Source organism: Eretmochelys imbricata, chromosome 10 (assembly GCF_965152235.1).
Source record: "Eretmochelys imbricata isolate rEreImb1 chromosome 10, rEreImb1.hap1, whole genome shotgun sequence".
Lineage (NCBI taxonomy): Eukaryota > Metazoa > Chordata > Testudines > Cheloniidae > Eretmochelys > Eretmochelys imbricata.
In genome coordinates, this window is record NC_135581.1 from 64,574,294 (window position 1) to 64,691,089 (window position 116,796).

Genomic DNA, 116,796 nt, shown 5'->3' on the forward strand with positions numbered 1-116,796 from the left:
ATTTTTGGAGGGTAAACATAATAGTAACTCCCAACTCATCCAAACATGATTTCTTTAAGTCCAGAAACTGACCTTGGAGACCTCATATGCAAAAATTGAATCAGCCCAATGTACTGGACGAGTTTAGCTTGCAAGACTAAACAGCACAACAGGATCACAGCACAAGGGGAGATGCCTGCAGGTACTCATGTGTCTGCATGTGGAAACTCTTGTTTTCAGTTACTAAGAGAACAGAAAAACCACCGTAGGAGCTAATGGTTATTGCAGTCACTAATGAAAGTCCCACCCTCAAACACCTGGAGGTGCTGTCACATTGGCTAAATCCATGTGAGAGGAGCATGCTGCTGCTGCTGCTACTATATCCAGTGTTTCCACAGTCTTTTCAGAACAATGTGTAGGGCTCTTTCTTGCTCCCAGTCTGAGAAAACTGTTTACACTTGCCGAAACAAAACTTCCTTTCTCCTGCTCTAATCAAATTCTTAGATGACCAAGCAAGAGTTATTAGGGTGGGAGTGGGGGGTAAATGTCATTAAAGATGGTTTGGTTGCTATACATAAGATATATGGTACACTCAGCATTGCAAGACACGTGCCCATCTCAAAAATCCAACCAGAGCCTCTAATTCCATCCCCACATCCTCATAGAGCTGAAAATTGGTTAGTGGCTTTGCAGAAAGCAAAGTCATTCTGAGAGATTCACAGAGATGAGGGGAGGGGAAGAGAAAAAAGCAAGGACCCAGTCCTCCAGTCTAATTGAGCTGTGCTTAGAGCAGGACCTAACGGGGTGTATAGCTATTTTCGCAGCACCTTTGTGCTTCTCTGGGGACTGATTCAGAAGTTGGAACAGCCTTTGCTGCTCTAACTTGTGTTGGATGGTAATAGCCCCCAGTAGCCATAATACCAGCTGGGGATTGCCAGAGTACAGAGGCAATCTGCAAGTCCCTCTATGCCAGTGGATCAAAAGAGGATAGAACCTAGACCTGGTTATGCCAGTTGTGCATCATCCAGTGATTCCCCCCATGCTAGAAAAGCCTCAACAGGCAGGGCAGGACAGCTTTTCAGTCTCTTTGCACTACCAGAGTGGTGCAACGGGGCAAATCAGGGGCCAGGATCTGGCCCTACCATTGGATTTTATTTGGATTGTCACTCTGAGGAATTTTGTGGCAGAGGGTTCTAGTAAGAAAGAAGAAAGAGAGAAAAAACAGAAGCTGAGTAGTAATACCTCAAGGTCACCTCTTAGCGCAAATAGCTTCTGTGTGAGAGTGTCAGAACTTGACAGTAATTTGATTCCACTTTTGAGAAACTTGGAATCAGACTTTTGTTTAGGCATTGTCACTCTCACTAAACAGCTATGCGTGCTAAGAGATGCAGAGACAAGAAGATGAGTTGTAGTGATTGTTTGTTTTACAGTAATTCAGCAAAATCCATATTGTGCCACATGCCATATTTGCTAGACAAGTGGCAGTGAAGGGCACTTGGCTAAGCAAAATGCCATTCACAGGGGAAGACACTGTATTATATGGGAAAAGCCATGAACATCATGCCTGAGGCTCATAGCAAGAAAGAGAACAGTACTGGTGGTACTGACTCTTGGTGGTGGTCTTCTCCATCCAAAGTGTACAATGTAAAAAGCTGTGTCCTGGAACATGTAACATTTAAATGGCTTGGGTTCCAGTGTGAGAAACCTTTGAGGCCACATAGCTCCAATATACTCTATTTATTTTTGTTTTAATTCAAACATAAATCAAGTACCTACCGTACAAAATTATCCAGTGCAGAGCCTTAGCACACTGTACACATGCTCATAACTATCCTTTTCATCTTGGTAACAAGAAATAATATACTATTTCATTTTTGCTCTGGTCCATGAACTGTACTTAGTTCTTTGACTTGACAATATTTTGTAGCCATATACCAAATTCCATTTTGATTATAAAGCAACATTAGTTGTTTCTCCATCAAAAGGAAAGACTCAAGCCTACAAGAAGGAGTGCACAAGGCTGGAACTTTTCAAAAGGCTTTCCTCAAAAATACAGGGCAAGGTTTTGAACAGAGAGAGACTCAAAAAAGTTCACACACAGCCTGATTCTCCTCTCATGTATTCTTATCCCCAATTTACTGATGGGGAAATCAAGGCATGGAGCCAGGAAGGTTAAATGACCTCATCAAGGTCATAAGGAGAGTCAGTGGTCTCATCCATGCTGGGGATCTAAATTAATTCAGGATTATGCATAAACATGTTTCCAGCTAAACCAGTTTCTAACAGTGTTGCTGGGGATGTTGACGGGGCTAACCGGCATTCTAAAATGTGTTATAGCTGAACAAAGGAGCTGAGCAGGCCATGATTTTAAACAGTGCCAGCAAAGTGTGACCCCAAGAAACTTTGTTTTTTTAAACACAATTCCCAAACTCTTTTCAAAGACCTGTCCAAAGCTAGGCTTAGAGCGCCAGAGTGCCTGGCACCCAAACCTATACTCGGACCATTAGGCTATGCCTTCTTCAGCATGAAGATTTATATTAACTCCCTGGATAGCGCCACTGTCCAAGTCTCAGATGTGGTGATAGGCACATCACTCACACAAGCTGAAGTTTACCTAGTCTGGAGGCTCAAGCTCAAGGACTACGCCCAATAGGCATGAGTTTCAATCCCAAGAGGGGAGTTTACTGATAATTATGTAGCTGGCAGATCCCACAAACACATCTTTGCAAAGTCAGAGTAGTCTGTGAACAAATAAACATGCTCATTTCAAATGCAACAACTACTTGGCCCAATTCTGCTACATGTACTGTTGAGATGGACGACTTGTGGCTAAGGCACTGGATGGGGATTCAGGAGATCCGGATTCAATTCCCAGCTGTGCCACATTACCAGTGAGACTCTGGGCAAGTCACTTACTCTCTGTGTGCTTCTATTACCCATCTTTAAAACAGAGATCATAATACTGCCTTTCTCTCACTCTGTGTCTGTATAGACCCCAGTCCTGCAAAGGCGTCACCGATATTTAACTTTATGCACACGAGCAGTCCTGTCAAACCGACAGTGTCACCTATGTGCTTAAAGCTGAACACATTTAAACTGTGAGTGGGCCCCCTAGGAACTACCATAATAGAAAAAATAAATAACCACAGTTACAATGAGTAGTACCTTATTCCATGAGTCTTTTCCATTTACTTTAATGGGACTATTTGCGTGACTCACTGTTCAAATTCCAAATACAATCTGCTAAAATCGGATTTCCAGTCGTGGAGTTTTAGAAATTTCAATGTAAATTCAGCCACCTTTTATTGTACGTCCTTCCCCAACCCCGAAAGTATCAAAGAAAACAAGTCTAAAATGAAATGATCTTAAAGGAAATAAATAGGAAGGACATACTGACACACAAGTGCACATAAGCAGATCCATAATTGTGGGACAATAACTGATACAGCAGCCTAGAAGCCTGTAGCTATATTTTATAAATTCTAAAGAAAAACAAACCACCATATTTTTCTCCTATGACACGCAGGCACAGTTTTATTCCTTCCTTCTAAGAATTAACAGGTTCATTTATAGTTGATATTTAACAAGCTAGAATGTCCTTCTAAATCAGTCACTTAGGAGCATTTTAGAGCATGTGTCAAAGACAGGGGTTCGGCAAGTCACTTGATATTTTGCACAGAAGAAAGAATTAGCCAATGAGGTAAAACCCATGCTGCATAAGTGAGAAGGACGGTCTATATACAGAAGTACATAAGAGGCTGATTGCCCTTCACTAGAGCATGGGACTGAGAGGTAAGTTAAACTACTGAACAGCGTAAGCTTGTTAATTTATGCATAGTGCAAGAATACTAATAATACTAAATTTAATGGCGAATAACAGCATCTAACAGACCTCTGGAAATCTACTGCAAAAAACAAATCATTATTTGCAAAGGCAGCAGAAAGGTAAGAGACTTTTATTTTCCTGGTGGCAGAAACACTTATCGTAAAAGTAAACTTGGAAGGTGAAATTATGGGCCCACTGAAGCCAATGGCAAAATTCCCATTGACTTCAAAGGGCCAGGATTTCACCCAGAGTCTACAAGCACAGAATTAGGACCAAATCTGGTTTTTACTGAAGTCAGCAGCAACACTGCTATTGACTTTAGTAGGATAAGGATCTGGCCCTTATGTAAGAAAATATTTCATTTCTGTGCACTCTTTTTATATTAAAGATTTTTATGCTAATGGGAAAAGCATACAGTCTATGGTCAGAGATTACCAATCAATAACATAACAAATGTAATATGGATCAGAGGTGACCAAGAAAAAATAGTACCAAACAAAGAAGCTGAAAGAAGGAGCTTCTTGTTTCTGGTGGAGTTCACAAAACATTAAGCCGGAAAGAACAGCTTGCTTTGAAAAAACAATATCTTTGGAGGGTTATAAAGAAATTTTGTTGTGACGAGAGTTTACAGCAGAATATTCTATATACACAGAGAGAGAGAGAGAGAGGGTAGATGGGAGTCACGGAATCAGCATCTGATTTACATTCAAGTGCTATAGCTAAGTCTCAGAATGAGCTTTGATTGTATTTGGTTAAGGGGCTCTTCAAGTTATAATTCCCCTGTGTGATTATTAGATATTTTATATAGGTAGGCATATGTAGATCTATCAATATATATGGTTAATTTGTCTTTCAATTCCCAGTTCATTCTTCTAATGGGTTTATTTATTTACCCAATGTTCAGTTGGTATAATCCTTTTATAATATTGCATGTTTTTTCCCCAAAATTTCCTGCTATCAGATATATTTTCAAAAGGGCCCAAGACCCAGCATGAGCTCAACAGAGACAGGATTAGACTTTTACTGGATTGTTCTACAGGATGGGATAGCCTAATTTTGGCAATTAATTGATCTTCAACTATTAGCGGTAGCTATGCCCAATGACCTGTGATGGGATGTTAGATGGGGTGGGAACTGAGTTACTACAGAGAATTCTTTCCTGGGTGTCTGCCTGGTGAGTCTTGCCCACATGCTCAGGGTTTAGCTGATCGCCATATTTGGGGTCAGGAAGGAATTTTCCTCCAGGGAAGATTTGCAGAGGCCCTGGGGGTTTTTCGCCTTCCTATGAAGCGTGGGGCACGGGTCACTTGCTGAAAGATTATCTGCACCTTGAAGTCTTTAAACCACGATTTGATGACTTCAGTAGTTCAGACATAGGTTAGGGGTTTGTTACAGGAGTGGGTGGGTGAGATTCTGTGGCCTGCATTGTGCAGGAGGTCAGACTAGATGATCACAGTGGTCCCTTCTGACCTTAAAGTCTATGATTCTATGATACACAGGGTTGTAAAATTACATTTCTTTAGTTTCTGAAAGTAGTTATCAATATATGCATTATTTCAAGCCTCATATTGGTCTGGCACAGGATTTAGTAGATCACAAATAATTAGTAATACATGCCATTTCAGAGTCATCTAACTTGACAGCTTGTTCTCCTTGGACCCAATCCTGAAAATTTAACCATTTGCAGGATTGGGCTTTATATATATGCCCTTGTTTTCCTTTGCGGGGGAGGGGGCAGTTCTGAATCCCTCACACATTTAGTTCTAACCATCTGCCACTATTTATTTAAAATGGTCTTAAATGGGTATTTGGGGACACAAGGAATGCAAGATCAGATTTGTAAAATTATTCTTTGAATCTTGTATTGTCTAAAACTATTGCTAATATATATTTCAGTAATGAATAATTGTCATTTTGCTTTAGTTATTTGAACACAATATGAACCATTGGGCTGTACATTATTCAGAGAAGTACTATGTTTAGTCCCTGAAAAGATAATATACTCAGGCAAGTTACTTTTATGTATAGTGTTAGCCTATTTAGGGCCTGATTGAAGCCCACTGAGATAAATAGCAAGACTCCCATTGATATCACATTGACTCAGACTTTGGATCAGGCCCTGTTTGTAAAATGTTATAAGGCTGCTATCTCACTGGGTTTTTTAAGAAATCATGGAAGACTTACATTACTGTGTAAGTTAATTAAATATATAAAAGTTTTACTTGTGCTTTTGATGACAGAGTCATGCAGGACAACCTTAAGAAGAATACTTAGGAGTGAACACTTCAAGAAAGTCTCCATTAAACTTTGCTAGATTAAGAACCAAGATCTTTCAAATGCAACAGCATTACTGTCTTATTGCAGATAAAGCAACACTATCTCCAACTACAGAAAAATAGAAAGATTGGTGACCTAAGCACATAACATCCCTGAAGATGTCAATGAATAATTCTCCAAATGTATTCTTGGACCCAAGTCCAAATAGGTTTCAAGTTAATGTAATTAACGAAAGCCATGACAATAATGCAACACCCCAAGAGGATGCCGATCCTCCACATTATGAAGAAACATCATTTACTGAAGAAGCACATGGCAGACACAGGATCAGTCACAGGCCTGGAAATAGAGCATTATATGAAAATTTTATTCAAAATGGGGATACCGTTAAATCGGATGGAAATTTACATCCCTATGATACTCATAGTAACACATATTATCTAAAAACCTTTGGCCATAACACAGTGGATGCAGTTCCTAACATTGATTATTATCGAAACACTGGCAGCATCAGTGGGGCCAAAATGAACAGACCAAGCTTGTTAGAAATTCATGAACAACTGGCAAAGGTAAGTTGCAAGGAATGATACATTTTCCATTACATTTGCAGGCTAATTTTGTTTATTAACATATCCAGCCCCTTATCTTGTGAACCCTGTGCAAGAGAAGAAGTATAACAAAATACTTCCCTTATTTAGACTTGTACCTGCAGGATGTTTTCTGTTCTGTATTCTGCTAGGAGCAAAGATCTTTGTTAAACAGGTTTGTATCTGATTGAAAATAATGAATGTACTCAATCAGTAGGAACATATGCCTATTTCTTGTCTACAGCTATAAAGCCACAGGATTTATTTTATGTTTGACTTACAGTTAAATGTGTAGAAGTAGCAATTTAAGACATAATTTAACCTGAATCAAATATGAAACTGTCTATTCTAGCCTAACACCTGATCATAACCAGAGTTCTATTGATTAGTTTGTTGTGTTCATGCAATAATCTGTTAATAACTGTTGTATTAAAGTTTTATAATGTAGAATAAATACCATTATCAACTAGTCAGAAATACAAAGCTTTACCCATTTGTGCTATGAACAAAAGCTACCAAATTGTAAGACAAGGTGACAAGATGCAAATTAAGATGAGCTTCAAACACAAAAGAATGTGTGTTGGTTCTGAAAGTATTTGATTTAAAGAGGTATATGTTAACAGACAATTCTCGGGGACAAATTCATCCTTAGGGTACTGGTTACCCCACTGACATCAATGGATTCAGGCTAGTGATGACTTTGGCCCTCATTGTTTATTGTAACAATGATTTTTGGGAGGTTCTGAGAGGCACCACTTCAGTGATCGTCTATCAACCATTTATTCAGAAGTCATTTGGTGACATCCTTTTTTACTGCCCAATGCAAAAGAGTTGTTTAGAATTCACTCATATACTATGGTGATGGGACCATGGAAGCATAGAGGCAAGACAGACTTACAGAAAACTAGTTAGAACCACAGAGTACAGCTGCTCTCGACAAATGAGATACCTAAACTGCTTTTAATGATTTTCTAGAGTTGGGGTTATTTCCCCGCTCCTTTCTAAGGGGATTGTGGCCCTAGTTTTGATTAACTGATTGAATGGGAGAGTTTACCACTGACTCACAAGTCTAATGAACAGAACTTCCCCTCCAGCAGTCACTCCATGCATGTTCCACTTTATCTGCACAGCCACTTCTGGTAAATTGATATTAATTAACAAGAAACAGGCCCTTTGTCATCATAATCCTCATTTCTGTTGCCTTCCACACCTACTTTTCCCAAAACGATTAACCAGAAATGCATTGTCTAGGTCTGATCCTCCCTTCCCTGCACACTCAAAACTCTCCTTAAATGTATTTGAAAAGTTTATAACAGCGAGTCTCAGATTGTAATGGTCAAAACCAACCCTCTGAATAGCAGGGTTTCACTAACGTCTGTGCTACTTCATGTGCACTAACGTAATTCATTTCTATAAAAAAAGCCTTAATGGACTGCTGGGGGCCTGATTCTGCACTGCCTTGCTCTGTAGTGACACATGTATAAAGTGAGCAAAGAGTAGGTGTAAAACACAACTTCACTGAGAGTTTTGGGTGGACAAAGACTACTAGATCAAGCCCTCTATATAGTTCTTCTTTGCAACAGTTAAACAAAGTAATTGAAAACCTACTGGAATAAATTATTAGGGATGGTTCAACTAATTTGAATAAAATGAGAATCCCTCTTACCCCCAAAACCATGCTGACAAGTTCGCTATAAAAAGCATTGCTGAGATGTAACCTTCACCCCTTTTTTAGAGTTGAAGTCAAACCATTTTCCCCCTGAAATTCTAAACTATTCAGATGTGTCTTAGGGAAGAGGCAGGAGAAAGGGATTCATGTCTCGCTTCCAGCTGGGACTAGAAGTGCCAAAATACAGTAAGAAAAAAATGGTTTCTTTTCTATTTCTGGCCAAATGTGGAAGCAGAAGTCTCCAGAGCAAGCCTGCTCTAATTACATTTCCAACTCAGTTTTGCATATTTGTGAGGTCTGAATAATTTGGATAAGCATTAGACTTTTGGATGCTGGTTCAAATGCAGTTCAACCTCCAAACCTCTTGAGGTTCACCCATCCTAGGAAGGATCAATCAGAAGTACTGAAATCAAGCCTAAAGTTAACCATTTGAAAATCAGGGCCTGATTCTCCCCCCCATCTCCCACATTGGGACTCCCATTTACAATAAGGCCTCTGCCTGAGCTGTGCAAAGTGGCCTTAACGTAAATGAGAATCAGGTCCCTTGTGTGGTCACTTACAGCTACGCAACATGAATGCCAAGTGGGTATAAAACACCTGGTGTAAATGACTGGAGAATTCCAATTTGGTAGCTACTCACTTTGCAGATGTACAAGTGAAAACTCAAAGAACAAGGCAGTGAGGAATCTGGCCTTCCTTGTTCAGATAAGTTTCTTGTATTATATAAATGAATGACACTGGTGCATGTGAAGTAGCACAATGAAACCCTGGTGTCTGGGGCTTAAGTCTTGACCATTGTAACCTAATTCAGTCTGGGCTTTGCTGCTGGACAGCTTTTCAGTTTGGGTATCTGTTTTTGTTTACAGAATGTAGCTGAACTTTAGCTGTTTAGTTTTTTGTCCTTTGAGGGTTTTTTAGTGAGCGAAGGTCAAAGCAAGAACTGTCTGGCTCATTTCAGAAGCTTCATAACATTACTTATTTAACATAAGGTTTTGCAGGTCATGACTACCAGGGGAGAAGTAGGCATATTCTAGTTGTTGACACACAGCACTAGCAGTTGGGATTTCTGGGCTGTAATCCTGGCTCTTCCACTATTCACTGTATGACATAAGCAAGTCACAAGTTCCCTTGGTCTTAATTACCCCCTCTGTAAAATGGGGATATTAATATTTAACTGGACTTGAAGCAAGTGCTGTGAGGTCTAAGTTATCAATGTTTGTAAAGTGTTCTGAGATCTTAACCTGAAACATTGAAGAACACAGGATAAGAACATCGAGAAGGCAATTCTGGTATTTAGAAATATAAATAAATTAGACGTAATTGCACGATAGGTTAGGATAGTAAGCACTATGCAAGCGCAGTAATTTTAATTGTCACAGTGTTTTTAGTGCACATGGGGTATTATGGAATTGTTATAATAATTGATTATTAGTGAAATAATCACATTTCATTCCCTTTATGTGGAACAACTCCATGTAAGCTTTAGACCAGTGGTGGACAACCTGCGGCCCACATGCATCCCATTAGGGTAATCCACTGGCGGGCCACAAGACAGTGTTTACATTGACCGTCCGCAGGCATGGCTGCCTCCAGCTTCCAGTGGCCACAGTTCGCCGTTCCTGGCCAATGGGAGCTGTGGGAAGCAGTGCGGGCTGCAGGGACGTGCTGGCCACCACTTCCATTGGCCGGGAACGGTGAACCGCAGCCACTGGGAGCTGCGGGAGGCCGTGCCTGTGGACAGTCAATGTAAATACTGTCTTGTGGCCTGCCAGCGGATTAGCCTGACAGGCCGCAGGTTGCCCATTAATCCTTTAGACTACAATTTGCACTAGCAGAATGATTATGAAAAGTAGTTCCTGGGCAGATGAACTTAGGCCAAGAATTGCAAAAATTACTAGTGATTGGGGGCAGGAGAGTCTAAGTTTTGCAGTGTCTATTTGAGACCTCTTAAAGGTGTGTGATTTTCAGAGGGTGGTATTTTCAGAGCACTTTCTGAATAGCAGCCTACTTCATGGTGTCTCAATTTGGGCCCCCCAAAACTGGGGGCAAACTAAAATCACTAGTCACTTTTGAAAATTAGAAATTAGTGATGGAGAAGACCTATCAGAATATCAAGCTTCGCCCCCTGCCAGGGTGGGTTGTTCCCTGGAGTACACTGGTTAGTGCTTTGTGTTAGCATATGCACCAACTGCTTCTATGGTAGAAATAACTCAACCATTCCCCATGCAGTTTGTGAAAACAAGCAAGGACTTGATTTCAATGGGACTTTTTCAGTTAGCATTATAATGACTCTAAATTACACAATGGGCCTGCTCTAACTCCCAGTTAAATCAATGGGAGTTTTGCTATTGACTTTAGTTCTGCCCTCCGCCCCACAAACATGTTGCTATTATACTGTGCAAGAGGGAGGTAGGACTTAAAGAGCTTGCCCAAGGTATGCCCATCCATCCTCACAAGCAGTGGAGCCCGCCCTGTGGTAGCTCCCTGCAAACCACAGTGTAGCAGAACTTATTACGTGAGTCAACCTATTGCTTAAAAACACCTAATGGGGGTTTTGAAGGATGAAGTAGCACCCATGGCAAACTAGCTTCCATGGCTGATCATCCACAAGTGGGAGGAAGAATTCTGCATTATGCACACCCTGGTGTTACTCCTGCTAGACACAGCCGTAGTAGGCTCATCAACCTCCATATGTGGCCCAGCCTACACTAGAGGGAAACAGTGTCACACTGAGTGGTGTGAGTTCCACTTGAAGTCCTAGCTGTGCATTTGACGGTCTGAGGAAGGATGGTGGCCTTACTAAATACATTAAGCCTGGGCTCGTGATTTGTATGACCATTTATGCAAACCCCACACAATTTACCATATAAAGCCCTGTAAACCTGCACCATTGCTAGTGTTTGATGCAGTATATGTCATACCTGGCTGGTACATAAATTATACCCCCTTTTTCTCAGTGCAGTTCACATAGAGGTAAGCACATCTCAGTAAGAGAAAACTAGATTCAAACAACAAACCAAACAAAGTTGTCAAACATAACTGGCCTGTCTGAGCCCATTGCTGGAGGCAAGAAGCGACATAATTTGTGACTCCAACTGTCTGAGTCCCACATAAGCCTTTCCATTGTGCTTTGATGCTGGTTTAACATCAGAAGATAAAACATTCATGTTTAATACATTTTTTTAAATGTATAATTTTTCTGATGCCAGAATTTAAGCAGGCTAAAAGGAACATCTGAGATCCAGCTCCTTCACTACTGGAGTCAAATGTGTGTAATCTTTTAACAAGATGTGTCATTTTTAGCTTGTATTAAGCTCCAAAATGCCAATTATAGTTAAAGATATATTTTGTAAGAACTATTTCACAGCTGGTAGTTGGTGAGAATGGCTTGGGTCTAACAGTTACCCCACCATAAAAAATAAATTTAACCTTTCTTCATCTCCTTGGCTGTTCTCCACACTTATTATGTAGATTGGATGAGCTCATCGTTACTAGCCACACAAGATACTAAAGCTGAAATGTTCTGAAATGAAGACGGGAAAATGTTTAAAACAGCAATAACTTTTGATTTGGGTGACTTCTTGAAATGTTCTGTCACCTTTACTCCTTACCCTTAATGCATGAATTGCCCAGGTAAAGCCATTTGGTAAATAAATAATCATTCCCTAAAGCACTCCAATTTAAAATGTACCATGGCAAGTTTAGGACCATAATTTATGGTAATGGAATGTGAAAGCACAAATTAATTTGAAGTATGTAAGAAACAACTAGTTTCAAGTGGCAATGAGTGAACCTTTTATTTTTTGTCTTTGAGGACTTGATCCCATGAATGTGCAATAAACAAAAATACATGTGACAGTATTATGGCTGCTAATCCTTCTGGCCTTTACTTAACAATTGACTGTATTTTGAGTGAATGTAGCCGCTATCATCTTGGGTGGGATTTTCAAAAGCACCTAAGTGACTTAGGAGCACAATGGGATTTGTGCTCCTAAATCACATGGGTAGTTTTGAAAAGCCCACCCACAGATGCTCTTAAGAAGATAAATTCTCTCCAAAGAAGTTCAGCATTGGTCTTCTTCATCAGATAAGGTGGTAGGTAGTACCAGAAGGAGAATATAAAACATCAGGTCTGATATGCAGGTATGTATGCAGCAAAGCTATCAACTGTTTGTGTATCTGAGGTCAGAACTAAGCCCATATTTTCTACACAACAAGCATACTTAATTCCGATTGACTTGGTGTTATGGGTGCTCAGCACCTTTGAAAATAAGGGACCATATCTCTCAAGATGGACTCTTAAAAACTGAAGTGGCCAAAATTAGAGTCCACTTCTGAAAATTTTGGCTTTGCTCAGTATCACACACTGAGTGAATGGCAGATCCAGAAATAGAATCTAGTTCTCCTATGTCCCACACAGGTAGCCTTATCCCCTGGAATACATTGTCTTTCATAAGAAGAGATGCTTCTGCTTTATGGTACTCTTAATGTTGTATGAGGGTCATTGAAAGTAGTTGTTCCTGATTTTGTAAGATGTGTGATAATGATTGTTGCTGTTACTGTTGTAATGAAGTATGTTTCTATAGTGTTATCACATTAAAGCAGGTACTTCACAGTTTTAATTACACATACAGTAAAATCTTATACATTATATATTTCTACATTAATACATATATGTGTATGCTACGGGCCAAATTCTGGTTGGGCATGCACATGCCAGCTGACAATAAGCAAGGCGAGTGTTGGTGGGAACCCACCCTAGACATCCGCCAACAGAGTGGCAAAAAGCCCCATTTTCTGACACCTTCCCCTGCTTTTCTCCTTCCTAGCAAGGGACCATGATTTCTTCACCCCAATGGCCTTCTTAAGAACATAAGAATGGCCATACTGGATCAGACCAAAGGTCCATCTAGACCAGTATCCTGTCTTCCGACAGTGGCCAATGCCAGATGCCTTATCACCCTTGAGTGCTCCTTTAGCATCTTGATCGTCCAGTGGCTTCACTGGTTGTTTAGCAGGCTTCCTGCTTCTGACGTACTTTAAAAAAAACAAAAACCTGCTATTACTTTTTGTGTCTTTGGCTAGCTGTTCTTCAAATTCTTTTTTGGCATTCCTAATTATATTTTTACATTTCATTTTCCAGAGTTTATGCTCCTTTCTATTTTCCTCATTAGGATTTAACTTCCACTTTTTAAAGGATGCCTTTTTGCATCTCACTGCTTCTTTTACTTTGTTGTTTAGCCATAGTGGCTCTTTTTTGTTTCTCTTACTATGTTTTTTAATTTGGGGTATACATTTAAGTTGAGCCTCAATTATGGTGTTTTTAAAAAGTTTCCATGCAGTTTGCAGGGATTTTACTTTTGGTGCTGTACCTTTTAATTTCTGTTTAACTAACCTAATTTTTGTCTAGTTCCCCTTTCCAAAATTAAATGCTATAGTGTTGGGCCGCTGTGGTGTTTCCCCCACCACAGGGATGTTAAATTTAATTATATTATGGTCACTATTACCAAGTGGTCCAGCTATATTCACCTCTTGGACCTGATCCTGTGCTCCACTTAGCACTAAATCAAGAATTGCCTCTCCTCTTGTGGACTTCAGGACTATCTGCTCCAAGAAGCAGTCATTTAAAGTGTCAAGAAACTTTATCTCTGCATCCCTTTCTGAGGTGATATGTACTCAGTCAATATGGAAATAGTTGAAATAATCCCCCATTATTATTGAGTTTTTTATTTTAATAGCCTCTCTAATCTCCCTGAGCATTCACAGTCACTATCATCATCCTCGTCAGGTGGTCTGTAATATATTCCCTACTGCTATATTCTTATTATTCAAGCATGGAATTACTATCCATAGAGATTCAATGGTACGGTTTGGTTCATTTAAGATTTTTACTACATTTGATTCTATGCTTTCTTTCACATATAGTGCTACTCCCCACCAGCACGACCTGTTCTGTCCTTCTGATATATTTTGTACCCTGGTATTACTGTGTCCCATTGATTATCCTCATTCTACCAAGTTTCTGTGATGCCTATTATATCAATAGCTTCATTTAATACAAGACACTCTAGTTCACCCATTTTATTATTTAGACTTCTAGCACTGGTATACAAACACTTTAAAAACTTGTTACTTTTTAGCTGTTTGCCATTACATGATGTAATTGAATGGGACTTTTTTTCTTTTGACTGTTTCTCGTCATATCCTACCTGTATTTTATCATCTTCCATCCTCTCCTCCTTATTAGGACATAGAAGGATGAGGAAGAAATAAATGGAGATTCCCTATCTCCTACATGCACACAACTTGACACATTAATTCGGAACCCAGCTATGTCTATGCCCTAGTATGTTACCCCTCCCCTTTGCATAGTTACTCTCTCTGGAAATATCCTCACACCCCACCAAGTCCTGAAAAGCACTGAGTTCCCTGAACTACCAGCTTCCTCCATCTCTCTGACCCTCTCACTCACCCCAACGGGCTATGTATCTTTCTTCACACAGGGCCTAACCTGCAACTGTATGTTGTCTGCCCTTATGCGGATTCTCCCAGAAACTTCATATGATGAAACCGAGCAATGAGGCATAATATAGAGGTCAGGGACATGGTCTCTGTGTAAGTCCACAGGTACTCCCTGACCCACCAATGGCTGCAAGGTGCAATCCTCTAACACAACTTATTCCTATCTAAACTGCAAGCTGCAGACCTGGAGCTGAACTTTCTCAAAAGCTAAGGGGAGGGACACTGGGGTTTTTTGTTGTCCCATTAGAGGGACAGATCTAAGTCTGCATCAAGATCTGAACTTTTCCAAAACTTTGGGATGTTGGTTCAGCCATTCCTCTGTGTGTAGGGAGGAGGTTTTTCAAAGCCAGGATGTGAGTACACATGAACTCTGCATTTGGCATGGGGTTATGGCACCAGCATGCCAGTACTTGACCTTGTATGTTTATACTTCTATTAGAGATAGTTAAACAGTGGAACAGATTTTTCATTTAGTGTATTATCTGATGCATTTTTGCTACTATTCATCTAATAACATTCTCACTAAAAAGTACTTAAGCTACAGAGTTGGTCAAATTCTGCAAAGATATATTTGGTGACTGTATTATCTGATGAAAAATGGTGAAATTCATACAATAACTTATTTGCCAAGTAGTATTCAGCAAATTCTAGTTTCTGTAGTCAGCAATACCTCTTATGTTATATAAATATATTTTATTATTATTATTAACAGCAATAATTTACATTGCAGTAGCATTTAGAGGCCAACCAGGTCAGGACCTCAGTGTGCTATGTGGTATACAAACATATAAATATGGCATATATGATGTCTACCGTTAACGCTTACCCATACACACATAGACAGGATTTAAGTCCAGATTATGATACACTTACTCATTTTGATTGTATCTTGAGTAGTTCAGCTACTATTTAGTGTAAGAGGATAACATTCTCTTCCAAAAAAAAAAAAAAAAAAAAAAAAAGCAAAATACACTTTTATTTTGGATCCCTATTTTTCATGTGTTCCTTATGCAGCCAGTTGTCATCTGCTTGGTATATTGTTCCATCAGCTGCACAGAATATATGTATATTTATATTTTGTGATCTTTTAGAACAGAGCCGTGAACCCCGGTTCAATGGAGAGAGTTACTAATGGAGATGGCACTCCAGGAGATGAAGCAACAGCCAACACGGAAGAAGAAAGCAAAGGGGGATTTGTGAAGTTCGGATGGGTGAAAGGTGTGCTGGTGAGAGAAACCTAAACCTTCCTACCAGAAAATTATCTGTATATTACAAAAATTAATATATCAACAATGATAAAATCCCTTAAAAAACAGGGGGTTGTTTGCTGCTTTTAAAAAGCCTACTCACTTTCTGCAATGCACCTTATCAAGTGTCATAATAGTGTTTGTAATTTTATAATGATGTAAGATCGTTTGTTTAAAACTTAGGTGAGATGCATGTTGAATATCTGGGGTGTGATGCTTTTCATTCGACTGTCCTGGATTGTAGGTCAAGCTGGAATTGGTATGTATTTTTTCAATATAATTTTCAACAGCATAAAGAATAAGGGTAGAAACTACACATGATCACAATTAATATTTAATCTGAAATGTGAGTTTGCATGTTGCACTAACTTTGGTCTTCTAAGTGTTTGCTAGGGTATAAGAGCTACTGGAATTTTTAAGACCCCCAGCCAAATTACAGCTTAGAGGGATGTATGTGTCAACTATACACACAAACATATTACAACCCCCATCTTTGGTGAAATTTGTATTTAGAACCAGTAACGGTTCTCAACTTCATGACTGAAACCAATTTATAATATGTATACTCATGCACAGTTGACCTTTCTACTTCATACTTTGCTAATCCATGAACCCAAACTGTCACTCACACACTATTTTTAATTACAATACAGAAACAGATACTAGTGGCACCAGGAAATATCTTATTAAAACTTGACTAAGCTTTTCAGATACATTAACAAAGTATATTTTGTGGTGCAGGAGGACCTTTTATTTTCATTGTGTCTGCATCCTGTCCAACTCCCACTGAATTTAATGTAATGACTCACCAACTTCAGTAAGAGTTGGATCCTGAGGACTCGGTCCTGCATGGGACTGAGTTCCCTAACTCCCACTGAAGTCAATGGGAGATGATTGCGCTCACCACCTCACAGGGTCTTCAGCATCTTGCAGTATCAGGCTTTTATTCAGGAATGTAAAATCATAGCATCACAGAGTTTAAGGCCGGAAGGGATCATCAGATCATTTAGTCTGATCTCCTGTGCATCGCAGGCCACTAACACCACCTAGCAACAGGACACTAAATTCAACAACGGAACAACTAAAATGAGACCAAAGTATTGCAGCCCATGGGAGACTAGACTATTATGTGCACAGGCAAGAGAATAGGAGGGGACCCAGGTGCAGCAGTGCCTGAGGCCCCTGCAATGCCAGGGAAATGATTGAGATTTACCCATATAATCCTGGCAAGTGACCTACACCCACATGCTGCAGAGGAAGGCCAATTCCTTCCCAACTCCACATATGGCGATCAGTTAGACCCTGAGCATGTGAACAAGAACCAGCAAGCCAAGCGGCTGAGAGAGAGAAGGCTTGATGCCACCTCAAAGACCAGGCCCACACCATCCTATGTCATCTCCAGCCATGGCCATCCCTGATGCTTCAGAAGAAGTAGTTAAAAAAAGCCCTCCCAGAATATATTGAGGTGGGAGAAGAAATCCCTTCCTGGCCCCTGCCGGGGGCCAGCTGACACCCTGAAGAAAGACCTTTCGGAACATAAGACATCAACCAGAAATGAGCCCCAGGGCTGTTGAGCCCTGCCCCCCATCATCATAAGCAGCCCTGTCATACAACTGTACTCAAGTTGTTTGCCCCCCAGAGCTTCTATTGGGAGGCTGTACCAGAACACCACCCGCTTCTTCTAATTTTCAGCCTGCGCTGGCTCATGGCCAATTTATTCCATATGTTCTTGTGCCTTTTTAGCTTAAATAACTTTTTACCCTCCCTAGTATTTACTTCCTAATGTATTTATAGAGAACAATCGTAATCTCCTCTCAGCCTTCTCTCTGCTAAGCTAAACAAGCCAAGCACTTCCAGTCTCCTCTCAAAAGACAGGCCCTCCATTCTCCATAGTCCTAGTAGCTCTTCTCTGTTCCTGTTCCAGTTTAAATGCATCTTTCCTGAACATGGGCGACCAGAACTCTACATAAGACCTGATGTGAAATATTACCAGTGCCTTGTACAATGGCATTAATACTTCTCTAGCTCTATTGGAAATGCTTCTCCTAATACTTCCTAGGATTGCATTTGCCTTTTTCATAGCCACATCATACTGGTGGCTCATAGTCATCCTGTGATGAACCCACACAACCAAGTCTCTCTCCTTCTCTGTCACTTTCAGTTTCTGGTGCAGACCATGCACAGATTTACTTTATATGAGTAAGCTCTTCAGGACAAGTCTCTCTTTTTGTTCTGTGTTTGCACAGTGCTTAGAACAATGGGGCCTTGATCGAGGCCCATGGGCACTAATAGAATATAAATAATGACAGCAATAATCCACAGTCTCCAAAACATCAATAGCAGGTATTTTCAGTTGTTGTTCTACTAGTTTTATCTCAATATAAATTGGTATTAGAGAGGAACTTGAACCAAAACTTTGGATCTGGGGTCTGACCATGCCTGAACTCTGGGGTGATTCAGAATCCAAACGTGGATGGATCTCTGGGCTGAAACAAAACCTCAGCTTCAAGCACCCCCTCAAGACTTTTCAAGGGCTGAAATCTCATCTTAGGCAAAACTTCCATTGGCATCACGGAAGCTTTGCTTGCGTGAGGACTGCTAGATGGAGCCCTGAATTTGCAATTAGGAAACCTGTGTGTAACAGGTCTTCTGAAAAAAGAAAAAAGAACATAAACTTACTTAGACGTAAGGTTGAAAAGGCAAGAAAGTTCCTGAAAGAAAATGGAAGAACTCTGCATATTTTTACAGTGTTTCACATTTGGCTCCAGTACTGTGCCTGTCTCTGACAAAAGGGTGCTTGCTGATTTTATGATGCATACCAAATGAGGGTTTGCAGCCACGGGGCACACATAAGTGTATGCTTTGCCATGAAAACTCTGCATCTTAACATTGCCAAGACTTTGCTCCAGGGTTTCACGCAAAATTAGTTTTTTAAGGGCAGTTTAGTAACTTATTGAGATCATCAAGAAGCATTACTTTGTTTTGAGGTGTGAGAATAGCCATAGGCAAGAGTAATTAATTTTAATGCAATTTACTTAACATCCATATGTCTAGGTTTCAATATAAACTTTAATCAGATCTTATCATTCCTTTGCACAACAGCAGTTACAATGGCCATAGTTTCACATATAATTTTACAATTCTAATTCACTAATAATCAAACCCTCCCTTCTTACTGTTTATTGCTTTGTTGTTGTTTTATTTAAATTACATGTCTTGTACATAAAGCAGGTAGTTTGAATAATCTCCCAATGCATTTTCTGAATATCCTATAAGCAATGGGCATTATGTCGCAAGAAAAGCTATTAAGGAAAGTAGAGATGTAGCTCATCACTAACATGGCTTGGGGATTTCACTGGGCACTGCTGCTAACATGGAAGTTAAATGAGTCAGTGAAGCTACCATCTGGGCCCCATTTATATCCCAGTCATTAGAAGGACGAAGAGAGCAAACCTTTTTCTTGCTAAGTTGTCTTGGGTACAAGCTGTTAAAGAGGAAAAAGGTTGAGACAAGGTTCTCTAATCATAAGAACTTATCAACTATGAAAAGAGTAGTTAAATCTTCTACTGAGAGGGTTACATTTCCAAAACCATCCTGTTAATTTGCACCTGTCATTTTGCAGCTCCCCCAAACCTGATAGTTAGGCAGAGGTGAGAAAAGGGGCCAAGTTTAGGCCATTAGAAAATTTTGCCCCAAATGTTACCATATAATAATGAAATAAATAATATTCATAGTGTTTTGTTTTGCCTAGCTCATTTATCCCTTGCACTGTGCCTATTGAATGTTTCCTTTTTTCTGAATTGGTAACAAATTCTGTCCAAACAGACACATCACTTGTCTAATGAGCAGAATATATAGCCCTATTTTGCACATTTGTTTTGATAAAGTATGTTATCAAAATGTAATTGAAAAGCTCTGGAAGGTACTTTATACAAATTACAGGGAAAACATTCAATCTATTTTGAGAGTGATGTGTCTGAATTATTCAATTTAATGAGTTAACAGTTTATTTAAAAGTCAGATTGTGGCCTGCCATTCACCAGGGTGAAAAATACCCATTGGATTCAGTGGGATTTGTGTGCGCAGACTATAATAGGATGTGGCCCCAGGAACTGACTTTGTATACAGAAGCATATACCAAATAGGTGCATCCTTGGTTAAAATTAAAACTCGCAAGTCAATAGTATAAGTGTGATTTACCATTTAAAATATCTAACCTCATGCTATATATCACTTATATCTCCTGCATGATGTTGCTCTGCCTTAAACTGCTGTGATAACATGGCTATCATTTTAGAAACAAAGAAATCTGTTTGGGTATTCGATATCTATAATAATCCAATATGAAATGAAGTCAGCCATCTAATCTGAAATGAAGCCAGCAAGTAGAACTGGGGCAGATAAGTCCATACTTTGTAGTACCTCTAATGGTTTGCTAGTTACAGTGTCCATGTTTCGGTTCTGACAAGCCGTGGCCAATATTTATGGCTATAGGCTAAGTTTAGCCTTCCATTTTAAAGTGAAAATGCACATGCCTAATGGGAGCAATAGAATTACTGAGGCAGGAAATGCTGAAGTAGGGACGCGTGAAGTAGTTCGGATACAATTAAGATTTCACACAGAGAAATTAGATGAAAACAGAAATACTCTTGCTGGAAGGTTGCAACTTAATACTATCTTATTCCTTAAAATTCAGAATGATAACACACAAGAACCCAAGACAGAGAGAATATAGGCTGCTCCCGAAGGCAGCAAGGCACAGCTCACCCCACATGGCTTTAAGATGGTTCCTTCCAGCCTGGCTGTCCCCTACTGACTCAGATAATCCAGATCATATGACTTCCTTCGGAGCCCCCAAGCCTGCAAGCAGGAGCAAGGAATTCCTCACACTTAAAGTGAAAGTTTGTCATTTTTAATCAGTTTCCAATACGCCCCAGGAAATACAAGCAAGAAAATAAGAGAAAAGCTGTTATAATATTTCTTGCCTGACTAGAAGTAGGAAAGTAGTTTGGAAGGAAAACCTCAGAAGAAGCCCTATTCTCATGGGCTTTCTAGTCCAATTTTGCCGAATGAAGAGAACCTGCACTGTATGGACAAGGTCCAGAAAAACACGCAAACCCATCTGAACTGTAAAGAACCTCAGAACCTTTTGAGGTTCACCTTTTACTAAAATAAAACTCCAGGTATTTTGATTAGTTACATGTAATTCCACAGTATGTTGAATTTTAATTAAACAAATGGCTCTCAAAGTTTACCTTTTCTGGTCCTCTCGTTAAAATGAAGATTCTCTCAGAGCCACATCCCCTCCTAATTCCAACCCAACCCTTTCCAAGGGCGTCAGCCCCAGAGACGGGGCCTGTAACCTGAGCCCTGCTGCCCAGGGCTGAAGTCCTCAGGCTTCGGCCTCGGGCCCCAGCCCGGGCCCCAGCAAGTCTAAGCCAGCCTTGGTGACACCATTAAAAACGGAGTCCCAAACACTGTTCCCTCTAAGCTGTGCGCATGCACACAGATCCTAAACCCCACGCACAGGGCGAAACACCGCGCGCACAAAAATTTGCACAGAAGAAATTTTTTGCGCACACGGCCTGTTAAAAATTAGAGGGAACACTCTTCACGACCCACTTTAGGATCCTGACCCACAGTTTGAGAACTGCTGATCAAGGCAAAATGTATAGCAGACACCTGACAAAAGTGCATATTTCTGTACTATTATTGTGGTCAATCAGCTGGTCAGATACCATGGTGATGGGCGCAATATGAGAACCAAAGCAGAGTAAAACGGAAACCAAATTAAACTTTTTTTTTTTGTTTTTCCCTATATAAGAACTTGTTCAAGATCCATGTTTTAACCCCATGACTGAAATATGGTTCTCTAAAATGCTTATAGCATGTTTATTCCAACCATCTACACAAGAAAAAAAGACATTATAACATTGCTTGGTTGCTTAATTTTTGTAGTATTAAGGGGGTGGATCAAAGAAAGACATGAGGCACCCAGGCAGAAAGTTGCTTTTTCATTATTATTTTTATTAGTTTCAAGAAAGTCTCTGGAAATCATAGGAGAGTCCGTGACTGGGCTACTTCTGTCAGAAAACATCACTGCTTGAAGACTGGTGGATGCTTTGCTATTGTGATAGATGTAGCTACATGGACCAGCCGGAATTGCTCCATAGACCAGAAGTGGTCTACAAACTATCATTTCAGTTCAGAGCTCTGATTCTAGTTTGAAAGTTTAATTTAAAGACAATAATGGAATATGGATCACAAATAAAATATTTTATCTTTTCATTACTGACAGGTCTTGGAGTTGTCATAATTCTTCTTGCCACCACAGTAACCTCAATTACTGGGTTGTCAACTTCTGCAATAGCAACTAATGGGTTTGTCCGTGGAGGTAAAATCTTTAGGGTTTCTTATGTTCTCAAGACTCAAAAAAGGTTTAATTATATTCTTATGAGAGAAACCAGAGGTCATATTCCCTAAAATAACACCACTACTAAGGATAAACCAAACTGGACACCTAGACCCCAGAAGAACCAGCAGGTAATACATCTAGCCAACATTATCCACAGTTTTGGAATGTTTGAGTTGTCATTTTAATAAATCCCAGTTTCACTTCAATTTGTAAAGTACGTTTCAGCTGTTCCTGTATAAGACTGGAGGAGGAATGGATTCCACTTTGTCCTGGAGTTCTTTTGTTCTTATTCTTTTAATAGATCATTCTTATTCAGAGCATTTCAGGTTCCATTTCCTTGGAGAGAGTGAATATTATGAGTCTCATTCCTTTAGCTTAAAGACTGATGCAGATTGATGGATACATTAACCTTTATCACTTCCTGTACATTTCCTTATAAAATCCTTTTACATTTCAGGTGCTTCTTGGAACATAAGTGATTACTCTTGGTGCAATACTAAAGTCTAGTACATTTCAGGTACTTCATGAAACTTGTATCTAAAAGTTTAGTGCATTTCAGGGTCTTGAAGGTACACCAGGTGTTTTCCCCACAGTGGATGATGGTGATTTCTAACTACCGGATTCAAGTGCTGAGCAGGTATTTAGGTTAAATATACTCTTTTTGGGATTTTTCAGGTCTTGGAATCGTGGTTATTATGCTGAGTGTGGTAGTAACAACATTAACAGGTATCTCAATGTCTGCCATTTGTACGAATGGAGTAGTAAGAGGAGGTACGTAAATATTACTTAATGGAAAATATGGAAATCTGCAGAGCTGATTTAGAATAAAATGGAGAGATTGTAATGGTGTTAGCCCAGTATGGTAAAGCAAAGAAAAACCAAAATATAAAAGTTTTGGGTGATCTGTTTTACTGAGTTAACTCCAAACAACAACATGTCTCTTCAGCAGAGCTGATTTTAAAACATTCTGACATTAAACACTATGGTTCATTATGATAGGAGGAACTATTTAATTGATTGAGTGAGGTTCCACCTATGTAGAAATGCAAAAACTTTAAAGACTTTATGGCTTAACTCTGTGAACTATTTAAGGACTGTATTGTGCATGTTTGTATCTTGGCGAATGAATTTTTACACTGACAACGGGAGGACCCAGGTAAGGAAAAATCCTTTCAGCAGTGATCTTTTCTCTATAGCATCCTTGTTTTAATTATATACCATTAGTGGCTGGTTTGCATTCCAAATAATACATGCTAAAAAGATATTAATGATTCCAATAGCTAGTCATTTTCAATACTTAGTATTTAATTCTACAGTAAATTCTGAAAGCTGAATTTTTGCAAACAGTTTCCTGGGCCCATCCACACACAAATTTGCTCCTTCCATTAACAGGGCAAATCCTCAAGCAAAAAACAAAACTCCCAGTGGTATTGCTCACATAAGTAAGCTGAGCAAGATCTGGCAATAGCTGAATTATGTTAAAGCAACAGTCTCTTCTCTTGGCAGGTGGTGCTTACTATCTTATCTCAAGAAGTTTAGGACCTGAATTTGGAGGATCAATCGGACTTATCTTTGCCTTTGCCAATGCTGTAGCAGTAGCCATGTATGTAGTTGGATTTGCTGAAACTGTTGTAGAGCTTCTTAAGGTAAATATGAAAGTATATTTGTTGCATGTGGTTAAACCAGGGAATTCTGTCAATTTTTCTAAGAGCTTCAGTCTTTGGTTCTTATTTAGATCTCTCTAAATGGACCACGAATCCTACTTAATAAGATTTTCCATCACTTCTAACTTATATCAGAAGTGTTTTATACAGTGCTACAAGAGCTTCAAAATTACTAAAGGGAATAGGCTCCTAATTAGTCAACCAGTAATCTCAACTACTAAGGCCCAGCTAGTGCAGGAAATCATTAACCCGTGAAACTGTATAAGTTAATTTACTCATTCCATTCTGCCTTAACTGGTTGTCTGATCTCTCCATCTGATCATAAAAACTGTGTTCTTACCCTTTCCAGAGCAGTGGTGCATTGATGGTGGATGAATCCAATGACATCAGAATAATAGGCTCCATTACTGTAGTTGTTCTTTTAGGCATTTCTGTGGCTGGGATGGAATGGGAAGCAAAGGTAAGCTTTAAAAGTTATGTATAAATAAGTATTATTAAACTGCAAAATGTGTTATATAAGCATAAAACAAGTGTTTAGGGGTAGAGATCTACATATGACAGGTGGGAATTTCAAAAGCACTCAACATTAGCTTCCCACCTCCCTTTGAAGTCAATGGGAGTTAGCTATTGATGTCAGTGGAAACAGAGTTAGGCCGCAGGCTCCCTCTTTTCCTCACACCGAAATTTGTGGGGGAAGAGGAATTTGGTGTTCTGCCAGCGGTTTTTGTAATTTATGGCAGGATCATCTACAGCCTTGGGTAGATGCCCCTTTTATTTCAGAAGAATAAAAAGAATACACAGTCTAGCCATACTACTCTGTGTAGAATACTGGCCCCAAAGTGAGTTGTTATACTGCTATCCATTCATTACCCTCTAATGATTCATGCCTTCCTGTCTACTGTTCAAATGTTAAAAATCTCAGTCACATCTATTAATGGGAAAACACCCATAAAATAAAGGAAATGTTACAGCTAAGAGACTGGAATGTACCTGTCAAAATCAGATCCAGAATAGCAACCTTATCTTTATGTTCTGCGGTGAGGGGAATTTAGAGCAACTTGTAAGAGTGGTCAATTAGATATTATAACCCATTATGTAACAACATCCTGAAACTAAACAAACAATGTAAAATATCTTAATCTAAATATTTATCCATCAGCTGTTTCATTTTTCCTTTTCTTGTAAAGGAAGCAAACTACAATATAAAGCTGTAGTCATAACTTTCTATATTTCATGTCCATTCCTTGTTACAAAATATTTGTTATGGTCATAGAACTTAAGGCACTTTTTCTATTTAGTCATCTTGATTACTGAATCATCTGCCCAAGCAGTGTCTGAGTGTGTTCTAATATTGCAGAAATTTGAAATACATCATAAATAATACATAAATACCACTACATACGTAATTACCACCATATTCAAAACAAAAAAGAGTCCACTAGTAAAATGCTTTTGTCTCTGTTAACAGGCTCAAGTAATTCTTCTAGTCATTCTTCTTATTGCCATTGCAAATTTCTTCATTGGGACAGTCATTCCGACCAGCAACGAAAAGAAGGCCAAAGGCTTTTTTAATTACCAAGGCAAGTGTTGCTATGACCAAATAATATAAAATAAATTAATATTTTTGGCCCAGTCCTGCAGCCTTTAGTTCTGCAAAATTCTCATTGATAAATTCTACAAGATCAGGCTGTTTTATCCAAATATAAATGAGCATGTAAACTAAGGGAACCCAGTTTTTTTTTTTAAATATATTTCTGGGTGACTGGGTTTAGTCCGTTTTTACTTTTGAACCTGTGAATGCCTCTGAAGCTGACACACTGGCAGTAGCGGTTTGAGCCGTTTATGTGTGTGCGACACAGTTTTGTCTATTTTAATCTGAACCTGGAACACGCCTGTTATTTCAATACTGAGCTGTAGTTATGTGATCTGGACAAACATGCACTGAAGGGAACTAAAGTGAGATGATCAAATTCACCTCACTTATGAGCTAAAATGGATTGGAACCCAGTCTTCCAGAGGTGAAAGGCTAGTTCATTTATCTACTTCATCATGTAACTTCAGAATCAAGTCTTGGTGATATGTTTCATTTTCATTTGTATTTCCAGCCTCAATATTTGCAGAAAATTTTGGACCAGTTTTCAGAGGTGAAGGATTTTTCTCGGTCTTTGCCATTTTTTTCCCAGCAGCTACTGGCATTCTTGCAGGGGCCAATATCTCAGGAGATCTGGAGGTATGGATTTTATTTACTTCATTATACTGGTTAGGCTATGGAAGGGCAAGGATGAACAAGATACAAAATTATTAATCAACACTATATTCAGTTTCAACACACAAATAATTCCATGAGACAAAATTTTCATTTTTAAATGTGTTTTATTATCTAAGCACATCAGTTCCCGTTTTCCTTCTAATCTAATACAGCTATGTATACAAAATTCCTTCATTTAAATTAGGTGTTTCAATAACCCAAAATAACATAACATTTACAGATCCATTTTGGAAGTTAGCTGTATAATTCCATCACAATTGGATTGCTAATTCCCCTTATATCATACTGAAAAGTATACCATAAAACTCAAGTTTACACCCAGAAAAACAAGGAAATGGAAAGCTCATGTGAGAAAAAAAAAAAAGAACTTTTTGGTAGAATCAATAGGAGACCAGACCCTTGAGTGTTTCCACTTTACCCTTGCAACCAATATAAATTATTTTAGGTCACTAATCTTTCAGTGATTTTTCCAATATTTAAGCAAACTGGTAAATTAAGGATTTTGTTTTAGCTTTAATTATGAGTGCCATCTAGTTTTTATGGCTTTATATTAGCTATTTACTGATACCTAATATTATAGCTGACTGAATCGTACTTACAAAATACAAAAAATCGGGGCTTTTCTGGCTTTGTGAAGCACCTGATGAAACAGTCACAATACTTGTGAAGCTATTCAGTACTCAGTAATATTCAAAGAATATCACAAACAAACCAACGGCTGTCTGTGGAGTATTTATGAAGCATCGGTTGTTTGGATTTAGAATTTGAGTTATAAAAATGGTGCCTCAAATATTCCAGTGGGTGGGACACCCATAAATTAAATATTAAATAAAGTTCTTGAGCCTTATCATGCAGTCTGGTTTTGCGGCTGTATGACTGTTAAAGTGCTTAACTCCAGTCAAATTGATTTGATACTCAAGTATTTGCAAAACATCCACAAACTGCTCCAGTTCGAATTAAGGGCCAGTTGTGTCACCCTTACCCACACTGAGCAGCGTCATAGACCCATCGTCTTTAAGGCCTGAACAAATCATCAAGATCATTTTGTCTGTCCTCCGGCACACTGAAGGCCACAGAAGCTCACCTGCCCACTCCTCCAATAGTCCCAGACCCTCTGACTGAATTACTGATGTCCTCAAATCTTGAGCTATTTACTCGAGTTTAAACCAATAAATGACCTGTGCCCCATGCTTCAGAGGAAGGCGAACCTCCCCTCTGCCCCCAGGGTCTCTGTTTCAAAAGCTTGGGTTGCCTTTGTTTTACTGGGGCTGCTTTTGAAGCCAGGTGCTACTCAATAGGAGTAAGCATGATAGCATCCAGTCAATAGCATTTGTGATGGATTTTTTGACTGGGAGCATTCTGTTGAGTCTGAACCAGCCCCTTCTCATTCCATCTGGGAGAATCCCCATTATTTCATCAAACCTAGTGTCTACAAGGAAAGCAGCTGCTTTGATTTAGGCCTTTGCCTGGCAGGCCACTGATGTGCAGGAATTACACATAACTCAGTAGAGCTTCCACAGCAGCATCTCTTCCTTCCCAGACAATGTGGAGTTCTCTCCACAGATCTCGGGAACCACTCAGGAACTAGGACAGGGTGGGAAGTGAGTGGATTGGTGGGACACATAACATTCCCACTCCACATCAGCCCTACAGAGCTGTATTATCCTGACTGCATGGACATTTCCATAGCCCCCATCCACACTGGGAATCCCCCACTGCCCATGCTCAGATGCATCAAGAGTGATCTAATGAAATTAATCAGCCTAAAGAGAAACCTGAAACACAACATAAGCTGTAGCTTAAAATTTAGAAGTAGACAAACTAAACTGCCTCTAAAGTTTGTAGCAAACCATTATAAGGTCGTGTCTCTGAAACAGGCAGTCATTCATTCATTCATGAAGGGCCTGATCCAAAATTCACTGACATCCATGAGAGTCTTTGCTTTGACTTAGAATCATAGAATATCAGGGTTGGAAGGGACCTCAGGAGGTCATCTAGTCCAACCCCCTGCTCAAAGCAGGACCAATGCCCAACTGAATCATCCCAGCCAGGGCTTTGTCAAGCCTGATCTTAAAAACCTCAAAGGAAGGAGATTCCACCACCTCCCTAGGTAACGCATTCCAGTGCTTCACCACTCTCCTAGTGAAAAAGTTTTTCCTATTATTCAACCTAAACCTCCCCCACTACAACTTGAGACCATTACTCCTCGTTCTGTCATCTGCTACCACTGAGAACAGTCTAGATCCATCCTCTTTGGAACCCCCATTCAGGTAATTGAAAGCAGCTATCAAATCCCCCCTCATTCATCTCTTTCGCAGACTAAACAATCCCAGTTCCCTCAGCCTCTCCTCTTAAGTCATGTGTTCCAGTCCCCTAATCGTTTTTGTTGCCCTCCGCTGGATACTTTCCAATTTTTCCACATCCTTCTTGTAGTGTGGGGCCCAAAACTGGACACAGTACTCCAGATGAGGCCTCACCAATGTCGAAAAGAGGGGAACGATCACGTCCCTCGATCTGCTGGCAATGCCCCTACTTATGCCATTGGCTTTTTTGGCAACAAGGGCACACTGTTGACTCATATCTAGCTTCTTGTCCACTGTAACCCCTAGGTCCTTTTCTGCAGAACTGTTGCCTAGCCACTCAGTCCCTAGTCTGTAGCGGTGCATGGGATTCTTCCGTCCTAAGTGCAGGACTCTGCACTTGTCCTTGTTGAACCTCATCAGATTTCTTTTGGCCCAATCCTCCAATTTGTCTAGGTCCCTCTCTATCCTATCCCTACCCTCCAGAATATCTACCTCTCCTCCCAGTTTAGTGTCATCTGCAAACTTGCTGAGGGTGCAATCCACGCCATCCTCCAGATCATTAATGAAGATATTGAACAAAACTGGCCCGAGGACCGACCCTTGGGGCACTCCGCTTGATACCGGCTGCCAACTAGACATGGAGCCATTGATCACTACCCGTTGAGCCAGACAATCTAGCCAGCTTTCTATCCACCTTATAGTCCATTCATCCAGCCCATTCCTCTTTAACTTGCTGGCAAGAATACTGTGGGACACCATGTCAAAAGCTTTGTTAAAGTCAAGGAATAACACATCCACTACTTTCCCCTCATCCACAGAGCCAGTTATCTCGTCATAGAAGGCAATTAGATTAGTCAGGCATGACTTGCCCTTGGTGAATCCATGCTGACTGTTCCTGATCACTTTCCTCTCCTCTAAGTGCTTCAGAATTGATTCCTTGAGGACCTGCTCCATGATTTTTCCAGGCACTGAGGTGAGGCTGACTGGCCTGTAGTTCCCCAGATCCTCCTTCTTCCCTTTTTTGAAGATGGGCACTACATTAGCCTTTTTCCAGTCGTCCGGGACCTCCCCCGATCGCTATGAGTTTTCAAAGATAATGGCCAATGGTTCTGCAATCACATCCGCCAACTCCTTTAGCACTCTCGGATGCAATGCATCCGGCCCCATGGACTTGTGCTCGTCCAGCTTTTCTAAATAATGCTGTGCTGCCCAGTGCAGTAGTCTGGGAGCTGACCTTGTTTGTGAAGACAGAGGCAAAAAAAGCAGTGAGTACATTAGCTTTTTCCACATCCTCTGTCACTAGGTTGCCTCCCTCATTCAGTAAGGGGCCCACACTTTCCTTGACTTTCTTCTTGTTGCTAACATACCTGAAGAAACCCTTCTTGTTACTCTTAACATCTCTTGCTAGCTGCAACCCCAAGTGTGATTTGGCCTTCCTGATTTCACTCCTGCATGCCTGAGCAATATTTTTATACTCCTCCCTGGTCATTTGTCCAATCTTCCACTTCTTGTAAGCTTCTTTTTTGTGTTTAAGATCAGCAAGGAGTTCACTGTTAAGCCAAGCTGGTCTCCTCCCATATTTACTATTCTTTCTACACATCGGGATGGTTTGTCCCTGTAACCTCAATAAGGATTCTTTAAAATACAGCCAGCTCTCCTGGACTCCTTTCCTCCTCATGTTATTCTCCCAGGGGATCCTGCCCATCAGTTCCATGAGGGAGTCAAAGTCTGCTTTTCTGAAGTCCAGGGTCCGTATTCTGCTGCTTTCCTTTCTTCCTTGTGTCAGGATCCTGAACTCGACCATCTCATGGTCACTGCCTCCCAGGTTCCCATCCACTTTTGCTTCCCCTACTAATTCTTTCCAGTTTGTGAGCAGCAGGTCAAGAAGAGCTCTGCCCCTAGTTGGTTCCTCCAGCACTTGCACCAGGAAATTGTCCCCTACACTTTCCAAAAACTTCCTGGATTGTCTGTGCACCGCTGTATTGCTCTTCCAGCAGATATCAGGGTGACTGAAGACTCCCATGAGAACCAGGGCCTGCGATCTAGTAATTTCTGTGAGTTGCCGGAAGAAAGCCTCGTCCACCTCATCCCCCTGGTCCGGTGGTCTATAGCAGACTCCCACCACGACATCACCCTTGTTGCTCACACTTCTAAACTTAATCCAGAGACTCTCAGGTTTTTCTGCAGTTTCATACCGGAGCTCTGAGCAGTCATACTGCTCTCTTACATACAATGCAACTCCCCCACCTTTTCAGCCCTGCCTGTCCTTCCTGAACAGTTTATATCCATCCATGACAGTACTCCAGTCATGTGAGTTATCTCACCAAGTCTCTGTTATTCCAGTCACATCATAATTCCTTGACTGTGTCAGGACTTCCAGTTCTCCCTACTTGTTTCCCAGGCTTCTTGCATTTGTGTATAGGCACTTGAGAACTCGCTGATCGTCCCTCTTTCTCAGTATGAGGCAGGAGCCCTCCCCTTTTGTGCTCTCCTGCTCGTGCTTCCTCCCAGTATCCCACTTCCCCCAGGGCTTTGGTATCCTTCCACCGGTGAACCTAGTTTAAAGCCCTCCTCACTAGGTTAGCCAGCCTGCTTGCGACGATGCTTTTCCCTCTCTTCGTTAGGTGGAGCCTGTCTCTTCCAGACTTCAAGGCCTTTTGCTCAGACCCTGAACGGGTGATGACATATTGAGTAAATGTCCTTCTAGTTAGTGTTTTAAGATTGCAGCATAAGAGCCCACCTATACAATCGCTACTTGTCACATGAACACTGGGATGGCATATGTTAAAAGCCGTAATGACTGAAGGTTAAAGATTCATATGCAACTGAAGTGATTTGTTTGGGGATTTTTAGCCCAGTGAAACTTTACTACATTAATACTTGTTTGATAATGTTAAGAGTTAACATAATTAAGTCATTCATCCACATTACACACAATGATTTGCTAAATTTCATTGAGAAAAACAAATCTGTTTAATAAAGATCCAAAAAATTTCTGAAAAACGTAAAAATATACCTTTCGTGCTCCTTTAAGTAAAAAAATAAAATAAAATTATCACTAAACCAAATTAAAACGAAAATTAACAAAAAATAGCTTTCTAGGCTGAACAAGTATACACCAAGTTATTGCCTGCAAGAATTTTTAAGGAATTAAAATCTCCTAAAAATCATAATTAATAATGGAATGTCTTAGAGCCCTTTATCCACAGAAGCATGAACAGTGCTGATATAGTTTTCAGTTACAGTTTATAGAAGAAATGCTGACCCAACACACTTGCCTCTCCCAGCAATAACACATAGCTGACTTTTCCTGAATAATCTAATGTAAAAGTAAAAGCAACCTGAAAGGTAGGAGCTCACTTCGGACATAACTGGGGATTATGAGTTTCCAACAGTAATAGTAGTGTCCTTTCTTTCAAAATGACTATTTCCCCTAATCTTACTGGCTAATTGAATTGTACAATGGTTTGGGTGAGTGCTTAAAGCAGGAGACTAAGGGCCACTGTTATGTTAGTGCAAAGGGGACTTAAAGTTCCCCTAAATGTACAGCTAGGGAGTCTCACAGTGTGGCACTGCCCTAAATGGAGTTCTGCAGTGCCTCCTTTGCAGCATTCAGGGGAGGGGGATGGTGCCACAGAAGTATCTGACTCCATCCCCATGCTGGAGAGTGAGTTCCTTGTACAGATCTAATGGGTAACAATTTCTCCCTCCCTAAAATATTTTATTTTAAAATATCACAAAGTGGCAGCACCAAAACTTGCTAACTTGTAAATAATCACAGTACACACTCTTAATTTACAAATACATAAAGGACTCACATCAATTTTTGCAATTACAATTTTTAAGGATCCACAAGCTGCTATACCCAAAGGAACAATGTTGGCCATTCTGATTACATCTGTTGCCTATCTAGGAGTTGCAATATGTGTAGGTAAGTAGTGAACATCTGTTTTGTGTCACAATTAATATAGTTAAGTAGTTTTAGAGCTTTATACGCATCCTCAACCTCATCATTACTTTTGATCTGGAGGATTTGCTATGTAGTAAGACAGCTCTTTCGGCTTTATAGTATTTAAAAAACAAAACAAACCATTCAGCAAAAACAAAAATCTCTATGTGGCATCTGGGTAGAATTTGAGCATATGTGTGCTTACATATGGGTAGAGAGATTCTTTACACATTATAAAGAAACTCCACAATGCCAAATGATTTAGCAACAAAGACTATCCATGTACAGTACTTAAGAACAAACTAGTTTGGTAGTAAAGGGTAGGAGAATTACCACAAATCAAACTGCTCATGATTTTGCTCCTCTTTCACATGAAAGTTCTCCAAGTGGCCTCCAGCTGCTCTCCTGCTGACATTACTGCACACACAAGTGTCAGAGTTACATGCAAACTCTGAGTCTTCACATTTCAAGACAGGATAAATCAATTAATTCCCTAAAGAAGAAATGTTAGGCCACAAGGTGCCCCATGGCACTGGAGTTTGGAAATGACAGTTCAACAAAACAAACACAGGATAGAACACAGGCTTGCACTGCAGGCATCATCTGTGTAAGACAAACATTCAATTAAATTCTCATTACAAAGGGTGCAATAAATCTTTGATCAAGAAATAAAGGTTTCTTTCCACTTTAACAATGCTGCAAGAAACAATTAGTAAGTGGCACTCTTCCCCTCTGAATATGTGCCCTAGCATGTACTAGGGCTCTGTGGGAAACTTCCTTTCAAAGGAGAGAGAAAAGTAAAGGCTTCCAACTTTTTGGGTGTTGGTACTTTATGCAAAAGTAGATGTGCTGTTGCCCTAGCCATATTCAAACTCTGGTAACTGCATTCTGTATACCTGCATTCCCCCTGCAATTTCAGTTTCAGAATTCAGAAAGTGAAGTCTGCTTTAAAGCTGTGTAATGTGGCTCTGTTCTGTTAAGCAGTTGCTGCACTTCAACACCAGAGGGGGCTACATTTCAGAGGTGGATGTGGTCATTTCTGTTCAGTCTGTAGATCGGTTTGCTACATATGTAATGGTATTTTGCGATCCTTAAACCATTTTTGTTTGGGTATGTTTGAAAAAACTGTATAAACTTACACATTAGTAGCTAAAGCTGTTGAGATCAGAGCTCCATAAGTTCACTTCGGGCATTGCTACACTTGCCGATGTAGAGCGCTTTGAGTTAAACCAGCCTTCATAGAGCGCAGTAGGGAAAGCGCTGCAGTCTGTCCACACTGACAGCTTCAAGCGCACTGGCGTGGCCACATTTGCAGGACTTGCAGCGGCATTCGGAGCGGTGATTTATGGGCAGCTATCCCAGCATGCAAGTGGCTGCAACGTGCTTTTCAAATGGGGGTGGGGTGGGTTGGAGTGTGACTAGAAGTGTGTTGTGTATATGTGTGGGGAGAGAGAGTGGGTTTTTGGGGTACTGAGAGCATGTCATGATGCTGTCTTGTAAGTTCAGACAGCAGCAGACCCTCCTCGGCCTCCCCCCCGCCTCTCTCTCTCTCACACACAGCATTCCACACTAATGGCTTGCTTTGTCTAGGAGCAGATAAGCAGCTGGCTGACAGAAACGGAACTTTCAAAGGGCATTTCCGCAATCCTGCAGCCGATTACAAACAATGATAAGAGTGGCCACTTGACTTAAGGGGATTATGGGATGTTTCTAGAGGCTGATCAGAGCATAGTAAAGCAACACCTCGTTCACAGTGGCACCGTGGTGCTCCAGCAAGGGCGCAGCAAATGTTATTCCACTCGCCGGGGTGGAGTACCAGCAGCGCTGTAGCCGTGGAGTCAGAGCACTCTACGTGCCTTGCCAGTGTGTATGGGTAATGAGCTAGTGCGCCCGGGCTCCTTTATTGCGCTGTAACTCGCAAGTGTAGCCAAGCCCGAATGTGTTTCTTCCTTCTTCTGGGGTTACAAACAAAAAGAGAGTGAACATAAATATCATTAGTAACAAAAAGACTTTGGATCAAATTCTCAGCCCAGGTAAATCAGTACAACTCTATTGACTTAAATGGAGCTACAATGATTTACAGCAGCTGAGGATCTGAACCTATGAAGCCAGTGGGAATCTTGGTTAGACAAGAAATGTATGCTCAGACCCTAAACTGTTTGGCAACATGATTGTTTTTGAATACTGGTAGTTTTAGAAGGGGCCATAGATGGAACATTTACTTCACTACATCAATTCCGAGTTAATTCAGATAATTTTCTGCTGATCTCCAAAGTACCTAGTGTTCCACTCCCATGAGTAAGGCAGTCCCCCTCTCCTCCACTGGCCCAAGTTCACAATCCAGAGAAGTGAACTTACCCTACTGAAAAGCAATACTCTGTGGGATAGAAGCAGCCATTTGTACATAGTCCATGCAGCTAAGCTCCAAAGTATGGGGGGCACATTCTTCTGTTGTCAAAAGAAAGGGAAATAATCACATGCTGTTGTTTCCCCAGCTGCGTGTGTTGTACGTGATGCTACTGGGAACACCAATGACACAGTTGTATCTGGAATGAACTGTAATGGATCCTCTGCCTGTACCCTTGGCTATGACTTTTCCAGCTGTAAAGCCCAGGAATGTCGTTATGGGCTGATGAACAATTTCCAGGTTTTAAAGTGTTTTATTTATATAATATGCAAAATCATAAATGATACAAGCGCACATACACCATGATACACACACATATATAAACCCACAAACTTTGTTTACTGAGAGTTAAGGCTGCATCAAGACACACGCCCCTAACTCAAAATCTGAAAACCATAGAAATAAGCTACAAAGAGATAAGTCTCCTGCATTGCTTGCCACTTTCACATTGCCTACAACACTCAAGAGCTCTTTCCAACACTCCAGAAGATACTAAAAAGCAGTCCATGCCCCTGCATCATGAAACTGACACTCTAGCAAAAAGTCTTAAGTGACCTTAGCTGCTCTTATATCAAGAAATCAGCATACCTGACTGCCACACTTTCCATACATTTGAGAAGTTATGTTGCCTTAAAGTTGCTGAGGTCATGGTTAAGGTTTTATGCTGATTGTAATGGGAGTTAGGCATCTAAATACCTTTAAAGATTTGGCTCTTAGTCTTTCTGGGCCTCAGTTTCCAAACTGTAAACTGAGAATGTTATTTCCTGACCTCACAGGGGATTTTGCCAATAAATACAGATGAGGTGGTAAGGTACTCTGGTAATTGGGACCATATAAATAGCTATGATGGATCAGTGTATCCTATTCGCAAGCCTGACAGTTCTTTACTTTTGTTGCTTCCAAAGGTTATGAGCATGGTTTCTGGCTTTGGTCCTCTAATCACTGCAGGAATCTTTTCTGCGACCCTCTCGTCAGCTCTAGCCTCACTTGTCAGTGCACCCAAGGTTTTCCAGGTACAATAAAGAGCATTAATTTCCTTCTACACTACTTTGCTCACAAGATATGTAATTAGCTGAACTGTATCTTCTTACCAGCAGTGATATAAAATATTTTAGAAAGGTCTTATTATTTTACTACAGAAAGAGGCATGGCCTACTGATCTGAGCATGGGATTCAGAGGCAAGAGCTGTGGGGTTCCTGCATTTAAATCCCAGCTCTGCTACAGACTTGCTGTGTGATTTAGACAAGTCACTAATTTGTGCCTCAGTTTCCCCCATTTAGCTTCCTCTCATGGGTCTTGTGAGACTTATCTGGTAAGTGTTTGTATCAGAAAGAGCGAGTGTTAAGCATCACTGATTTTATTTAGCTATTGTACTCTAGGGGGTTGATTATCACCTTATTTCAGTGCTTAGATACCATGATGATAAACATCTTTGAAATACCTGAGATAGATACAATTATTTCTTACTAGAGCATGTGTCATTTTGGGTCAGCTTTCCCTAGAATGAAATAACTTTTTCTAATGCAAAAAGTGCTATTAAATTCTGATTTATCTCCCAGGCTCTTTGCAAGGATAACATCTACAAAGCACTCCACTTTTTCGCAAAAGGATATGGGAAGAACAATGAACCACTCCGAGGATATGTTCTTACTTTCATTATTGCTATGGCATTCATTCTGATTGGTTTGTATATATGTTCCAATTGCCTGCTATAATTTAGAAACAAATAACTGAGAATTTAAATTCATTTTCATAAAAATATCTACTATTCAATCCCACTCCATCTTGGCATTTAATTTAATGTGTTTTTAATTCATTTCATTTTGCAAGAAAGTAAAAAGTGCAATGAGTGCAGAATGCATTTTAGATTGCTACAGGTTATTAATGCATCCTGTTCTTAAATCATTAATCAAACACTCAGCATAGATGCTAATTGGTGTGCTCACCAACCAATGGTTGAGCTAGTTCTGGCCACACATTACTCTTGACCCACCTAACTATGGCTCAAGGCCAAAACATTTATTATTTTGGCCATTGACCACCTTCTATCAAATCCTTAAAAAAAACACTCAGGGCAAAAGAATCTTAACTGAATCCATTGATGAAAATGTTTGCTGTACAAGGAATAGGTGAGACATTAACATCCACTCCAGAGATGCTAGTATTAAGTTATAGTGAGAAGCAGAGGTAATACTGAAATTGTAGAATCAGAAAATGTATGGGGCTTGATTTTCCCACTGAAAGCAATGGCAAAAATTTGTTTATCTCAGATGAAGTAGGATCAGGCCCATAATGTGAACAGGAAACATAAGAGAACTATGACAGTTGGTTATTACTGCCATTATGTTGTTTTTTCAAAGGAGCTAAGCACCCACAGCTCCAATTGATTTCAATAGGAGAGATACATGCTCATCACAGTAGGAAATCCAGCACGGACACTTAAGACACTTCTTCATACACTTTCCATTTGGCATTCATTTCAAATCTCTTTTAAGTATTATACAAACCAAACTGATTTGCAAACCTTTCACACAGAAAATTCCCACTGACTTCAACACAAGCTCACAGCACTGGTCCTTGGAGATTCCCGCTATTGCTTTCTAGTACTTATTTGATCATTATTAGCAGCAGTTTTGGATGTCTGGAATTTTTGAAGTTAATTTTTCATAAGACTTCAAATTCAAGTGTGTGACGTGTTGTTTCAGAATGCCTCTTAAAAAGCAAAGAAAATAAATTCACCATCACCCTTTTGCTTTTACGAAGTGCATCATCCGCTCAATTACATTTTAAAAAAACTTAAACCAAAATTAAAGGCCAGATTGTGATGCCTTTCCATTGAATAGTCCCTTACATCACAAGTAGCGTCATTAAAGTCACTTATATCATTTGTAGAGTCAGGTAGTACCCAATCTGAGTAAGGGTTTCACAATCTGGCCCTAAATTAGCCCCCTCTGGAAAGTTACCCAGGTTTTGCAGGTGTAACTTGAACTTCTCCAATATCCAAGTATTAGTGCATTTTGAGGAAACAGCTGTCTAACCCCAAAGCCATCAGAAAGACACGCACATGAAATCTAAGGTTTCAAAGTAGCAGCCATGTTAGTCTGTATCCAAAAAAGAACAGGAGTACTTGTGGCACCTTAGAGACTAACACATTTATCTGAGCATAAGCTTTTGTGGGCCACAGCCCACTTCTTCGGATGCATAGAATGGAACATATGGTAAGAAGATATATATATGTACATACTTATGCTTCTTTCTTGCAGCTGAACTGAACACCATTGCTCCCATCATCTCCAACTTCTTCCTGGCTTCATATGCGCTTATTAACTTCTCCTGTTTTCATGCATCATATGCAAAATCTCCAGGTTAGTTTTAGGGCCCACTATGAACTGATTGTAGGCATCACAGTTTGTGATATCAAAATAGCATAAAAAGGGCAACTTAACATTTAGCTGCTGTCCAGCAGAAGTTCCGGCATCTATAAAATGAGTAAGTTATATGATAGAGACGGGGGGGGGAGGGGCGAGGTCATATCTTTTATTGCACCAATGTCTGTTGCAGAAAGAGAGAAGCGTTCGAGCTCCACAGAGCTCTTCTTTCCCAGACCTGAAGAGAAATAATAAATACAAGATAAAATAAAATGTCTGACAGAAGATATTAGCTCACCCACCTTGTCTCTCTCATATCCTGGGACCAACGTGGCTACAACAACACTGCAAACAAATAAGATATACAATGTGCAGCCTGACCATGCTCCCACTGAAGACTGTGACTTATCTCTTCAAGTTAAGACGAATGGCTCTCTCTCAAACTGTAATTTGGCTCTGGAAATATATAGCTTTATGCTCCCTGCAACTGCACAGTACGGAAGGGAGCAGAACAATGCCACGAGATGCAAAGCTGCCACGAGATGCTTTCCCAGCTACACAGTCACTTCCACCGACCCCTTTGCAAAACTCCATGTGGCCTATCAGCCACTGGGGGAAAGTGGGTAAGCCAGGAATGTGGGGAGGGAAGAAGCCACATCAAGTAGCATGATCTTCTCCCCAATAAATGCAGAAGCTCTGCAGTGCATTTTGTAGTAAGTTATTAATAATAGTAAGACTATTATTGGAAATGGCAGCCCCTATAGTGGGTTACATAGAGCAGCAATAAACCAACAAAACAGTGGCAGCATTGATGGTGGGCCTGCCATAGCTATTAGAAGTGCTGTAGAGAAATTGCAGAGAGTCCCTCCAAGTGGATGACTGGGATCCATGAGGTCTCTGCTTAATGTTTTGGTCTGAGCTCTGACCCCTGACTAGTCTATACCACTGCAAGTCCTGGACAGGGGAGGAGAGAGAAGACGATGAAGGGCCTCTCTCCAGTTCTATGCAACAGGGGAGCATCCAGGTGTATTTGTAGCACCACGGTCAGAGTAATCCTCTTTATTTTCATGAATGAAAGGTTGACAGCCAAAAATAAGGAGAATAATCTGAACGATGCCCCTTTTGACCAACAGTAAAGGCAATTTTCCACTGCTGCAAATCAATTATTAATTTCAAACAGTAGAGACATACACTCTATTTCCAGTGTGAAAGAAGCCACAGTGGCGGCATAAACATATATATCAAGTCCCTTCCCACATGTCTGCATGCTGCCAGTTGTTCAGAGGGCAGAAAAAATAAGCACTTCTGCTAATTATCTACAGAGCTGAACAAATGCAGATCTGCTCTGTGCTGCATAGAGCTCAGTACAAATTACCTCTGTGCTCTTCATGTGTGCATCAGTCATGATTCTGTAACTACTTAACATTTCATATAAAACGATAGCAATTTTTTCTCCTTATTTTCCTTGTTTCCTTTGGCTCCTGTCAATTCACAGTGATAGATGTTCCTAATTGCAAGACTACAGGACAGTAAATTTCTTCACAGTGGTGCCTTCTCATTCCATCATTATTATTGTGATCCATGTTAGGGTACTGGGGACCTCCTTATACCTTCAGTGTTTTTCCCTCGCCAAAGAATCTGTTCTGAAGAACACCTGGTAGAGACCCACAAACCATGGATGTTCACTCTTTGACTCATCATTTTAATTGCTAGCAGGGGAAGTATTCAATATCACAGCTCAAGAGCAGTAGGAATAATACCTTTTTAAAGTCAATTGCAATTTTTTTTTCAGTGATCCCAAATGATTTCTAAGTTTAAAAGGCAGGAGCACTTAAAATATTGGGATATATTCTCCTCTTGGAGCATAATTCCCATTAACATTAATGAGAGTTATATAAATGCATCAAAAAGGAGACAATAACCTATTACCTGCAGTTATGGAAAAATTCATTTTCAGTTCTGAATCTGTAATCTATGATTTGGCAAAAGCATGTAAATGCACTGACTGTTTAAAACCAACTGGACAAAGCCATTGAAGAGGTACTGTAGGGAACAATCCTGCAATAGCCAGGGGGAGAGACTTCAGAGACCCCAGTGGTCTGAATATCCAAGAGGTCTCAACACAGTCTTCATCCTTTTGCATACAAAACTATATCAAATACTTACGAGAGCCCTTTTACAGCACAATCATTTCTATCTGCAGGCAGTGTGAATATACCTTCCACCTTTTCCATCTCTGATTTTTCTGATTCTCATTTAAATAGGCTGGAGACCTGCATTCAAGTATTACAACATGTGGGTGTCACTTTTTGGAGCCATGCTGTGCTGTGGTGTCATGTTTGTCATCAACTGGTGGGCAGCTCTCATCACATATGCCATTGAGCTCTTCCTCTATATTTATGTGACATACAAGAAGCCAGGTGAGACTGGAAAAGTTGTTTATTATTTTTTGTTCATGATATGCAGTTAATTGAGGTCGTTGTAGTCATTCCTAAGGCTACTGCCTAGGCCCTATGGTCATTCCTTTTTCAACATAACTTCTGCCATAAGGAGGACTGGAAGCCCTAGGCACTATGGACAGCACACAATGAATAACAGAGAAATCCCATTCTACAGATTTCTTAAGGCAAAACCTCATTGTATTGTGGATATTACAAGCAGCCCAAGGATAACCCAAGGCCTAGTTCATACACAAAGTTGCACCAGTTTAACTTAAGATATGATTTAAAATCAATTCAGTTAAGCAGATGTACATTCGTGTGTAGATGCTCTGAAATCAATTTGAATCTGGCTTATATACAGGTGTAATCTGAATTGATATAAACTTAGCTTAAACATGTATTAGAGTATTCACAGAGAGGTTTGCATGAGTTTCATTAAACCAATGTAACTTCTGATTCAAGTTAAACCAATGTAACTTTTGTGTGCAGAACAGGCCCAAAAGTAGTAGAGAATTTGGGACACATGGGTATAAAAATGTATAACTAAGAAATCACAAGAATACTACTTTAAAATTTCCAAAACATGGCGCCCTAATAAAGGTCCTTTCCCTATGGCACATTTAATCCAGCCTTCTTGGAAACAGAAAGGAGATACCCTAATCACAAACTCCAGCTCTTAGGAGGTATGAACTCTGTTACCCATTCCTAGATCAAAAGTCTAATCCTTCCTTTCAGGCTACAGCTTTCATCTAGTCCTCTCAGCCAGCCCCATCTTATGCTAGAACCACCTCTGGGGAGAAACTTCTGAGGGAGATTTTTAGGAAACAGCTCCTTTCTACCCCCAAACACACACCTCCTTATCAGGCTTTTGCAACAAGCAGTCTAACTCAGCTGGTCTTAGCAGACTCACCTGTGCAAAGGAACAAAGCTGTTCTTTCAGCTTTTTAATCCAGAAGTGGCTCGTCTACTACACCCCTATTTGGAGTCTTAAATCAGAATGGTCACTAATTTCAGGGTATTTCTTCACAGCAGAGTTAACTAGGCTAATTACCTTAGTGTTGTCCTAACCACCACCACCACCTTCTTGCTGTCACACACAAGACCCTCTCACCAGAGTTTGTGGTGCTTTCAACCTGGGCGTGGGTTACAGTCTAGGTTCCTCTTTCACTCAGGTTGGTTACCCACCCACTTTCCAATGAGGATGTAGGCTATATCACTGGAGTGCTGATAGTCCTCCAATGCCTACAAGGATGAACAAATACCAGGAAAGAATCCTAGACCAGCTCAGCTTACTGCAATACAAAGAACCACAGACTATGCCCCCCAGAAGTCTTAGTGACATGCACAGGAAAAGGCAGAACCAAAGAGAACAAAGTAACTCAGGCAGGGCTTTGCTCTGTGGCTGTTCACACGCAGGCAAGACCAACCAGGTACTCAGACCTGGATTCCAGTCACTGGGGCTAACTCTGCAGTGAAGACACTCTCTCAGACTGAAAAAGCAACAAGCTTCCCAGCTAATACATTTGCACAGAAACTCTCTCTCCCTCCCACCAGGAGAGGAGCACTTCTACTAACTACCCATATGAGATGTTACATTCTTTACTGGCAGCTGAGTGATACTCAGAAAGGTGAGACATTCTTTCCTACCTTGGGGGGGAAAAAATCAAAAAGGCCATATTCAGAATTTTAAAAGTTGCATATAATGCTGGTTCTACACTGGCGTAACTGGTGTTACTTCCCATTTACACAGGCATGACAACAGAATTTAGAAATAATTTATTTCCAGTCTGATTCCTTCAGCCAAACATCAGTAAAAGTGTGAAACAAGGATATCAGCAGCAAAAAGATGTGGCTTTTGGAAAGTAATTACATATAGCTGAATGATCACATTCTGCTAGACCAACAGTCTTGAGTATCTTAGAAAACAGCTGGGAAATAGAGCTAGATTTTTATAGCATACCCATAACTAGGATACCTGACTTAGACCACTTGCAGGACTGTGTAATCCCTGCAGAGTTTGGTTCATGAACTGAGCCCAGGGCATTCAGTCTGCAGGGGTTACAATGAACCAACCCTTAGATTTGACTTGGAAGGTAACATTCCATACCCTCTCCCCCGCCACAAGCCCAGGACTGACCCCCATCTTATTTCAGATATTTTGATGCACTCCTAGTACTTGCTTCTACTTTCTGCTCTTAGAATCACTCTTAGGTAACATTGATGGGCTACCTTGCCAGGAGGCACAATATACACAGCTTCTGCTCTCTCCAAATCTTGGATCCTATGTTTAGGATCTTGGGGCACTACTGTTTCCTTTCTTTTCTTCCACTGGTCTAGGGGTGAACAGATACGTCTTGTCCTCTTGCATCCCTCAAGACCTTATATGAATTAGGAGTTCAGCAGCTGTGCCAAGAAGCCCCAGGAGTTTTGCATGCAGAGCTGCCACTTGGATCCTTACTGAAGCCTAGTCCCAGAATAGAGCGGGATTATTGTCATGCCCAGTGCACACCCGTGAAGGGTGAGGGGATCCAAAGGGTTGGCTGTTAGGAGAAGGGAGAAAGGACAATGGCATGTTATATTGTTATACAAGGGTTCCTTTACCATGGCAGTATTCTTTGTCTCTCAGACACCATGCACTATAAAGAGGTTGCAACAGTATGCGTTCGATAGCAAGGCAAACAAGCTTGTGGTTGACTGGCATGTCTCAGTAAGTGAGGAAGCGTACCTTCAATTTTCTTCTTTAAAAGCATGTGGTTTTTAACTCATTGGAGCTAGTAATGTGCCTTCCTAACAGCTTCATTGCCTCTGCTGAAATATCACATCAAATGCAACTTCTTTATTCAGGGGTGTCCATTTGATACGCGGGAGAAGGGAAGAGAGTTAATGGAACAGAGAGCAAAACATCTCTTAAGCAGAGGAAGAACATTCCCTACGCTTTTCAAACAAAGAATGAGGCAGGATTTATTTGTATGTTTGTATTTGCATCATGCCCCCTCGCCCCCAAACATTTATGTGGCGGAGAGCATGATAGAATACAGTGTGCTATGGCTCATTGAGAAGACGATGCTGACATCTGTTATACCACTTAGAAAAAAACATGGTTTAATATGCAATGTTTTTCTTTGTCATACACAGAGGTAAATTGGGGCTCATCTGCACAGGCTCTTTACTATGTTAATGCACTAGACAGTGCACTGGAATTAACTGCTGTAGAAGATCATGTGAAAAACTTCAGGTAAGGTTTGCAGGGAAATAGTGAATGGCTCACTTTGGAGTTAGATAGATAGATTCCCAGTTAAATGTAACCCTTTTTTTTCCTTCCTCCAGACCTCAGTGCATAGTATTAACAGGAGGACCCATGACAAGACCTGCTCTGTTAGACATCACACATTCATTCACAAAGAACAACGGTCTCTGCATCTGCTGCCAAGTATATACGGTAGGGTCTATGTATGTGAACCTAAAAATTAAAAGCAAAATTCTCCGGTGTGCACTGCAGAGCTCCATTCTCCACTCATTTGGCACACAATGCTCCCACTGATGCTGAGGAGTAGAACATGTCAATGAATTTTGCCATGCGCCTTGACAAAAAGGCTGTCAACTGATTTGGAGCCTGCTCGCTAATGCCTCATTGAGATGTGTCTCAGAGTTCATAGTAGACCAACCAAAAATGAGAGGAGGTTTGGAAAAATTAGAGTTACAAGGAAAGATTTAAAAATTGGATACACTGAGGCTAGAGAAAGTGCGGGGACAAGGAGGCACGATGATTTTGGGAACAGAGCACAGGAGTCAAAGTACCCAAGGTCTCAGCTCTGCCACTGATTTGCTATGTTGACCTTTGTAGCTCAGTGCCTCAGTTTCCCCATATATATGATAATAGCAATACTCATCAAGCTTTTGGGAGAAAGGGATTCTGCTCCAAAATCTTATGAAGAAAGGAGCTACCTAAGTACACCTTTTTGTTATTATATGAGTAGCTACAACTATGTGCACGGAAAAGATGCAGTAAAGATGATAGGGATCATTTCAATAATGAGCTTATATTGCAGCAGTGAAAAGTGTAGTTTAAATGTAGGACAAACTTTTTTAACTGTAATAAAAACTGAATCGTGGAACAAGCTACAAAAGGGATTATGGAATTACCCTTGTTAGAGCTAGTCAAGTCCAGTTAATGCATCCTTTTCCTCGTGTTACTGAAGTAATTATTAAATCAATGCTACCAAAATGCAGAAAGGTGGACTACAAGACCTAGATAAGCTCCCTTCCAACCCAAACAAGTCTTTGGGCTTCTCTGCATGGTGCCTTAGTCTGCACTAGAGGGGTGTAAATTCTAGTACACACTAGTGTGTTGTGCAACAATTGGCCCATGTGGACCCTGCCACTGCACCCCGAAAGTTCCCTGGTGCATGTTAATGTGATCCCATTTCAAGCAGTATTACACCAGGGAACTTATAGTTCACGGCAGCAGGTGCCACATGGGGCAGTTAGTATGCAACATGTAGTGAGCATGAGAATTTACACCTCTCTAGTGAGGACTAGCACACTATGTAGAGAAGTCCTATATGAGTATGTGGCCCTGATACTGCATCACTGAAATTAATGGGAGCTTCCCATTAATGTCCGTGTGTACAGACTAGACAACTTCGCTTCAACATGGCTTCAGCAAGTTTTCTTATTAGGCATCTTCCTGAATTATTACTGGTTTTCATGTAGTGTTAGGAGATTTCATTTCTGCCTATAAAACAACACAAGTTGGTTGTGCTAGCGCAAGCATTTTTGTTGTTTTTTCTTCTCTAACAATTTCAGCTAAATTTAGTTTAGTGGGTAATAAAAGTGTGACACAATGAACCACTGTGATTTGTATAACTGCAGAAATAACCTGGTGATAAAAACTGCTATGTGCTGTCAGTGGGAATCCCATAATGCCTACAAATATTGTAACTGTTGGATTTTTCCCAATTAAGCTATCAGATGATCACTGGAAAGACACAGTAACAAAGGAGTTTGTGTGTCCAGTTTGTTAAGGTCTAGTTTGCCCTTACTGTCAGAAGATAGGCATTTAATGACTGCTTAAGATCTGTTGAGCCTTCTGTAGGGTTGCTTATGCAGTCAAGTCAGGTAGGGAGTTTGTTCGCTCAGAGATACTTCATCACAATATTGTTCTAAGATGTTACAATTCAGAGTAGTCTTTCTTTCTGTCAGAATCACTATATTTAAGTAGCATTAACAGCCTCGGTCCTCTTGAACAGAATGTGAATTATGTTACCAGCACGGTTCTTTTACAAGCATTGAATCTCCATGGACTCTTTTTGGAAATGTATTTTTCTGACTCCGTCCATTCCCCCATACAGCAGACTAGGTAAGTCCTTCAAAATCACAGTGCGATGTATAAAACAAAGTCTTCTTACTAATATTTTATTGTATCCTACAGGGACCGCGCAAGCTGTGTGTTAAAGAGATGAACAGTGGCATGGCAAAAAAGCAGGCCTGGCTTACAAAGAACAAAAGAAAAGCATTTTACGCTGCGGTGGCAGCTGACAGCTTTAGAGATGGAGTCAAAAGTCTCCTTCAAGTAAGCTTTTTATTTACAAAATGCGTACAAGAGTATTACGTCAAGCATTACTGTTTACTTGTTAAAAGGTCTTGTATATAAGGGATAATATGTTAAAAATGTAGAGGGTGTCCTGAGGATACCTCTCTTTGTAGTATAGTCTACTTCATGAACAGATTTGGTTCCAGGCTATGGAACTGAGAAACAAAGCTGGCTGATTCTATCCTAAATGCATGAGGCCCTATTATGAAAATAGAGGTGCCTTTAGGGCACCATACAAACGGCTGTGCCTGCACTTAGTGCACTGCAAATGAGTTCTTGTTGCTGGTATGCAGTATAGTAGACATTTGAGAATGTTTTTGTATTTCATATCACAGGAAATATTTATCGTTTTATATATATTAATTTTGCAAACACAGTGAAGCCCATCTCAAATAATAAAAACTCACTGCCTGAAACATTTTCCTATCACTTCAAACATATTCCAGCTTTCTTATAAACAGACCATTAAAATTAACCTAACTTCACTGAAGATAGCATTGTCAGTCTAAACTGGTACCACTTTTAGATTCCCCATTTCCCTCTCTTTCACATGCACATGTATAAACATGTATGTCTCGAGGCACAGGGAAAGAATCCCACCATTCTCATGTGCAAAACATCCTGTCAACCTCACCACAAGAGCATGGACATGCAAAAGACTTTTTGTCAGTTCTCTGGTAACAGCTACCCACTGGTAGCATATTATGGGTTTTATCATGTTTGCTGAATGGACAGCAGAGGTGAGTGAGATGATGTATTAATATAGCAATATGTTAATACAGTACATCTTTCTGTTGTATTAAAGCTCAATGAGGAGTATCTTGAGTTTTAAATGCTGGGATTTAAAACAAAACAGCTTGCCAAGCAGCAGTTCTTTTTGTTGTTTCTAAGAACCATTATTCCTGATGATCTTTTCTTCTTCCATCTCTTTTAAAATGCCATGATCAAAATCAAAAAAGAAAAGGAGTACTTGTGGCACCTTAGAGACTAACCAAATTATTTGACCGTGAGCTTTCGTGAGCTACAGCTCACTTCATCGGATGCATATTGTGGAAACTGCAGAAGACATTATATCATGGTCTCTGTGTATATAATGTCTTCTGCAGTTTCCACAGTATGCATCCGATGAAGTGAGCTGTAGCTCACGAAAGCTCATGCTCAAATAAATTGGTTAGTCTCTAAGGTGCCACAAGTACTCCTTTTCTTTTTGCGAATACAGACTAACACGGCTGTTACTCTGAAACCGATCAAAATCAAGTACATGAGTGTAAATAAACACTTCCCTTTCAGCAGTTTGGGAAGGTGGCCATACCACCAATAGAGTATCCTGGAGAAATCAGTATGAAATTGTTTTGCAGACAAGCTATTCATTTAAATGTGTACAATATGAATGTGTCAGTACAACTCACAAAAACAATTTTCCCATAGCTCTATCCATTTCCCTTTTGTTAGCAATAAAAATATGCAAATGCAATACCTCAAAAGCTAATATATTTGTGTATTCTAAGAAAATGTTCCTAACATATTGCATTTTTTAGTCTGCACTCATACTTAATCAAATTAGATTAACTGGAACCATGGGGAAGCTTGAATCTAGATCTGGTCCCCTCTTAAATTTGGATCCAACTTTTAGCACTCAGACCCATCTCTACCTAAAACCTGCTTTGAACATTGGAAGAAGCCTGGTCTGATGTTACATCTTGCCAAATTGCCTATTCTTCCTGCATATTTCCAAATTATTATTTACATATATGGTGTACTCAGCTACTTTTGGATCATCTCCTCAGGGGGATGGCTAGAACTCCTAAACTAAAGTAAAGAATTTGTTTTTAACAAAGGACTGCCACTACTCCTCCCTCTGAGTGCTTCAAATCCTTAAAGGGACTTCAAGACCTAGTTTATTTACTTTATGTTACAAGCCAGACAGAAGCTTAATGCTGTTAGGTAGAATGAGCACACAAACAGCAGCATGAACTGGCTCTTGGTTTTAAGTTACTGAACCATTTTCATGAGAGCATGTCAGAAGAAATGCAAATGAATGTTAAATTAGCAAAACTACATTTCTTTCATCTAAAAACCATGTATGACCGGAATAATGTAGACCTAATCTTTCTACTTTCTGCTTGGGTACAGGCATGAAGGACATTCACAAAATGCAATCAAATCTTAAGAATCTCCAGAACATTACTTCAGTTATCTTTTGCCATTACTTTTCATTTACAGCAACAGCTGGTGTGTTTGCACCTTTTCATGCAGTATTTTAATATCACTAGGCTTCAGGTTTGGGTAGGATGAGACCAAATACCTTGGTGCTGGGATTTAAAACAGACTGGCGGGATGCATCTGCTGTGCAAATTGAAAACTACATGGGTGTTATACAGTAAGTTATGGTTCAGTCATATTTTCTGTGGACTCAAAGTATTTTGCATTTCTAAAAAGAAAAAATAATGTAAAATATTTCTAGTAAGTAAAACTGAAAGTATAAAAAGCTAGCTCAGCTGGTGCTCTAGCCTTTCACCTCTGGAGATCTGAGTTCCATCTCCCTCTAGGCTCATGAATGAAAATATGCTCAACCTAGTTCCTAAAGGATGTATGTTCAGAAGACAAAATCATCCCCACTGTGGCACATCAGGCAACACCTGGCCCATCACTGACACAGTAGAGGTGCTTTGACAAAGCTGCATAAGAAAGCTGCACAGTTCTCAGTTTTGTAGGACTACATTTTCTTCTTTTCTGTGGACTGAGATGGGGAAAAATTAACTCCAAATAAATGCTTGGTGGATAGGAGAGAACACTGGCATTCTCCCTGTAGGCCCAAAGCACTATGGAACATAGGCACCAACTTCCCCACTTCCCCCTGGGTGCTCGACCCTACCTCTGGCCCCAGGCCCCACCCCCACTCTACCAGTTCCATGTGGGCCCGCCCCACCTCTTCCCACCCCTTCCCCAAAGTCCCTGCCCCAACTCCGCCCTCTCCCCCAAATCCCGGACCTGCCTCTTCCCCACCTCCTCCCCCTCCCTCCCAGCACACTGCCAAACAGTAAAACCTCAGCCAGCAGTAAAACCCACTCCATGTTTCCTGATGCTCAGAAGGGATGGAATGGGGCACTATCATGGAGGAGCCACTCAAGGGTGGCACAACAACTAAAGAAGCTGACAAGGGGGAGCTTAGAGGCAATTGTGAGAGGAAGGTCCACCTCGGGGACAACCTCTCCGTTTCTCACAAGCACCAACTCCTTTGTCTTGAGAGGAAGAGTCACTGGAACCCTGCAAATTCACATTTGCTTAGTTTTGGCCACATTTCACCTCTGGTGGACTTAGCCATTGCAGGGCAGTGTGTGGCCCACGATGCTTCATACCAAGCATTAACATTTCTCTGAATGTCATTAAGTTAGGCAGTGACACGTACAGGGTAAGGCAGTAGTGTAGATAAGGGTAAATGGAGTTTACCCACTTGTCATTTGAGGAATATGGAGTTTAGTTTGGGTTAGCTTATCCACTTTTTTTTTTTTAACTACAATACCACTGGTGAGAAAGTGCCCATAATCATTTTATTTTTGTTTTCAGTGATGCATTTGATTTTGAGCTTGGCGTGGTTATTGTCAGAATTAGCCAAGGATTTGATATATCTCAAGTCCTCCAGGTTCAAGGTATGTAGTGATGGAATAATGGAATTGCACTTAACTTCTATTATTAAGGTATGTTTGTTTTTTAAACTATCATTTTCCTATTGGTTTCCAAACATATCAATCCACTGTAGTCCTGCTCAATGACTTGTTAACCTACAGCTTAATAATGTAAGATATCCAGAAGCTGAGAACCAATAAAATATGTGTAAATGCTGGAGCATCACACCATTTTCTCCATGTTAGTGAAAAAAAATTAAAGGTCCACTGTCAGCTTGAAATCTAGTCATTCCAAAATAAAGAGCTAAAAACAGTTTCAGACACCTGCCCAAAGGGAGAAGGAGGTTGTGTCAGCAAAACTCTGGCACAGATTACTTGTCGAATCCTCCTGGTCCAAGGGATGAGGCTGTCACTCTCAGAATCACAGTCTGGTTCCTGTCCTTCTCCTGGGGCAACACAGCTACCTACTGCCTCTTACTTGTAAGCATGTAGTCCTGGCCAATATCCGTACTGTGGCAGAGCTCCCACAGAAGTAAATGCACGTATTGCCCTGAGAAAGGCCTTCAAGGGTGGGCCTTAGAACTGATCAGAGGTCCTGCACACTGCTTCACAGAACTGGGGTCCCAAGACACCCCCTCCTTGGCATGGATTGAAGTAGTAAAATCAGGCACAACTAGGGTGACGGGTGGCTCCAATGTATGTTCCCTCCCTGCTCTTGGAGACTCTATAGGGCAGCTCTCCAAGACTGACATTGCTGGGACTTGTGGGAGCTACCACTCTCTAAACCCTGTCTGTGCTACTCTGTGTCACAGTAGATTTCACCTGCAAAATCCACACAAAGTTAGTGCATCTATATGGAGCACCAAGTCCCCATTGCAGCTGCAATTCCCCTTTCCAAAGGGGACAGTGCATAGTTCTAGTGGACATGGAGTGGCGGGGTTCTTCTAGTATGGGGGTTTCCTGGATCCACACAGTTGCCATCACTTTCTCTTTTCATCCTTGGGATGTGTAGGGTTTGTAGGCATCTCACTGCCTCCCAAGGACACTTAGAAAGGAGAATACCAAATGAAACCCCACCAGAAGAACCCTCAGGATTGCAATAGAATTACTGTCCCACTGAGAGTTAGTCCACTGCAGGAGAAACATGCAACTGAGCTATGGCAATTAAGCCACTGTACACAAAATGAAGTATTTTTCTTTTTCTACTGTACATGAAGTGGACTAAATCTAATACAAAAATAGGTATACGAGTTAATCATAAAACAGAATGATGACTCTTTGCTGCCACCTGCTGGAATTTTGCCTTTCTCATTTCTCCTTGCAGTATCCTGTTGGTACACATACCAAAATGCAGTCATTTATACCCAAAGGAGACATGGAATAGCAGAATCTTCTATGCAAGTAATCACAAAACTAAAGCCCATTCCTTAGTGGGCAAGCTAATTTTGTTAAACCCGACAGCAAGTCACCTTTAAGATTTTTAAGCATAAAAAGTTCCAGAACTTCCTTTTAAAAAACTAGAGCAGATGAGCACTCCACTTTCAAACACACTGTTAAATTCCAAATCAGCCTCTGCGGACTTCCCTGTTGATATCCCTAACACTTTGATTATTTGACTGGGAAACAGTCAAGCACTGACTCCTATTTTAAACCTCTCTGGGAAAACACATTCTATAAGACTCCAATGTAACAGTGATAAATATCAATTCTGAACATTTACTTTAGTTTATCAAGGTGCAAATTGTCAAAGAAATAGAAATACAACTAGAAATTACAATTGACCCTAAAAAAGTCAACAATGAGAACTCTTTTGAAGCGGATGATACTTAACATACAAACACATTAGGCTAGGAAGTGGGAAAAGAAACACTGTGTTCTATTAGATTCACTACATCATTATGTTTAAAAGAATAACTGAATCTTTAGTTTTGAGTAAGTGTATGTCAGTGGTTATCATCATGTCCTAATAAACACAGGCACTATGCTATTATACTGGAGTCTAATTTAAAATTTTTTTTAGCAATTCAGAGCACCAACAGAGCTAATAAACTCTAATGGCCGCAGATGATTTTATATATATATACAGGTAATTTATCAGCCAGGGAAGAATACTTTTGTACCATATCTCACTCCAAAGAAAACAACATTCCTTATTAAAAAAGCTTACTACGAACTAGTGCTTACATCATATTAACTACTACCTCACCATAATAAATTCAATAGCAGTGGATGCCACTTTTCCTTGGAGAAAAGCTCATTTTCTCCAAGACAGAAGGGATTTTTTATATTACATATACAGAATAGTTTAGCGGACTCTTCTGTCTCTGCAGCAAGCATTTCAAAATGCATCAACACAAGATGAAGTACTGTAATATTTTCAATATATACGGTGGTCACATATTCAGTGTAAGTACTCAAATATTTATGAGCATCTCAAAATAGGAGGCAGTCTGCTCTTGTGATTACTGAAGGGGACTGAGAATTAGGCAACTGGATCATGTTCACAATTTAGAGTCTGATCCACAGCCTACTGAAGTGAATGAGAAGACTCCATTCACTTCAGAGGACTGTGCACTGGGACCTTAGTTAGTGACCTCACTCAGCCCCTCGTATTCTCTGCCTCTGGCACGTAAAAGTCTAGTTTCCTGTGGGCTGTAATACTTTGGTCTAATTTCGGTTGTTGGGTTTAGTGTGCAGGTGCTGGGTGGTGGTGTGTGATATACAGGAGGTAAGACTAGATGATTTGGTCGTCCCTTCTGGCCTTAAACTCTATAACTCAGTGTGACACATGGGGCAAATCACTTATTACTTCTGTGCCTTGGTTTCCCAGTTTGGACAAAATCAGCTTTTATAAAATGCTTTGATATCCTTGAAAGAAAAAACAAACCAAAGTATTATCTTACTATAAAGTACAGTGATACTGCTATTTCTGATCTGGTGGACTAGCAAACTAAAGATAGAGAGCAACAGAGTAACACTTGATAACAATGCAATCTCTATGGATGAGTATGGTCCACCCTGAACTAGAGCTTTCACATATTGAGTTTCCTGACACCTACTAGGAAAATCATTTCACAAAAATTGTCCATATCCCAATATTTTTACAGTGTATACTAAGAATCATAACAGATAATTATAACTCTCAATGTTATTACCATCAACAGTTTAATTTAAACTGTAAATTATTGTGTTACTAGTTTCCAGTGTTGCTTTCAATTAACAGAGGAATTAGAGAAGTTAGAGCAGGAGAGGCTGGCACTAGAAGCTACCATTAAAGACAATGAATTTGAAGAAGAAAGTCGTGGTATCTGTGGATTGTTTGGCAAAGCCAGAAAGCTCAATATTACCAAGCGTGTAACCAAAAAAGGTAAGCTTGTAAATGACATAAAAGGACATTTTATAACACTTTCCACTTAGAAGGGAATGCCAGCTATGCTAGATGCCATACCACACAGGAAAGCTGATAATTGTTTTAGAATTATCTTGTCAAAACTCTGGGAACACTCGAAGACTGCACAAAGCATCTTCTGAACCTAATACATCAGCGCAAAACCTATAAAGAAGCCTGTCTGCTCCACTTTAAATATTGCTCTGACACTGTCTCTTTGAAATCACTGGAAGGTAACTGTAATAAAGTCACTGGCTTCAAAGAATAATGGAATGGGAAAAATATTGTTAGTATATAGACATTTTTAGACAGAACCAGCATTGCAATAAGAAGCAAATCCTATTTTTAAATTAACACAAAGATCTTGTAGGGCGTTATATATGTCCCATGCTTAAATTTTCCTCCCACCCTTAGAGCTTGTATACATGGAGAAATTGCCCAGAAGGTCTTTAGGTCTTTGCCCCACCTCAACCTTCTCTGTATCTACTTAGTTGTTCACATCTCCCTTTAGCAAGCCCTATAATATATTTTATGGAAGATTCAATATTTTGCAAAACATTAATATGTCTGTAATATAAAAGGTAAAAAAAAAAAAAGTTATTCCCTACATTTTTCGAAACAGTTCCTATCTTCCTATATGTTTCAATGATACCCATTTTAGAATAGGTTATCTCATCCACAGAAACCTGCTCCCTTTTACAGCTCTTATAATTTGATGCAGTAAGGTCCCGATATCATAAAAACTAACACAAGAGCAAATTTGCTATGCACTGCAGTTCCAATTGGTACCTATGGAAGTTGTGTGTGCTGACACATTAAGGTTCAGAAGATGATCTATTTGTGCAGTAAGGGTTTTCAGGATTGAGGCCTAAGAATCATGTTACCAAGATAGTCCATGTACCTCCAACAGATATAACTGAAAGCATGCCCCAAAAGGACACTAAAACACACATCCTGTAAGCATTTACGCACATGCTGACTTTAAGTATGCAAGTCAAACCAAGCTCATGTGGTGACAATCAAACAGAAGTCATATCACATGTGATACCCCTCACTGACAGAAAGCACCATACCATGCCTTTGTGAGATACCGAACTGAACGCTTTCACTATGTCAATGAAGATGTCTCCTAATGTTTTGTGAGTTTTTTTGGTTTTACTTATGTGAATACATTTAAGCACATGCATAAATGTTTGTAGGTTTGGGGCCTGAATCATTTCAATACATTATCTACATAATAATTAATGGTGAATAAAATACCACCTTATGCCGTGATCTGAAATCAATTCATTGCTTTATAATCCCACATTTAAAAACAAGCATATATTCTTTGTTTAATGTAAAAGATAATATAAACTATTTTGAGATTAGACAAAATTTCACTACTCATTTTTGATTCCCTACGAGACATTGCATTATTTTGTCCAAAGGGTTCCAATTCCCAAAAAGAAACAGGAAGAAGAAAAATTTCACCCAGATGATGGGGGTTTTTTCCTCCTTGTTTCCTGAAAGCAGATTTATCAGAAAGTTGCTTTGTTTCAGTTCTCAAAAGAAAAGAAGATACACAGTTTTCTTTCTCATTTCAGACAGCAGCATTAACACAATCCAGTCTATGCATGTGGGTGAATTCAATCAGAGGCTGCTAGAAGCCAGCAATCAGTTTAAAAAGAAACAAGGGAAAGGAACAATTGATGTTTGGTGGCTGTTTGATGATGGAGGTAAGAGATTCAAAAGGACACCATAGGGAGAAAGATTTTTATGTTGCCAAATATGAATGCATACTTGGGGATTTATATAAAGTGATAACACTTACATTATGTAGGTTATTTTTTACATGGCTTAAATATTTTACGATAAATTTGTGTATGTCACTACGAAGTAAAGGAGAAGGCTTTATTTTTATCACAAGCAAAGACTTTCATTTTTCTGGGTGGGTGCTCCAACCCCGCTCTCCCCTGAGGCCCCGCCCCCATTTTGCCCCTTCCCCGAAGGCCCCACCCTTGCTCTGCCTCTTCCTGCCCCCGCTCCACCCCCTCAACCCACTGCCTCCTGCCCACACCGAACAGCTATTTTTTCCCCATGGGTACTCCAGCGCCTGAGCACACACGGAGTTGGCGCCTATGATTTTTACCACACAAGATACTCATTTGATCTCCCTGTGGTTTATATCTTTATCCAGGTTTAACACTCCTAATTCCCTATATTCTGACTATGAGGAAAAAGTGGAAGGATTGTAAATTAAGGATCTTCACTGGAGGAAAGATCAACCGGATCGAAGATGAAAAACTAGCGTAAATTTAACTATTTTCCCCACTACTGTTTAAAATGTTTTGATTGCTTATGAATATTAGTTGTATATAGTCTCCTCTAGTAGTAACCTTAGCATTTCTGAGCAGCTCCAGCTTGCTTTATTTTGAACAGTAATAAAAGTATATTTAATATAGAGATGTCTAACACTTGAAAAGGGCCTTAGGGGTCATTAATCTTAAATATAAATGATGACTAGCTTAGGAAGATCACACCCCACATATTCTCTGCCTAATAGGTCATGTTCCCTCCTTAGAGAATGACACTCTTTAGTCTGTAATATGAAAATCTTTGTGTTTTATATGATTTTGACTAGTTAACAAGTGAAACTGCATATGAAGCCTCCTAGATGCACATGCTATAGACCAGTTGTTTTCAAACTTTTTTTCTGGTGACCCAGTTGAAGGAAATTGTTGATGCCCAAGACCCAATGGAGCTGAGGATGAGGAGTCTGCGGTGTGGGAGGGGGCTCAGGGCTGGAGCAGACTGTTGGGATATAGGGGTTAGGGCTGCGGGGTGGGGCCGGGAATGAGGGGTTCAGGGTGTGGAGGAGGGCTCTGGTCTGGGGTAGGGGGTGCAGGCTCTGTGGTGGGGCCAGGGATGAAGGGTTTAGGGTGCAGGAAGGGGCTCCAGGTTGGGGGGATCAGGGCTGGGGCAGGGGATTGGAGCACGGGGTTGGGGTACGGGCTTACCTCTGGCGGCTCCCAGTCAGTGACGCAGCCGGGGTGCAGAGGCAGGCTTCCCACCTGTCCTGGAACCATGGACCATGCTGTGCCCTAGAAGCGGCCAGCAGCAGGTCCATCTCCTAGGCAGGGGTGCACAAGTGGCTCCACGCGGCTCTCACCTGCAGGCACTGCCCCCTCCCCCAGCTCCCACTGGCCAGTTCCTGGCCAATGGGAGTGCAGAGCCAGTGCTCAGGGCGGGGGCAGCACGTGGAGCCCCATGGCCCCCCTGCCTAGGGGCTGGACCTGCTGCCGGCCACTTCCAGGATGCAGCATGGTGTCAGAACAGGTAGGGACTACTAGTTTTTACTGGCCAGCTGCCAGGGTCCCTGAGTGCTGAGCAAGGCAGTACTGGGTCACAACCCAAAGTTTGAAAACCACTGCTATAGACAGACAGCCCACAAAAATGTGATTAGCAAGTACAAACTTTTAAGAGCTGAAAACCAAGTCATTTAGTTTTAAAACTTTCTAGACCTCTGAGCTATAGTCTGCTTTCCATCCATGTGCAAAACAAAGTTGCTAATGTGAGCTCTTTATAATCGTCATTTATATAACACCATTCTTTCCAAAGCAGCCAATTTGGATTGGAATTCAGTAACTGTTTAACACAACAAAACATCACTAGGCAACTGGTTAGGACAGGAAGTGAAGAATAACTATCCAATTATCACTACAGGGGGAATTTAAGTAGGAAGGATATAACTGCATGAGTTGGAAATCAGTCAAGACAAGACTGCTCTGTGGTTTGGTTGCATTCTCTTATGAGGGCTTGAATAGCTGACATTCCACAAGGGCATGGATGAAGTTCCATGGAGTGGGACTGTGAAACCTCTCTCCCCAGTGTGGCACTGAGCTATGTAGATCCGGCCAAGCTTCCCACACTTGTGTAAAAAAGGCTACATAAGTATCTGTGGAGGGTATTCCAGTCATTGAGTTGGGATAAACTATGCAAAATGGCTCTGTAGTTTCTCTGCTGCTTGAAAGAAAGGATTCCTTCCCCCCAGAGCCACCATGCAATGGCTGGCCTACCTACTCAGACTGGCAATTGGCTTCCAGATTTTGACCTGGCACAGACAACAATCAATTTCATTTAGAGCTGAAGCAAGATGTTTTGGCATTGTTATGGGTACATCAGAACTTAGTAGCCTTACTTACCAATGGGCAGATACAGGTATTTTTATTGCCACCACTGTTTCTGCAAATGCCAGGACCCAGTGCTCAGGCTGATCAGTGCAATCTCTGTGGTCAATAGGTCTTCACTGACTACCATCTTGTCATCAACAAGTCCCCCGACCAAGTCTGTGTGGATGACTGACACTGCAGACTCAACATGAGTTTACCTCATTCTCTATACCCATACCCAAGAAAGACAAACTTGGAGGCAAATTGGTCATTCTATTCCTTTTGACCTTAAATACAGGGACATCATCATTTGAAACAAAATCCTTGGTGTATGCCCATTTAATCTGTGAATCCAGAGATGCAACTAACTTCAACATCCTACTCATCTGTCAAACACTAAAAGCTTTCCAAAGGAGCTGAAAGAGACATTGCCTGACATGGTGATAAAGTTTAAAAGATTTATCATCTGAGGAGACTTCAACATCAACACAGACAAAACTTTTGATACTATACCACAAACCAAACTCTCCACTTTAGCATTCTCACAGTTAATCTCTGCACCCACGTCCAACAGCCAGCCATATCCTGGACTAGATGTAGACATAAACTGCAAGAAATGCTCCTGCTCAATCCTGTTCAGATAACTTCCTCCTCCAAGTGGAAATAAAAACTCTCCTCATAGGCAAGAAGAATTCACCATAATGATCTGCCCTAGGAAACTCTTGGATCCTGCCAAACTCCAAAAATTAGTTATAGAAAAGAAAGCAAGGAATCTAGAAAGTGAATCACTGCAAACACTCCCTGACTACTACTGTAGAAGTAGCCAACTTTGGAACTAAATGCAAAACCAATATCTGAATTGGCTAACACAGTGCACACAAATAAAAACTGTAAAATAATCAAGCTATTTCTCCTACAGGCTGGAAAGGAAGAAATAGAGATAGATAGATAGATAGATAGATAGATAGATTGTTTTTCTATTTTTAATTTTTTGGGGAAGTGCTCACATACTATAGTAGTGGGACCACATGAGTGCACAGATTGATAAAATTCCAAATACTGCTTATCAAACCTGTGACCAAATTCTCCTCTCCAATCGGTACAGTTGTGCTTTATTTATTCAATGCACATAAGCTCCGTTGATAACTCGGATGATAGAGGTCTGTACTGTCAACTGGAAGAGAGAATTCTCTCCTATATTTCTTTGTATATGACAGATCTTTTGGAATTTAATCTTTTAAAATATTTGATCAAAGAACCAATGTTTCCCCTAAAATGTAAACATACCTCCCTCTGTCTGTTGCTCTTGCTTTCTGTATCTTTATGCAATTCCCACTGATCTTCCACTAGTAATTTAGGGCTGGTCCACTCTACAAAGTTAGGTCAGCTTAACTACATCGCTCAGGGCTGTGAAAAATTACATGTGAAATAATTAGTAGTAAAGCCAACCTAACCCCAGAACTCTTCCGTCAACCTAACTACTGCCTCTCGAAGAGGCTGATTTACTACAGTGACAGAGAATCCCTTCCATCACTGTAGTAAGTGTCTACCCTTCAGTGCTACAGCAGCACTGTAGCATTTCTGGTATTGCCAGACCCCTGGTTTATAGTTTGTCTATAAACTTCTGTAATTGAAAACAGAAACACTAACTAAAGCATTTCAGATAAATTCACTTGTCATATAGTTAAAGTTAAAATAGTAGACGATCGCTTTTGATGACTTAACTCATTTACGAGCACTCTTTGATCTGAGGTACTTAAAAATGCAGTGATGAAGTGTTCTCCCCTTTGTTTTCAGGATGACTTCACTTCTAAGCAAATTCAGAATAAAATATGCTGATATTAAGATCATTGGCAACATCAACATGAAACCCAACAAAGAGAGGTAAGAAACATTTCCAAAACCCATTATTTCACTGCAGTTCTTTATCTGGGAGTTGTTTCTTTTATACTGATTATAAAAAATTATCAAAGGATGAAAGCAAGTGCACAAAAAAAAAGTCTTTTAAAAATCACAATACAAAGGTTAAAGGCTAACAGATTTATTTGGGCATAAGCTTTCGTGGGCTAGAACCCACTTCATTGGATGCATGGAGTAAAAATTACAGATGCAGGCATTATTGTGTCAGTATAATAATGCCTGCATCTGTAATTTTCACTCCATGCATCCGATGAAGTTGGTTCTAGCCCACGAAAGCTTATGCCCAAATAAATCTGTTAGTCTTTAAGGTGCCACCGGACTCCTTGGTGTTTTTGTGGATACAGACTAACATGGCTACCCCCGATACTTAATACAAAGGGTGGTACTAAAAACGGCCCTCCACTTTATGTTGTAATGATAGGACTTTATTTTGATACAAAGACTAATTAGAAACTCACAATTATGAGCCACTGAATTTAACAGGGATCATTTTATAATTGCTTTCCATATCTGGTTTTGTTTCCATGGCCGTGACTAAATCATGCTATTCATCAGATTTCACTGCAGCTCTTTTGAAGACTCATCTTCCCCTCTGACTCAGACTTTCAGAGTCCTCTGGGTTTTACCTCACCCAGGCATTCAGTAGCTTACCATCTTTAAGGCCGAACACACACACTGCTCCTTTCCCTAGAGAAGGACATTACCGCTCTCTCCTATCACTCAAATATAATGAAGGCACAACACATATTTTTTAAAAGCTAGGTATATTTATTCTCTAGATAAGTCAAGTGAGGCCTGAAGAATAGGTAATATTCAAAAAATTCCATCTCTGAGTGCCTTGGCTAGAGATATTCTGACAGCTATGCCAGCATTAAACATTTTGCTGTCCCTGGCAAACTAGAAAACTACCGGCCCTCACAGCCACTTCACATTTTCTAGCCTTCTATTTTGCTGCCTTAGATGATCACCCCTCTGTTGCCTGCAGGGTACTAGAAATTCTGTATTTCAGAACTGTTGTAGCTAATCCCCATTCAGCAGGTAAACTTGCCTCCGCTCTTCCAAAACAAACCACCACCTCTGGATTTCTGTTGAACCTTCCCCAAAGTGAGTAGACCCTGTAAATCCTCCTTCAAAGTAAAGATAAGTCCCAAATCTCCCAAAGTAAGTCTCTCCTAAATAGAATATCTCCTCACCAACTCAGAGAAGGATATACCCGCTGCCCCATCAGAATCCAGTACAAAATATCTCCCTTGTTCTTCAAGGTCCTCTGTGAAATTTAACAGTTTACTCGTACCTCCTTCTGCTCTCCAGCCTAACCTCCATGCTCCTCTGATACCATACTTCTTTCTTTTTCTTCCACACACCCATCATCTTGAACTTCTGGTATAACCATGGGCAAATCACTTAATCTCACTGTGCCTCCATTTCTCTATGTGTAAAATGGTGATAACAATACTTATCTTGTTTCATTAGTGCTTATACAATCACTGGATGGGAGACACTATAGGAATGCTGAGTATTATACTCTTATGAATATGTGAAGTATTTACTATTTGATAACTGTATTTCTGAAAAATCAGCAAAGCGATTTAGGGGATTTCATCCCCTTTCTGATTCTACAGTCAGTATTTTCTTTTTAACTATACCCAGAATGGTGAAAAGCATTATTCTTTTCCTTTTTCCCATGTTAACTGAATAACGATCTTCCAAAGTACATTTGCAAAGGAATCAAACAGAAATACATTTGGCATTCACATGAGCAAATGCATTTGAAAGCTCAGCATTATTTATAACATATAATAAATGTATAACATGACTGGACACCTGCAACAGTGCCATATTTCTCCCTGAACCTGTGTGCATATCCCCTTGATTTTATTAAGAGATGTGCACATGGATTACAGGCAGGATTAGGCTCTGAAATTGCTGCTGAAAATGATAAAATTATCTATATAGATCGGCCTGCCAATACAGTAGTATCAAAATACCTCACAGTTGTTTATGAATTTATTTTTCCAACTCCCCTGCAAGATGGGAGGTATTATTAACCCTATTTTACATATGGGAACTGAGGCACAGAGAAAATTGAGGTATGTTCAAAGTCACACAGGAAATCTATAGCAAAGTTGGAAGTTGAATCCAGATCCCTCAGTCCCACTCCAGAGCCTTAGCCATAAAACTTCTTTCCACCTGTCATTAGGGTAAACGTACACAGACTAGCTATTAATTTCATTAAAGCTGTATACTGATCATTCAGGTGACTTCTAACACTACAAAACTCTGTTAAATGATTATGCGTGTTCAGTGGTGGTGTAAAGTCCTGCATTCTTTATTAAACGTAGACCTTGTCTACTCTAGAACTTACTTTGGTATAATTTACATCACTCAGGGCTGTGAATAATCCACACCCCTGAGCAATGTAAGTTATACCGACCTAAGTGCTGGTGTAGACAGGGCTATGTTGGCAGGAGAGCTTCTCCTGTTGACATAGCTATGGGCTCTCGTGGAAGGTGGCATAATTAAGCTGAAGACAGAGCTCTCTCCCATCAGCTTAGAGCATCTTCTCCAGAAGCGCTACGGCAGTGCAGCTGCATTGGAGCAGCTGTGTTGCTATAGTGCTTCTAGCATACATGCAGCCTTAGTAACTAATACTTTCCAGTTTGGGCTTACAATGAAAACATTTCAGCCTCTTAAATAGGCTATGTTACAAGGACACCAATGCTTGCTGTAAATTCATTGTAGAGATAGTGGGCCAAATGTAGCTCTTAGTTATACCCATATAAACTCATTTTAGTGGGGTTGCATAGATGTATTCGAGGGCACAATTAGGCCCCAAATGTTTAAAGATGTTGCATGTCATTCAGCTGCATTCTGCAGTCAGTGGGGGACCTGCCTTACCTAAATCATCTGTGAAATAATGAGTTAGTACCCTGCTGGGAGGCCTCTTTCATAATTCTTGTTTCAGCTGGAAATTCTTTGAAGAGATGATTGAACCACACCGCCTCCATGAAAGCTGCAAAGATTTAACAACTGCCGAGAAATTAAAAAGAGAGACTCCATGGAAAATTACAGATGCAGAGCTGGAAGCATTCAAGGAGAAAGTAAATCTTTGTCTACCTTTATTATATATTGCTGGCTAGCTAGCTAAAGAAACTAGTGAACAAATCTGAAATATCAGCTAAGAATTTGATATACAAGTTAACTATGTGTCAGCATTTGATTTTTTTAAGAATTGGGTTTGTATTGTAAATATCACAAGAAAAGTTATTTTTCCTTTGTACAAAGATCTGGAGAGAGCCTATCTACAGTACTCAGTGTGGCTTTAAATGTTTACCTCTGCAGCTATACAGTCATTCAGGGAAGGCCAAGAGCAGGACTGCTACATGAAGCAAAAGAATGGAGGGTTTTAGCTACGAGGGCAGGCTGAAGAGAGGAGGCCTATACATTTAGAGGAGAGGAAAAAGTATTTAGAGAAGGACCTAAACTGGAACTTCAGATCTAAACACCCCTAAACTTGGGAAATGTTATTATCCAAATCCAGACTTTGTGGCTTGGGCTCTTTGTTATTAACATAAGACCCAAAATGATTGAATAAAAACCTATTTGAACCAATAAGCAACATGAAACCGCAGGGCCACTCACAGAAATAAGAACAGCAACAACAAAGTTTAGGTTTACTGCATGGAGGTTTTTTTCTCCCTTCATCCTCAGAGGTTAATCAAAAATTGGAATTCTCTGACCAAAATTAGAACCAGGCTTAAAATTAGAGAGGAAAATATTAGTAGTTATTCGGATACCAGTGGTACTTTAAGGTATCATACATGGGATTAAATGCTTAACTAAATTATGGTGATTCTTACTCATTACACACAGGATTAAACTGAGGGCAAGATTTCAAATTGAGATGGAATATACCTTAAGAGCAGATTGATATGAACCATAGTTTACTTATTTTTCCTTTCTCTAGAGTGTTGGACAGGTGGATTAGGATGAGGAGGATATGCCAAACTCCTTGAAGGTGAAATTCACACCTGTATGGATGTCCCAACTTAAAACCTATTAGGGGTTAGGCACCAATTGACATTAGTCTTCCCTGTTCTTTTCTTCTCTATTATGTGTGTTGTGTTTTGGAAGCCTCTGGAAACTCAGTCTGACCTTGGTAATAATCCTGGTTGAACCTCAATATAGCATTCATGAATGCAAGTGGTTATAGTACATAAAATACATGAAACAACTATAATATCTTTACTCCATGTATATTACAATCAGTCCTCTAGAAAATTTTAGTAAAATGAATAACCTCTGCTAGGTTGCAAGCTGGCTTATTTATTTACATAATAATTTTTCACACAATGCACAGTCAACCCGTGGAACGCCTTGTCAGAGGATGTTGTGAAGGCCAAGACTATAACAGCATTCAAAAAAGAACTAGATAAGTTCATTGAGAATAGGTCCATCAATGTCTGTTTGCCAGGATGGGCAGTGATGGTGTCCCTAGCCTCTGTTTGCAAGAAGCTGGGAACAGGCGACAAGGAATGGATCTGTTCTGTTCATTCCCTCTGGGGCGCTTGGCGTTGACTACTGTCAGAAGACAGGATACTGGGCTAGATGGACCTTTGGTCTGACCCAGTATGGCCGTTCTTATTTTTATACCCATTGAGATGGCACCTTGGCACCTGACAAATTAAATGCAGTAACATATTAAACTGCCAACTGCAGACAGCAGTTTCCCCAAACAGCCATAATAAGTAATCTACTACCATAATCCACAGTCAAAGAAATATATGACAGCCATAATCCATAGTCAAATATTTGACCAAAAAAAACCCATGGCTTCTCAAGCTCTGGTATATCACCACTGTGACGTACAAGGGTACAATGCAGACTAATGAGCACCTGTGTTACCCCTGCCCTGCTACCCTGGATGCCTTGCTGAAGGAGTTCCCAGCTGGGCTGCTCACAAACAGCCTGCCAGCATGCAAGCCACACCCTTAGTGTCTGTATGCAACTGCAGCCTGTCATCCACACTTGGGTTACACTCTGGCTCTCACCAGCCTTGGTTATACTGCAGGGTGACTCCAACACACCCTCAGTCTTAGATTTCCCCCCAGAAATGTATGTTCTGTATTGCCCAGCCGCTTCCTGGAGAATACAAGTTATATTAAATCTGTTATTTCTTTAATAGAAATAATATGCACACAACTTGCCACCCCAATGGAGTTCCCCAGACACTTCAATTTAAACACGATGGATTAGATAAAACAACAAAACAAGTTTATTACCTACAAAGAAATACATTTTAAGTGAACACAAGTAATGAGGCATAAAAGTCAGAAATGGTTACAAGAAAAATAAAGATAAAACACTACTGGTGCCTAATTTAACAAACTATGTTAAATTCAAAGCAAAATTTTCTCACCACATGCTTTCAGCAGTTGTACTGCCAAATGTCTTAGGCCAGGATCCCTTCTCCCAGCGTCCAACAAAGGCTTCCTCTGTTGCTTCAGGTGCAGTGAATGTTATGCGCAGGGAGTGAGAGAGGTATTCCTTGGGGCATTTGTCCCTCCTTTTTATCGTTTCAGTCCCCTTCTTGAAAAACATTTCCAGCTGGGTAATAGCAGACAAAAACTCTATGTGGAAGGATGTTCCCTGCTTTTTCCTCACCTGATTGAACTTCCTGTTTCCCTTCCTGCTTGATGACTCTGTTTACTGCTTAAATGCAAATTAAGGAGAGCACACATTCCTTTGTTTAAGATAGACCTGTTTGCCAACTTCAGTTTGAAACATGTGTTAATAATACCATACAGTGGAATCTTATAATTTCACATGTAATGTTGCCACACTTATTTTATCAGGATGATACTGATCAGCAAATGATGAGTTTTTGAAAGATACCTTACAAGGCATACTTTGTACAAAGATTATTACAATAGTATGTAGGGTGTGAATACAGGGGTACATTCTGTCTCAACCACACAGAGTAATTTCCACATCCAGGAAACTGTATTGTCTAATGGAATCTAATTTTTCCCACCAGAGTTACCGTCAGGTCCGTTTGAATGAACTCTTACAGGCATACTCTAGGGCTGCTAATCTCATTGTCCTGTAAGTTGCACAATTTTAACTCAGAAAATAAATAAGTTAACCTGCATACAGGTATTTTTTTGGATATGAACAACAGAAAGATGTATGTTAATCCACTCAGAGCGAAATTCACTTCTGTCCAGAGGTCCAGCACAAGGGCTACGTATCATTTAAGTCCCTTTTGAGGCCTTTTGTGGGACTTAAGCAGCGCACAAGCCTCATGCTGGTTCTCCAGACGAAGCTGAAGCTCACTCTTAGTTAACAAAAAGAAAAAGGAGTACTTGTGGCACCTTAGAGACTAACCAATTTATTTGAGCATGAGCTTTCGTGAGCTACAGCTCACTCACGAAAGCTCATGCTCAAATAAATTGGTTAGTCTCTAAGGTGCCACAAGTACTCCTTTTCTTTTTGCAAAGACAGACTAACACGGCTGTTACTCTGAAACCTGTCTTAGTTAACAGTTCTTTGTATCTTAAAATTAGGTTTTACTCTGAAAAAGAATTATAGGAAAATGGCGCCTTCCTGCCCAACAAATTTACTCTCTGCATATTCAGAGTTGTATCTGCTTCTATCATGGCAAAAATAGTTCTTCTTACTATTGTTAACATTGCAAAGTCAACTGATATCAGAAAGAGAAAGAGAGAGAATTCTTCTTTTGGTTTATGTATCATAACCAGAATTGTTAGTTAGGTTCAGATTGCAGGACCAATCTGTTTTTCTCAGGGAAAGCCCAGTGAGGACAATAGAATTTACTCCTGAGGGCATTCTGCACCAAAAAATTAAAAATTCTGCACACAATATTTTAAAATTCTGTAAAATTCTGCAAAATTTATTTGCCAAATAAATATGTAGGCTCCAGTACGGCACTGGGGAGCGCAGGCCACTGGCTGCACACAGGTGGGAGATCACTGTGCAGCTGCCCCCACCCCAGACACAGATTGTGAGCCTGCACCCAACCCTGACACAGAGCAAGGACTGGGCCTGCCCCAGAAACACCCCTCCTCCGTGCCAGGTGCACAAGGTGTGGGCAGGCAGGCTCAGCAAGGCAGGATCCAAGTGTGGAGGGATCCAGGTGTGGGTTGAGAGGATTCTGTGTGGGGCAATATGGGTGCGGGCGGCTCACTGGGGGATCTGGGTGTACATGGGGCCTCTTGGGAGCTTCTGGGTGCAATGGTAATGGGACTCTGCAGGGAGGTCCAGGTGAAGGTGGTTGGGACTCAAGGGGGTGGTCTGGATGTGAGAGGGGGATAGAACTTGGCAGGGGGGGTCTAGGTGTGGAGGGCACAGGGGAGGGGTCCAGATGCTGGGGGAGTGGGTCTCAGTGGGGTAGGGATCCAGGTGCGGCTGATTGGGGCCTCAGTAGGGTGGGGATCTGGGTGCGGGTGGCTCGTCTGGGTGGTCCAGGTGCAGTGGGGCTCATCGTGGGGGCTTCTGATTGCGGGGGGGGTGAGGATCAGCGGGAGGGTCTGGATATGAGGGATTCTGGATGCACAGGGCTTGGGTGGATGGGGGAGCAGCTCCCTGTACAGCGATCCTTCCCCCTGCAGCTGAGGAGTGATGGGTGCAGGAAGCAGGAGTGGGAGGAGAGTTTGCAGAGCTTCCTGCAGCTGGGGGAGAAATCTGGGGGTGGGCCTGACCCAGCCCTGGATGCTGTGCAGGGGAAGAGGAAGTCCCATCCTCCCCTGCCCAGCCAGGACTAGCAGCTGAGCTCAGTGCAGGGTAGGGAGCCAGGTCTTCCCCAGTCCCACTCCCTGCACCACAGTGATTTACCTCTCTGTCGCTCTTGTGGCTTCCCCTTTCTTCACCGTCAGAAGGTCACTTGTCTGCAGGGAAGCAAAGAAATCTGCAGGGGACATAAATTCTGAGCATGAGCAGTGGTGCAGAATTCCCCCAGAATAGGAATTGCACAGGTTTTACTCAGGGTATAATTTGGATTGAAGAGTCTTTAGGTGAGGATCTAAGAATCAGAAATATGTGCTTTTAGGGTCGAGGTTGATGACTGCAGGAATGGCAATTAGAAAAAATGCTTACTTGTGAACTTGACAAATAGAATAACCGATACACATGGAACGATGAAACTATTCTTAAGAGAACCATTTTTTAGAGCAGAACCACACTTTAAGTGCTTGAATAAACTTCAGTTACTGTTGTGTTTTGATAAGCCTCTCAGTCTCTGCTACTAACACAATCTCCTGGAGGCAGAAACTGCATTTGCAGTATATATGGAAAATTACTCTATACTGTACAACCCAGATCTCTCAGGAATAACCTGTCCTAAAATAATTTAGAGCAGATCTTGATTGATACAAAGCAGATGGAATGTATGACTTATCAGCTTTATATTTTCTCTCCTCTGATTCTCATCAAGCTAGACATATAACTAATTTGTGATTTCTATGACCCCAATTCTGCAAACATTTAACTTTATATGCTTAACTTTACTATCATGAGCAGCCCCATTGATTTCATTGGGATTACTCACATTAATAAATCTAAATACATATGTAAGTGATGCAGGATCAGGGCCTAAGAGAAACCCCATATATTATAAGATTAACTTTTTGAATGTTCATGCTTAGGTTGTGTGATTGTTTTAAATAGATTGGTTATAGTTTTCTACTCAAGATAGTATGTATTGAAAAGCATATTATCAGGTTTACCCTATATTTATAACATTAATGTTATTCCTCTTTTTACTTCAACAGGAGCTTGCCAGTGGCAAAAAAAGGAGTAGTGTCTGATCACCTGTATATGGCTTGGTTAGAAATTCTCTCAAAGAACCTGCCTCCAATCTTACTGGTCAGGGGCAACCACAAAAATGTACTAACTTTTTACTCCTAGTAAAATATAAATACCTAGAATACAGTATGTTTGATTTCAACACAGGTATTTTTAAAGACAAAGCCATACTAAAGAGACACTATTGTGTAGTTTAGACCTAGAATTTTACCTACTGATGGAGAATGTCCTCCAAATCATAAATATCCTGTTTTAAAAAAACAACTATGTGCCACCCAAAATTTAAAAAGCTACAATTTATATAGAATCTAAAATACTTTGGGCTTTGCTACTGAAGAGCCAATTAACAGAAGGGGCAGAAATTATTTAAACAAACACTACTTTCAGAACTGTGCTGACATCACTGCTGATAGCTATACATGAAGGAGAATGACAATAAAATCGACCCATATTGAAAATATCTCTCAAGTTTCACTGCATTTGACTAAAAACGATAATTTAATGTAATACAGATATATACCTTAAAATAGCCCGTTTAAGTTGTGTTTCCCAATTATATAATTTCTTAAATTACTGACTATATAAAAATTTACTATGTCCAAACACATATGCTGTCTCTTTGAATGTATGCATCTATCTTAGACACCTACCAGATATATTTGCCAGTTACTCATAAGGCATTATTTGCAAACAGTTTCAAACCAACTAGCTGACAAACAGAAAAGTTAGATTTATGGAAAATTACTTTCTAAATGATAATAGCTGATCATGAATTTTCAAACTATTGTATGGAACTAATTAAATGTATAATTGCAATAATCACATATGGTTATGAAATAGATTTCAAAGTGAAGCTAATGAAATACTAAAATAACATTCTGTTAAGATTTGTTATGAACATTGTGGTTTTCCCAAATGTACAATCTCATATGATTTAGAGGATCACATTTTACACTGATTTGGTAAATTGCAAAACAACTTGTAATAAAATAAACATAACATTTACTCTTTAGTTGAATGTCTTAATTTTCCTGGTCAAAATAGATTATTCCTTTAATTGCTGGGCTTTCTAAAGAACATCTGTTAAACATTTTAACTTGAAATAAATAATTGAAGTCCACTTAACTATCTGTGTGCAATGTTTTTTCTGTAGTATATTCTGGAATATTACAGTACTATATTATCATTAAAATAGGCTATTTTATTTCCATTAGAGAATATATGTATAATTAATATTTAAACTACAAATTACTAAAAGATATAATTAAACAAATTACCCCAAACCCCTTTTCATACATCCTTGCACTGTGTCTTGTCACTGTAAAGAAAAAGTGCTATCTGCACTGCCCTACACTCAAACACTTAGCCTACTCTACTGACAGAATACCACACTGGTGAAATTTAACAATCACTTCCCACTTTAAAGCAGCGCACGAGTATGGGCATACTGAGGCATCACTCAAAGAGGGTAGAGTTAAGGTTACATGGACATACGCTTTAGCTCTGTAGTTCCTCATTTTCTAAAATCTGAATTTTCTGAACTTGACATTCTGAAGGGGCACAAGCTACTGCTGGGCAACCTTAACTCTGCATTAATGAAGGTATTGCCATTTAATTTCCTTGTTTTTTTAACAGAAAGGGAAATGTTTGTTGGTAGGAGTTAGCGCTCATTTATGCATTTGTAATTTTCGCCTGAGTTTGCAGCTGATATGCTACTGTGGTTAGGTAATAATCAAAAGGCCTACCTTTCATATAGTGCTTTTCATCAGTAGATCTCAAAGAACGTTACAGATGGGAAACAGAGGCATAGCACGTTGCCCAAGGTCACTCAGCAGCCCAGTGGCAGAGCTAGGAATAGTTCCAGGCCAGTGGTCTTTGCCCTTGGCCACATGGTTACTATGTGATTCCTAAGTGTTCCTCCCTGCTACTGTACATTTTGTTATAGTGAACTGGGGATAATGGACATACTTTGAAATGTTTACAATGTGCATCTGTTAACAGGGCCGGAGAGAGAAATTTCATCCATGGTCTATGTCTCAGCTTCATAACATGTTGGTTATAGTAACATTAAGCATGTGAGAAGGCTGATATATCTCTCTCCTTCTTTACCCGCTACCCCACCATTCCCTGCAAATGTAGCACCCCCCCGGCCAACATTTTCAACTCGCCTTCCCTTTCCCATTAAGCCATTAGTGGGCACTGTAGTAGCCATTAACATCTAAAATGTTGCTCCTTGCTGTTTCCTACCTTCTGCTGCTGTGTACACATCACAGCAAGCAGCTTGCTGGAGGGCTACACACACATTACCTTGATTATGTAGCCTGAGTGGCACCCTGAGCTGGACCCCTCACTCCCACTACTCAACCACAGCTGCAACTCCTGCCCCTGCTTCAGCCAGGCTTCCTCACCCATGCCCCAGTCTCTCCCAGTTCACCCCTTTTAAACCAAGCCCCTTCCTCCCCGACATTCTGGCCAGTCCTGCCCCCTCACTCCCTGGAGTGTTTGTACTTTAACTATTCATTTTCTGGACTGCAGATGTTTAAATTTGCATTACCTTCAGCCCTCCCCCAGATCCCACATGGAGAGAGGCTCAGATACCCCAGGAGGTGCCAGGTCCCCCAGATTACAGAACACACAAGGGGCAGGGAGAAGAGATCTGTGTACTCAAAAGCATGCCTCTCTCATGAACAGAAGTTGGTCCAATGAAAGCTATTACCTCATCCATCTTGTCTCTATAGTAACTTTGGCTAATTACAAATGACAATTGAAAAGATCACATGCAAGTATGCAAGCATTTTACTCATCGGAGAATTATGCACCAAAAAGTAAAAATTCTGAGCACAATACTTTAAAAATTTGCAAAATTCTGCACATTTTATTTGTCAAAATAATACAATATAATCATACCAGTTTCAATTATTTTGGTAATTTATTTCAAAATACCTGTCAGCAGGTATGTCTGTAGCAATACAGACAACAAAAAAAGATTCAGGAAATGTTTTTTGACAAATAGGTTCCATACTTGGCATATTAATACAGAACTCTGAGTAATAATTCATTTAAACTACAACACAGAAACGTATTTCCTGCAACCCACAGAAGCACTGCAAAAGCTTGGGGGAGTCAGGGCTAATGGAGGAGCTGAGGGAGAGGGAAGTAATTGCTAGGAAGGAACTTGGGAGTGAACCTAGAGGATTGGTGGGTGTGAGTGGGAGTGTATCCTCATTCAGCCACCCCTCCTCCCTCATCCCCATGTATCCCTGCACTCCCACTCAGCCACCCCCTCCCATCCCCATGTCCCTTCACCCCCACTCAGTCACCCCTCCTCTTGTTCCTGTGTCCCTGCACTCCCATTCAGCCCCTACCACACTCTGTCCCCCCGACTAGCCCTTATGAACCCATCTATGTGACCCATGAGCAGCCCCTTCGGCCCGCCCCGCCCCCATATCCCATGCCTCCTCACCTGACCCCGGAGGCAGGTAGTGAGGAACACAGCTTCTCCAGGACTGGCTGCCTTCTGTTCTTGCACCACAGTGGCCCATGGTGGGCAAACGGCATAACTGCAGCACCTCTCTGCCAGAATGTATTTTCTACAGAGAAAAAAAAAAATCAGTGAGGGACATGAATTCTGCACGTGTGCAGTGGCACAGAATTCCCCCAGGAGTACCATTTCCTCTTTTCCCTCATGGTATGAAAGGGAGGACTGATATATTCCCATTCTGGAAAATGCCTAATTAGACAAAGATTTAGTTTAGTTTCTTTCTATTTATTTGATAATTTGAGAGTCCATGAGCTGGAAAGAGTATGCACACAACTACAACATTCATTCGCTCTACTTTCTGTATTTACCTCTTTTCTTACATTCTTTTCACTTTCACATGATTTTAAGATTTCACATGAATCATAGGATTTGAAAGGACTGCAAGGTCATCTTGTCTAACTCCCTGCCGAGATGCAGGATTTGTTGTGTCTAAATCATTCAAGACAGATGCCAGCCTTCTTTTGAAAACCTCCACACCCTTCCTAGGCAGTCTGTTCCATTGTCCTACTGTTCTTACAGTTAGGAAGTTTTTCCTGCTATCTTCGCAAAAAGAAAAGGAGTACTTGTGGCACCTTACAGACTAACCAATTTATTTGAGCATAAGCTTTCGTGAGCTCACGAAAGCTTATGCTCAGATAAATTGGTTAGTCTGTAAGGTGCCACAAGTACTCCTTTTCTTTTTGCGAATACAGACTAACACGGCTGTTACTCGGAATCCTGCTATCTTTTTATCTCTTTTTGGTGACTCCTTGGTGAAGAAGAATTCAAAATGGGGGACAGATTATTTATAAAATAGTCCATTGCTGTGTTAATTAGAAGGTATTATACAAGTCTGTCTATGAAAGCAATCAATTGGGGTCAGCTACAGAAAACCCCAGACTGCTTATCTTTATATAGATTTAATTTGCTTTTTTCCCAGTAAACATACCTTTGTAAAAAAATTAATATAAATCTAAAGTAGTGTATTTTAACATTTTCTGTGTAGTGGGCTATAATATCCACCACTCCTCCTCATGCAAAAACAGTGCACCAATTGTGAAACAAAGTATCTAATACCAGTAACAAACAAACCTCAAATCAAGCAATATACAGAAATCTATTTTCCATGACTGGGTTAAAGCGAATAGCAATGGTTCTGCCACCCATGGCTGCATTTTAAAAAATGCAACACTCAGTCCCATTTATATCCTCTGATCTTTACTGAAATATCTTTAATCAAATCCATAAATGGAAACTTTGTTAGAAGACTCAATTTTTAGATCAAAGCTCTGACTCTGTGCACAACAGAATGAATGTGTAAAAGCGGGTGTGCAGTTTTGTCTGAGTAAATTTGATCTAGGGGAATATTATGTATGAATATAAGGAGGTATTATTTTACAGAGCATGGTGAAAAAAGTGCAATGAACATCCAAATGTGGTGGTGGAATCAAACAATATTATATTTAAGCAGAAACTAAATGACTAGGTTAAAGGGGTAGTGGAAGTATATGATCCTCCTCATGAAAATCAAGGAGTTTTTCACTAATCATATTTTTCCTTGCAGACTGGATTTGGAGGTTCTTATGGGTGTGAGGGTTTTTTGCCTTCATCTGACAGAGTGTTTTGTTTTACCTTTCAAATGTTCCCAGAATTATGTAAACTAGAAGTGACAGCGTTATCAGGAAGGACTTCTAGCCAGATTCTGGTTTACTACTGTATAATGAATTGAGGAGATGATCTTGTGGTTAAGGTGCTGCACTAGGTTTCATGCCAGAACGGTGTAATTCCTGACAGTACCATAGATATCTCCTCACTTAATGTCTCTATCTCAGCTCCCAGTCTCTGAAATGGAGACACCTGCCTACCACACAGTGAAGTACCAGAAGCCCATACAATGAATTATTCTCGGTGAGTTTCAGCCCAGACACTAGAGATATTGTTTTGATCCCCGTGGAAAGTACCACGGGATCTTTGCTGATCCCTGACATTAGCTCTACATCTCAACTGAGACCCTGTACCTCACAGATGTCCTGTGCAGGGCCGGGAGCTGCTTACCGAAGAAGCCGGCCCCGCTACCTGCAGCACCCTGAGTTTTCCTGGGCGGCTCCCACCTCCCTCCAGCTCATGAGCGGAGACCACAGCCGAGGTGATGCCTGAGGGACAGGTATAAAGCGGGCAGTGCGGAAGGCGCGGCGCGGGTCTGGCCCTCGATGGACACAGGGTCTTCGCTGCACTGGCTGGGGATTACCAGGGGCGGCTGCGTGCGCCAAGCGAGGCCTACAGCCCGGCCTTCGCTGCTGTTGAGCAGCTAGTTCCCCCCTCCCGCGAGCTGCAGCAGGCGCCATGCTGGCCAAGCGCCTCCTCGGGCAGCTCCTCCGCAGACACAGTAAGGGGAGGGGAGCGAGGGGCTGCGGCGATAGTAACCCTGTGCAACGTGGCCCTGGCGCCGCAGCACAATCCGGGGAGCGGCAGTGCGGCATGGGGTGGGGAAGCGAGTTGCAGCGGGGGTTGCAGGGCTCCGATGCTGCCAGGCCCGGGGAGTTGCAGGGTTCCAGTGCTGCAGGCTCTGAGGGGCGGGGTAGAGGTTTTGCACGGCGGGGGGGAATGGCAGGGCGGCGGGGGGGAATGGCAGGACTCCCATACTGCAGGGACGGAGGGGCTGGTAGGTTGCACAGCTTCGGGGCTGCAGGGTGGTGGGAAGATGCCAGGGCTCCGGTGCTGCAGGGCCTGGTGGTGGTGGGTTTGTTTGTTTTGGGGTACGGGGGAGGAGATGGCAAGTTGCACCGCTCCGAGGTTGTAGGGGGGCGGGAGGATAGCAGAGCTCCGGTGCTGCGGGACGCGCGACTGGCGGGATGTCCCTGAGGGGCTTCCGGCCTGGCCAGAGCCCAGGAGCGAAGTGACGGGGTACCTGACCGGGAGCCCAGCAGCAATACCGACAGCCGGCGGCCAGCTCGGCCCCAGAGTGCTCGCCCCCTGGGTAGGGGCGGGGCTCGGGGGCTCAGGAGGTGGGGTCGGGAGAGCCCATTCTGTCCTTGCGGGGGGGAGGGCCCGACTCCGCCTCATGGGCCGGGCCGGGGCGTGGTAACGGTTCGACTGGTGCGGGCGGGAAACGCCAGCTCCGCCCCTTCGCTCAGCTCTGTCCCCTGCTCTCTCTCTCTCGCCCGCTCTCCCCATGCCGTGCTCCGGAGCAGACCCCGCCGTGTCCCGCAGCAAGAGGCTCAAGGCCTCTGAGCCTGATCTGCGGCTCCGCTTCGCCAAGCTCTCCGAGAACGCGTCCACCCCGTCCCGGGGCTCGGCCCGCGCAGCTGGCTACGACCTATACAGGTGAGGGGCGGCCCGCTCCGTGCACTGCCCGAGAGCCCGCCGCTCTCGGCCAGTGCAGCCGGGGGGAGATCAGCCCTCTTAGCCCCCCGAGCTAGGGCTCAGCAGCCTCGAGGGCGCGCCCGGTGAGCGGAGCAGCTTCTCCTGGGTAGAGGGTGAGTGGCTACCATGCGCCCTGCGGAGCCCGCCATCGTCTCCCGCTTCCCCTGTGGCTGGCCCGCAGAGCCCCTGCTCAGCGGCGCTGGGGTCTGCGGCCCTCTCCGTTGTAGGGCTCGTTGGCCTCGGAGCGTGGCGCGCGACAGCAGCCGGGTGAGCGAACCCCGCGCTGCTCTCTGTGTAGACCCGCTAGCTGCAGCGACAGGGAAACGAGCCCCTCACACCACAATAATTGTCTCTGCAGGGTTTTGCACTTTAGAGTGGCCTTACTCTAATCACTTCTGCATCCCCCTCCACTTTGCCCCCTCTCATTTCCCCTTTCCACTCTCCTCCAGTGCACGCAGCGTGCAGCAGCTGGCATCTGCCTCTTTGGCCAGGTCACACTCCATTTTGAATCCTTTCATTGGCTTCCTAGGGGCTTCCTTGTGCCCTATCCCTTTGCTCACCTAGCCATTCCTTTGTCTCCAGCATACTAGCTTTTGTACCTTTTTCCACATTGCTTACTCCATTTGGAAAGGACTTCCTAATGCATATAGAGCCTTCCCTTTCCTCCTCCAAGGCCTTGAACATCAATTCTTTCTCAAGACCTACAGGTTCTAGCCTGTACCAGCAGATGAGGTCTCTGTAATTACTGTTATCAGCCTTTTGCTAGTCATGCAGTTGGATCAGCACAAACAATTTATTAGGCCCCACCAAGTCTGAATATCTGCATAGAATTTTGTAGATTTGTAGGTGGCTCTTACGCAGACACTGGGATAGTTCTTACCCCTCAAGCCCTGTCTTTACTATGTGTAATTATAGGTTCGTGTATTTAATCATTCTGTTACCAACAAGAAAGTACCCAAAACATTAAGTAAGTGTTGACATATATTTGCTTGCTTTATTTAGTGCCTATAACTATGTGATTCCTGCTATGGAAAAGGCTATAGTGAAAACTGACATTCAGATCTCCCTCCCTTCTGGATGTTATGGCAGAGTAGGTAAGTTAGACTGTAGAAAAGCGTCATTGAAACGGGTTCACTTGCCCCAGTGGCTTGCCTTGAAGCTTTGTCAACATGCAAAAATGGCACCATTTAACCCAGTCTGTTTCTATATTGGTTTAGTTAAATGGTTGCCATTCCTTTGCAAGGATGCTCTTAAGCCAGTTTGAGTGGCTGCACAGGAGGGTTGTACCCATTAAAGTAAAATCTTTGGAGAAGTGAATGTGCTTCAGTGGTGTAATTCCTCTTTATAGACTGCACCTTACTGGACTCCTTTTTAATTTCAGCCTATTGATTGTGATGAAATTTAAATTATCTTGAACCTGGTACTCTAGGTAACATGCTATTACCACATCTTTTGGTGAAAATATTTGAAGATTTGATGGATGACTCATAATAAACTATGTAAAACACTTTGCTAATAAAAATGTGCATAACTTGTTTGAAGTATTATAGAACCTACATTTATGAAATTTTTTGGATTTTTTTAAGTGTATAGTGATGTGTAGTAGCTGTAGGTCAAAGCAGCTGATCTGGTTAAAATAATATTTTAAGTTCTCTTAAGAATATTGGGGGGGGGGGGGGAACTTATCAAAGTACAGTACAACTTAATTAGCACACCCTAGTGCAGGGGTCTCAAAGTCCTGGCCCGCGGGCCATCTGCAGCCTGAGAACCTCCCCACTGCAGGCTGTGGAGGAGAGATGCATGCAGACATGCTGCCGGTGCCACCCCCGCAGCTCCCATTGGCTGGGGGAGAGGGACAAAGATAGCATCATTAGTTGCTGGGCAGAGTCAGCCATGGAGGCAGCATCATTTTTTCCCCCCACAATGAATATAAACAAGTCAAAATACCAAACAGAACTATCTGATGCACACCTGGCTGCAATCCTGAAGGTTTCAACTGCTCAGTCACTGAGGCCAAACATCAATAAACTGACAGAACTGAAACGTTGCCAGGTGTCCGGCAAACACTAAAGACTCTGGCAGGCGACAAACTGTATAAAGTTGTATGACACTTATTATTTCTAAGAAATTCAAAATAAAAAATACAGTATAAATATTTTCTTTTCTGAACACCATCTTCAGTGACATTATTGGCCCGATAGGAGGATTTGAGGACTGGCACTGGCCCCAAGGTAAATTGAGTTTGAGACCACTGCCCTAGTGGAAATAACTTAGATTGCTGTTGGCCAGCTTATGAAAACTTAATTGGTATTTTAGTCAAGTTCCTATTGAAACATGGTCACTTTCAGAACTAAATGCGAAGCTCCCTGATTTGGATTCCCCACCAAGTTCTAGACATAGAAAACTCATATAAACTAATCAAGCCATTTCTTTCACAGGCTGGGAGGAAAAAGATGTATCTGTTTTTAAATACTTGAGGTGCTTTGATACTACATTGCTGAGGGTTATAAGTACTTCAGTAATGATTGTCTTATCACAAAAACAACTTCTACAATTGGCACTAGTGTCCTCTTCTTGGTAACCTCAAGAAAGGTCAAGGATAAAATGGCTGTAGTCTCAAGTATGTTCTTTAGTGGTGGTTCCTCCAGGTAAGAATTGAGGTACTTCCTTAGGCTTGTGCTACTACTACTCATTCTTTATAATTATTATGTGCACTTAGATTTACAAGTGGTAAAGGGGGAAGCCTGTCCTGGGTTCTAAATGTAGTGTGTTCAAATACTCAATGAAATGAAAGAGGATCAGCAATGAATCCCAAATTAAGAAAATGACAGTGTTTCCAACACTGTTTACTACTAAATCCTCCAAAAAGGGAGATTGTACATTTCTCTCATCTTCAGCCAATTTAAAATTTTTGGAAATAGGTAAAGCTGGTAAGGTAACATTTAATCCCCAAAGTAAAGCAGCTTGAAGTAAAGCCTTAGCAACAATTACCTTGCATTAGCAACTGTCATTTAAAATCTGTTAATGGGTTGCAGGCTATGCCAGAATTGCAGTTTTAAGTGAGCTAGGTGTATTATTGTTTTGTGTAACTAGAGTGTATTCCACTATACCTGACTTCTTTATGATGATTACTATGGAACAGGTGTTTCAACGATAATGTGAAGAAGGGCCGAAGCGTCATATAAATGGCCATAGTCTGAACAACCTTTTTTAGTGGTGTTTCAAAGTAAAACAATGCATTTTCAGCTACTCTAATCATACACCCAATTCACTTAGTCTGCAATCTTATTATAGTCTGCAACTGTTGATATTGTCACCTACTGCGGTCATGTAATGACACTTGCTGTACATTTTGTAGGATTACATGTAGGTTTTGGAAGGAGCTAGGTCAGTGTTTTTGGTGGTGGGACTTACTGATTTTGAGCAACTTATCATACATAGACCTCATGCTAAAATTCATTTTCAGAAGGTTTCTTAAACTTCTTTTCATTTTCTAGCCCCACGTTCTGGATTAGCTGCAAAACACTTCATAGATGTTGGTGGTAAGATGTTTATGTTCTTTTCACAGTCTCTGTAAATCTTTATTCTATGTCTCAAAGTGAAATTTAGATACTAAAACTATAAAGTGACAACTACAGCTTCATTACTTTTAAGGACTTCAGTAAAATAAATGACAGGTTTCAGAGTAACAGCCGTGTTAGTCTGTATTCGCAAAAAGAAAAGGAGTACTTGTGGCACCTTAGAGACTAACCAATTTATTTGAGCATGAGCTTTCGTGAGCTACAGCTCACTTCATCACGGTATACATCTGATGAAGTGAGCTGTAGCTCACGAAAGCTCATGCTCAAATAAATTGGTTAGTCTCTAAGGTGCCACAAGTACTCCTTTTCTTTTAGTAAAATAAATGGAAACTGTGATTTAAGATTTTCAATCATATACTCATCCCAGGATCTAAGTTCCCAAACTATTTTGGACTGAATCTTGCTTATGGTTTTCATTTTCTTAACGTTCTTTCAGATTGATTTGGACTGGTAAGAAGAAAGTTTAGGTCACATTTTTGGGCTCTAGTAAAGCCGTAATTCTTTTCTAATCTGCATATTAATTTTTTTTCAGATACAGAAAATAGTAACCAAATGATATTCTCTCTGAAGTAATGCTTGATGTAGCCAGTGCTTAATGGGCCAAATGCCTGTCTAACAAACATTCATCAACCAAATGATGATGATGATCGAACTAAGTACAACATATGTTCGTCTGTATCTCCTGAAGTTTAGATAAAGCATTGGGACCAAATTCAGCTCTGGCATGAACTCATTTACATTAGGGTTGAATTTAGACCTTTTCATAATCTCTTGTGGTTCTGGGGTTTACTGTAAACTGTAAGTACTAGGGATGATTTTTTTTCCTTGTTCTTGTATTTTTCTGTCTTGTTCAGTAAGATTCAAATTTGCTGCTTTGCACTCTCCGCTAACTACCGACTTGTTTTTCTGTTAGATTTGAATTCCTTATTAGTTTTAATCCAAGACGACAAAAACAATTGTTTCATTCTTTCCTACCTATTTATTTTTCTGCCCTGAACTTTAACACAAAGCTATAAACATCATCCCAGAATTTCAGACTTAATTGTGAATGTTCTTGCTTCTGTTAGTCATCCTTTTACTGCTATGTCCTCTTATTATGCCTTGGAAATAGTCTTAAACATGTTATTTAGCTGCTATTTAGTAATAATTATAACAACCAAAATGTTATAGTAACTCAAGAGTAACTCATTTTTACAGCCAGTTTCCTCCATTTGACTATTCATCTTTTTCCTTGCCCATTTTCACCCTTACAAAAAGTTTAATATTTAAAGGTTGTTGGCATATAAGTTTAAATGGATATAAGAAATCATTATTTGAGTATCAACAGTATAAGCAAAGGAAAATTTTATTTTTATTTCCATATCTAGTTCTTCACAGTCAGAAAATGGCTAATTAAGATGAAGACTTAGCTTTGACATACTATGGTTTTACATCTTATTAATCAAAACTAGGTGGGAAATAATGAGATAAGGAATCCCAGAGGCAAATTTGGAAGATAAGGTTAACTTTATACTTTGTTCTAGAAAAAATGGTTTGGAAAAAGAACGGTAACTTAAATTTTAGACTCCACTCATTATTCAACCTTTGTATAGATCTAGTGAAATCAGAGTGGCTTTGAATAATAGTGAGGATATGTGATACTTTCCTCTGAATATATCTCAGTTGTAATTACAGATACCTGGCAGACAAGCTCCCTTATAGCAGTAGGTAGGATAAGTAGGTTATAGGGAAAATAAGTAGGTTATAGGGAAGCTTCAGCTGTACCACCTTCCCATCAACCATGCTCTTCATCACACTCAATACAAGTCATTATATATGAAGATCCAGATCCTTGGTGCAGCTGAGCTGCAGCCAGCACAGGACCCATGGAGGTGGGGAAAGATGGATCTAAGCCATTTGTTTCCCTCCCCTGATACTGGAGCCAAAGCTGAAACCACTCCCAGTATAACTTAGAACAGCTTACGGGCCCTGTAAACCAGCTGAGGATCACTGGAACATATTAAGGTCTGGCTCTACCCCTGATATATTCACTATGCCAGCCTATTGTCATAGGGAATTTTCCTTCTGGGGAATCCTCTATGGACCTCAGGACAACTCTCTTCTCTTTATGCCTGCCTGATGGAACAAAAGAAACAGGGACAAGATGTGACCCAAATATTTTCCTGTAGTAGTGTATTGTAGAATAATATATATTTGCATCTAAGGTTCTGAAAATAATTGTGATCATGTAATCAAACTATCAGTGCATATACACAGGGTAAAAGCGGGGGTAGAGTAACTTTGGTATTTTCTGAATTGAGTGCTTAACCGTGTAATCTTTTATGTTTAACTTTTGTGTTCAGCATTTCGAAAAAAGTGACATCATAAATGAAAATAATCATTACAGTTGGTAGGGTGCCTCTTATGAAAAATCAGACATTGATGTTTTCTTTGGAACTCAGTGTCTTGTATAAGCACACTTGACATAGCAGAGAAATGTTTTATTTCAATACAAATGTATTGTCAGAGGTCCTAGGCTGTAAATAAGGGGCTGGGGAAAAAACTGAGCATGCAGGATTCTGTTCAGAATCCACATCTGGTAGGCGTGGATGGTTTTCCAACAAGTGACATGCCAGAATCTCGACAGAGTAAGGGCTTTTGCGTGAAGTCAGTATTTCACTCTGCCAGTTCCAATGCATGATTTTTCCAGTAATGACTTAGATGCTTTCCACCCAAAGTAGATCATGCAGAAAAGTCTCCTAGTGTTCAAGAGAGTGTATAACTGTTTTAGCTAGATGTTTTTGAATAATAGAATCCCAAAAGGTCTGTTACGTTAACCTTAAGCAGACCAAGCTTCTGCCCTGCTACCTCCTGTTAATCCATAGTAATTACTTAAATTGAGTGCCTCTTCCTATAGAGACAGAGGATGTTTTAGGCTCCTGCCCCAAGTACCTTTACATTTTGTGATACAGACAATGTAGTTTGAACACCAAATGGAGGTCAGTCTCTGGTGCACTTTTTAAAAAAACAAACCTATCTATTGGAATACTCTTTAAATTCTTTCCTTACCAACCCTTTTTCTATTTGGCAAACTCCTACCCTACTGTGTTTCTAATGGAGCTTGAAATTAGCATGGCTTTGGCAGCGTTTCTGCCACTTCATTCTGCACAGCACTAGGTTAGTGGCAGTGGCTGCAGCATATTCCAAAATCATTTTGTTTATCACATCTTAGCTTTAGGTTCCCAGGGCAGAAGTCATCTTTCTCTATTCCATCCTGAAAAGGAGAACTTTTCACACACACTACATAGAGCCAGGAATCAAACTCAGGCTATTCAAAAAGAGATTCTATCAGGCTACAGAATCATTATAACCTCTGTCTAGTTCATAATTGCACCCTAAGAGGTGCTGTTAAATCATTAAACTAGTTCTATCTAGTGTAATGATAATTTCAGTTGCTTATTCTTTTACTACTAGGGCTGGTTTTGACAGATTTCTGTGGCTGAACTCCCTCTCTTAACTTGGCTTTTATCAGATGTAGCTTTTAACTCATGGGGAGGATATTTTTCTCTTCCCCACCTGCAGAAGGCAAGAGAGGGACTGAATAGCGAAGTTAACTGATCTATTTATTTTAAAAAAAAAATCAGGAAATCCCCCTCTAGTAGGAGTTTGAAGAGAGCTCTGACTGTTCAGGGAGTAAAACCTCCAAACTCACACGACCCGGGGGATTGGTGTGATGGTGTCCCCAGAGAGGGTGGATCTCCTACCCGTTTCCTCTGTCAGCATGATTTCATATACTGACACTGGCTGAATCCCCTGGTGCTGCTTGAAGGGACCTAATGGCAGTTAATTCTGTTGCAAGCAGTCTACTTCTGTGTAGAAATCACATAAGAATACACAGACTGTGCCATGGAGAGTGGCTGGTTCAATGCTTGAATCTAACAATCTATCTAACAATCCTGCGGAGAAGTTTCTAGTTGTCTGAGAGAGGGGAGCAAATGATGCTGATAGGCAGCACTTCTGTGTAACCCGGGAATTCTGGCTGTATAGGTGGATATGATAATGTGGGTCTTGCTGTTAAGGCTTAATGAATCAGTAAATGGGGTGAATTATGACTGAGTCAAATGGTGCATAACACCTTTTATGAAAGGCAAGTCTAGTCATCTTCAGGAAGGGTTTCTACTAGTTTACCTACACAGAAGGTGAGGTATTTAGCAAGCTTGCTGACTGAATTTGGTGTTTTTGGAACATCTCTTCAAGGCGGGATTTAGTCCTTAAAATATATGCATTTAACTCCCATGGACTTCAGCTGGAGTTGCACATGCACATTGGAGTATAGAACTTGGCCCTAAGATGTCTGAGAACAAGATACCTGTTTTTAAATTTGGGTACTAGGGAGCCAGGTGTTGTGTGTGTTAAATGTTAACTCAGCAAGAAACAGCACTTAGACACTATTTTGTCTGTTATGTGTGCTGTTTGTTTCAGGGAAGTGGTGAAATGGAGATGGCACATCAATGCCAAATCTCCATGGCAACATTTGAGGGGGTGATCACAAAAAGCAGGAGCCTGTTCTTTAAGGAAAATATTTGGATGGCAACTTTGACATGCTGAAAGTGTTTGCTGTAGTGACTAAGCTACAGTACTAGTCTGAGACTGGGTTACTGAAGCAGCATTATGAAGCTTTCCTACTTCCAAAGGCCCAGCCAGTAAAAGGTAAAGGAAAGACTTCAAGCCAGATCCTCCTCAACTAGCGTAAATCAGCATAACTCCACTGCTCCCCTCAACAAAAAATGGAGTCTGGCACTAAATAAAACAACAAGAATTTATAATAACTCTAAATTTAAAACTTAACCTGCAGTAAAGTAACTGTAAAAAGTAAAATGATGACTCTGGCATTTCACTTTAGAAACAGTTAAAGGGGCATCTTAACTCAATGGGGCTATGTCAGTTTACATTAGCTGGGGACCTGCCCCTTAACTATTGTGGCTTTGTTCCACCATCCCTGTTAGGAGGCTATGGGGAAAGAGGTCTAGCTGATGGTCCCAGCCATCTTATTTAATGCAGTGGCACTGATTTCCTCCCTACTCATTATTCCTGAGTTTAATTAATTTATGTTTATGAGCACTAAGACATATTGATGACCCTCTCAACTTCTCTTTGTAAAGCAAAAGGTGAATGTCACTAAATATAATTTTATTTTTAGTTTATTGTAGATTCCTAAATAGCCAATTAATCTCATTTTCACTTTTTTTTTCCACTTTGACCCAATTTCTGTTAAAGGCTGGTGGTATTTATTTTAGAACAAACAGATTCACAATTAAGACTTTTTTTAAAAAAAAAAAAACCTCTGGTTTTGTCTATATAACTAGACTCTTAAAATAACATGAACTTCACCACAGAGTTAATTAGTCTCCAGTATGCACAATACAGAAGAGTACTACTTTTTATTACTAGAATAGGAATGAGGATCATGTATGCAGAGCTGTATGAATTGTCTGTTGCTGACAGATTAAGAAGGTAAACTAGCAGCAAGTAGTCTGCTCTAGAGTGACCTAAACCAGCATTGCAAGCATGGCTCTGACATTACATGGGAAGGGAATTTATTTAAGTGTGTGGGAGTTAATGCTTTAATTAGAATATCTGAAATTGCCAGAATTCTTCTCTTCTACGGATCTCCGACACAAACTTTAACCAAAGAGCGGTACTAAATTTAGATTTTTGTACTTGTATATCTAAGCAGGCTGTCTAAAAGTCCATTGTACTTAAAACTTTAGAGGATGACTGAGCTTTTAAAAATACTAGGACTGTAAAGTCGAACCACTAGAGAGTATTTTGTGTATTACTTTTGGAAGTAAAACTAGCTCTGATTATGTTAAATTAGCAAGCTTCATTCTCAGTCTTTGTAATAAGTAGCAATATCTAGTTCACATGCTGGGACAGAAAAAAAAAATGTACCTCTAGCTGAATAGAAACACTTTGACAATAAATGTCTTAAAAATGTAGTAGTCTCTGGCTCAGTGTGGCAGTGCCTAACTAATTTAGGAGCGTAAATCCCATTGGCAGTTGGTGGGATTTAGGCTCTTAAATCAGTTATGTACTACTACGTTGAGTGCAGCAACACCTAAATACCTTTAAATATCTGGGCCTTAATGATTTTTAGTAAGTATTTAAAAGCTTATTTGTGTGCACTGTATGTTCTCTCTCAGCCCTCCTACCACATTGCTTCCATTCAGAAAATGCTCCGCATTAGCTGAAGCTCTATTTAAAGAAGAACTTCAGTAAGGCTAAGAATATAAGATAGCCAATTATATTTTTAACTTCATATATGGCAGCCAGGCTATGTTTCTCATCAACAGTGTCCATTTTAAATCCAGAAGAAATCTATTGTTCTAGACAACCAATTTGATGTAGTCCCTTTCTCAGCTAAATTTGTTCAATCTTTTGTATGGGATAGACAAAAGAAACCATCATATCACTTAACAGTGGTATTAAATGCTTGTTGAAATATGCATGTTAAATTTTAGAAATAACGTTCTAAAAAAATGCAGTGGGGTCTTTTTAGTTCATAATCATTGCAAATTAGACTTGCATTTGGATATTCCAGTATTTTAATATCCAATCTCTTAAGGGGATGGATGGATACACTTAATGTGCTGAAATGTATCTACAAATCTAACTTACTATTTCATGAATATCTTTCTTCCTTGATATTAACATCTCTCCAGAAATTGTAGATACAGTTTTTAATTACTCCCTTTATTACAGCTGGGGTCATTGATGAAGATTACAGAGGAAATGTTGGTGTTGTACTTTTTAATTTCGGCAAGGAAGATTTTGAAGGTAAGCATTAGATTGGAGAAAAATCTGTATTTGAGATTGCAGTCAGCAACCTAAACTTGATATTTGCGTATTCCCTAAGGAATACTTCGCCCAAGTTTAAGAACATATGCCTCCCTCTTCAACCAGTAAACACGTGGAAAATCAAGTAAGTCCTCATCCGTGCCGTGCAACAGGCAACCATGAAGTCTTATGTTCCCAGTATAACAGGTGGCATGGAAAGACTTGTAGCTCCAGGACTGAGCGACCAGCTCTGCCCAGTGGCAATTTTTTCATCTGGAAAATTTCCCTGTGGTTCACCAGAAGAGGAGTCCCAATCTGATGGATCCAACTGAGCCAATAGTTGGGAATGATGAAGACCTCCTCTGGAGTCTACGGGAATTAGTGTGTGGGGAAAGGGATGGCTTACCATCAGCTATGCTACCTTCTCCTCTCCCTCCCCACAAACACAAAAGATGCCCATCCCTCCAATGCTTTACTATTCTACTTCCCCTGTGCTCATCAGAATATATTTTGAGTCTGGGGACTGTTGTTATCTAGCTAGAGATATTCAAAGAAAAGGGAGGAAACCAGGGTTGCATTTCAAAAAGGGAGCACTTAAATCATCGTGTGCAAAAAGTTAATAAATATTTTTCTGGAAAACTTCTCTGAAGTTATTAAACTAAATTTAGCAATTAGTGGGAAGTTGAGTGAGTTTTAGTCTTGCTTAAGTGCAAATTTCTAGGTATAACCTGAACTCAAATTGCTACAGATGCCTACATAATTTAAATTTCAAAATTTACTGCTAATGCCATAATGTTTTATGGAGTCTTAAATATGAAGATTGAAGTTGTATTGGGCTTGTTACTTTTTTAAAAAATAACATATTAACTTCTCTTAAGTTAAAAAAGGGGACAGAATTGCCCAGCTGATCTGTGAACGCATCTTCTATCCTGAGCTGGAGGAAGTTCAAGTAAGTTACTGGAATGAAACACTTGCATTCGTCTGAGTGTACAGGAAGAGCTGTATTTAATCTGTCAAAATTCAGAGAACAATTGGGCTTTTCAAAAAGTTATTTACTTCTGTTGCTGCCTGTAAGAACATGTAAATTATTACTGTTTGAATTAAAAAGGAAAATGTCTGCAGTTTAACACTTAATTGTAAGTCCTTACAAGCCTGTTGGGGACGCAGGGGATGTGAAGAGTTGAAAAATCAGTGATTCTTAAATATAAGAATTACAAACAAACTTCGGTGTTTACTTGAAATCTGGAATAATTTCAATTTGTAGGCATGTCTGCTTAGAGTTCTATAATTTATGACAACCCATGCAATTTGCCCATGTCAGTGCAAGAGAAGGAATGGGGTGATAATCCCACTCTGAATTTAAAGAAAAAATGAAGAAAAGATGGATGCAGTTTTCCTGGAAATGAGCAATTTACCGTTTTAAACTATTGAAAACATGGCAGACTGACATATATTTTGAACATGTAAGATATTGTAAAAATATATTTTAACATGTGTTCTGTTGACTCCTGAACTTAATTTTAGTTTAAAAACTTGAAGCTTATTTATGCTTGTGCAGTAAAGATCTTCTCCATAAAAGAAAATGTACTGATTTTTCTGTGGGGAAGATGAAGAACATGCAAGAAACAAATGAGTATATATACACAAGCATGAGTCTTTAAAAAGCTAACCTTATTAATCTCTTTTCAGGTTCTGGATGACACTGAACGTGGTACAGGTGGCTTCGGTTCCACCGGCCAGAAATGAAGAGAGATGTTCGATGTTATAAATTCTTACTGTATTTGGATTTTATTGATTAAAAGGTTCTTTTTGTAAACAGTCTTTAAAGAATAGTTTCAAAAGGGGAGTTGGGATTTTAGGATCTGTGAAAGTAAGGGACTCATAACTCAAGCATTGTACAAGCGTCTACAAATCTCTGCCTTCTTGTCCACTTCCAAACTGATAGCAAGTGACGTTGAACAGCATGCTGGCTTGCAGTACAGAGAAATCTGCACAAGAGATTTGACAAAGTATTTTTTGTTAACTCCTAGGATTCTGAACCAGTGTTTCTATTGATATGGAAGTTTAACGGTACTAATTACACCTCCTTTGTGCCAGCTAGATTTTCTGACATCTTCAGATAAGTGTGTGAAGCTATCTTGCAGCAGATTAAGAAAAACATAACTCATTTTTTGGAAACTAACAATTTAGCTTATGCCCTGATACTGCATGGCGTAGATTGCTTAATACAAAACTTGTCAATGAATCAGTACTTCTGCGGTCATGTCATTCTGTCTTTCTGGTAAAAATGTGACCACCTCAAACTACAATTAAGCGTCTTTTCAATGTCTCAACACAAGTCTTTCATGTAAATAAGCCTGAGAGACTTCAGTATAATGTTCAAAAGATAGTTATGTTGGAGAAATATGATCCTCAAATGTTGTAAAGATGACCTGTAAATACAATCCTTCACCTATAGGTGGCTTTGGTACATGCAAAGAACAGACATGTCATGTCAGCAAAAATAGTTCATACAGGGTGATGTGTGAATAAATACTTCACAGAAAGGGGACTCTGAATAATTACTGGAATGGTCCATCCAGAGTAGTCTTTTAGGTAAGTCATTACACCAATTAGCAGAATGTTTGAGTATATCCCAAACCTGATTTCTTAAAGTGCAGGAAATCTATAACTTAACTGATCTATCAACATACAGGTGAAGGAACATGCACTATAAAAGGGGTAAGGAGGAAGGAATGTGAAGTAGTCTTTTCTGTAAAATGGCTAGAAGAGTTGTGGGGAAGTCTTTATTTAAAAAAAAAAACAAAAAAAAACCCACCACCCCCTTACCCAGGAAGAATTGATTAATTTTCCTACAATCGCCTGTATTATATGGCACATCAATAATAAGAAAAAAGTTTGTGAATGTTGCAGATCTGTGGAAACTTTCATTTAAGGATGTCTGTACTTTACAACTTCCCATTGCTGACAAAGGTAAGGGATATATAGGCCTACAGGATTATGATGAGTGTATGCACACTCCACAGGGCAGGTCTACACTAGAATTATTACAGCAGTGCCGCTGTAGCGCTGCTAATGCACACGCTGTCGATTGCAGACAGCAGAGCGCTCTTCCGAATTACTCCACATCCCCGAGCAATGGTAGCTATGTCAGCGGGGGAGCATCTCCTGCTGACATAGTGCAGGTCATACCTATGCTTACGTCAGTGTAACTTACGTCCCTCAGGGCCATGGCTTTTTCCACACCCCCCAAGCAACTTAAGATATATCCAAGTAAGCACTAATGCAGACTTCCTGTCTCAAGCTTTATGGCCTGAGTGCTTTTAGTCCTTTCCCCTCTTCTAGGCCTAAATCATATAATGCTGAAGATCCCGACTCTTACTCAATATCATATTGGCATTGTTATCCATGCCAGTTTCTCAGTATTTTAATGCCACTCATCTCTTGCATCTTGTAGTTGTCCTAGTGTCTGTTGGAATTTGGAACCTAAATACCAAGTGACCAGATTTCTTTGGTTGGCTAGGATAGAGAACTTTTCCGCTCATGTACATCTAGCTGTAGTGACTGCTTTTTCTTTCTGAAACATGCTTAAGGTATTTGATCATGAAGGCCTTACAGAAGTTGGCTCACCATGAAACAGCCCATTTCCTGTCTGAGACAGTTTGATGAGGGCATGTCTCAGTGACCAACTTTTGAATCCATCTTTAAGTGCTAGTCCTGCTCTTTACAACGGTTAGAAAGCCAGGTCCAAGACAGCTCAGTTATCTTGCCCTTTGTGACCTGCCAAAGCAGCTGCACTTGTCAAAGATTGTGAAGTTAAGTTCTGTTTTAGGATAGAACTTACACATATAAATGATTGCTATTGTACTTTTAGATAAGTGATCGCACTACATACAGCATTTCCTGTTCATGAAGGAATACCTAATATACTGCAAATGTTAAAGGGCAGGGAGGAGTTTAGTGAGCCCACTCTCAGTAGAAAGACAGCTTTAGAGTGGTTTCAGAGTAACAGCCGTGTTAGTCTGTATTCGCAAAAAGAAAAGGAGTACTTGTGGCACCTTAGAGCCTAACCAATTTATTTGAGCATAAGCGTTTGTGAACTACAGCTCACTTCATCGGATGCATACTGTACGATGCATGCTTTAGAGTGTAATCTCACAAGAAAGGGTGTATGCAATAACTATGATATTTTATAGAAGTGGTTAGTTACGCATGTACTGTAAAACAACTCTCTACGTATGTGGACCATTGCGAATCCTTGGCAGAGGATCAGAAAAACTTGAAATGTTTCATTCCATAGTCCATTTTCACTACCTATTCAGAAAAGTCAATATGTAGCTGAAGTGAAGCTGCAGGACTCATGCCAATAATGATCTGGGAAAAAGTCCACCCACCTCACAGGGAAACTACACTACCTTTTAGTTCATGACAAACTGAACTCCCTGTGTGAATCGAACCACAGTGCTGAGGAGAACTCTTCAACTAAAGTCACTTACTGAGAGTCCCCGCTCTCCCCGTCCCTATGGCTTTGGAGCTGTGTATCTGGTTCAATATAGTTTTGAATGGCAAATCTTTATTCTCTTGTGAAGAAGTTGGTTACTTTTTATAAGCACCTAACTTCTGTAATCCAAAGAACCATGGAGTAAACTGATTACCATTCATTATTTTGCAGTTAGGCTTAACATTTACTGTAGAAAGCCCACTAACTGTAGATTAAGGCCTACAGGCTCCCTTCATGGAAGGGGAAAAGTTAATAAAAATAGTCACTACTTTTGAAGTAAATCTCTTCCCATGTGGGAGAACGGTTTGCTGGCACTATCATATCCCCTCTCCCACAACTGCACAGTGAGGCCCATAGATTTAAGAAACACTGAAGCAGAGGTTCTGCCCTTTTGTTGTAATCTTCATGTTTCCTCTTTCCGACTTGCTATGGAGCCATATTGTAACTTGCCATCCAGCTGAGCCTCCAACGCTACACACGCACACAATATACAGACAGGAGTTAGTTAGTGGTGAAACTGGCCATTAGCTCCCACTGGAATTTCTGATTGAAATCCTGCAAGTATCAAGGAAAATGCCTTTTTGGAGTAGCTGTTCCGAGTCTTTCCAGTCTGGCCATGCAATGTTCAGCTGGATTCATTTCCCTCCCCTTGCCAACCAGATTTGGTTTGTATTTATGCAAATATTATTCCCACCAGAACAGGGACATGGAACTAGGCCATAGGAAAAGGGTTCTTACAAGCCAGTTTAAAAATCTGGGATGTGTGGGAGCAAGTGTTTTAAGAATGTTAGTGTACAGATTTAATTTAATCCCATTTTAATAATGTATACATTTACTGCCCTGATTGAACAAAATTAATGGGGGATGGCTTTTGCATCACAACAGTCTATAGAAATGCTGCCATCAACATGTTTTCTTTGAAACCATTCAAATTAAGTACAAATTAGCTTTTAAAAAAGAACAAGAGGCTGGACAGCACAGTGGTGCTTGCTTGTTGTGTTGCTGTTTCATCAGGTGAAACCTGGTTTTCGGTCTGTAGTGACATAAGCTAGCTGTACACGTTTATGAAACTAGTTTGTGTAGTTCCATGTGTTTGGCCACCACAATTCAGGAGAAGCTAAAGACTGTTCTGAATAGCTGTGAATTGCACCTAGCTAGTAGTTTTTCCAGATTAGGGCAGTTGACAGGTTGTTTGCAATCTGCCATACCTGCTATAGGATGGCTGATCTATGAGGAAAATACATTACTTCAATTTTAAGTGCTTTCAGTGCCCAAGTTCAAGTTGTTAAGTAGGCAAGGCCTGCTAGGTGGGGATGGGGGAGGAGCAAAGGTGAAAGGTACCAAGAAATCGGAGGCTCGCTTGCTTAATTCACAATAAAATCACTTAAATCAAAATGTTTATGCAGGATGAAAAATTTTCCTCATCTCCCTTCAGCAAGTTTAGTCTGAACTTGATTTAATTTAAAACATCAACCACTGAGACTGCTTTAGAGGTAGTGTATCCCCAGAGGGGAGAGAGGGGACTTTGGTGTGGACACCTAGGGATGAATACAAAGCAGGCAAAGATGGGATGGCTCCTTCACCAAGGCTCTTCAGCATGAATAAGTGGGATCTGGTGCCTTCATGGAGAGAAAAGTAAAGATTGATTGGATTTCTCATGGTCAATGAAGACCCTTCCCTCAGGGAAAGGAAAGAAAATTACGACACAAAGATCTGGTGTCCTGTTTAAGAAATGGCCTTGTTATAACTAGAGTTGGATGAAATCTGAACCTCAATTCCAAACCCTAATCAATCTGCACGGGAAGGGTGGCTTTCGAATTCAGATGCTTGGCTCCAAATCCATACCTATGATTTTACTCCCAGGAGACTGTTTTCTAGTTTGAATTGAAATGCAGCTGACAGCTTGAAACAATAAACATTTTTACAAGATGTGAAACTCCTGAAGGAACAGGTTATTGCTATGAGAGTTCTGCCATTCAATATCTCCATTTGGGGCCAAAAATCTTAGAAGGATTCCTTAAAAATCATTGATACCATTGAATCAAAGCCCTCCAGCTTATTCCATACCATACTGAATCCTGTAACCTGGCTGTGAATTTGAACACAGCCTCCACAGCCCATACATAGATATAACAAATGCATTGCCCTGGGGTATGCTCAGAATTATTTTTGTATGCAGAATGTAGCTTTGTTGGATCCAGCATATTAGAATGGCAAGGTGGGGAAGAAAATATCTCTTATTGGACCAACTTCTGTTCAAGAGAGAGACAAGCTTTAGAGTTTACACAGACCTCCTCTTCGGGTCTTAGAATTATTTTTGGCCCTTTCAAATGTTTTCAATAAATTAGCCACTAGGTGGCACTTAAAGTTTGCTTTTCCATCCTGCATCTTTTTTTGCAAGAGATATTTTTCAAGTTGTTCATCTACAATTAAGAGTGGATGACTCCCAATGGGACTGTTTTGGCAGAAAGCAAGATGCAGCAATATTTGAGTGAAAGCAGGCAGAAGTATAACCATTTAAAAAGGGAACAATGACTATAATTTAAATAAGATTTGGGTGGTTGCAGCGTTTGCATAATCCCTCCTGGCATACAAGAACAGTAGAGAAGTCTGTGGCTTTGCTCTCCTGCTGTGTTTCAACAAAACAAAACAAAAATGGAAAAATTGTTACAGCAATATTTTCCCTATCTTTCATATTCTCTCTCTTCTCCCTTCCCCAACCCCCTACTTTCAGTGGAATGCAATTTACTTAATGATTGCATTATAATGAAGCTAGTTTTGAGCCTTTGTATTGGGCTGCCTTTTGTTGTGAGTTCTGAACATAAATTTTAAAAATACTTAACTTCACTTAGGAAAGTGCAGATGAGATACAGTAACATGGCAGAATTATGGGAGTTTTTAGGAAGGTTCTCTGGGTTTTGTATTGGCTGGAACTCCTGCAATAGTTTACAGGTACTCTGTGTCTGTCTTTTTTTGATAGATTGTTTGTTTGTTTTAAACTGCCATTGTATTTTGGCTTCAAGATGGTTAAATAAGTTTCAGTATTAAGTAAACTTCTCTGACCCTGCCTACTTCCTGTCCTGTCAAACCTTTCCTTGTAAGAATAACAGTGTCCTTTTATTTGGGAGAGTGCAGCATGATGTTTTTGGCAGGCCCAACATTTTTGACTTACATAAGTTTGTGACCTTAAGTGCAAGAAAAGTGAATGCTTGCTTCAGTGCTGCATGGTTTCTGCCTAAAAAAGAAAAGTGCCCACTTTTCTGGTCATTGTAGTTTTTGAATAATTATCAACATAATTATTCCACCTTATTGTACATGATTGCACTTCCATATGAAAGGATCAGAACTAAAAATGGGATCATTTTGTAACTAGTTATATAAGATGCTCAATCTCTGAATATGTAGGGCAGACTGTACTAACTTATTGATTTCTAGAATTGGCACAAAAGGCCCTTGTCTCGCTAGCAAGTATTTGGCAACCTCTTCCTCCATAAAGATCCAATTCTGCACAATATAAGCCTGGGATTACTGCTGGGTAAAGGGCTCATTGCATGACTAAAGGCCACAGGATCAGGCCCTAATTTTGAACTGAATTAATATAGTTGTTCATTTTATTTACTTTGAAACTGCTCTTTCATTAATTGTGGGCTTATTTAGTTTTTTACAACTAAATTTATGATACCCCCGTGCTCCATTATAACACATATCAGTTAGGAAACAACCACCCACAGCTGATTAAGCAGTCTGATCTGAATATTTAAAATCCCCAACTAAATAGTAACTGCTTAATTTTAATACTTAAAGAACTTAAGAAAGAATAAAGGTGTATTAGCTGTACATGTACCTGTTATTTTTCTCAATAGGTTTTGATAACTTTTCAATGATGTTACAAGACTAACATCTAATTATGGATTCTGTACTTAAATGTTAACACCTGTTTAGGTTTTCTTGTGTACCATAATAAATATTGTTTATAGCCCCGTTAGCAATTAAAGCTGATATGTTTGAACTGAAGTAAATATTTATCTTGATTAATGTTGATTACAATAAAGTTTGAAAAAGGGAAGCAAGAAAATCAAACAGTCATAAAAGAAGAAACTTGGACCAGATTCTTTTAACATGAGCATTTTGTGGTTTACAGATTCCTAGCCAGTCAGAAAGGTTGTCTCCAACTGTCCAAGACAAAATAACCATGTGCCCTACTTGGATGAAAACCTTTCCCTTTCCTTTGCAACTAAGCTGATTGCGTATGCTGTTTCTAGTGAGCGAGGCAGTAAGCATAATATGCCATGCAGCTCTGCTACTGCACCTAAAGACTGACCAAAACATCCCTGCTATGCCAATCCAGGATTGTGCTAGATTGCATGGTGTTTTTCAGCAGATGGATTATAGACTCTTCCCCTAACAAGGAGTGTTTCTATCCTGGAGGGAAAAACCATGGTTTATGCCTTCCCATTAAAAGAAAAAAAAAAAAGCTTCCCGTATCCCCCTGTCGGAGTATACTGCAATCAGCCAGGCGTTAAGTGGTGCTACTGTTGTTTAGGCCATTAAAAGATGCTTGGAGAAATAAGAAGTTTTCCCCTCCTCACTTTTGTGAGAGGGGTGAGTCAGAGATAAGCAGGCCGGCACTAGTCGAAGAAAGGTTGGAACAGCTTTTTTGAAGGGGAGAGTAGGTATAAAGTTTCAGCTGGAGCCCTTGTTCCGATCTGTCCAACCTGTGTTGGACAGAGCCAATTTATCAAAACTTATTAAAGAGGAAGGAGTTGCAACAAAGGTAGAAAATCAAGTCTGGCAACTTAGAGTTCACTACCATCCCTTGACAGGAGGAGGAGGGACACCTATGTCAGGATGGATGGGGTCTTCCTTTTCTGGGTCCACATCATCATCTTGGTTTTGATCCCAGGTAAACGATTCAAGCCCTTTTTGCTTGCATAAGGGGATCATCTTCCCTAAGTCTATTTTTGCTGGGCTTCCAGGAGAGTGACGATATCAAGAGAGAGCATGCCAAGCCACACCAATAACGATACAAATAAACTAACAGCTTCTCTACCACTCTACAGGACTGAGACAACTGACTATTTCCCCCAAGTAGCAGCAGCATCTTATTTGCATTTCTGTTTCTATTTGATATTTACCACCTGTTGCTTTATTTAAAGGTAATGGGTAGGGTTGGTTGAAACCATACCATCCAAATTTATTTTTAGACTACAATGCACTCTAGAAAATTTGTTTCATTCAACATTTTCCAGGTTTTAAACAAAAAAATGAAAACCGAAAGCTTATGCTCAAATAAATTGGTTAGTCTCTAAGGTGTCACAAGTACTCTTTTTCTTTTTGTCCCAGAACTAAACTCAAGGCACTCCATCTTTCATATCAGCTTCTAGTCAGTAGAAGTCTGATGGATTTGAAGGGGGCTTCAAATTTCCCTGGCTGCTGGAAAGGTGAAGGCATAGTCTCTCCCTCCCTTCTATCCTGTACACCAGGGCTTCCTGGCTATGGTGTGAGAATGCATTCTATACTTGTCTAATTTTACCCAACCTCTATTTTTGAGTGCTCCTCCCTAATGCCTTCCCCTGCCATTGCTCATAGCTTTCCGAAGTACCAGCTGAACGAATCTGACTAACATCAGTAAAGAGATAAGGCGGGGGAGGTAATATCTTTTATTGGATCAACTGTTGGTGAGAGAGACAAGCTTTCCAGCTTTCCAGGAAAGCCTCTGGACTAGGAAAGGTACTAGGAGTGTCACAGCTAAATTCAAGATCTAACAGATAGTTTAGCATAAGTAGTTAACATATATTCTCAGGGACCAGTCAAGGAGAAGTGGCCCATTAACATCCCTGTAGTAGTAGGACAAAAAGGGGAATAAGTTTGTTACAGATTGTTGTAATAAACCATAAATCCAATGTCTTTATTAAGACCATGATTTTTAGTGTCTAGCAAAGTTGTGAATTTAAGCTCCCAATTTTCACTGCTCTATCTTGAGAAAGTTCTGAGCAGCAGCAGAAGCACTGAAGCTGTGTGTCTGCTGACTGAGGAAGACTTCACTGCATCAGTTTGCATTTGGTTCACGTTTAGAAGGTTTTCTTTGCAGCCATGAGGACTAGCAGATTTTTTCTTAATGAAATTTAAGATTCTGCAGAATTAATCTCACTTTCCTAGGAAAAAGTTCCCTATTCACCACAGAAGAGTGGATTTTTTCAAGTGTGTTCCAATTTACATATGATTGCAAACTGCTTTTTTTAATCTGAGCTTTTCTGCTGCTTAAGGTTTACTTGAAAGATATTGATGGTCTAGACCAGTGGTTCCCAGACTTGTTCCGCCACTTGTGCAGGGAAAGCCCCCGACGGGCCACACCGGTTTGTTTACCTGCTGCGTCCGCAGGTTTGGTCGATCTTAGCTCCCAGTGGCCGCGGTTTGCTGCTCCAGGCCAATGGGAGCTGCTGGAAGCGGCACGGGCCAAGGGATGTACTGGCCGCCGCTTCCAGCAGCTCCCATTGGCTAGGAGCAGTGAACCGCGACCACTGGGAGCCGCGATTGGCCGAACCTGCGGATGCGGAGGTAAACAAACTGGCGTGGCCCGTCAGGGGCTTTCCCTGCACAAGTAGCGGAACAAGTTTGGGAACCACTGGTCTAGATTAATAGTGAATCTAATAATAAATAGGATTCCTCATATACATGACACCTTACTGCTTAAATTTGCCATTTAAATGTTAAGAGTTCATGTTCAAAGGTATATATTTTTAGAGTATGCAACTGATTAGTGAGACTGAGATTTTTTTCATTTTTGATAGTTGGTTTGTATCTCAATTACCTCATTTTTTAAAGAATTGTATATACAGTACCTGGTACCAAAATATCCTGAAAGATTAATTCTAAGCGCAGACATTTGAGAAGAAAATACAAATATGTATGAAGTTATGATGAACACAGAACAGTGGGAGCTACTCATGTAACTGGTTTGCATAGAGGTAGTTATTTTTCTGGTTCTTGCTAGAAGTATTAAAAAGAGGTGCAGTGTAAGTGGGGGAAAAGTTAAATGTTTTAGATTAGTATTGCTGCGTCTAAGCAAACAAATGGGCTGTGGGCTTTTGCAAATTTGTTTCACTAGATAATAATAAATGTCAAATCTGAGATCCTTTTTGCATGTGTTAAAATAGCATTTGATTTTCTCGGTTGTCTTGATAAGTCAGTTGTCTCTTTTATAGTTCAGTTATGGTGTAGTACAAAATAAACTCAGCTAAAAACTTTTTCTAGTAAAGCTACAGTCCAATAAAAATTGCTTACAATTTCTAGTAAAGAAAGTCTACATCTACTGAACTGGTATGCCTGCTATTCTTAGAACAGAGAATTTGGAAAGCATCACATGCACCATAGCTGCAGGGTAGAAATAGATGTAACAATGTACTGTAAAACTGGAGCTATCTAACTGGCGTAGTGCTGTCTATAATGACAGTAACTTGGTCCGGTACAGGCATTTAACTACGAGGTTGGGAACATGGTTTGCATTTATTATAAACTGCTCCACCACCAAAATCCAAACAAAACACTATAGTGACTGTACAAACAGAAAGTTATAAACCTGTATATGTAATTTAAAAGTACCATATCTAGATAGTGTCCTATAATAGCATCACCCTCCCACATGCCTACCAACCTTACACAATCTGTTTCTCAATCAGTGTGTCTTGCTTCACCAAACCCTTTTATTTTTTATCATGCCAGATGACCCATGAGCGAGAAGGCAATCATAGGTGCTTCAGATGCTATTCTTGAATAGTTAGTTGGTAGATTCCCATAAAACATATTCCTTTCTAATAAACAGAAGAGGAATCTTCAGGCTTTACTAAGGCTTGTGGAAGAGAAAAGGTACACATATTATAGTGGGAATTAGAAAAAGGTGATCAGAAACACACACATTTCACCTTAATTGTGTTCTCCAAAGGGTAGTCCAATAGAAGGGCAATAGGATAACATTTCTGTTGGGCCTCCTTTAGTTTAATAGCTTGATTGTCTCTTCAAGTCCAACCCTTTAAGAAATTCCACCACAGGGGTCTCACTGGCCTGAGACTGTTGGTGACCAATTGTTGTCGTCATATTACCTGGCCTGGCCCTAGGACGCATGGAGCCCTGTGTGGAATCTGATAAAGAGACTCAACTGCTAATGGCAGAGGCGATGCGTGCGGGGGTGAGGATGCAGGGTCATGTGCCCCCCCCCCCCAGATTTGCTGTTTGGATTGTACTGAGCATGGTCAGTAACACTGCTGAAGCTGGCTGCCCTTGCTCTACCCGGTCCCACCCCAAATGGCAGGCGCAGGCCATCTCTGGCTAAAAGATCAGGGAATTGTATCCCTGCTACCACTGAAGGCACCCTGGGAACTAGGGTCCTCCTGCAGCCACAGAAGCTGGAAGTGCCTAGAGCCAGCCTAATATTGCCCTCTGCCAGCCATCTAGCTATTTACACTACAATCAATAGCCCAACCTGCAAACACATGTGTAATCAAGTCACAAGTAGTCCTGTTAGAAGCCAATAGGACCACTTGTGTGAGCATGTGGCCCCAGATGCCCAATGGGCAAGAGGATTCCTGCCTCGTTCCTTTTGTACCATACAATGCCCCCCCCCCCCCCCGCTCCACTCCAAAAAACCTCCCAAACCCTTTAAAATTGCTCATATTTAAAGAGCAAAGTGAAAGAGGTAAGGCCCCACAATGCACGTTACAAGATATTCATGGTTCCAACTACACCCTTTCTCCGGGATGCTGCCTCATTCAGTGTGCACCTCCCATTCACAGCTATGATAGTTACCCAAGGATACTCATGGTGGCCTTCTATGGCTGTGGAACTTAAAAGTTTGGCATTGTATTGTTAAAGTTACTGCACATGCCCAAAACAATTTTCAGTGAGTGATAACAGCCAAACCAATATCAGTTCTCACTGGAACACTCAACAGGGACTCTTATTTATTTATCTTGGATACTTTGACTCTAGAGATGTTAAAAAAAAAAAAAAAGCTGAAAGTGTGGTTTTATTTCTGTAACAGGGAAAGTGTATTTCTTTGTCTCTCCAGGCTCAAAAATAATCGACCCATATTCATTCAAATTTCTCTCCTTGTCTCTCTCTCCCCCAACACACACCCACACCTTTATACAAAGACTAGGTCTGGAAAATTTCATTGGAAAAGATTCAAGTTTCAGAAAATTATGGTGATAGAATGAAGAGAGGGTCTGAAGGGGGGTTAGAATGGAAACACTTGGGAGCCTTAACTATATAGCTGCCTCATGCACTTTGCTCTTTAAATATGAGCAATTTTAAGGGTTTTTAACAGTGTAGTTGGAGAGCTTCTGGCAGATAAAGTTTGTTGTCTTAACAGCTGGACAAAGCAGAAAAGATATTTAATTGTAAACATATCAGTAAACATCTGTTAAGTGTTTTTTATTCACCTCAGAAACATGCTGGAGTGATTATTTTTCAGTAGGTTTCGAGGACATCCCATTACTAATAGCCAAAGAACTTTGGCACAGTTAAAGGGAGTTAGAGTCAGAGAAAATAGTACACGTGACGGCAAATTCTGAGCATTAGCCAAATGAAATGCAAGTGTTTGGGGGTTTTATATGCTTCTCACTGCTGCCGGATGACTTATAACTATGTCCAAGGAATAATTATTGAAAGAGACAGCTGTGGGGTGGGACATTGTTAGCCTCATATGATCTGAATGCAAAAATAAAAGGTTAAATTTGAGATACAGTACAGTCATAAGACTAGGGTCCTTCACCTATTTTCTGTCCACCTGAATTAAACAGTTTACTTTTATTATTTCACAGAATCAAGTTTAAGTTATCCCTAATGGTGACATCAGGTAGCCTCTGTAATAGCTTCCTGAGGGAAGTGGTGGAAACCCTGGCCTTGGTGCATTTAAAGCCAGACAAGACAAAGTAGAAGAACAGGGAACAATCCTGACCTAACTGATCTTTTAAATGATTTTCATGCCTGAAGACCCTGTTCCCATTCACAACACTGCTGCTTTATTGGAAACATCAGTCAAGGTTTGCTTTTGAATATGGCACAGTTAATAACCCTGTATGAGTAACTTTGGTATGAGTTGACAGGTAAAGAGAGTGCCAATGCTCTCCTAGTGCATAACAGCCCACACTGCTGAATGTGCTCAGAAAACCCTGAGCCCCAGGAATCTGCATTTCCCAAAGCTCTCTCTTCCCCCTGTAGTAACTGTACATTCTGCAATTGTTATCAGCGTATTACATTGGAGAAGAAAGATTTGCCCTGGATGGGAGATACAGTGCCCAAGTGCAGAAGACGTTCATTTCCCAGTATGCTATTTGGATGCTGGGTGGGCACTCCATTAGTTCCCTACTCCCACCCCTGGTCCCACAGGGAGATCTCCCCTGCTCCCTTTGCACAGGAGGCAGGAATTCACCCAGAAACAACTCCAACACCGCTATCGGTAAGAAACGCTCAGCTTATCAGCAACAAGTTGCCCTCGTGCCCACCCTCCAGCATCAGCCTCTCAGGCACTGAGCAGGAGTTTCTTCCCTTTGGGTGATCCTAACATCCCTCTGGATCCCTCTGGCTGATCCTAACATGAAGCACAACACAAGCGCTACATGCTCAGACTGTGCCCTGAGCCTGTCTCCTCGCCCAGAGCTCTCAGCCTCTCAATCTGTTGCGTCCTGCAGCTTCAGCTGCCCACTATACATGGTGTCTCCCTCAGCAGCCTGTGCAATTGTAATCTGAGGTGTAGAAGAGCTCACAGCTGGGAGTAAGGGCAGGATTTCCTGCCAGCTCTCTAACCAACCTCTCAAGCTCTGTGGGGATGGGAAGGCCAGCTTCTCCAGTTTGCGCTTCCCCCTGCCCACCAGGACTCTGGGGGTAGGACCAGCTTTTAAAGCACTGCTGTTCATCTGTGGAGCTGGAAGTCACGTAGACACAGGCTCCTAACTTTCAAAAACAAACCAGGTCTAAGTTGTATCCCTTGGAATGTTTACAGGAGGTGTGGCCAAGCATGGCAAGCCAAGTTCCACAACATGGTCCATGGCCATTCTCAATTTTAATATAGAGATCCAGCCTGAGGAGACCATAGATTTCATCATGCAGTGCTCTAACTGGGTCAGGCAGCCTCCCCTCAGTTCAAAACAGATCATTGCAAAACAGCCACTCATGTCTCCGTAGGCTATGCATTTGTGTTCCTGATGAGACTGGCTACATCTGGTCTCTTGTATGCACATGTGATCCCTGGCCATCAAGATTTTGTTAATTCCCCAATATAGACTTCAGTTGGGCAACTCTGGGTGTCCCTGGTTTAATCAGATGATTAACTAACAAGTGGATCCCATTGCTGCTTCATACACCATAAAAACAAAGTTTGTAAGAGATCTTCCAATTGCAAGAGGGTTGGTTCTGAAAGATTTGATACAACAGTGTCTGATACAACAATTTTGGATACAGTTGTACATCTCTTATGTGAAATTTTATCTCTCATTTACTTATGGAAATGAGCATTAAATTAAAGTCATATATTGCTGCAATGTAAAAGGCAAAAGGTAGTGTAAGCTAAGCTGGTAAAGCCAGGTGATTTTAAATGTATATATTCTTTAATGGCAAACTAAATGTTAGGAAATGAGGCTTTGCAGTGTATCAGAGCACTTGTCTAACTTTTGGATTACTTGTATGGAAAAATATAGCTGTCTTTTGGAATTCAGAAAAACAAAACAAAATACTGCATGGCTTAGATTCCAAACCATTCAGTCTACTTCAAAATGGCTGCTGTATGGAGAAGCCTTCTTGAAATGAAGGTTTAGGGGAATATTCTTCCCAAGCCTATATCCTCAGCCACTGTACTGAAGCAAATAGGTGGCAAAGGTACTTAAGGCAGGCTAGAATTTGCCATATTTGGGTCATTTTAATTTCACACTATTCTTATGACTTCGGTGAGCTTTGTATTGCTCTGTTGTAACCAGTGAGCTCTGTATTGCTCTATTTGTCCCTGTAAATTACTGAGGAAGTTGGAAGGGTGAAGTTGAAACCAGGTCACTGTAAAAAGACAGAATGACAGATTTGTAGATTGTTAAATTAGTATGGAGGGCATTCGTTATTTTCAAAAGAATTGCAGGTGAAATCCTGGCTTCACTGGAGTCAATGGGATTTTGCCATTGGCTTCATGTGGGGAAGGATTTCACACCCTATGGAGATGCCCTGATTTAGCTGTAATTGAAATCATTTGGAGTTTGCCATTGACTTCAGTGGAAACAGGACTGTGTCCTGACAGGGGGATTCTTGGTTGATTTAATGTGTTGCTTGGTGCTAAATCCCACAGTGCTTTATTCAGGCAAAACTCCCATTGGAATGAATGGAAGTTTTGCTTGAGTAAAGACTGCATGACTGAGCCTTTAGTAACAGGTATAAAACCTCAGAGTGGGTCCTTTAACCTCCTCCTTCGGTCAGGCACGCTGGAACAATTTTTATAGTGGGGGTGCTGAGAGCCATTGAACCAAACTGTAAACCATGTAAACTATATAATGGAAAGCACTTCAAGCCAGGGGGTACCCACGCTACTCGTTTCAGCACCTATGCCTTCAGTCTTGAAAGACACATTGAGGTTGAGATTTTGATGATGTTATCTCAACACTTTCTACATCATGGACTAAGTTGTGCCTGGGTGTCTGTGGGCACCATTCCTTCATAGTGCCTTATGCCAGGGCTAACCTCTTTCACATTCTATCCCATGATACCTCAGTCATCCTTCTTCTGAACACTGAAATAATTTTGTCCCCTCAGCTATATTCAGTTCTGTAAGACATTCTCCCTCTATCCTATGCAAAGAGTTTTGGTTTCTTTGTACGATGGTATAGAAAGTGCATTTGAATCATACAAATACATTCTCTCTGGTTAAATCAACAATAGGTAATAGCCATCTGCAAGACTGGTAGTAAAATGCACTGTGACCTGGAATCATGTTGCGTCGGTTTGTTTCCATCTGAGTGCCTGGCATAGCTGTATTTCTGTATGTTTTACCATTTCTCTATTCCTTATGGCATTTTTGTGTGTGTGGTGCTTAAAGAGAAGTCATTTTCAAACTTACCTCAGTGCAATATTGCATCTGTGAAGGCTCCCAGAAAGAGTGGTAGATACTGCAGCCTCACAGGCTGTTCTCTACCCTGAGTTCGTTACATGGATGACCCACCCTAGTATTGCTGGGGCTGAGCTTGGGAACCTCAGTCTGTTCCAGAAACCAGAGTTCCCATAATTACATAATGCATGGCTATCATATTACTAGGCTAGCCTCAAATTGACTAATGTCAGACTCACTAAGGATGGTGAAGTTGTAGTATGCATAATTTCCTGGAGAGGGTGATTTGTTCTTTACTGCTGAAGTACTTTAGATATTAACACACGCAAATATTAAGTCCCAGTGAGACAAATGGTCTGACAGTCATATACAGTACAAAACGAAAGGTAATTCATAGTGAAGGTTTCCAGTGTCTTTAACTTGGCCTGTTGTATCTAAACATTGCAAGGCCCTGAAATCAGTCAGTGAGGTTACATACCATCTGTGCAGCTGCCACTGGGAAGCATAGGTCAAGATAAGGCTAGCATGTAAGACCACGCATGGCATGGCCTTACTTTGGGGGGTTGGCAGAGCATTAGACTGATGTCAGGTATTGTTCCCTCTCGCTTGTTTTCTGCATGTGGAGTGAGAGGCTGACTCAATTCACATTTAAGGAGCACAGCTCCTTGTTCCCCCCCTGCTGACTCAGTCTATATTAGAGGCAATCAACGAACCTCACTTCTTAAGCTCTGGATTTCTTATAGCTACTGCTGAACCCAGATTTCAAACCATTACAGCTACTGTTCACTCATCCCTAGTAGTCTATGAGCGTCCTATCTCAGCTGCAGAGCTAGGACTCTGGCTACATCAGCAGCTCTGGTCTGGAGACAGCAGGGCCTGCTTACCTTTTCTTCATCATCTTGAAATCTTGGGCACATTAACAGCATCCTTCATTACATCAGACCTGCTACATACCTTCTAGCCAGCTGGGTATAACAAAAGCCCATATCTCAACCCTTTGTAGTATCAAACTCCAACTAATCCACACAAGTTGTACCACATAAAATCTTCTATATCATGAATAGACCAAGTAATGAAACATACTAGCCAGTGTGCCTCAGCCCACGCTCTCCTAAAGAAGGCTGCTCGCTTACAGTTAGGATTACGGATCTATTTTGTACAGTTCTTCTGAAGCAGTCTCCCAAATCCTCACCAACAAAAACTTATCTAAGAAAGCTTGCATAACTGACAAATACTGCCTAGAGTCTGGTGGACTTCACGCATTGCAACCACAGCAGGCTTTTCTCAGTTTAATTTGCATATTCATCCATGAAGGATTTAGTTCCAGCAGAGTAGTTTTACATTCACTATACTAGGTAATCTTTGTTCATCTGAAAAGCGTCACTAGGTTTGCTTCTATAGCACCATGTATTCAGTCAACAGAGATAGTGTGTACTGGGAAGGTCCCCCCCCACAAAAAATAACTAACTCATACTGAACAAAGGCAAGGGTGATCTTTTCAACACCACCTCATCCCATTCTGCAGGAACAGGTGGATATTGCTTGTGATGGGATCAACGAAAGCTTGGTAATATTCAGAAGTCAGTTCTAATCAGGCAGGGTTCTTAGGGCCACAAGGGCTGCTGAAAGGCTATGCGTGCTTTCCGGTGGATTTTAGGGTATATTTCCTGTATGCATCCCCCATGGTTACCTATAGATTCCAGAGTTATCAGCAAGATTCATTTAATTCTGGTGCCCAAAATATACTATATACATTTTGGAATATCATTTGTGCCTCTCATTCTCTAGCTGCATTAAACAGAGCCCACCCTTTCCTGCCCACTTATGTGGCTGCTGTGATGGACATCCTTCCCCATAGGCTGGCTGCGTCTTGCCAGAAGTTAGATCCACAAAGGAACTTTGGTGCCTAACTGCCATGTTAGGCACCTGAATCAACAATTAGGCACCACGAGATCCTCAAAACCCTACTCAGCTGCTGCTTAACCCTGAGTGAGCCTAAATGCCATAGATGCCTAAGTGCTTGACAGTAAAATTCCCTAGCTGCCTCAGCGCCTGCCAGTGGGAATGCACAAAACTGCCTAAATCTTCATGGGCCTGAGCTACTCAGACTAAGCCCCAGTACAGTTCAGACACTAGAGTTTCTCTATCTGTCTCCCCAGTGGGGCCCAGTCCATTAGGTGTTTTCCAAGCATACCTACTGGGGTCTGAGCCCTGCACAAAAGATGGACGGGACAACCAGATCAGGAATTTTGGGTGGGTGTCCCAGAATACCCAATAGCCCAGTGCTCTGAGCACTCACAAGGGATACCCAGGTTTCAATCCCCATTCTGCCTCATTCAGAGCAGAGACTTGAATCCAGGTCTCTACATCCCAGGTGAGCACCCCAGTCCCCACACTAAAGGGCATTCTAGGGTAGTTTTTCTCCCATTGAAGCTGTTTCACTTTGTATAAAGAATTAAATAGTCATTGACAAAGAGAGGGGTTGACTCTAGGCACTCACCTGGGAGGTGGATGACCCAAGTTCAAGTCATTGCTGCAGAGCAGGAATTTGAAAACAGGTTTCTCGCATCCCAGGTGAGTGCCTTAACTACTTGGCTATTGGCTGTCATGGGGTGGGGTCTCTTGCTTCTGGGGAGAAAGGGCTGACCTGGTGTAGTCACCTAGCTTCAGGAGAGAAGGTATGGCTGGGAGTCTTGAGCAAAGATAGGTACCTGACTCCCTTTGAGGGGCAGAGCCTAGTGTTTCCTACTGGCTAGCTTAGGCAGCTCTCCCCGCTCCCCTCCAACTCATCTTGCTGGCTTTTCTGCAATTCCCTTATGTGTGTAATGGGGTTGTGAAGTCCACAGCGTGGCAGGGCACCTACAAGCTAGGCATTGCAATGCTGAGCACTGTGATATCTAAGTGCCTTGTGGAGTTAGCCCTTAGTTTATATTTTTGACTCTATGGGCTCAATCCTTGGGCCCTGCTCTGGCTGCTTTGTGCCGCTGTAGGAGCGGGAAAGATGCCTTAAAGGGGCAGCCAGGGATTCCCCCTAACAGAGAGGTATCCTTGGCATTACAAGCTCTGCTTCCCTGGTACAGGTCAGTTTGGAAAGTGGTGGCAGGCTTACCAGGTGTGGGGGAGGGGCAGGGTTCTAAGTTACAAGGGAGGCCGTTTCATCCACTAGCTAACCCCATATTGGCTGAGAAGAGTTTACAGCCACCTTTCCACCCCATTCTCCCCTCAGATAGGCCAAATGTAAACCTGGGGCTGCTGAAGTCTGAGCCCTGTCAGCAACACAAAGGGCCACCTAACTTTTTAAAGCTGAGATTAGTTCTGGCATTTAAAGGATCCCACAGATCAGAAGCCCGGCAACCACAGTCTGCATGCACTACAAAAGCCAGCATTGTCAATCAGACAAACACAGCTCACCTAACCCTGAGCTGCCTCCACAGCTCTTCTCTGATCAGTAGGAGAGTGGCTAAGTGGGAATGTAAAAACCACTTGAATCCCAAAAGGAGGCTTTTGGTGAACCTGGCTAAGGAGATGACTTAGGAGAGCTATCAAAAAAAATCAGTAAAAGGAGATTTTGGATACCAAAAAGCAGCAAATATGTCTACTCCCTGTACAACTTCTTTAAATATAGTTAAAAGACACAGATAGTGAAAGAGAAAATTAATCCACTTAAACCAGTAAGAGTGGGAAACTGGTGAAAGAAGTTCCATCGGGGAGCTAGCAGCTTTGTCAGCCCATTGTCTGACTCATCCCGTTACAGATAATGACGGGTGAGCACTGTACCTGTGGGAAACTACAAAATGGTTGGGAAATGATGAGAAGCTCTGGATGAGACAGGTTTAGGTAATATGCCACCATGTTTTTGAAGGTGACTAGAACAGCTTAAGCTATGGTTTGAGTTCTCAAGGGACAGGTCAGAATCCACAGAACTGTAAAGTGGCAAATGTAACATCATTGAAACCAGTGTTGGCAGGAACTACTGGTTCTGCCCTCATTTCTAATAACATTTTAATTTATAAACTGTTCTGGAGTTGTACAGTCCATTAAACACACACAGAAAAGTCACCACAGAGCGTGAGTTATTGGTTTGAAGCTGAGACACTTCTGGGTGGATGTCTATCTCCCTAACCATGTTTCTGTTTCTTACACTGGCTCTCTAAGGACTTCATCCTGAGCACACTGAAGTCAATAATAAAACTCCAACTGACCACAATAGTGCAGGAGCAGACATTAATTGCTCACTGCGTTGTGTCTCTGTGCATCCTTTGACACTCTTCTCTAGCCCTCTGGTTCCCACTTGCCATGTCTCTCTGATCACTAGGCATGTCTGTCTTTCTCTGTGCATGAGCCCATTTCACACTGCTCCTCTAGCTTGTCCCCCCTTTGTTCCCTCTAGAAGCATAAGTGGCAAATTCTGATTTGGTGATGTTTTACACTAACTCTCACAAGCATGGGCTCAGTTGCTCACTGGCCTGCCCCTGGAACAGTTATTCACAGCAGTGTGAAATGCTGCTAAATCAGCACAGTAGCACTATGATCTCACCTTGTGCTAGTGTAAATGATTGCACAACATGCAGGGCAATGGTGACCTGGGCCATACCTATTTGTACTCAAGGTACAATGAGTGCAGGATTCAAATCCAGAACTAGTGGGCAGCCTCCATTCCTCCATTCTGGCCCCTTTGCACTCCCTGTCACTCAGAGGCCTTACCTCCACATTTTGGATCCCACTCCTGCCAGGGTTTTGAGGTGCGGCCTTCACCTCTCTGCCTCACTTTCCCCAATAGAGATAATAATCCCCCTCCCCCTCAGAGGGGCATTGTGAGGATGGCTTAGTTAGCATTTGTACTCTGAAGATTGGGGCTCAAATCCTGGCCCCATGGAAGCCAATGGGCATTTTGCCATTGACATCTATGTGGCTAGGAGTTCACCTATAAAGCACTTGCAGGTACTGAGTATTGATATGTGTTTCTCAGCCTTATTGGCAACCTCAGCAAAAGGAGGGTGGAACCTGAATTATCTTCTTACTCCTAGAGGTAGTCTCTCTACCTCAGGGCTGAAGTACACTGGCCCCAGTTTCTTATATCCAGGATGGCAAAAGGATCCTGTAGGCAGACGTTAGCCCCCAATACCCAGGGACTAGCCCGAGTGCAGAGGACCTCTACACCAAGCACAGAGCAGGCTGGAACAGTTTTGTGCCATCATCACAGGAGAAGATGCGCCTCCTGGCATAGGGGATGTTCTGGGGCAGGCGGGGAAGTGGTGAGGCTGGGATGGTTCTGCATCCCAGCAATGCTGCTTCCTTGGGCCCTGGCAACAAGGGTGGACTTCCCTAGCTTACTCTGTGGCCAAACTGCATTAAGTGAGGCACAGACCACATAGTGGCACTGGCCCAGTGCCAGCATCAGCCCTAGTACAGGGATGAATTGGTCCATTGCCAGGGCATGGAGGGAAGCTCTTGTGCTAGGGTGGCCAGTCGTGGCTCTGTTCTGTAGCTAGATGGAACTCCAGTGCCAGTCAAGTGCACTTCACTATCAGGACATTGACTATACTTAAAAAAAGACAACAAAATAACAAACAAACCAAACATCTTGCTGCAAGTAGAAAAGGGCTGAACTAATTCAAACCAAATTCAGAAAAGAAACTCCTCCCTGGCGGAGACATTTTCTGTCAAGTTTCAGCCCTGGGAGAATTTTTGCAGCTGAGCTGTATACATTCTTGGAAACAGAGTTTAAGGGTCTCATGAGCACAAGGCTTCTGATATAAGAAGCAACCCTCAACAGTGTTCAAGATTTATTCCAAAGGGCTGGGCTGGGCTGGGCTGAACAGATAGTGCACAACATCAAGGATGGAAAGGGTTAATCACAATGTTTGCCCAATGAACATTTCCTAATATTGCCACTTTTTACTTACAAGTTACAATTTCTCTGTTACTATAGAGGCAAGTTGTTGATACTGGATCCATTTTCTGGTTTATATTCCTTTTTGTCATTTTTCCCATGAACTAATAAGCCACAGTGGATTTGAAAATATGAGCAAATGTGAACATTATACAAAGCACTTTTATGTTCTATTGACATTTGCTTTCCACCCTAATAATTTAGAGCTGTTAACAAAAAAAAAAAATCATACTTCCCATCACTTTTATTTCCCAAGTTTATGAAGGAAGAATCATGAGTAATTTCCCATAGTTATTGTTTGTAGCACAACACATGGTCATAATTATGGGGATAAGAAACACAGAAAGGGTTTGGTAAGGATAAATTATTTATCTATGGCTTTAATTCAGAACTCATTTTCTATACCATAGTTTACATTATATTGATCAGCCATCATTTTCTTTTAGCATTTTATTAACATGATTCAGACATTCTTACCAAGACTCCAGGTCATGAGAGATTTGCCCTGCTTACGCATATATGGAATCATGAAACATAAGTAGAGCAACCATCCACCCAGTCCCCCAAGTACACCTGTCTTTAAAGCACCCTTTACCTCATGTACAAATTGAAGCAATAGACATTTTAATACTCAGTTCTGTCCTCACTTACTGCTTCCAGGGAAGGCAACAGGGATTATAACTGAGATCAGAATTTGCCCCAGACCTTCATAGTGAGAGGAGTAATCCAGGCCTTCAATTTAGAATCATAGAAATATAGGGCTAGAAAGGACCATGCAAGGTCATCTAGTCCATCCCACTGCACTGAGGCAGAATCAAATATACTTAGACCAGCCCTGACAGGTGTTATTCTAACTTGCTCTTAAAAACCTTCAATAATGGGGTTCCACAACTCTCCTTGGTAACATATTCCAGTACTTAACTATCATTATAGTTAGAAAATTTTTCCTACTATCTAACCTGCAGCTCTTTTATGGCAGCTTAAGCTGTTTTTTTTTTTTTGGTTCTACCTGCAGTGGATATGGAGAACAATTGACCACAATCCTCTTTATAACAGTCCTTAACAGATTGGAAGGCTATTATTAGGTTCCCCATCAGTTGTCTTTCCTCAAGACTAAACATAACTAGTTTTTTTTTAACTTTTCCTCATATGTTAGGTATCTAAATCTTTTATAATTTTGTTGCTCTCCTCTGGACGCTCTCCAGTTTGTCCACATCTTTCATAAGGTGTGGCACCCAAAACTGGACACATTACTACTGGCCCAGCTGAGGCCATACCAGTGCTGAGTAGACCCCAAAACATTATTTCCCATTTCTTACATATGGTGTTCCTGTTAATAAATTCCAGAATGATATTAGTCTTTTTTGAAAGTGTCACATTTTGTTGGCTCATATTCAATTTGTGCTCCACTGTAACTCCAATATTCATTTTTGCAGTACTACCACCTAGCCAGTTATTCCAATATTGTGTTTGTCATTTGATTTTTTTCCTTCCTACGTATAGTACTTTGCACTTGTTTTTATAACATTTCACCTTGTTGATTTCAGACTATTTCTCCAGTTTATCAAGGTCATTCTGAATTCTAATTCTGTCTTCAAGGGGGTTGCAATGGGATGGGTATTACTTATCAACATATTATTCTCTAGATGCTCATAAATTGATTGTTTGACAATTTGTTCCAGTATCTTTCCAGATGTTGAAGTTAAGATGGCTGGTCTATAATTTCTCACGTCCTCAGTTCCCCCTTTTAAAGATAGGGACCATGTTTGCTCTGGACCTCAACTGTCCTCCAGGAGTTCTCAAAGACAGTTGCTAACAGTTCCAAGCTTGCTTTAGCTAGTTCCTTAAGTAGCCTATGGAAAATTTTGTCATGCCCTGGCAACTTGAAAACATCTAATTTGTCTAAATATTCTTTAACCTGTTATTTTCCTATTCTGGCTTGTGCTCCTCCCCCCTTGTTATTACTGTTAATTGTGTTAAACATCTGGTCACAATTAAACTTTTCAGAGAAGACTGAAGCAAAATACGCATTAAACTCCTCAGCCTTATTGGGGTTGTCCATTATTAGCTCTCCTTTTTCAAGAAGTAGCAGACTTACTCTTTCCTTGGTCTTTCTCTTGCTCCTTCTGTATTTACAGAACCTCTTCTTATTGCTTTTTATGTCCCTTTCTAGGTGTAACTCATTTTATGCCTTAGCAAAAAACATGTGTTTTCCTTAATGAAAAGCAGGTTATCTAGGGGTATGTATACACAGCAAAGAAAAACCCACAGCTGGCCCATGCCAGCTGACTCAGGGTGTGGGGCTGTTTCATTCTGTGTAGACTTCCCAGCTCAAGCTGAAGCCTAAACTCTGGGACCAGGGTCACAGAAAATCTCTAGGGCTGATTCTCCACTGCCTCGCACCTTATGTTGTCCTTTATCCCTGTGCAAAGCAACCTTGAAACACTGCCATTTTGGTTTTGTAGCACCATCTGGCTGGCAGGATGAGTCAGCTAAATGCACTACATGATTACGTAAGTCCCAGAGCCTGACACCCAATAATATGGTATGGTCTGTTTTGCCCTCCAAATGTTGTCATAGCATCGAGGTGCTTAAAAAAACAACCCATGCAGCCTTCTTCTAATGTAATATATTTTACACCCTGTATGCAAGAAGCAGAAGCTAAAAGCCTTCAGTGACGGGAAGAGGTATCTTTGGCAAGTCTGTTTTAAACATGTGGACTGGGCAACCTTTTAATTTCTTTTTTGCTGAGTCATTTTCACTTTGGATTCACCAAAGAAGGACTCATCTTTGTGTAGTTAGTACTCCACACTTGACATTTACTAGTTGTTTTTTTTTTTATGGTTACCTGGATTTGACAAGTTTCAGGGAGTCTTTTTTGTTTCATGAGTTAGCTTTGTTCCTTCCCTCTCCCTGGAGTGATCAAAACCTCCATAGGAAAGCCAGCCTCAGAGCCTGAAAATCACACATACAGTCTCCTTTGACTTAAGTCCCAAAATGGCTTTTCTGGAAATGATGTTGGCACATATGCAGTATGTTGACATGAAGTGTTCTGGATAGTTACCCATTTAAGGCCCAATTCTACCCTCACTTACACAGGTTTAGCACTACCCTCTAGATCCAAACTCTGCTCTGAAGGGGATGGTATAAAGCATGATTCAGAGGAGAATTTGCCTCTTACTTTTTAAGGTCCTTGTGTACTTTCCCCCCTAAGCCAATTGTGCCTAAGATAATGTCCACACTTGGTAGCAGGAGAAACCACAGTTGATTTTCCAAAAGACTGATCCTCCCAGATGCATAAGGCATCCCATCTTTCTCCATAGCTTCTCTGATCTCTTCACTAGCGAAGTATTGGACCAGGTAAGAAACAAGGAGAGGTTAGGTTTTTTTTATGGCTTCTCCTCGCTCTGAAAGGCAGTATTGGCAGTAATAGGGTGGGGAAAGTTTGGACATTCTAGACCTGCAAAGAATGATGGGCAGAAGAGGAAGGGAGTAGGGAATAAAGGAAAGAATAAGAGAAAGAGTAGGACTGAGAGCAAATGAAAGCTTCCCCAGTACAGAAAGAGGGAAGAAAATTACCTGAAGCCCCAGGAAGGTAAGAACCATTATATCTTAGTCACCAAAACTCTGGACTTAGAACCACAACAACATTAGTTTTACAGCGCATTTCACCCAAAGATGGCAAAGGGTTTTACAAAGGAGGGGAACTATCATCATCCCCATTTTACATATGGGGAAACCGAGGCACAGCAGTTCAATGACTTACCAAGGTCAGAGCAAGTCAGGAATAGAACTCACCTCTTAGTCATGTGTGTCTCAGCCACTACAGCATGCTCCCTCCCCCAGATGTGCACCATTCCACCTAACCAGATCCATGTCAGAGCCATACATGGTACAGCAAGTCCTGTGTTTTAGGACTGCAGCCAACAGTGTTGAATCATGTGGGGGAAGCTTTGCACTGAACCACCTAGCCCCCAAAGCTGGTAATTTTCATTCATTGGTGACAGTTGATTTGCATGAAACAGTTAGTTAAAGATCACTCTATAGCTGTGATGAACCAGCAATGCCTAACAGCTAGTTCCTCTATTCATTAATCCTAGTTTCCTGTAGTTTCATACCAGTATAGATGTGGATTGACGGTGCAGTTGTCTTCAGATTCCTAGTCTACTTTTCATTGGCATCTTGCTTCTCATTTCCTGTTGGCCACTCCTAGAATGTGTGTTTCTCAAAGCAACAGTAACTTGTGCTATCACCCTGCTCTGTAGCCTTACATTTATATTCCATGGTCAGCTGCTCATATTCTGCCTGATACTTGAAACCAGCTTCTGCTCAAATATTTTCCAGCTACATTTTGTGTTTGGAGCAGAAGGAATCTCAAGATCAGGGGTTTTAGTGACTATTATTGTTATTTTTTATTTAAGACAAGTTTATGTCTCCAGATCACTTTAAAGAGAATGAACAAGGAAGTCTTTTCAATTGTTGGCTGTCCAAAAGGCAGCCGTCTTATGGCTAAACTGGCAGCCCTAGCTTCTGGGCTGTCTCTTGTAACATTACTGGTAGTTCTGAACTGTGGGCAGCGCTGGGCTGAGAAATGATGCCAAGTGGCTCTGAGTAGTTCATTAAAAATAACAGGTGAATATTACATTTTCCCACCAAGTGTGTGTGTACCATATTCCAGCACAAAACCATGGGGCCCATATTCACCCCTGGTGTAACTATTGCTTTCAGATGTGGATTTGTCCCCAGGGCCTAAAATGTGTGCTATGGGACTAATCTGCTCCCACTGAAATCAGTGGTTTAAACCACACTGGGGCTGGCTCAGGCACTAAACCTGTATATATAACCTCAAAACATGAGCACAGGGAAGCCCCCATTGTGGGATTGAGTTTATTAGAGCAGTGAAAACCCAGGCAATCTCAGCTCCAGAAACTCATGAGTGGAACTTCAAGCAAACTTCCCCTTGGTTTTCAGGACTACTCACATGCTTAAAGTTAAGCACATGCTTACATGCAGTGCTGGGTTGGGACCTCACTTTGCGAACCATTTTCTCTCAGATTTAGTTTGTGTGGCCTCACTCCTCTGCCTCTTGCTATTTTGCTTTCATGCTTAAAACTCAAAATCAAAGTGACATGCAGCCAAAAATGCCAAGATTTCTTAGTTTCAGCTTGAAACTAAGGACAGCCTCCAAGTTTTGCATGGTTTCCACCTAAAACCATATATCATCCCTACTTCACCTGAAATTTGTTCCAAATTTGCTCAAAAGTTGGCTCAGGGTTGCTTGAAACAGAGCCCAGTTTCAATGAGAGGTTCATGAACCTTAATAAACCTGGCCCAAGTTTTGGGCTTGTAACGAAACCAGAAACATGCAAGTTTCACCTGGTTTGGGTTTTGTTACAAATGCTTCTCACAGAGCTAGTATTTATTATGATTACAGTTATAACACATTTAGACGGGCCTGAATGTATACACCACGTTACAAACAGAAAAAGCCCAGACCCATTTCCTGCCCTGTGGAGCTTATAATGTAAATAATATACTGATTTCTGTTTAATTTACATATATGCATAACCAAACATTTATCCCACACCACTTACTTAGCTATTCTAATGGTTTGTTGCAGAAAAGAATCTCCGTGAAGAGTGTGCAATTGGGACCCATTGGAGTGACAAGAGTTAAGAAAACAAAGCCGAAGCCTTGTGTTGATGGATACATTCATAAAAGCCTGGTTTTGTAGATGACAAAACCGAGATGTTGGCTGAAATGATGTTGTGTTCATCAGGTACATTCTCAATTGTTACTGCAACCTTGACTCTTCCAAATACCCAGGGAGGATTGGTCTAATAATTAAATCATGGGTCTGAGACTTACAAGAACTGGATTTTGTTCCTGACTCTGCTACAAATTGTGCTGTGACCCTGTGAAGGTACGTAGTGAGAAACCTCTGTGCAGCTGCAACAACCCACCCTGATTGCAACTATCGGCTCTGAGTGTCAAGGGAGAGCAGGAGAGTGTGGGCCTTATGCTACCACCTTAAACAAGTGGATAGCTGGCTGGGTATGTGAAAAGGGGTCTTTCTTATTACCCCAACTCTGTCTGGCCCCAGAAAGGAGCCCTGGGAGGAACTGTGCCTCTGAGGGACAACTTTGTGAGGCAGCAGTACTATGTGCCTTTCTATACTGAAGGCTGAGCCTAAAGGCCTTACCGTGTGAGCTTGAGCAAGCCTATTAACTCCTCTGTCCTCCATTCAGAAAATACTTAAACATGTGCTTAAGTCTGTCCCTATTCAGGAAGGCACTTAAGTTAAGCACATACTTTCTTGAAACAGAACCTCTGTTTTTCAGTTCCCTCTCTGTAAAATGGGGATAACACCACAGCCTACCTCACAGAGGTGTTGCAAGGATACACACTAATGTTTGCGAGGTGGTCAGGGCTGGGAGCCATAGAGATGGGACTACAGGGCTGGGAGCCATAGAGATGTTATAAATAAACAAACTAAAGAAATATTAAATTGCGGTGCTCAGACCTGTGAGAGTTCTGGATGCTGTTCCGTATGATGAAAGCCTCCAGCAGGCCTGTGTGAAAAAGTAATATAGTTTTTGGGTACTTAGCAAAGGTTTAACGTAGTGCACGTCTGCTTTGGCAGATGCAATGGGAAATAGCCTTTCTACACTCTTCTGTATTTAAATATGCATGAGAATTCAGAGTTGTGACATAGTGATTGAAACAACTGGCAAGCTCACATGGTTATTTTTTCAGAAATGAAACAGTCTCTGTGCATTAAAGGAAAGGCCCTAATCCAGCCCGCCCTGCACCCGCCCATCTCATGGATAAATTTCATCTTTAGAAAAGTATTTTAGAAGTGGAAGAGAGTCTCTGACATACAGAACACAACATTTCTATGGCCCCAGTGCCTTCACCAGGAGTTGGTTCAGGGCCTTTAGCCCCAAGAGTACTTCTGCTAATGGGGGATTCTAAAGTGTTTCTCTAGCTTTTAAAAACATAAAAAAGCAACGAGTAAAAAAACAAGCCTTTTGTTCATGCTGAAGTGAGACATTGTCATTCACACGTGAAGACGGTAATAATGTATAGACAACCAAAGTGAAGTATCCCCTAGGAGAAATGGAGCTTCAGAGGGTGAAAGTTTGAGTGCCCTTTATTCCTACTGAAGCCAATTGGAGTTGAGCATGCTCAGCTCCTCGTAGGACTGGGCCAATGGTGCCTTAGGATTTATATGTGAGCTGCTTTAGGTAGCAGAGTCAGGACTCGCACTCCTGCATCGTCTTTGCCTAAGCTACTGGCATAATGAAAAGCACAGGAAACAGAGGTTAAACTACCCTTCATTTTAATTACAAACACACAGCATTGGCTTTCCTTAGTCCTCTTCAAGCTCACCTGTTCCTCTCACCCCCATGACACCAGCTTCATTGCTAATTAATTATTGGGCCACATGCAAAATGGCATGGTAATGAGGGATGTGCAGAAACCTCCCTCTTTGGCATCTTCCAGTCAGGCCTTGCTGGAAGTCAACTGACGTCTTGCATTTCAAATGCCCCTCTTGTAAAGGTAGTCTAGGCTCAAGTAACTTACATCTCATCTACCCACCAAGAGCAAGATCCTTC

General features: G+C 41.0%; 2 protein-coding genes and 1 long non-coding RNA gene across 4 annotated transcripts; 2 read left to right on the top strand and 1 right to left on the bottom strand.

The window, feature by feature from the left end:
* Positions 1-6,240: 6,240 nt before the first annotated feature.
* SLC12A1 (solute carrier family 12 member 1) lies at positions 6,241-68,527 on the top strand. 2 transcript variants are annotated; one of them, XM_077827960.1, is made up of 26 exons: positions 6,241-6,651; positions 15,952-16,086; positions 16,291-16,366; positions 22,406-22,501; positions 24,029-24,168; positions 24,536-24,646; positions 25,655-25,766; positions 26,292-26,416; positions 32,605-32,689; positions 35,203-35,354; positions 36,020-36,127; positions 36,675-36,798; positions 38,379-38,480; positions 40,748-40,903; positions 44,060-44,159; positions 44,252-44,363; positions 46,356-46,496; positions 48,791-48,897; positions 50,085-50,167; positions 53,367-53,510; positions 55,118-55,249; positions 55,711-55,822; positions 59,480-59,566; positions 62,568-62,703; positions 65,640-65,707; positions 68,392-68,527. In XM_077827960.1, the coding sequence occupies exons 1-26, from the start codon at positions 6,241-6,243 to the stop codon at positions 68,525-68,527; spliced, it is 3,291 nt and encodes a 1,096-aa protein (XP_077684086.1). The 2 variants fall into 2 exon arrangements, with proteins under 2 accessions (XP_077684086.1, XP_077684087.1); XM_077827961.1 differs by lacking the exon at positions 22,406-22,501 and adding an exon at positions 23,198-23,293.
* LOC144270962 (uncharacterized) lies at positions 64,894-74,918 on the bottom strand. Its single transcript, XR_013347286.1, has 4 exons — positions 74,854-74,918; positions 71,889-72,015; positions 67,457-67,529; positions 64,894-65,209 (listed from the first exon to the last, which is right to left on the bottom strand). It is a non-coding gene; the product is annotated as an uncharacterized LOC144270962 (long non-coding RNA).
* On the top strand, positions 74,189-87,956 carry DUT (deoxyuridine triphosphatase). The gene is made up of 7 exons (XM_077827962.1): positions 74,189-74,331; positions 75,137-75,269; positions 76,311-76,402; positions 78,806-78,850; positions 85,631-85,705; positions 86,584-86,654; positions 87,395-87,956. The coding sequence occupies exons 1-7, from the start codon at positions 74,289-74,291 to the stop codon at positions 87,449-87,451; spliced, it is 516 nt and encodes a 171-aa protein (XP_077684088.1). The 5' UTR covers positions 74,189-74,288; the 3' UTR covers positions 87,452-87,956.
* Positions 87,957-116,796: the final 28,840 nt, after the last annotated feature.

Coding starts and splice junctions, on each gene's coding strand:
- SLC12A1 (XM_077827960.1), top strand. CDS start 6,241: ATGTCAATGAATAATTCTCCAAATGTATTCTTGGACCCAAGTCCAAAT. Junction 16,367..22,405: donor TGTAGGTCAAGCTGGAATTG/GTATGTATTTTT, acceptor CATTACTGACAG/GTCTTGGAGTTGTCATAATT. Junction 24,647..25,654: donor GGATGGAATGGGAAGCAAAG/GTAAGCTTTAAA, acceptor CTCTGTTAACAG/GCTCAAGTAATTCTTCTAGT.
- DUT (XM_077827962.1), top strand. CDS start 74,289: ATGCTGGCCAAGCGCCTCCTCGGGCAGCTCCTCCGCAGACACA. Junction 85,706..86,583: donor CGGCAAGGAAGATTTTGAAG/GTAAGCATTAGA, acceptor ACTTCTCTTAAG/TTAAAAAAGGGGACAGAATT. Junction 86,655..87,394: donor CTGAGCTGGAGGAAGTTCAA/GTAAGTTACTGG, acceptor ATCTCTTTTCAG/GTTCTGGATGACACTGAACG.